We start from the raw sequence: 112,820 nt of genomic DNA on the forward strand, positions 1-112,820 counted from the left end.
GTTACCAGGCCGGAGCTGCCTTCTCTGCAGACTGTCCCTGCTCTAGAAGGTTCTTGGGAGGCCTGGCCAAGCATTAGTAGTATTATGTTAATGCTCATATCCAAAAACACAGCTCAAAAGGCTTTTCTCTTCTGTGGGTGTGGCTGGGGGGTCACTTTGGGGAAGCGGTTGGGTTTACAAAATAACCAGATGGGGAAGTTACGGAGCTTGAGAAATCCCCCCAAATTTCCGCCATCCTTGCCCCCCTTTCCACTCACCCTTGATAACCCCATGGCCCAGTGGTCCCAGGACAGCAGTGACAGGTGTCCTTTGCTGTGCCCAGCTGTGTTCCAGGTCTCTCAACACAGGGCGAGGAGTCCCGGCCAGAGAAGACTGTGAGCGGCAGGTATGGGGGTGGAGAAACCTAGAGACCAGGCTGCTGCAGGGGGCTCCGGTCCACACGTGGCCTGAGCCAGGCGCTCTGTGTCCCGGAGGCCCTGGGGTAGAGAAGGAACAGTAGTAGCTGACAGCCGACCGGGCTCATCCACAGTGGCCCTGCATCAGCTTATTCACAGACGCATCCCAGGAGCTAGGCACACCGCTGGGACACTTGATTCAATGCCGTGGTGGTGGGTAACGCGTCAATTCAGCACGCCTTGGGGGAACCCACCGTGCCTGGACATGGGGGCGCGGGGGCGCAGCTCCCCCTTGGCCCCCTTCCTCCCTCCTCTCTGGGTCCTCCAGTGAGGGGATGGGGGGAGGGAGGAAGAACAGTGTTGGCAAGTCACCCTCGAGGGGCCCTACTTGAGACGCCCGGCCCAGGGCCCCTCAGGTCCAGGTGGTGTGCAAGGACTCGCCGGGCTGCTTGGGGTGGGCGAGGCCCACGAGGGCCGGGGCCAGGCCGCTCCCTCCAGCTGTGCCGGCAGCCGAGGGGCGCAGTTCTGTCGCAGCTGCTCACACCGAGTTTTGGTTCCGAAAACACTTTCCTTCTAAGCAGGGCCACACCCTGGTAGTTACGGAGCCTGCGGCGGTCGGTGTCACCATTGGCGGCAGCCGCCGCCAGCCAACCTGACCCGCGGGGTAGAGGAGCGATGGCGGATGGGGGCGGGGCGGGGCCCGGGTCCAGCGAACGTGCTTGGGACACAGCGTGGTGAGTGGGGACCAGGGGTCCTCCTGGGGCCGGCGCTCCTCCCCACCCAGCGGCCCCCAGCACGGCCCCCGTCCTTGCCCCCCCCCCGCCCCACCCTCCAGGCCTCCACTCCGCCCCCAGTCCCGCCCCTAGTCCCTGCCCGGTGTCCTTGCGGGCCGCCCCACACGCGCGGGGCGGGGCGGGCGCGGAGCGCTTGCGTATGGCTCCGGAGGCGCATGCGCGCGGCAGGCGGGGGCGCGCGTGCGCACTGGCGGCGTGGCGGCATTGATGCTAGGCGGGCCGGCGCCGCGGGCCGGGTGGCCGTGGGGCAGGGGGTGGCCATGGGGCAGGGGGCGGCCGCGGCGCCGGGGACCGGCTAGCGACTGCGAGCGGCGGCGGGGCGGCGGGACCCGCGGGCTCGGCCCGGCGAGCGAACGGTGAGTGAGCGGCCCCTCGGCCCGGCCCGCCGCCCGCGGTCGTGGGGTCGTGGAGTCGTGGGGTCGTGGGGGCGGGGCGGGGGTCGCGGGGACGGGGGCTGCCCTGCCGACCGCGGGGTGTGGAGCCGGGAGGCGCTGGCCGGCCGCCCCCTGCCCCGGGCGCCCGCGCAGGCGTCCGGGCGGCCGGACCTCGCCCCCCGCGTCCGCGCTGTGGGGCGGCTTGGCGGGTCCGGCCCTCACGCGGAGCGGTCAGTTAGGGGTCCGCGTCGCGTTATTTATCCTCGGAAGGCGCGTTTGCGCTCCGAGCCCAGCGCCCACCCGACCACCCCGGAACCCCTGGTCACTGCCTCCCCGTCTGGCGCGCTCTGGTCCTCGTGGGGGCCGCCTCGCCACAGGGTGCCGGGCCTGAGTCGGGTGGTCGTCACTTCCTGCTGGACGACGCGCTCGGCTCCGGCCGTGACCTTTGCTCTGCCGCGGGGACCCGCGGACCCGGACAGGCAGGTGCGGTAGCGCGGACGCCGGCCCCGGGTTTCAGGTGCTCCCGGGCCTGCCGTGCAGGTGGGCGTGGGGTGGGCTCGGCGGCGGCGCCCCGGGAGATCGCTGGGCGCTGGAGAGGAGGCCCCGGTAACCCGCAGGACGAAGGGGCGGGCGGTTCTTTACCGGGGGTGCTGCCCTTGTTACCGAACCCAGGTCTGGCTGCTCGCCGCTCGAAAGCCAATTCTCGAGAGATAGATGTTGGTAGGTAAGGAAAGGTTGCTTTATTTCGGAGGCCAGCAAAAGGGGGGGCGGGGAGGGCGGATACCTGTCCAAGGGCCCTGCCCCGCCCAAAAAGGGGGCAAGAGCTTTTATAGACAGAGGGAGGGGGCTACGTGCAGAAACAATGCAGTCAGCTCTGACGGTCATCATGAAGCTGGTCATCGGTGGTCTGACCAGCGTCATCTCGATGTTTTAGGTAGAGTTACTCTTCAGTTCCAGGGTCGGTTTGTTTCCATTTCCTCGAGGCCAGCGCCTGGTCCTCATGTAGTTCACTTCTTCCACCTGGTGGGGTTTCAGTGTCTACAAGACGGCTCCCAGGGGAGGGCTCCGAATATTACCTATGGCCCTTAAGGGGGAACAGAGGTCCTTGACTTTGCCTAATGACTGCACTATTATTATTTGGTCTCCTTTGACTGTTTTCCTCTGTTTCTGTGTTCTCTCGCTTCTCTGATTAAAGCTATTCTTTGGCTCAAGGTTTTCCACAGACAGAAGGCGGGCCGAGGACACGGAGGGGCCGGGCGGGGGGTTGGGAAAGGACCATAGCGTCCTGCTCCGTTTCAATCCCCCTTTCCTTTGGTACTCCTCAGTCTTGGGGAGGGCCGGGTACGGAACAGGAAGGGGAATAAGGTTTTGGGTAGAGAGGTTATCAACTTGGCAGGGGAGCTCGGGTTTAGTTCCATTTCTGTTTCAGTTTTCCCCAAGTGTTTGAGGGAATGGGGCAATACCCCTCTTGGCTACTTCTTGCTGAAGTGGGGCATAGTCCTGCCTAATTTGGGGAATGGACACAGAATTGGAAATAACTTCAAGCTCTGTGCTTACCATCAATATTCTGTATTATGAGAACATTACCTCTCTCCTTGATGACTTTGTCATAGTACCTGGACAAGCATTTGAAAATTGGTAGACATTTTACAATGAAGATAATAATCAAAATGCATCTTCATATTAGTCTCTGAATGTATTGTTTCTTAATAGTTAAAGCAGATGTGCAGTGTATGTTTAATAGGCCATAAACAGGCTGTTTTGGTTAGCCTAAAGTTCAGATGAAATCCTGTGTAAGCCAGAATGACTTCCCCATACATACCTCAGTACGTGAAAATTTCCTCCATCATTTTCCCCTTTTAATTGTAACTCTTTCCATAGAAAGCATTGATAGTCAATATATTTTTCCAACGTAGCCAGAGTGGCTCAGATGCCTGCTCTGGGTCCATTCATGTCCCTCGGTGCTAGGCCTCTTTTTGTTTATATATTTGCCTAGTTGTCCACGTTGGGGGAAAACGAATCAGATATCATGAACAGGCACAGAGGTATGTTAATCGGGAAACACTTTATGGCCATACATCTTATCATTTGTATCCAGTTCTCACACAGACATTGTACATGTGCTTTCAGCAGTAAACTTAGAGCCAGCATACACATCATGAGTGGTTATACTCTGTGACAACTTCACTGGACAATTTTTTCCATCCTGAACATCGGGGTCAAAAGTATGGTTAGAAACAAAACAGCTTTCCATCAGAATTTTTTAATTTCTTACTCAGCTCAACAGTAAGGTCTGAAAGTTATCAAATGTTTTCCATATAATTTAACATACCAAATAATCCTAATTAGTTTAGAAAAAATATTTTTCTCTTAACAGAGAGAGAAAACAAAATTTAGTCTTGTATCAGTTTACTGTTAATAACAAAATTCCTTTACGTAATTAAATTTAGTCTAATCTTAATCCTAACAACATACAAAATTCTTTTCTCAAAGTTACTTTTTCACAAACATTTTATCACTTTTTGGATCCATACAAATTTGTCCTTTTTTTCCCATCCAACCAACGGTAAGACAAAATTATTGTCATCATTTTTCCTCAACGAAAATATCTCCGTTCTTTATACTTTTCTTCTCCGACAGCACATATCCTGCTTGCTTTGCACGCTGAAATGCTTCCCTTATCATGTTCACACGTTACAACGTTTAACCCTTGAAAACCTTAACAAAACCAAGAAACAAGTAATTGAACTATTTGTTATATCAGTATTTTCTGATGGGCAAACTTAAGAACATATTCCATAACCTCTAAAAACATACACTTTTTCATAGCACAATTTCTCTTTAATGTGTTACAAGATGTGTGTTTAAGAAACCCAGACATAGTGCTTCCCTGGTGGCGCAGTGGTTGAGAATCTGCCTGCCAATGCAGGGGACACGGGTTCGAGCCCTGGTCGGGAAGATCCCACATGCCACGGAGCAACTAGGCCCGTGAGCCACAACTACCGAGCCTGCGCGTCTGGAGCCTGTGCTCCGCAACGAGAGAGGCCGCAATAGTGAGAGGTCTGCGCACTGCGATGAAGAGTGGCCCCTGCTTACCGCAACTAGAGAAAGCCCTCGCACAGAAACGAAGACCCAACACAGCCAAAAATAAACAAATAAATAAAAAAGAAACCCAGACATCTTTCGTTTTACTTTTAGTCTTGGCAAGAAGACAGGAAGTAGGTAAATTGAGATTTGTTTGATTTGTAAGTGCTTACTTTTTCTTTTAAAGCCAATTAAATAGAGCTCTTTGCAAATTAACCAAAGCCAAAGACATATTGAGACATACATACATCCAGACAGAGGTCTCAATTGTTTCATCTTTTTACATTTCATGAATTAGGCATTGCAACTAAACTTATCAGCTTATGAATAACAGTCCGAATGGTCAGATTTACACTCAATTTTAAAAGGCTTTTTTTCCCCCTCCTTTTTTTTGTCTTGAGGTTTTACTAATTAACCCAAGGCTGAAGTCTCAGGCAAAGTGGGCTGTGTTTGTATTTCAAGAACACGATAAGAGTTAACTTGCAGTATTTTCCTAGGCATATTTTTGTTCTCTCAGGGTCAGAATTCTGAAAACAGTATTTTATCAAGCTAGCTTTCTCTAACTGCGTATGCAAAAGAATCAGTTTGGGAATTTCAAAAGTTTCATCTTAACCAATTTTCTCCGGAGTCTAAAGAATACTGTTGCCATACGTTGGTTAGAAAAAAATCATCTTTCTTTTTCTTTGTCATACTTTCATAGCTAAAAAATTGTTTTTAATGAATTGCGCCTGAATTTCCCATTTGACATAAGACAACGAAGATACCAACCACGTAGATGGGATACATGTTCACACACCAAAAGACAGATCTGTCGCAAATCTTCTTCAAAGGATGACCAGTATGGAATCCCAAACAAACACTTCCCCAACACAGACGGTCCTCAACGGTAGACAGACGTCAGAATCAACTGGCAAAATGCCCAGATAGCACTTTGTGCTCACAAATGGGAAGGGTGCCCGGGTGCACACTAGTGGAATTAACCCGGCCTTGGAGCTGGTCAGCTCGTCCCAAACGCACATTTCATTTCCACCAACCAAAAGCGAAAGTTGGCAGCCAGTGCCCAGCAGGGGAGAAACAGGGAGGATTCCCGAAACAAATGGTTTGCGGCAGCTGCTGGGAACGTCCCCTAAAATCCCCCTTGGGGCTGGCTAGCCACAAGCAGCTGGCTGGTCGCGGCTCATCCTGGCATGCCTGCCGTAGCCGGTGGCTCTACTCTGGGAGGCCCAGGGAGGCCAGACACTGCGAGGGCACAGCCCCACCGTCGGGCGCCAAAATCTCCTACCGAACCCAGGTCTGGCTGCTCGCCGCTTGAAAGCCAGTTCACTAGAGACAGGTGTTGGTAGGAAAGGAAAGGTTGCTTTATTTTGGAGGCCAGCAAAGCGGGGGGGCGGGGAGGGCAGATGCCTGTCCAAGGGCCCTCCTCCCCGCCCAAAAAGGGGGCAAGAGCTTTTATAGACAGAGGGAGGGGGCTACGTGCAGAAACAATGCAGTCAGCTCTGACGGTCATCATGAAGCTGGTCATCGGTGGTCTGACCAGCGTCATCTCGATGTTTTAGGTAGAGTTACTCTTCAGTTCCAGGGTCGGTTTGTTTCCATTTCCTCGAGGCCAGCGCCTGGTCCTCATGTAGTTCACTTCTTCCACCTGGTGGGGTTTCAGTGTCTACAAGACGGCTCCCAGGGGAGGGCTCCGAATATTACCTATGGCCCTTAAGGGGGAACAGAGGTCCTTGACTTTGCCTAATGACTGCACTATTATTATTTGGTCTCCTTTGACTGTTTTCCTCTGTTTCTGTGTTCTCTCGCTTCTCTGATTAAAGCTATTCTTTGGCTCAAGGTTTTCCACAGACAAAAGGCGGGCCGAGGACTCGGTGCGGGGAGGACCATAGGGCCCTAGGGGCTCCGCTTCACCCTCAGGTCGGGCTTCTCTTCGGCCGTGGCCCCGGCACAGGGCGGTCTGGGGTTGGTGCTGCCTGCCCGCCTCCTGACCCGTGACTGCACAGCGCCGAGTTCGTTGCGTAGGAACGGGCAGATGCGTGTGCAGACAGTTGGTGAAGAGGTGCTGGGGGGCTGTGTGTAGCAGAGCCAGGTGCCCAGAGCGGCACAGGCCTGTGTTCCTCGTCGGCCCCGCGAAGGGGGCCGCCGCCCTGGGGCCCCCTCGGGTCCCTGTGCGGCCGGGCTCTGCCAGTGTGTGCGCCCAGTTCTGTCATGTCCTTGCCGGCACGGGCTTCACTTACTGGCGGGAGGAGGGCAGTGTGCCTCTCCGTGATGAGTGCTGAGCTTTGCTTTGTCATTACTTCAACAGGCATGTGTTGAGGGCTCGCAGCGGACATCACATTATTGTGTTTATATTCGTGTGCACGACTTTTACTGGCTGGCACCCCCACCTCTTTGGGAACTACTTTTTTTTTTTTTTTTTTTTTTTTGGCGGTACGCGGGCCTCTCACTGTTGTGACCTCTCCCCCTTGCGGAGGACGCGCAGGCTCAGCGGCCATGGCTCACGGGCCCAGCCGCTCCGCGGCATGTGGGATCTTCCCGCACTGGGGCACGAACCCATGTCCCCTGCATTGGCAGGCGGACTCTCAACCACTGCGCCACCAGGGAAGCCCTTTGGGAACTACTTTATGTCTGCATACTTTGTTATTGTGCTCCAACACATTATTCCTATTAAAACTTCCCAATGCAGAAGTTTTTTAAAAATTAGATTTGTGCTGTCGGGAACTTCAGTGAGCTTGGATGGAGTTAAAATTTCATCCTTTTAAAACGTTAAAATAGGGCTTCCCTGGTGGCGAAGTGGTTGGGAGTCTGCCTGCCAATGCAGGGGACACGGGTTCGAGCCCTGGTCTGGGAGGATCCCACATGCCGCGGAGCGACTGGGCCCGTGAGCCACAGCTGCTGAACCTGTGCGTCTGGAGCCTGTGCTCCGCGGCAGGAGAGGCCGCGACAGTGAGAGGCCCGCGCACCGCGATGAAGAGTGGCCCCCACTCTCCGCAACTAGAGAAAGCCCTCGCACAGAAATTAAGACCCAACACAGCCAGCATAAATAAATAAATAAGTAAATAAATAAATTTTAAAAAAAAGAAAACGTTAAAATAGCAAATAAACTTGGATTAAGTGTGAGTCATGATTTGCCATTGTCACAGAATACACTGTGGAGATAAATCTCAAAAGCTGGTTTTCATATTTAATATGATTACTTTATTATTTTTTTTAAATTTTATTTATTTTTGGCTGTGTTGGGTCTTCGTTGCTGTGTGCAGGCTCTCTAGTTGCGGCAAGCGGGGGCTACTGTTTGTTGCGGTGCGCGGGCTTCTTATTGCGGTGGCTTCTCTTGTTGCGGAGCACGGACTTCAGTAGTTGTGGCTCGCAAGCTCTAGAGCGCAGGCTCAGTAGTTGTGGCGCAAGGGCTTAGTTGCTCCGCGGCATGTGGCATCTTCCTGGACCAGGGCTCGAACCCGTGTCCCCTGCACTGGTGGGTGGATTCTTAACCACTGTGCCACCAGGGAAGTCCCAATATGATTATTTTATAAGTTAGTTTATTACTTAGTCATCAAACTACTCTTTGTAAATAAATATTAACAGCTTCTAAATAATTTGTAATAGTTTTTGAATACATTTGCCTTTTGTGGTTTTGATTGGCTTATCCCTTTTTATTAACTGTTTGCTCTGAAATAACTATAGACTCACAGAAAGTTGTAAAAAACAGTGCAGAGAAACTTCTGCACCCTTTCCCCTGCTTCCCAGTGTTATCCCCTCATCGATAGCACGATAATGTAAACACTGTTAACTGCATTACACACCTTACTCAGCCTTCACCAGTGTGTGTGTTTGCATAACCACCACCGCCAGTGCAGGCTCAGAGCTGACCGTCATGCCAGGGAGCCCCACCAGGCCTCCTTGCACTCCCTGGCAACCAGTGACCTGTCCACGGCGCCATCATTTTGTCATTTCAAGGAAGTTGTGGAAGGGTCTTCCCTGGCAGTCCAGTTGTTAGGACTCCACGCTTCCACTGCAGGGGGACTAAGCTCCCGGTCTGGGAACTAAGACCCCGCATGCTGCGTGATGTGGCCAAAAACAAAAAAAAGAAAGAAAGTTGTGTAAATAGGAACGTTTATCATGTGGCCATATGGGATTGTCCTTCTTCGCCCCACAGAGGGCCCTGGGGTCACCCAGCCTGTTGCAGTGTCAGTGTCTGCTCCCTCTGGTCGCTGGGTCTGCTCACCAGCTGGCGGACACTTGGGCTGTCTGCAATGTTTGGCTGTCGCCAAAAAAGCTGCTGTGAACGTTCATGTGCAGGTTGTATGTGAACATCAGGTATTTCTCTGGGATAAATGCCCAGGTGCAGTTGCTGGGCTGCATATTTCGTTTTTATAAGAAACTGGCAGGCTTTTCCAGAGCGTCTGAGCCTTTCGTGTTCCCACGGCGATGTGTGAGTGGGTGTCTCTCTGCAGCCTCTCCAGCTTTGAGTTATTTAGCCTTTCTGACCAGTGTGCGGTGACATCTCATTGTGGTTTTGATTCCTAACGCTCGTGATGTGGAGTGTCTTTTCGCGTGCTCATTTACCCCGGGCGCACCCCCTGTGGTCCGTTCCTCTCTTTTGCCCATTTTCTAATCGGATTATCTGGTTTTTTACCAGACATTTTGAGATTTCTTTATATTTTATAGATACGAATCCTCTGTTGGATATCTAGTTTGAAAATATTTCCTCCCCATCTGTAGCTTGTTTGTTTTTTATACCCTTTTAACAGGGCCTTCCACAGAGCAAGTTTCTAATTTTAATGAAGCCCAGTTTATCAATTTTTTTTATTTTTTATGAACTGTACTTTTTATATCATGTACAAAAAAAATTCTCTTTCGCCCTAGGTCCCCAAGACTTCCTCCTGTGTTTTACTTCTTTATTTTTGGCCACACCGCACAGCTTGCGGGACCTTAGTTCCCCCCAACCAGGGAGCGAACCGCTGCCCTTGGCAGTGAAAGTGCGGACTCGTAACCACTGGACCACCAGGGAATTCCTTCTCCTGTGTTTTATTATAAAAGTTTTATAGTTTATGTTTGATATTTAACGTAATCCATTTTGATCCATTTTGAGTTAATTTTTGTTTCAGATGTGAAGGTTAGGCTGAGGTTTTTCTTGCCTGTGGATGTAGAATGACTCCAGCACCACCTGCTGAAAAGATTCTCTTTCCTTCACTGAATTGCTTGTGTGCGTTTGTCAGAAATCAGTTGAGTGTATTTGTTCTGTTGGCCTGTGTCTGCCTGCGCCAGCGACACAGTCTTGATTGGCACAGCTGTAGAGTCTTAAGTCAGAGAGTGGACTCGTCTTCCTTTACCCTTCTTTTTACTTTTTTATTTTATTAGTTTTGGCTGTGTTGGGTCTTCGTTGCTGCACGTGAGCTTTTCTCTAGTGTGGCGAGCGGGGGCTACTCTTCCTTGCGGTACGCGGGCTTCTCATTGCAGTGGCTTCTCTTGTTGCAGAGCACGGGCTCTAGGTGCGCAGGCTTCAGTAGTTGTGGCATGCGGGCTCTAGAGCGCAGGCTCAGTAGTTGTGGCACACAGGCTTAGTTGCTCTGCAGCATGTGGGATCATCCTGGACCAGGGCTCAAACCCGTGTCCCCTGCATTGGCAGGCAGATTCTTAACCACCAGGGAAGTCCCTATCCTTCTTTTTAAAACATGTCTTAGCTATTCTAGCACCTTTGCCTTTCCATATATGTTTTAGAATAAGCTTGTCCATATCTACAAAAAAATCTTGCTGAGATTTTTATAGAAATTGCATTAAACCTATAGATGAGTTTTGGGAGAACTGACATATTTACTATGTTGAGTCTTCTAATCCATAATCAAGGGTGTCTCTCAGTTTATTTAGTGTTCTTTGGTCTCTTTCATCAGGGTTTTTAAAATATGTTCAGCATACAAGTCCTCTACATGTTTTGTTAGATTGCATCTAAGTACTTTTTAGGTGACTGTGGATGATACTGTCTTTAATTTCAGTCTCTACCTTTTTTGCCTCGTTGCCCGGGCTCAGACTTGCAGTACAGTGCTGATGAAGAGTAGTTGGTTCCCAGTCTTATTTTTTCACCATCAGGTTAATGTTAGCGGTAGGTTTTTTCTAGATGCTCTTTATCGAGTTGAGGAAGTTACCCTTTATTCATAATTGCTGAGGATTTTTACCGTAAATGGGTGTTGAATTTTGTCCAGTGCTTTTCTGTGCGTCAGTTGATGGATCAGCCTGATGAAGTGACGGATCGCATTCACTGAGCGGGCTTTGCATTCCTGGGACAAGCCCCGCTTGGCGATGGATCCGTCCTTCCTAAACATTGCTGTGTCCCCATTAAGCATGTGTCAGGTAACACAAAGCACTACCCCAAGGCTCAGAGTAATATAACTCTTAAACTACAAGTAGAAGCTTGACATGGCATCACCTGAGTATGTAGCTGTAGAATAAATTAAATTTCAGCAGTTGTCCCAGGAGTGGTTGAGGGCTTGTTGGGAGTGGTTTGGGCCCTGGGTAATGTGCAGCTCAGAAGACCCCCGCACTGCCTTGTAGGTGGAGGTTGTGGGAATGGGGGAAGTCACTAACTTTTATCATTTGTAACATTGTTATTTACAAATAGAAATTCATCTCGACCATTTAAATGAGAATTACTTTGAATGATTTCTTCCTTTGGGTATGTTGCCCATAATATCAAACAAAATATGTAAAAATCCAGTGATTATAAAATGAATTTTAAGCTTTTTGAACATTTCAGCATCATAGGATTTAATTACCTTCTTATCCGTATCTTCTCAGGGTTATAGTGATCTTACTAGGTAGTTATTTCTGTACCTTCCTGGGATGATAGAGTTTTCCACAGCCTCCTAGGATTACAGCATCACCTGCCCAGCACAGGCTGCAGGCCCAGTTGGTTTTAGGGCAGGCCTTCCTTGCAAGCAGGTTTCAGCCTCTTGCAGCTGGTGCTGTGCCAGGATAGTGGTCTTCAAGTTTTGTTTGGCCAGAGGTTTGGCATTATTGCCTATAATGATTGTCTGTTGATCTTTCGTGTTACTGGAAACTGGGGTATGCCCTGATAGAAGCTTATTTTAATTTAGGAGGGGCTAAGTCAGAGGCATGGTTTCCAGAAGACGAGGAGTGGGGTCTGCAGGGTCCTCTCCCCTCCCGGGACCCTGGGCCAGCTCGTGCCCTGGGCCTCCCTTTTGGGTCCCGTCATCTGTGTCCACTGTGGTCAGGCATGAGGAGCTTAGGAGTGCTGGCCCAGATGCCAGCTGTGTCACCTTGGACTTCGGTCCCCTGGACCCTCCCTGCACGGCTCCTCGCGAGGGTAAGTCAGGCAGTTTGAGTCGAGTGCCGCGACAGGGCCTGGCCGGGTCGGTGCGGGTTCTGCCGCTCCCTGGTCGTCCTGGTCTGGGGTAAGTGTCCACATTCCTGCAGCTGTAACCCTGGCCTCCCTGGCCTGCTCTTCCTTCTTGCACAGATAGAGGGACGCACAGCCTTGTCTTCTTACTTATTTATTTATTTAGGCTGCGTTGGGTCTTCGTTGCTGCACGCGGGCTTTCTCTAGTTGCAGTGAGCGGGGACTACTCTTTGTTGGGGTGCGTGGATTTCTCCTTGAGGTGGCTTCTCTTGTTGCGGAGCGCAGGCTCAGTAGCTGGGGTGCACACACAGGCCCAGCCGCTCCGCGGCATGTGGGATCTTCCCGGACCAGGGCACGAACCCGTGTCCCCTGCACTGGCAGGCGGACTCCCAACCACTGCGCCACCAGGGAAGCCCTCTCAGGAGCTTTTTAAAACTACTGATGCCTTTGGTCAAAGTCAGGTGTGGCAGGTGGAGGTGGGAGATGCAGGGACCCCGTCACCTTTGACCTTATCGTAGAGGCCCCAGGCTTTTCTGGAGTCCTTAAACTTTCTTTCTGCCCTTCGTGCCGTCACCCCACGTTGTCCCTTCTGGTGCTGGCATCTGCATCGTGGTCCCTGCCGCGATGGCCCTGTTTCCCTTGCTTGTTCAAGAGGTGACGTGAGCCGTTGGCAGGCTACCCTGCTGGGTCTTTCTGAGCGAGGTGTCCCGCTCTCCCTCTGCTTCCCGAGGACAGGCAGGTCCTGAGGCCCCAGCAGCGCGTGGCACAGCCGAAGCTCTTCCCTTAGTCAGCAGTTCTCTTAGAAAATGACCTTTGGTCCAAGTTTTTCAGTGAGTGTAGTTCTTTTCATCCCTTGTCTAAACTGGCTTATTTATTGTTGCTTTTCTCCAAGCTCTGCTCTTCTTTTTCTACTTTTCAACCTACTGATTTCTGCCTGTATTTTTGTCACCTCTTCTGCCTTTCTGAGGCTTGTTTTATTCCTTTTCTAGCTTCATTGACTTAGGCCTCAGCTCATGACTCCTAATTCCCAAGGATTTCAGCACAGCTCAGTGGGGGGCATGGACTTTGGGTTCATGCTTACCTTTTCGATCCACCGTCACGGTTGTTTTGATACCTCTTTTGAGCCCTCAGTTGGTTAGGAGAAAATTCAAACATTCCCCAGTAGTTGGAGGACTGTTGTTTTGTTTCTGCTTCCATCTTTTTTTTTTTTTTTTTTTTGGTACGTAGGCCTCTCACTGTTGTGGCCTCTCCCGTTGCGGAGCACAGGCTCCGGACGCGCAGGCTCAGCGGCCATGGCTCACGGGCCCAGCCGCTCCGCGGCACGTGGGATCCTCCCGGACCAGGGCACGAACCCGTGTCCCCTGCATCGGCAGGCGGACTCCCAACCACTGAGCCACCAGGGAAGCCCTCTGCTTCCATCTTTTCCTGCTTTACTATGTTGTGGTTAGAAGATGAGGGTGCCTATCTCTACTAGTATTTGGAAGTTGAACTTTTCTTTGAGGACCAAGTACGTCGGTTTTGGCCAGTGTTTCATTGGCACTGGATTAAAGCGCAGGCTGTTTACAGGACATGGAGTTCAGTGGGTGCCTGCTGGTGGTCTTATCAAGCATATTTAGCCAGATTTTCTGGGCCGAGAGGCATTTAAGACTGCACGATGGTGACTGCTCTCCCATGAAAGCGTGCACCCCTTGGCACGTGGCCACACCGCAGCTTGGTAGACCCCTAGCTCTTCTGGATTCACTAAAAACCACAGGTAGATTCCCGAGTTCCTAAATATCTTTGGGATGGAAATAGACTATTGGCCAGGTCCTTTGGTAAGTTGGACATGAGTCATTTTTCCCGACAGGGCGGGTGTAGGTGTGTGTATACGTTGTTCTGTACACAGATATTTACTGTATTTTATTAAATCAAGGCCTCCGCGGTTTTCGGGCCGAAGTCCTCCTCGTCCATCGACTACAGAAATGGAACAAGAAACAGTCAGCGGGAGTGCGGAGCTGCGTGCAGAGGCGGCCTCCTACCGCTGCTCCGCGTGCCATGGTGACGAGGACTGGGGCCTGGGCCACCCCATCCGGGGCCGCGCCAAGTCCCGCAGCCTGTCGGCCGCGCCTGCCCTGGCCAGCACCCGCGAGTTCAGGTACCAGGCCTCCTCTGGGCCTGCGTGGGCGCTCAGACACGCGAGGGCTGGGCGCACTTGCTGCCACAGCTCCCAGAGGGCACCCCCACCCACCGTGCCCACACGCTGCGCAAGGTTGAGGCGCGTGGGTGGGGCCCGTGTGCCGTCAGCGGCACTGGGCAGGCCGGGCGGGCTGCGGCAGTGCCAGCCTCAGAGCCGTGAACGCCACCCGGGGTCTTGGGAGGAGTTGCCCGAGCCAGCACTGCCGCAGATGCAGGGGGCCCGGTGGACGGCACCCTCGCCTGCTGGGCAGCGGGCGGCCAGCTCCCAGCAGAAGCTTCCGTGCAGTCGTGTTGTCCTCCCGTTTTGGTGTCCCTGGCACTGCAGGGGGTGCGTCTCCGGGCGGGCGGCCTTGGCTGCTGGCTCTGTGGGATGTCATGCCCGAAAGGGCGTTGAACCTGGTGTGGTGGCAGCGGGTCAGAGGTGGCCTCCGTGGCCACAGTGCCCTGTGAGTCACTTTTCAGTTATTGGAAATGTTGGGTCACTCAAGTACTGCCTGTTTTTATTGAGAGCACAACTCAGAATGAGTATTTTTGTTAGAATATTAATCTGGATAACTTGGGGATCGTTTCTGAAGTCTAGATTCCCAAGTATAGGCCCAAAAGCTCGTCTTCAAATAGACTTGCCCAGTCAAGAATTCAGATTCCCAGGCCCTTCTCCTGGGTTGAATCCCCTTGTTCTGGGGTGGGGCCTGGGCACCTGCACTGGTTTGGGGTCCTTGTTCTAAGGAGTATTTCTAAGTGTGCCCCCTCTAATGGCTACACGGACAGCATGTAGCCTTCCAGCCAGAGCTCTGGGGATCAGGGCAGGGTCTTCCAGGACTGTCACTTCGGTGCTGGGCAGATGACGGAGTTTACATCATTTGGATTAAAAATATTTTGGAGAGTTTAACACAGTCTGTGCCTTGTCTACACGTGTGTGTCTTTCAGCCGACTGACGGCCCCTGCCCTGTGCCTCTCCCCACAGGAGGACCCGCTCGCTACACGGGCCGTGCCCAGTGACCACTTTTGGACCAAAGGCCTGCGTGCTGCAGAACCCCCAGACCATCATGTGAGTCTTCTGGGAGGCTCCACAGGGCTGTTGTCCAGGGGCCACTGGACTGTGGGAGGTTCTGGCTCGGGGGGCAGTGAGTGTGTCGGGCGGCTTCTGAGGCCCCAGGAGGCCACGCGGCGCCGTCTCCGACTCGCTCGGGGCGAGAGTGGGCGCAGTGGGTCGGAGGGGCCTCGACTCGTGTTTAGAGTTAATTTGCTTTTTACAGGAAAAACCTTAGGAGAGAAGAATAATGTATTTCATGCTAATGCATTTGGTGGGTCAAATATGTTTCTCTTAATTATTATTGAAATGCAGAGATGTCAGTTGGCATTTTTGAAAAGCTGAGTTTACTTGTTTGAGAGATACCCTAACTTGCGGGCACAATTTTTTTTTTTCCTTTTCTTTTTTTTATGTAAGCTCTGTATTTTAGCGACAGCCTGAGGGCAGTGCAGCTTGGGGGCCCCTGGCCGTGCGGTGCTGGCTGAGAAACTATTTAGAAGCGAAGCAGTTCGGGCTGTTTCACTGGACACTTGAACCCAGCTCCCGTCTCTACCCGTCCAGCACCTCCTCCAGGTGCTGGATGGTTCCAAAGAGGGGAAAGCTTTGCTCCTTTGCTCTGTGTCGTGTGTGTCCTAGGGGAGAAAACACTCAAATGGCTTCGTGGCCACAAGAGCTTCGTGTTGAAACAGCAGAATTCCAAGTCGGCCCTGCTACTGTGCCTGGCGGTGGGCTCACCACCGAGTGGGCCGTCTGTGCCCCCTTCTTCTGGGGAGCCATGGCGGGTTCACCTTCTGGGGGGGGGTCAGACCAAGCGCCCAGGTGGGCTTCTGCGACTCACCGTCGGGGGGCCTTGCTCCCTGCAGCTGTCTCCCCGTTCTCAGCACTGGCCCAGTGGGCAGACGGTGCCGGGCCCCCGGGGGCTGCTGTGCTTTGTGGACCCTGGTGACCCAAGGGCGGCCTGGGTACTGGGGTAACTGGTGTCAGTGCCTCTACCGTCCAGGTGCTGCCCTGGCTCTCTAGTCGCTGCTGCTGGACGCGGGCAGGTCCTGCCCACCTGCGGCGCCCACCCCCCAGTGCCCCACGTTTGCACTCCGCACAGCATCCACACTGGTATCCAGTCCCCCAGGTGCCCCACGCCCTGCTGTGTGCACTGCCCCAGACTGCCCTGCCTTGACCTTTTACCGCTGCCCGGGGGCCCCTCCCTGCCCTCCCTGGTCTTGGCAGTGCCGCTCCCTCCTCGTCACTCATGGCTCAGCATAAGTGCCGCCCTGGGTGGCCTCTGGCTATCCAGGCTTAATTGGCTGTCAGCTGCTCCCAGCCCATGTCACAGGTGTGTGTGTGTTTTGGCCTCGTGAACCTCGGGTGGGGTCTCGGGATGGCATCTGAGCTGCTCCCCAAGGTCAGGTGGGATCGTGGGGAGGGGTGCTCCGAGCAGAGCGGCAGGTGCTCCAGAAGCGTCTCCGAGGCCCTGCGTCCAGCACAGTCCTGCCCTGGGGGGACAGGACTCCACTTCTCCATCTTGTTCCTGGCGCTCCCAACACCGTGGCTGGTGGGGCAGGGATTATGTGCTGACCTGACTTCCCCTGATGCTGAAAAGGAACATACTGTAGAGGAGTTGACTGCAAGACATGCACTTCCTACTTCCTTCTCTCAGACCTCACCATGAATGTGTATTTTCTGTTATGTTGAAACGTGGAATTGCCAACATCTGACGCCTTTGGCTTTTGAGACAGGGCTCAGATGGGTCCCCCGCTGAGCTGTCAGGCATCCCTGCCTCCCGTCCAGCCCCCAGAGCCTCTGTGCCAGGGAGGGGCCAGCACCGCTCTTTGCAGTGATCCAACAGGAAGTGACCAGTTGGTACCCGAGACGAGCCGATGGCGCTGTGGTGGCTCTGGCTGGGCGCGGCTGAGTCTCGGGTCTTGAAGGGCCGTGAGTCCGGCCCACCTGGTCAGTGGAGGGGGGGCTTCATCATCCACCTGGGCAGCCAGGCAGACTTCCGCTGACCCGCCTGCCCTCCCTCCAGGCCCCAGGGCCAGGTGGAGTGGCAGGAGGCCCGCGAGTGCCCGCCCCTCCACCTGCGGGCCCCTCCCACGGGCCAAGCCGGTTCCGCAGCCCAGCGCTGTCGTCTGCGGCTGGACGGGGCCCATCCTGACCGCCCAGGGCGTCAGAACTTGGCGCCCAGCCTCTGAAGAGCAGGCGTCTGAGGTCTGGCCTCTTTGCTGTTAAAGGCGATTGGACAGGAGGATGGTGTGAACAGTGAGAAGATCCAACACAGTTCGTCTGGTTTGATTTTTCATTTTAGGAAGTTCTCTTGACGTGTTTTATACAACCTTCAACAAGTTACAGCACGTTTTGCTTTCAGTTTTGAGGGTACAGAAATCAGGGTTGTGGTGCAGTTGCACATTTGGGGAGTCTGGGGGAGGTGGTTTGCATGGCACTCCTGCTGTCAGTCAAGCGTGACCGAGATGCTGGGCACCAAGCGCCGCCCTCCGCTGAGCCGCGCGTGTGACCCGGGCTGGTGGAGACCCTGGCAGAGGAGGTCATGAGTGACCCCTGCCCTCGCAGAAACGCCTGGAAAGGGTGAGTGATGGTCAGTCAGTCCCAGCCTGGGGCCAGGGACCCACTGCTCTTTTCATGGTTCACGTCACGGTTTGGAGAGTTGCTGTTGGGGTCGTCAGGTTTTCAGGGAGGCCGCAGCCACAGGGTGTGACCTGGAGCAGTTGTCTTGATTGGGGAACTTGCGTCAGAAGGGAAGTCACTGCCTGCAGCCTTCAGGACTGTTTCCCAACAGGCGGAGGGGTGTGCTGCCAGGCCGGGCGGGCGCCTGCCGGGTGCCCACAGCGGTCGGAGTCCTGGCAGGGCTCGGCCTCGGGACCTCCGCCCCTCAGGGAGGATCTGCTGCCCGCGGACCGTGCCAGCCCCCCAGCGCTAGGGGCCAAGGCCGAGCGCCGCAGAACTTGCAGAGCTGCTGTTGGCAGGCAGGCCCAGCTGACTGTTTTTGGATTTTGCTTTTATTATTTGAGCAGGTTTAGGTTTAGGTTCGCAGCAGAAGTGAGGAGAAGGTACAGAGATTTCTCATGCCCCCCCCGCCCCCCCCAGCCAGCCCTTCATCGACATCCTCGCAGAGGGTGCACCTGTTACACACGACGAACCTGTACTGACACATCGTGTCACCCACATTCCCTAGTTGACACCAGGGTCCCTCCGTGCGGTGCGTCCTGTGCTTTGGACACACGTGACAACACGTGCCCACTGCTGAAATCTCTAGAGCAGTCTCCCTGCCTCACATCCTGCCATTGACTTTAAAACGGGTGGCTTTTAGCTGTGAAAGTTACGGTCACCTGAGTTGCTCACACAGTGGTGTGGACGTGGGGCTGTGCCCCTCTTGCGAGTCAGCAGGAGGCCTGGGTCCCCCGGGACAGAGTCCCCATCTGTTGGGTCCGGGTGCGTGTGGGGTTTCCTCCGCAGCAGGTCCCCGAGTGAGCCTTGTTCCAGAGGAGCCGCGGGCAGGGCTGCAGCCGGGCAGCCAGAGGGGGGGCACCGCGCTGAGTGCCCCGAGCGCCCGCTCCGGCTCGGGGATCGGCCGCGCTGGCGCAGGAGACACACTCCGGGGACGGCCCAGGGCCAGTGCGAACGCTCGTCTCCCCTCAAAGGCACATCCAGGACCCTGCCAGCCAGCGGCTGACGTGGAACAAGTCCCCAAAGAGCGTCCTCGTCATCAAGAAGATCCGGGACGCCAGCCTGCTCCAGCCCTTCAAGGAGCTCTGCGTGTACCTGATGGAGGTGAGCAGGGGTGGCCGCGGGGCTGGGGTCAGGCCGGCTCCCGCCTGGGGCTCCAGGGCTCTGATCCTGGGGCTGCTCAAGTCAGGAGGTTCTGTAACCCAGCGTCGCCGAGCCTCCAGCAGCTCAGCAGCGTGTGAAGTGAGAAAGCGGTCGCGCTTTGTCACCGAGACAGAGCTGCTGCCGCCCACCCCCCACCCAGCATCGTACAAGGCCAAGCAAGGCAGGAAGGAGGCTCCGTGAAGACCGGCCCGCCCTGGCCTGGCTCTTACCGGCAGGGCTGACTCGCCCATGTCCCTTCCAGGAAAACAACATGATCGTGTACGTGGAGAAGAAGGTTCTGGAGGACCCCGCCATCGTGAGTGATGACCGCTTTGGGCCAGTGAAGAGGAAGTTCTGCACCTTCAGAGAAGGCGAGTTGTCCCGTGGGGCCTCGCCCATGTGGCCACGCCTGGCAGCATCGGGGGTGTTTGACGGCTCTTCTGTGTCTGCCTTGTTTTTCTAGATTACGATGACATCTCCAACCAGATTGATCTCATCATTTGCCTGGGAGGAGACGGGACCCTGCTGTACGCCTCGTCGCTCTTCCAGGTGAGGCCCCCAGATGCCGCCTGAGGATGGCGAGGGGAGGCAGCGACACAGCAAGTTTGCAAACGATACCAAGTGCTGCATCTGCTGTCCGGTGCTAGACACTGTGACAGGCCAGGCGTTTCCATGCACCTCGAGGTGCCGGTGCACCAGAAGGGGGGGCCTGAGGGTGGGGCTGGGGGCGGGGCATGGCCTGGGGGCGGGGCATCCCCCGGAGGAGCCGGCATGTGGGGCCGAGTTGGTGGATGAGCGTCCGGGGCAGGTGAGGGCAGCGGCTGCAGGCCGAGTGTCCGGGGGGTCGGGGGAGCCCTGTGGAGGCCGCAGACCGCCAGAGTCTGCCCAGGAGCCCACCCTCACGCTCCTCAAGGCAGGGCTCCTGGAGTGACCAGGCCGAGGTGTGTTAGAAGGTCAGATGTGGCCTCCAGAGAGCGGCCTGGAAGTGGGCAGAACGGCCAGCAGGGCAGGAGGGTAGGGCCCGGCGGGGCCTGGGGCCTCACATCCGACGGTGTGAACCCGCTGAGGCTGGAAGGCCGCAGCGTTCGTGGCCGGCAGAGGACGAGGGCAAGGGTCCTGGGGCTGTCCCGCCTCCTCAGAGCTGCCCATTCTTCCTCACCTCCCACTGTGGGAGCCCCTCCTCACCCGCCTGCCCCTCCCTCCTCAGCGGAAGCAGCATGCGGGGGGCTGCAGTGCCGCCCCGTTAGGGTCCCCGAGCCCCATCCTAGGCCCTCTGCCCCTGGCTGCCCCCACTCCTCTCCAGCGGCTCTGTCGAGGTCTCCCCGCCGCTCCCTCCTGTCTGCCGTGGCCGGTGGGCTGGTCCGTCCCGCCGCCTCCGTTTCTCGTCAGCTGCCCACAACGCTCTTCCCCTGGCCTCCCTGACTCCTCGCGGGCCGAGTGCCGTCACCCCAAGGAGCCCTGCCCCACTGCAGCACGGCAGCCCCACCGACCACGCCGGGCGCCGACCCTGCACTCCCGTGCCCGCCCCTCCCAGGGGTAGTCGGGATGCGGGTCGCTCCGGGCTGGGGACGGCTCGGGTGGCTTTCGAGTGCACTGGCCAGCTGAATGGCTTGCCTCATTGGCTCACAGGGCAGCGTGCCTCCGGTCATGGCGTTCCACCTGGGCTCCCTGGGCTTCCTGACCCCCTTCAACTTCGAGAACTTTCAGTCCCAAGTTACTCAGGTGATACAGGGTGAGTCAGAGTGTTCCAGAACCCACGAGCAGTTCTGAACGTGGGATCATCTTATGGGATTTGGGGGCTTTTTTAACAATGCAAAGAGCAACACTTGAGTGTTTCGGGATTCAGAGAATTCTAAATTTTGAACGAGTCAGACGTTTTTTCTTAACAGTGAGAAGTTTGAGCTGATCACGGGTTTAGGCTACCATACGTGTCGAGTAGCAGTGAATTGATTTTCACAGAAGCACAGGGTGTTGCCCTCCATTTGGGAGAAGAAAGGGGGGTCCCTGGTCGATGGGAGGGTCTCTCTTCCTGCAGTACCACCGCCCCCATCCCTGCTGACCTCCCTGGGTGTGACCCCTGCTGGCCCCCAGGGAACGCAGCTGTTGTTCTCCGGAGCCGGCTGAAGGTCAGGGTTGTGAAGGAGCTCCGAGGGAAGAAGGTGGCCGTCCCCAACGGGATCAGCGAGAACGGGGTGCTGGCCGCAGCCCTGGATGCAGAGGTCGGGAAGCAGGTCATGCAGTACCAGGTCTGTGGGTCTGTCCCCCACAGGGCTCAGGGCCTCGCCCTCGGGCAGGGGGTACAGGGTGGCAGCTTTGGTCTGGACACCCCCCAGCCCTGTCCTCGGGACCTTCCAGGGAGCCCAGGAGCAGCTCGGTGCTGCCCGGCCCCCTCAGCTTGCGGTGACCTCACCCACAGGTCTTAAACGAGGTGGTGATAGACAGAGGCCCATCCTCATACCTGTCCAACGTGGACGTCTACCTGGATGGGCACCTCATCACCACGGTGCAGGGCGACGGTAGGTGGGCGTCAGGCCCGCCTGGGGGCTGCACGTGGGGTGGGGGCGGGCGCTTGACCGTGACCCTCAGCCTGTCCCGCAGGCGTGATCGTCTCCACCCCAACGGGCAGCACAGCGTACGCAGCCGCTGCCGGGGCCTCCATGATCCACCCCAACGTGCCAGCCATCATGATCACGCCCATCTGCCCCCACTCGCTGTCCTTCCGGCCCATCGTGGTTCCTGCAGGGGTCGAGCTGAAGGTCGGAGCCCACCCCCACCCCACCCCCGCTGCCCTTGTCGGCTGGAGCCGGTGCGGGGCCTGCAGTGCTGACCTCCTGCCTTGCTGGGTGCCGGAGGGGCTGTATCCACCCTGGCCTCCATCGTGTGGCCAGTGCCCCAGGGGTCCGGTTGGCGGGGGTGGTGCTGAGAGCCGGGCCAGCCCTTCAGGTGGGCTCTCAGCCTGAGTGGGTGGGGACAGGCCTTGCTGGAGGGGAGGGGGGCCCACAGGTGAGGAACGGCCGCTGCCCGGCGTGTCCCCCACGGCGTGTCCTGGCGTCTGACTGGCCCTGCTGCCCTTCCACGTCCACTCTTCTTCCCCTGCCCCTTGCCCCCCACTGCAGGCCACCCCCAGACCAGTGAGTCCCTGATGTGAGCCCTGGTGGGTGGGGCTGCGTTTGCTGGACGCAGAGAGATGCGGGGGGTGGGGGGTGGGGGGCGATGCTAGAGCCAGGCCCCTGGGGCTGGGGTCAGCACGACGCAAGTTAATGTTTTCACAGCCTGGAACTGACCTTGGCACGTGGTGGGCATTGGGGGCGCCCGTGAGGTTCCTCCCGGCCGGTGCTGTCCCCCCGGGGTAGGGTCCACGGCGCTCTGCTGCGCTCAGGTAGCCCACACCTGTCCTGCTTGACCCGTCAGATCATGCTGTCACCGGAAGCAAGGAACACTGTGTGGGTGTCCTTCGATGGACGAAAGAGACAGGAGGTCCGCCACGGAGACAGGTGTGTGGGCCACGGGGCTGCAGCGGGTGGGGCAGGTGGGCTGAGGGCCCATCCCTGGTTCTCGAGAGATCGTGTCGTGGACCTGTGCCTGGGGTGACGGCGCCCTGCCAGCCGTTCCCACTGCTTATCCTTCCGCCACCCTGCTCCTTGGGGTCCCTCTGGACCTGGGTACGTCGAGGGGGTCCGTGGTTCTGTCCTGGGGGGCACAAGAGCACCACTGAGCCCCCAGTTCCTGGCTGTTCTCAGGACCAGACCGGAAAGTGGCACTGTAGGACCTGGGGCCAGGCTTTGCAGCAGGTGGCGTGAGCAGAGCTGAGGTGGTCCCCAGCCAGACCAGGGAGGGGTCTTGCCATGGGGGGGCGGGCCATGCGCTCAGCGGTTCTAGGAGGGGCCACGGTGCGTCTCTCCTGCTTCAGCGTCAGCATCACTACCTCTCGCTACCCGCTCCCCTCCATCTGTGTCCGCGACCCCGTGAGCGACTGGTTTGAGAGCCTGGCACAGTGTCTGCACTGGAACGTGCGGAAGAAGCAAGCCCACTTCGCGGAGGACGAGGAGGACGCGCACGAGGAGGATGGGGCGGGGAACCAGGCCTGCGGTCCTGCCGTCTGCACTCGGGACGGGCGGACCTGAGCGCGTCGTGAGCACCACGGGCCCAGCGCCAGTGGCAGGTGCCGCACCACGTGTCTGGCCAGAGGAAGGGCCTGCAATCTGCCTTTTGTCGACCAGATCAGCTGTTTTTAACGTTTTAAATCTGACTTTTCTGCATTTCTAAACAAGTGAGCAGACCAGGAGCTCTGAGGTCAGCCCAGGCGCACTCACCCTGCGTGTGGACAGAGCCCGGCCCCAGGCAGGGACGGCCGAGCCTGGTGGGCTCCTTGTAGTTCCTTGTGAGGAAACTTCCATAAATCAGTCTACTGAGATTCAGAGGGGATCAGAATGAATGGGTCTATCCTATGGTGTTGAAAATAAATGTCTCACGGCCAAAAATCGTTCAGCTCCCACGACTTCCCCTGAAGCCACTCGGGGGGACGCTTCTGCCGAGAGCAGGTTGGCTGCCAGGACAGATGGGTCCCCAGGCCCCGGTCTCCTCCCCCGCTTCAGGGTGACCGGCACTGGCGGGGCGAGGGTTCAGGCCGCACACATTCCTCGGGAAGCAGGGACGCACCTCCCCCCCCTGGAGGGTGTGCTCGATTCTGTGTCTACTTTTTAGAGATTCTTTTATTCTGAAAGTGCTTACGTACAGATTTTGTCGTGTACACTTTGAGAATTCGGCGAGAAGGGAGTTTGTGCTGTGAAGTGGGACCATCCTGTGCAGCCCGCGCGACTGTCCGGAGAGCTGGGCGACTTGCTCAGAGCGCCTGGCGCTTGGCGGGCCAGGAGGTGTTGAAGCTGCTCTTGCTTCTCCCCGGGGGCCTGGCTTCGAGGGCGTGCCCGTCGCTCCAGCCCCCGCGCCTCCATCGCTGGCTGCCTGGGGCTGGGGCCGCCTGGAGTCTGGTGGGAGCAGTGGCTCGCGGGGGGCGTGTGGCCCTGGCCCCGCTTACTGTCGCCTAATGGGCTTCCTATTTTTGAGTAACTGTTTTCTCTCTGGGTTGCGTTTTCTCCTGTTAAATTGGCCAGAACAGAAGGGATGGGGGCCCGTCATTTCTTGGACTTCCTTCTGGAGGGACAGGGGCCGGGGGGCGCTGTGCTTTGCGTGCTTGGAGGGTCACGGGCTGATGGAAGGGCATCCAGGGTCTCCAGGGCGGGCCCTGCGGCCTGAGCACCGTGGCCACTGTCCGTGTGTGTATCAAGTGCTGTTGCCTCGCGTGCCTGTGTGGGCAGCTCAGCCGGTGCTGGGCACGGAGGTCGGTTCCCACCCTCTGCCCGCGAGTTCGGGCACAGTGGGCAGCCCGCTCGGCCTCCCATGGGCTGAGGGGGCGACACTCCCAGCTTTAGGCCCAGAAAAGCGTAGCATTCAGAACGCAGGTTACTCGTTCAGACAACAGAGCCAGTGTAGACCAAGTCCTGAAGCGTGACAGGGAATGAACTAGGAAACTTTGGGTTTTTGAAATCAATTCTTAATGTTTCATATTGTTAATATCTTGAAAATTTGTTAAATGTTGAAAGTCTTATTTCTATTTTCAGATTCTTTCAATAAACAGGCTTGTTTAAAAAGTGGGGTCGAGTGACAACTTAATTTAGTTCTTTGTAACCAACACCAAGATGCTGAGGAGGGTGGACCAGGCTTGGGGAGCCCAGATGCGCTGAGCCTGCCCTTGGCCCACCCATAGGTAGTGGGTTGCGCTCCAGCAGTCCCCCCCACACCCCAGTCACATCCTGTCCCGAGTGCTCTGGGGTCAGGCTTCAGGGCCGGTCCTGCAGGGAGGAGCCCAAGGCCTGGGCCGAGGGTGCCCTGCAGAGGCCGGTGGGGCACGTGCCCCGGCCTGGAGCTCCCGCCTCCCTCCTCCCCTGCCGCCCGCTCCGGCTCTGGGTCTCCCTCCCTCCCTCCCTCCCAGGCCTGGGCAGAGGTGGGACCAGGCTCTTCCAGGAGCCAGAGCAGGTGCTGTGGACACAGCCTTGTGGGCTGGAGCCTGGCAAGAGATGGGACGAGCGTCCCTGCAAGCACTGCTGCGAGGCCACCGCGGGCAGACACGGTGGACGCCCGGGCAGCGGAGTGGCCCCCGCCCTCCTGTCGGGATCTAGGCGGATGCGTGGGCGCGGCCTCTTCCTGCCCAGGCGTCTTGGCGGCTGGAAGGTATCTGCTGTCCCTCCGCTGTGGGGCTGGGTGGGCGGTGTGTCCACTGGGAGGTGCCCGTGACCACAGTCAGCTGCACGGGCGGCGGGGCAGGGCGGGGGCGCTGCCGGGGCCTGAGGCTCTCCAAACTCGAGGCGGCCATGCACGGACCCCAAGCTAGGCCCTGTTGCTCCAGGAACAGAGTGTCTGTCTACTTGAGGGCAGGAGTCAGCCCGGCCAGCTGGGGTCTCTGGGCCAGAGGGGCAGGCTCACCGTGGACAGAGACACTGCCCGCAGGATCGCGCTCCTTGGCAAAGGCTGTTGACCCCTGAACCTTGATCTTCTGGGCTTTGTGGAGCACATTGAAGGGGATGCGGAGCCCAGGTCCCAGAGGCCACAGGACAGGGGACCCAAGACGTCTCCTGACCTGGCCGGTGGGGCATTTCTGTGGGCCAGGCCTGAGGTCCCTCGAAGCTTCTGGTCTTCAGAGCGGTGGCCTTGGAAACCTCTTCTGGCCTTTCCTGGCCTGTGTCTGAGCAGCGCCGGGGCCAGACCTCACCCAAGGCCTCAGTGCTGGGCGCCCACCCAGCTGGCCTCCCCTCTCTCTCAGGTCAGGCTCCGCATCCAGCAGTTCCTGCCCCGTGGTGGCCGGGGCCTGTCCTGCTGAGGTTCCCACACCTGGGAGCCACTGAGTACCAGGACCTGGGAAGTCTGCCTGGGGGGCCAGCTGGGGGTGAGAGCAGTTGTGGAGATGGAGGCCAAGTGGCGCGGTGGGTGGAGGCCTGTTGGAGAAGCCCAGAGGATGGGGGGTGCGGGGTGGGGGGACCATGAACTCGAGTCACCACAGGGGGCGGGGTTGGCCACTGCCGGCACATTTCACCCCAGAAAGGTCCAGGCCACAGCTTGGGCCACCTCAGAATCTGGAAACGCTGAGGATTTGGTGGAAGAGGTGAGGTCAGTGTGGGCCAGGCCGAGGAGCGGGTGAAGCCCGCGGAGGACAGCGGGGACGGGGTTGGTCTGCGCCCCGCACCCTGCGGGGAGGGCCTCCTGCCCCCAGAAGCTCAGGACAGGCAGCCACGGGGACAGAGGCACAGCCTGACCTCAGCCGGCTTCCTGGGAGCTCGGTGAGGCCCGTGGGTGCCCTGGACTCTCCCAGACGCTGGCCTGAAGCAGCAAGGGGGCGGCTCCCCAGCCCTGTGGTTTTGCTTGCATGACCTTTGGCCCCAGCCCCAGGGGGAAGAGGTTTTAGGTGCCCTCCCTGCTCTGCCAGTGCCCCCGGCCCGTGGAGTCCAGAGGCTGAGCCCCAAGGTCAGGCTAAAGTGGGGGTGGGAGGCAGGGGTCACGCCACAGCGTGTGTGGAGGGGTACCCAAAGGGCAGCCAGGGAGGCTGCACATCTCTGGTTTGGGGACAGGCCTGGGCTCGGGCCCAGGTGTCGCGAACCTGAGCGACTTTGGCTGCAGACTCCCTGTTTCCTCATCTGCTGCTCAGTGGGCAAGTCCCAGAGGCCTTAGCGGCTGCTGCTGCCCCACCCCGAGTGGGTCTCACTGAGGGACCTTCGGGCACAGCCCTCGCACTGGACGGGGTTCTGGCCCCCCGGGGCAGCCTGCTGAGGTGATGGCCAGGATGACAAGTGAGTAGACATCACCCACGGGACCAGGGGCAGCGTCCAGAAAGGCTGCTTGGCCGTCCCAGGCTGTGGGCATCCCGGCTGGACCCAGAGCCTGGGAAGGACACTCGGGAAGGAACCAGAGGCCTCGACTCCACAGCCCAGTGACCTGGGGATGGCCAGGGGCCCTGCTGGGTGGGCCAGGGCTGAGTTTGGAGGGGCCAGGCCCAGGCAGACCCCACCGGCCTCACCTGCTGGTGAGGCTCCCCTCCTCTGGGCACTGCCCCCTGGACGGGTCTGAAGGCCACACGCTCAGGATCATAATTACATCTGCGAAATCCCTTCCCAGTGGACCGAATAACGGGTCCCCCCCGCCCCCGAGAAGCCTGGAGCAGACTCAGCCCCCGATGCCTTGGGTGCCCAGTGGCCCACATGGGCTGCCGGCCTGAAGCCCCCATCCCCCCTCCTGCCCTGGCAGCTCCAACGGCGCCCCCAGCACTGACCACTCCGCCCGCCTTCCTCCCAGAGCAAGCTAAGTACAGGGGGTAAGCAAGGGCGCCCAAGAGCACCCCGAGGTGGTGAGGCCTAACAAATGGTGATTGTTTAAAAGAAAGAGAACCCCTGGGGCTTAACGTGGAGCCCTCAGAACGTGGGCCCAGAGGCACCCCCGGCCCAGCGAGGGGCTGCCATCAGGAGGCCAGGCGCCTAGGAAGCAGCATCGTGCGGGTCAGTGCTTCCTGGCGATTTTGGCGGTGCGGCTGGAGGGACGAGGGGGGGCTCCCCCACAATTCCTCCCGGGACCCCGTGCTCTGGGCCTTGTGGGCTCCCAGGCCCAGGTCCACACCTCCTGCTGTCCTCACCGTCCCCTGGGAACTTGGGCTCCTCCAGGCCCGCAAGTCACCAACCCACCTGACTGCAGCCATCACGTCAGACCATGGCCCAGATGCAGACTGAGCCTGTGAGAAGGGGGCTGGGGCGGGGGGCTGGACTGGGAGAGGCCGGCAGATGCCACGAGGAGAGGCAGGCTGGCCGGCGTGGGGCTCCTTCATGAGAGCCGCTTCCTGACAAGTCTGTGTCTAATGTGCAAACCAGCAAAGAGGCTGAAATGGCCACATTTGAAGCTGACAAGGGTGTGAAGAAGCCTGGCCGGTCTAAAGTCTTTCAACCCCAAATTCTGCTTCTTGGAATCCAGTCAAAGGAAGAAGTGGAAACTCCAGCAAATGCAGGTAAAACCACTCAGACCCCTTCCCTGATACTGGAAGTCAGACACGGCCCAGCGGTGAAACGACTCGCTACCTGCAGCAGTGTCTCCTGCAGTGTTTAGAGAAGACTTATGTGAAAATTAACAAAGGGGAACCTCAACTAAAATGCAGTCGGGAGGCCAGAAGGGTAAGCGCTCAGGCAGGTGCCCCTGGGCCTCAACACAGATCCCAGCAGGCGGAGAGTCCCTTGCACCTGCGGCCAGAAGCAGATACTTCACTGCCACCAGCAGGAGGAAGGACGATGTCCCCCGCCTGGCGGCCTCTCAGCCAATGAAAAGCCACCACCCAGTTCCTCCAGTAGACTGTTTACAACAACTTGCCCTTCTCCTCTGCTTCACCAGACTTGCTTGTGGTTCACCGTAGCTGCCTGTCCTGAACTTCACTTCTTTGCTGCTGCCAAATCTACCCGTTTTGCTGGTAAAATAACTGTGGCTGTTTTATTGTTTTTGGTGAAAAACTGTTAGCAGGACAAAGAAAAAAGGGCAGGATACAAACTCTGGGAGTGTGACCGTGGAGCAAAGCCTTCCTCGGGCAGTGGCTGGAGGCCTGGGTCGAACTGTCCTCCATGCTGGGGTGCCTGGTCCAGGAGGGGAAGGTGCCTAGGTTCCCCTGACATCACTTCAGAATTTAAAAACGCACTGTCTCAGATAAAATGCAAGAAAGATTCTGCTATAAAGGTTTTTTTTAAATTTATTTATTTTATGTATTTATTTTTGGCTGCGTTGGGTCTTCGTTGCTGCGTGTGGGCTTTCTCTAGTTGCGGCGAGCGGGGGCTATTCTTCATTGGGGTGCGCGGGCTTCTCACTGCAGTGGCTTCTCTTGTCGCGAAGCATGGGTTCTAGGCGCGCGGGCTTCAGTAGTTGTAGCTCGCGGGCTTCCGTAGTTGCAGCTCGCGGGCTCTAGAGTGCAGGCTCGGTAGTTGTGGCGCACGGGCTTAGCTGCTCCTCGGCATGTGGGATCTTCCTGGACCAGGGCTCAAACCCGTGTCCCCTGCATTGGCAGGTGAATTCTTAACCACTGTGCCACCAGGGAAGCCCTGCTATAAAGTTTTGGATACTTTTTATACATTTCCTTTTGAAATTCTTGACTACAAGTAACTAACTCACTGATCACCACAAGTAACTCACTGAGGCCTGAACTGCAGCTCGCGGCCCCAGCCCCACCTGTGCACGCGCAGGGGTGGGCAGACACCACCATTAATTAACTGACCCTCTGGCCAAGACCTGAAGGAGAAATTTTATTAATTTTAAAATAATGTGAAGAGGGACTTCCCTGGTGGCACAGTGGTTAAGAATCCACCTGCCGATGCAGGGGACACAGGTTTGAGCCTTGGTTCGGGAAGATCCCACATGCCGCGGAGCAACTAAGCCCGCGAGCCACAACTACTGAGCCCGTGTGCCACAACTATTGAAGCCCGCGCACACGAGCAGCCATCGCAATGAGAAGCCCACGCACCACAACGAAGAGTAGCCCCTGCTCGCCGCAACTAGAGAAAGTCCGCAAGCAGCAATGAAGACCCAACGCAGCCAAAAATAATAAAAATAAAAAACAAAATTATTAAAATAATGTGAAGAAAAATATGTGAAAGTTTGACCAAAAAGTAGGCTTTAAGCAGAGCCCATTAGCTGTACCCTTGCTCCTGAAAATATCACCTCACACCGGTCAGAATGGGCATCATCAGAAAATCTACAAACAGCAAATGCTGGAGAGGGTGTGGAGAAAAGGGAACCCTCTTCCGCTGTTGGTGGGAATGTAAATTGATACAGCTACTATGGAGACCAGTATGGAGGTTCCTTAAAAAACTAAAAATAGAACTACTGCAATCCCACTACTGGGCATATACCTTGAGAAAACCATAATTCAAAAAGAGTCATGTACCGCAATGTTCATTGCATCTCTATTTACAATAGCCAGGACATGGAAGCAACCTAAGGGTCCATCGACAGATGAATGGATAAAGAAGATGTGGCACATATATACAATGGAATATTAGCCATAAAAAGAAACGAAATTGACTCATTTGTAGTGAGGTGGATGGACCTAGAGTCTATCATACAGAGTGAAGTAAGTCAGAAAGAGAAAAACAGATATCATATATTAATGCATATATGTGGAACCTAGAAAAATGGTACAGATGAACCGGTTTGCAGGGCAGAAATTGAGACAGAGATGTGGAGAACAAACGTATGGACACCAAGGGGGGAAAGGGGCGGTGGGGTGGGGGTGGGGGTTGATGAATTGGGCGATTGGGATTGACATGTATACACTGGTGTGTATAAAATTGATGACTAATAAGAATCTGCTGTATAAAAAATAAAATTAAATTAAAATTTTTTTTAAAAAACAGAAAATAAATAAAAAATAAAATAAGCTACAAGGATATATTGCACAACACAGGGAATATAGGCTATATTTTATAGGAACTATAAATGGAGCATAACCTTTAAAAATTGTGAATCATTATATTGCACACCTGTAACATATAACATTGCACACCAACTATACTTCAATTTAAAAAAGAAAACACTAACATTCTGAGATTTCCTCTCCCCCGATAATTAAATCACCACAAAAAGATAATATGTGAATCTGACGTTGAAAGAGAAGCAGGAGGAGATACATATACCAAAAAAAAAAAAAAGCCCATTAGCTGTACCCTTGCCCCTTAAAATCATGTTAAAAAGTAAGCGGGGGGGCTCCCCTGGTGGCGCAGTGGTTGAGAGTCCGCCTGCCGATGCAGGGGACACGGGTTCGTGCCCCGTTCCGGGAGGATCCCACATGCCGCGGAGCGGCTGGGCCTGTGAGCCATGGCCGCTGAGCCTGCGCGTCCAGAGCCTGTGCTCCGCAATGGGAGAGGCCACAGCAGTGAGAGGCCCGCGTACCGCAAAAAAAAAAAAAAAAAAAAAAAAAAAAAAGTAAGCGGGGAGGAGAACCGGTCTGGGCAGGTGCTCCGCAGCAGATGCGACCATCCCAGCGCAGCCCGCCGCTCACCTGGGCCGAGGTCACGCCCCCAGGCGGAGCTCCACACAGCTTGGCCAATCAGCGCCCTCTCCAGGGGCGTGGCCTCGGGGTCCAGGTGCCCCTAGAGCTCCTCTGATGCTAGGATGCTGGGAAGACAGACACTCCCTCTATCTTTCCTCTTCTAAAGGAGGCGTGTTGAGGCTAGAATTTCTGTCCCTTGAAACCAAAACTCGGAGGGCGGCCCCTTAGGGACTTATAGGTCCACGAACTGGTCGCCCCTCCTGGGCCGCGGTGGTACGGCCCGGAAGGTACCAAGGGGAGGACGGAGGGGGTCGCCGTCTGGGCTGAAGTGGTACGCCAGAGGATATCGCGAGGGGGCGCCATCGCTCCCCCCCCCCATCTGGGCGGAGGTGGTACAGCCCGGAAGGTGTCAAGGGGGAAAACCGCGAGGGGCGCCAGCCGAGGTGGTACGGCCCGGAAGGTACCAAGGCCGCGGGGATCGCCTTCGCCCCACCCCCGCCTGGGCTGAAGTGGTACAGCCCGAAGGGTGCCAAGGGGATGACGATGGGGGTCGCCGTCACCCATGATCACCACCCTCGCCTGGGCTGAAGTGCTACGGCCAAGAGGGTGCCAAGGGGACGACAGCGGGGGAGAATCAACCAGTAGCGTGGCCCCTCCACCGGCTCAGCAGCGGCGGCAGAGAAGCCCAGACGCTCAGGACAAAGCGGAACGAGCCCCGCGGGCCAGCGGGGAGCCGTGGCTGGTTTCCGGCGCGTCACTTCCAGCTCATGGCTTCCGGGGCCGGTAGCGGCACTTCCGCCCCGCTTCGCCCCGCCCCCGTGCCCGCCCCACCGCCCGCAGGGATCGGGGTGGGGGTGGGGTCTGTTTGGGGCCCGCCCACCGGGCCCGACCCGCAGGCTTTCGCGCGGGGAGCCGCAGTCGCCGAGACGTGGGCGGGTCGCCGTGTGGAGGCGGGGGCGACGGGGCCCCGGGTGACCGCGTCCTTCGCCCCGGCGCGCTGAAACTCCGCCCGGATGCGGCTGCGGGTACCGGTGCACGTCCCCGAGGCTGCGGGGCCCGCGCGGCGTCTAGCCCGGGGACTTCTCGGTGGGTGAAGCGCTGAATTAAGCTGGCGGGGTGGGTCGCCTGCGGGGGTCGCCCTTTGCGTCTGGGCCGAAGTTCTCCCCACTAGCCACCTCCCTTCCCCGGCCCAGGACCCTCTGCGGGCGCGGCCGCTGGGCCACCCCAGGACCTTGGCACGCGCGCGCCTGGGCGTCCGACGCCGCCGGGGGGCACAGTCCCTCGCGCCTTCACGACCGGTCCGCTCCTTCAGCGTCCACCGCATGGAGTTCCCGCCCCACCTCGCAGGTGTCCGCTCGGACCCCAGGCCTCCACGGCCGGCGCCGCGTTCCCGTCCCGGGTCCGCACGGCGCCTGAGGCGGGGCGGCTGGGCACAGGTGCGGCGGGGCTTTGGGGTCTCCGGAGCGGGTGGGGGGAGCCGCGCCCGGGTCGTGGGGGTGGGCTGTCAGAGGCGGGATGGGGGGGGCACAGGGTCGGGTGTCCTTGCGTTTTAGCCCCCCCTCCCGCCGATGCCCCCCCGAAGTGGGGCATGGCCTCCGAGCGGCAGGTGCAACCGCCTCCGAAAGAACCGGGTAAAGATGCTCCGTCCGATCCGGAACCAAAGGGCGCGATCGCCCGCAAATTCATTGCAGTTGGTGTCTTTCTATGCAGGATTTTAGAAAACTGGAAATTATATAATGACTAACATCCTGCCGGGCGCTGGTCCTAGCGGACTGTTACTTTGTAAATTGGAGTGGGAAACTCCCAGTCAGGCCCAGAGCTAAGACTTCATTGTAGTCCTCAGGTGACTTTCCTGTAGCGGGTTTTACGGGGCCTGTGGGGTCCAGGCAGTGCCCCCGCCCCACCGCCCCAAGCTCATCTTCTGAAGCCTTGAGGACCTTGCTCACCTACTGCTGCTGTATAAAAAAGAGAGAGAGAAAAAAAAAAGCTATTTAGAGGCAGACTCTTTGTTTAGTGGCTTAAAGTTCTTTGTTTTTTAGTAGAGTGCAATGTACTTTACCAAAAATCTTTAAACTTGTAAGTAACATTGTAAAGCAGAATAAAACAATATTAAACAGCATGAAAAGGAACATTAAGGGAGGGAATAGGAAAGTTTTTACATTACAGAAGTCCATTTTCTTTTTAAAGTTTTTTTTTAAATTGAAGTACAGTTGATTTACAATGTTGTGTTAGTTTCTGGTGTACAGCAGTGATTCAGTTATACACACACATTCTTTTTCAGATTCTTTTCCATTCCATTACAGGTTATTACAAGATATTGATTGTAGTTCCCTGTGCTATATACAGGTCCTTGTTGTTAAGAAATCCATGTTCAGTGCACATAAATTAGAAAATGAAGAGGAGCCCAAACGCAAACGAAATGTGAAGGACCTGAGATTCTGCTCCCAGAGCTGGCCACAGTTGGTAACTTCGCCTGTGTGCTTCTGAACCATTTGTACTTTTTAAACGGGAACATACTGTGCAGAGGGCTTGTAACTCTGCTCTCACTTAATCTATGACAAATCTATTTTTGTCAAAACTTGCAGGGCTACAGTGTCCCATTATGTGACAGGGTTTGTTACAAATTTCTTATCTGACACTTGGCTAGTGTCAGCTTCTTAGTCTTAAAAACAAAGCTTTTTAACATCCTTGTATGTACAATCTTGGGCCTTTGTTGGATTATTTCTTTAGGATAAATCCCTGGAGGTGGAATTTCTGAATTAGTGTATAAAATTTGTAGACTTTAAGTATATTTTGTCTAAACTGCCCTGCTGACAATTTGAACCAACCTAGATTTCCTCACCAGGCATTTGAGAACATCTTGAGTTGTTTGTTGGAGAACAGGGACTCTTGACCCCAGGCTGACAGGCCCTAGAATTTAAGGGTCTACGGAACTGGATGGGAAAGTTGACATCTTCATTTTCGCTAACCTCCACGCAAACTTCCCTTCGGTGGAGAATGTGCCGTGGTGGTCCTGCCCCCCACCCCGTTTCAGAACCAGGCACCCTCCCCGTGGGTCGTGAGCCCGCGCTGCAGGGCTGGCGGAGGCTGGGCCGTTCAGGCCGTGGGAGAGGGGGCTCAGCGCCTGCACGTGACGGAAGTGTCACAGGTGTGCTTCTCACTACGTGTCGCTGACCTGGTTTCCTTTCAGTCCCACGTGTGCACCCTCTTCTGAAGACAGCTCTAGGCAGGAGTAAAGTTAAGAGTCAACCCTGGCCTCGTGAGCCACCTACTCCGTGCTGGGTGGAAAAGGCTACGTTTCGGTTCTTGTTATTTGTGCTATAATCTGAGAGGGCAATAATTCAGACCTTTGTCACCAAGGGCCTGGGCGGGGAGCAGTGCCCCACGAGCCCTGCGTTCAGCCCTGTCCGCCCTGTTTCCAGGCCGACCTGGAAGGTGGGGTCAGTTTTTCGTTGTCAGATTGGGGCCGCTGACCTTCGGTCTTTCGCAGGATGAGAATTGCTTCTCGTGGAGGCACCTGGAGTCACGGGGGCTGAGAAAGAAGAACGGGCGGTGGAAACACGAGCCGGAGCTGGGGAGGGCAGCTGGGGTCTCCGCTGGGCTGGCTGAGCCACACCTGCTGGGCTCTGGGCCGCTGACACCTGGCCGCTGCCGGCCTCCATGCGCGATGCCCAGCACAGCCGCGCGGGGCTTCGCCGCAGCCAGGAGCGGGCCTTCTGCTCAGGATCGGCGCTGCGGCCGGTAACCAGTGGTAAGTGCTGCGGTCACGTGCCCGCCCACCATCCGGGCAGAGAGGGCCTGGCCGGCCGTCAGCCGTGGCTATTGCAGGACGTTTCTCGTCCTCACTCCTGGGCCAAGTCTACAGCACACGTTCATTCTCCGATGGGTGGCCGGTCGCACTTCCCAGCCGTCATGACGGGCACTCCCGCTCTGGACGCTCTCGCAGGACTTCCCTGGGGGAACCTCGAGAGTGGAAGTGCTGATGTGTAGGGTGCGCAGGCGCGTAGCTCTCAAGAGGCTGCCACGCCATTTCCGCAAGTGCTCGTACCAGGCGCCCCGTAGCCGTGTCTGGGGGCCTCTGGATCCACACCTTCCAGCAGCTCTGGGTGTTGTCAGACCTGATGGTTTTTGGCAGTGGGGGTGGGTGGTGTGTCCAGCTGCCTGACCGCTGGTGAGGTCGACCCCCGTGGTGGGACGTGACCTTGCCTCCCTCCCCGCATTCTCGCCTTCTGTAGCCCCTCCCCTCGAGGCCGGCCTTCTAATGAGCTCCGAACAGCAAACCAGCAAACGAGAAGGGGACGAGGTTACAAAAAGACTCGGGCCTCCTCGGGTGCTTTCTCTCAGCCGTTCCAATGCAGGCCAGGTGCCGGCTGTGGGCGGCCCCGCGGAGGGGTCTTCCCCCAACAGCTGGCCGGGGGTTGCGCGTGTGGGCTTGGGAGCAGGCGCCCCGGCCTTCGGGTGAGGCCTCGGCCCCTCCTGCCATCGTGACGGCCAACTGCCCAGCACAGCTGCTGCCAGAGTCCCGACCAGAGAAGCTTGCGGGGTCGTAGGTGTGTCATTGCTCTGTGCCGCCGGGTGTGCGGTGCCGCGTTACACGGCGCTGGAGGGCTGATAAGCATCCTCTCTCGTGCTTATCGGCCGTTTGGAAACGCTCTCCTGCGCTGGTGCTTTTGCCCACATTTCCTATTAAGTTGTAGGAATCCGTTCCCTCTCCTTTGTCACGTCCTAACTGCCTCCTCCAGGTTGTCGCTTTGTCATTTAGTGTGTTCGTGTTACAAGACGTTATAGTGCGTTTCGATGGCACAGAAGCTCTTAGTTTAGCCAACACAGTCTGTTTTATTTATATTTTCCTTTATGGGCATTGGTTTAAGATATTCGTTTTCAGGAGTTCGCTGCTGGTCCAGTGGTCAGGACTCAGCGCTTTCACTGCTGGGCCCGGGTTCAATCCCTGGTCGGGGAACTGAGATCCTGCAAGCTGTGTGGTGCGGGCAGAAAAAAAAAGACACTCTTTTCCTATACCAGAATCAGGAATATATTCTCTTACATTCTCCTCTAAACGTAAGGGTTTACACAGCTGCATTTCACAGACAGGCTGCGCAGGTTCAAGCCCTGAACTGTGGCCAGAGGCCGTTTCCCCACTTCATGTGTCTCACACGGGTGACAGCGTCCCTCCGCAAGGGTTGTTGTGAAGATTCATTGAGTTAATATGTGTGAGATGCTCGGTCAGACCCTACCTGCTTCCTAGGAAGTGCTCTGTGGGTGTTGCTAATTGTTATTTGTCTAGAATTGTGAGATCAGGGTCCAGTTTGTTTTCTCTGGTGTGGATAACGGCCATCCTAGCATCAGCGACAGTGGCCTCCCTTCTCCAACGAGCCACAGCCCCACTCTGTCTTGGACCAGAATTCTGCTTGTGCGGAGTCTCTGGGCCTCCGTTCCAATTTGTTTACTTGTTTCTGCGCCGATACAGCACGTGACCTGGAATCCTCCTATCTGGATAGGCGCCTCCCCCTTCTCCTCCTTCTTCAAGGAAGTTTCCTGTCTTCTCCCCTTTGGACCTCCATCGAGTGCCCTTTGTTACTAACACGTACCTTGTAGGGATACACTTTGAGACTAAATATTCTGTTATTTCTAAATTTTCACCCAGCCCGAGTCGATTGTTAGTGTGATCATGGGCATGGTCGCCAAACGGAGATTTTCTAATTGCATCAGTCATCTGACTTTGTAACAGAAGGAAGTGCTTTCTCCTTTCCCCGTTTAGTGATCGTGGTGGATGTGTGGCTTCTAACCCTTTGCTATTATTTACTTTCTCTCTCAAACTGCATCCCTCACGCTGGCCCCTGTGTCCTTCTCATAAGTCCCCACCCTCTCTCTCCTTCTGACCCAGTTCCTGCCCCAGCCCTGGCATCAGCCGTTCCTCCAAGGAGGCTGGTTCAGCCCAGCAGAGAATGGGGCTTAGGAGCCGGCTGTGCTGCTGGGGGCGTCCTTGCCTCCAGGCCTCCCGGGGGCGGGGGGGCAGCGGCCTGCACAGGCGTCCTGCGGCCACCCCTCCTTCCCCGCAGCGCACACCCTTGTCTGCCGCACCTCGCCTGCCTGGGGTGTCGTCTGGAGCCTGCGCGTGTTCTCCGCGCCGCTGGCGCAGTTACTGGCCGGCTTCCTGCCCTTCGCTCTTCAGTGGGATGACGTTGTTCACCCGAGTGGTGGTTTGGTTCGGGTAGTTCTGTCTGTATTGCACGTTAGAGATTTTTGGTTTTAGAGATGTCATTGATTTGATCATTTTTGGTTCCAGAGGGCGTGAATGTTGAAAAGGTGCGTGGCGTTGGCAGGATCTGCGCGTTGTGGATGCTGTAATGGTCTGCAGCCCCTGGCCTGGTGTCCTCTGCCGTCCATCCTCCTCTCCTCGGCTTTCGACGCCTGCGTTTTCTCACCGTCAGATCTGCACCTGTGGCAGGGAAACTGCAGCGGTGCCGGGTTCAGCGCCTCAGGTCAGGGAGACATGGTGTCTGTCTCGTTCCTGGTGGTTCCCACTTTGGTGGCTCCATGGAGGGGCATCCGCTCGTTTCTCCGGGGGGTAAAGTTGTGATTGACCCTGGTCACCAGTTAACACCTCGCAGGGAAATAGTCGGAGGACACCGTAGTTTCATTCAGCAGTGGGACGTTTCCTCTCTAGTCTTGCCATGTTTTCATCCCGCTGATTTATTCCTGACAGTTTCTTCGTCTGTTTGTCTGCACGACTGCATCCTGTCCATCTGTCCCTCCTGGAGCAGCCAGGAGGCGGTTTCTCCCCCACTGGCAGCCTGCGGGCCAGGTGGTCTCTGATCTTTGATCCTCACCTGTCCTCAGGCTGAGTCGTGGAAGCTTTTCCCCAGGCGCCTTGCCTCTCCTTCTGGTGGCTGGGCTGTGGATGGGGCCGCTTTGGCCCTTGTGGGCTGTGTCCAGAAGCAGGACCCCCGGTCACGTTGGTGGCTGCATCCTTGATGCCCGCCACCTCGAGCTCCCCGTGTGCTTCTGGGGGCCTTCGGAGCCTCCACGTCAAGTCCTGTCCTGAGTCGGATCTTCTTGGGAGCCCGGGGCCCCTGGTGAGATTTCCACTTCTGCCACCCTGGTCTTGATCCCCAGGGACCCTGTTCTGGTGACTTTCAAAGCAGCACGTCCTGCTTGCCGGTGGGCACTCGGCTCCCCCTGCCCCGTCTCCTGCCTTGGCTCAGCTCCCAGGCCACTGAAGGGTGACCAGAAGCTCGGGCTGCTCAGCTGCTTTCTCCGTCAAGGCCTCTCCTTGGGGCCCTGATTTCTGTCCTCAAGGTCTGTCCCGTGCCTGTTGAATTCCCCAGAGAAGGGTCTTCTGGCATCCGGCCTGGAGGGCCACCCGCCCTGGTCTCTGCTTTCCCTGCCACCTCGGCCTCCATCACAGCCCAGGGGCCTCGTTCACTGCCTGGTCTCCGCCGCTTCTCTGTAGTGGCCCCTCCTTATTCCAGCCCCCCGGCCCCACCCCCGGAGCCGCTGGAGGAGCCCTCCAGGCCTCAGACCCCCATCGCCTGACGAAGCAAAAGCAAGCAAACAACTAGGAACCCTGGTGTGACTTGGGGAGTCTTGTCGAGAAGGAGCAAGACAGGACCGTCCATTCCCAAGTTGATTTCATCTGTTTGTTTGTTTGGGGGCTGGGCCACGCGGCTTCCGGGATCTTAGTTCCCCGACCAGGGATTGCACCCCGGGCCACTGCGGTGAGAGCGCAGAGTCCCAACCAGTGGGCCGCCAGGGAAGTCCCGTGATTTCACTTTTTAAGACATTCAAAGCCCTTGTTCTGACTCCAGAGGCATTTGGACTCCTTCCGGAAACTACACACACGGAGGCTGCCGACCCCTCCTGCTGCACGCGAAAGCGGGGGGGGTCTGCCTGTCCCTTGGCTGTCGCGTCCTCGGTCACCAGGCTGGGTGGGCTGCTTGTGGGCTGTCGATGGTCAGGAAGAGGTCACGCGCTGGAGGGAGCCTGAGCATCCGTCCTGGGCTCCCTGGGCCCTGCTCTGGACGCAGTGGACAGCAGTGCTGGTCTGTGATGGAGCGCCTGCTGCCTTCCAGTCCGGAACCTGCAGCAGGACACAGAAAGCTCCTGGTGCCACCTGAGACCAGGTCACCAAGGGCAGACGGTCCGGGAGGCTCTGGTCTGAACAGGCATCTGTCTCCCCAGGTGCTGCCTGGCTCTTTTTCATGTATAAATCCTCAGCTTTCGGAACGGCCTAGAAAACAGCGCGACGCCCGCCATGCTTGCCCGCTTGCGTCCCCTGTCCTTGCGGCCCAACCCAGACCCACCCCACCCCCAGCTTGAGTTCCCAGTTCTTTGCTCTTAACAGCACTTTCTGTGCTTTTATTTCTAATGACATGTTGTGTCTGGACACACTTGAGTGCACTGGTGGCGCTGTGTCGTGTGTCTCCTTCCGCGACTCGGCCTCAGCATTGCCGACGGCTGTAAGGTTTGCCCATCACCCATCGCCCGTGTGCGGCTTCCCTCTGCCCGCTGTGGGCGTCCATCCCCACCCGCTGCCACATGCGTCCCTGTCGACAGGCGCCTAGGTTCTGTTTGGCTTTTGTTTTGCTGCTGGCAAAAAAGTGCCGTGTTGACCCCATCTGACGGATGCTCTGTCCCCGTGCCATCCCGGCCACGGGCTCTGCTGACTCTTTCTTACGTTCCCTGTCACTTGCGGTGACTCCTGAAAGGTCCCATCCCCACCGTTTCGGTCTGAATCTGTTTGCGTCTGTGCTGCCACCTGCTTTCAGCCTGGGACAGTCGGGAGGCACTGGAGCCTCGTGTGCTGGGTGGGCGGGTGTGTGTGTGTGATGGATTCTGCTTCTTCAGAGGCCGCCAACACCCTCCACCCTCGGGGCAGATGGAGCAGAACCTCCAGGGCGGGTAAGGGTACAGCCCAGCACGATGACCTCGGGGGTCGTGGGTGCCCCGTGGGCGCAGACCCAGCAGAAACACAAGGAACGACCTGCACAGGACGGACGTGGTGGACAGTCTGGGGCCCGGTGTGGTCAGCAGTGGGGATGAGTCCCTTGTGGCTTGTTCATCCAGTGAAATACCACACCGTCACCAGGTGAGCGGCAGCTGTGGAACTGCACGGACCCGTCTTTGTTTCAAAGCAGCTTCTTGTTGAGGAAGGAGAGCGGGCGAGCGGGCGCCCCAGGGCCTCGGGGCTCAGCAGCGGAGCTCTGGCGTCGGGCCAGAGCTCCTTGAGCTGCAGAGAAGGAGGCGGAGGCCCGGCTGGCGGTGCTGCCTGGGAAGCTGTGAGTTTCCCAGACGGAAACCGAGTGGAGAGCGTCGGGGGAAGCGCCTGCACCTTGCCTCCAGCCTCGTTTTGTGACGAGCGAGAGGAAGGGCGATGGGGCCCTCCCCGGGGGCTTCTGGAGCGTCACCTCGCCAACAGGTTTGCTTTTGGGGCCTCAGCGGTGGCGTCGGGGCTTGTGTGACAAACACCGGGTCTGGGGCCCTGAAGAGAGGGGCTTGGCGCCGTCGGTGGGCCTGACAGGGGCTCCCTTGAGAGGCAGAGCCCCCGCGGCCAGTGGGAGCTGTGCCCTGGGGGGGCCCGGCTGCAGGGCTGGGCATCCAGACGGGGTCAGCCAGGGGCCCGGGGGTGGGGCGCCATCTCTCTGCTCTCGGGGATCCCGAGCCATACACGGGCTTTGTTCCTGTGTTTTCCGTCCACCCGCAGCTGGGCCCCTGTTCCCAGCTGGGGGTCAGCACGGGCTCCCCATACCCCCGCTGGGCCACAGCCGGTCCAGCCCACGGAGGTGCAGCTCCCAGCAGGGTGTGGCCCAGAGAGGACGGCGGGACCGGGCTGGGAAGAGGAAGGAGGACGGGGCGTTAGCGGAGATCTGGCCCCGTCAGCGCCCAGAGGGCTCGAAGGGCTCGTGTGTCTCGCGGGGGCAGTGGGGGCCCACGGGAGGCCCTCGTGCATTCATCGTGGTCTGGGGTGCGTTTGGGGAGCTGCCCTGGTGTCCCGAGGGTCGGGGTGCATGTCAGGCCTGGGTGCCCACCGGGACCTGGTGCTGCTGAGCTTGTGGGGTGACCGAGAGCACTGGGTGGACACGGGGAGCTGGGGGGCTGCTCAGCCAGGAGCCTGGCTTCAGGTGGGGTCAGGGAGTCACAAGTCTGTCTGGGTCACGCATGCCTGGAAGTTAGGTTAAAGCACAACGGGCGCCCCCCGAATGTCAGCGTCGGAGGGACGAGGACATAGGCAGCCAGCTTGGCTGCCTAGAGGTGGGGGCAGGGGGCTGGGAACTGCGGTTTGGTGTCACTGAGGAGGAGTGGCCAGGGCTCCTGAGCTGGGCAGGTGGTCGTCACTGGGATGCTGCTTAAAGCCAGAACTGGGATTTCCCTGGCGGTCCAGTGGTTAGGACTCAGCGCTTTCACCACCAAGGGCACGCATTCAATCCCTGGTCGGGGAACTAAGATCCCACAAGCTGCGTGGCGTGGCCAAAAACATAAATTAAGAAAAAGAAGGGCCGGAACTTGAAGCGTTCACCCACCAGCAAGCGGGAGAGACCGGGTCGGACTTCGCCTGTGATCTGAGGGGGTCTCTCTTGAGAAGTCGTGGCCACAAGCCTGAGCGCCAAGCAGGTGTGGGTCTGTTGAGGGAGGATCACCCTCTCCTGGGCACCTGCAGAGGCAGTGCCCATGCCCGCTCCAAGGCCCGCCCGCCCTCAAGCCCAGGAGGAGGTCCCCTGGCCGAGGATCTGTGCACGCAAACAGCCCCCTCGAGCCAGCGGGCCGCTGACCCGCTGAGAGGCTGAGGGTCATACTGTCAGGGCTTGGGTGATGAACTGTTGGACCGTGAAAGAGAGGATGCAAAGAAGGGATCGAAAGTTGAGAGAAACAGGCCAGTTTGAAACGGTAACAAATAGAACTCGAAGAACGCAGGGGTTGGAACTCAAAACCCGATGGAGGGACAGAAACTCAGAGTCTCTGACGGGGCAGGTCAACCCTCCCACAAAGGACAACTCAGAACACTGGATGAAATATTAAGAAGTTGGGTGAGGGCGTGGGAGAGCCAGCCTGGTGGGAAGAGCTCCGGGCGAGGGGGCCCCTTCCTCAGCGGCTCTGGTTGGTCCCAGGGTGGGTGGGAAGGTGCAGAGCACTTGTGACAGCTTCCGGGGTGGGGGCGGAGAGCCCAGGCCTCAGCCGAGCTGTGGGAGGGCAGCCTGGAGGATGAGCTCGAGGCTGGGCCGGTGCTTGGGGGGTGCGGGGTGCCCTGGGGGTGGGGCGGGGCTGGAAGAGGCAGGGGTTGGCAGGTACTGTAGAAGGAGTTCCGGCGGGATCGGCTGGAGGGTCAGGTGTGTGGGGAGGGAACGGAGGCCGGTAAAGGCTTTGGTCTCAGAAACTTATTGGAAGACAAGTCCGAGCTGTCGGGGCGCCCGCTCCTTTGGGGCTGGAAACAAGGCCAGGACCCCGAGTTTGCGTCTTGAAATTACTCTAAGTGGGTGATTAAACTCGGCAGGACCTTAGCCGCTCACGCAACGCCGTCCTTTCCTTCCCACTCCAGCCCGCGCCCCGCCCAGTGCCACCTGCATGGCCGCTGCCTCCGTCCCCGCGTCCCTGCCCTGCGCTGCCCGCCACCCCTGAGATGTCGGCATCCGCTAAGCCCGCGGCCCTGGCAGAGCTGGCTCCGGGCCCCAGTGAGAAGCCGGGGGGACGGCCGCTCCTGGCCTGGGGCCCCGTGTTTGGCCACCGGAGTGAGAAGATCGCATTTGGCCAGAGCGAAGGTGGCCCCGACGAGCAGGTGCTCACGGTCACCGTCACCGAGACGACCGTCATCGAGGCGGACCTGGGCGTGTGGGGTGCCCGCGCCCTCATCTACCTCACACTCTGGTTCTTCTTCAGCTTCTGCACCCTGTTTCTCAACAAGTACATCCTGTCCCTGCTGGAAGGGGAGCCCAGCATGCTAGGTACCCCACCGGGCGCTGGCGGCGGGATGGAGCTCCTGGCGGGGCGGAGCCCCTCTGCTCAGCTGGCGCCCCCCGTCTCCTCCTGCAGGGGCCGTGCAGATGCTGTCAACCACACTCATCGGCTGTGTTAAAATATTTGTTCCCTGCTGTTTGTATCAGCACAAAACCCGGCTTTCTTACCCTCCCAACTTCATCATGACCATGTTGTTCGTGGGTCTCATGAGGTAAGCAGCTAACGTTCCTGGTTGAGGGACTGAGTTTTTTACACGTAAAACACTTCCCCCTGGCTGACTGCTACCATCAGGTGATCCTGGGAGGGAGGGGGCCGGGCGGGGGCGGGGCAGACGCGCACACCCTCTGGGCTCCTACCAGGTCTGCCCCGTGGCTGCAGAGGCACCAACTCATCCCTGTGGCGCTGTTGACTCTTAGGTTTGCAACAGTGGTTTTGGGTCTGGTCAGCCTGAAAAATGTGGCGGTGTCCTTTGCTGAGACGGTGAAGAGCTCGGCCCCCATCTTCACTGTGATCCTGTCCCGGACCGTCCTGGGGGAGCACACCGGTGAGCAGCCTCCAACGCCCGGGCGCGCCAGCTCCTCCGGGGGCCGCTCCCACCCACGTCACCCTGGAGCTCAGCTCCCTCCACTTCCCTCCTTGTCGTTTCTTAGCCTCAGAGGCCCGGCATGGTAGGAGCTGGGTGAAGGAGTGACAGGCAGGTAACCTCGGTGCCATTTCTGTCCCAGGAATCTGCCAGGCGCCCCGGCCCCTCCTCCGCACCCCCTCCTGCCCTCCACTGTGGCTCCCCAGAGCTCAGCAGACGGGACTTGTTACAAATTTCCAACCTGGGCTGCGGGCACGCGCTGCCAGCTGCACACGTCCCGGGCTTTCCCGCCAACCGTTTAGAGAGTGCGGTTCCGTGAAGACAAGCAGAGTGCAGACTCGTGGACGTGACACGTCGTGTTTGACCCCGGGGGTGGGGGGCGCTCACAGAGGGAGACACGTGCTTGCTTCAACTGGCAAAATGACAAAAAGGTAAAACAAGGCGGCACCTGCCTCAAGGAGAGAGGAGGATGGGGACGGACGGGGCGCAGCCAGGCTTCTCGCAGACGTGCCCTTGAAGCCGCACAAACGCTTAGGTGATGGTAAAACAGCATCAGATCAAAGTGTAAAAGCGATTCCTAAAATCGTACTCGGCAGGAAACAGCCTGACCGCACGTCAAGCTTCACCGTGCAGAAAGGATTTATCTCAAGGGCCTTAAAAGCATCACACTTTGGGCTCCAGCTGCGGTGGGTACGTGTGTAGAAAACCAGCTGTCTTGCTGAGAACAATTAGGAAATCTTGATAAAATTTAGCAAAAAAAAGTCTGTTGGGGAGGCGTTGGAGAATGATGAAGGTGCCAGGACTTGAGGGACCCCAAGGTTTGGGGTCCCCAGAGGAGTGACGCCCTGTGGGTCAGCCCCGGCAGAGCCCCGAGTCCACGAAGGCGCCTGCCCCCTGGACGGCCTCCCAGCCATGGCCCCTGCGTGAGGTCCGCCATCCAGCAGAGGCCTCCTTCTGTGGTGATGCTCTCAGCCTCAGGCCACGTGGGCCTGTGGGTTTGCTGTGTGGACAGCGCTGTCCTCGGCGGGGGTGGGGGCTACGGTCATCTGAGGGCTGCATCTCTGCTCCTTTTTGCTGAACACGAGAGGCTAGTCCCCTCATCTGCTTTGAATTTCAAGATAAATGAAATGCTGTCTGAAATCAAAGCAGCGGTACCACGTGAAGCTGGATGCCCTGTGTGCAGAGTGACGTGATTTTCTGTTGCACCGAATGGTCTTAGCCTTACCTTCACATCAAGGCTGTTGGTTAGATTTCAGAACGAAGGCAGGAGCGCTGGACACTCTGAGGGTCTGGGGCCTCCCTCCTCTCCCAGCCTTCCCTGGAGACCACCCTTCACCCGACTCGTTTTGCAGATGAGGGTTCGGGGTCGGGGGGTGGGGTGCAGGGAGCAGGGCTTGGAGCTGGTGGCTCTGGCTGCCGTGCCCCTGGCACCTGGCTCTGGAGCGGGTGACAGGAGGCATGTGCTATATTTTCCGTCCAGCGAGAAGAATCAAACAAAGTGAGCGTGCAGAGCACTCCTGGGGCGGGGTGGGGGGTAGCCCGGCCCGCTGGGGGGCGCTGCAGCCCGGCCCCTCTGTGCTGTCGCTCCGCAGGGCTGCTGGTCAACCTCTCGCTCATCCCTGTCATGGGCGGCCTGGCGCTGTGCACGGCCACCGAGATGAGCTTCAACTTCCTGGGGTTTTCGGCCGCCTTGTCCACCAACATCATGGACTGGTGAGTCCCGTGCCGCGTGGGGTTCCGTGTCCCGCAGGACGGGGGATAGATGTCACACCCCAGTGGCGGCTGAGCCGTCTTGCTGACACCTCTGCACAGCCTGCTCTCTCAGCGTCACCACTTCTGAGAAAAGAGAGGAAACAGCAGCAACACGGTATCCAAGGGTTTCTTCTTGCCATTACTTCCAAAGAGAAACAGGCCCATCTGGAGGGTTTGAATTTGAATAATACAGCTGAAAAATGAAAAATCACCTTTCATTTCATTTCTCACACTTTGCTGTGTTTCCTTCAGCCTTTCCCAGAAACACAGTCCAGCTCACGTCGTAGTTTGCATATCGCCTGTTAACTCCGAGCACAGGATGGTCTCCAGAAGCCTCCTCGCTCACCTGCAGACGCTGCAGACCTCGTGACTTAGATCTGCAGGAAACATCTTCACACGGGTTTCCCTCTAGGTTTCTGACGGGCCTGCAGCGTAAACCCCCAGGAGGGGGACAGGGCCTGTAAACCTGTGCAGCAGGCTCGTTGCTCTGGTTTAAGCCCCCTTGGCCAGAGCTGCTGTGCACCCAGCGTCCAGGGAGCAGCGTCGTTCTTCAGAATGCTGAGCCCTCTGGCTCCAGGGAAGCTGGACGCTGTCTGGTCTTCCCATTGGCCACGGCGGGCCTTCCCGGCCAGCAGTTTTGTCTCTGTTTTTTTCCCAGGGTCTTCCTGTGCTCACACTGTCTGTTCCGTGGCCGCTGCCGAGCAGAGCTGGGTAACCTCAGGCATGTCCTCAGCCTCTGAGGCCTCAGGTTACCCATCTGTGAAAGGGGCAGCTCAGCCCGGCTCACAGCAGACGCCAGGGCCATCCCCAAGGAGCTGCCGTGTGTCCCTGTTTCTGGAGGACAGGGCGCTTCGGCCGTGTGAGGTACCATCTGACCTCTCGTAACCTCTTCTTTTCTTTATTCTAGTTTGCAGAACGTTTTCTCCAAAAAGCTCCTCAGCGGGGACAAATATAGGTTCTCGTAAGTGTCACTGCTCCATGGAGACCAGACCACCCTGTGCCCTGACCCCTCCCATTTCATGGTGCCTTTAAAAGAACCTTGTTGAAACTTGGGAGAAAACCCCACCTGTTTCCAACTGCCCCTTGGCCGGCTCGTTTGAGGCTGCCTGTCACTGTCCCGTGGCCGGTGGGTCGCCTGTCAGGCCCGGCCGTCCGTTATCATCTGGGAGGAGATAGATTAACTGGGGCACCCTGGTTCCGCGGAGGGCGAGGGCGGGGTGAGGCGGGGAGAGGATCAGGCGCCTGTCCCCGCAGGGCCGCGGAGCTGCAGTTCTACACCAGTGCAGCAGCCGTGGCCATGCTCGTCCCGGCCTGGATCTTCTTCATGGTGAGTCCAGCCCTGGTGCCTTCCCAGGTCAGGGCGAGCCCCGGGCGCCGGGCGTGCTGAATACAGAGGCCGCCACGCGCCCAGGGGGGTGGGGGGGACCGAGCGAAGCAAACCCGTGTGGGTCCTGTATGGGTCCGGTGCCCACAGGGGCCAAACCTCAGCCAGCGGGTCCCGGAAACTTTGCTGTGAGCGTTTTTAGGTGCACTTTTTTGTTGTTGTTTTTTGGCTGCACCTCAGGGCTTGTGGGATGTTAGTTCCCCGACCAGGGATTGCCCCCGGGCCACGGCAGTGAAAGCACTGAGTTTTAACCACTGGACCGCCAGTGAATTCCTGCACTTGTTTTTTTTTAAATTTATTTGTTTATTTATTTTTGGCTGTGTTGGGTCTTCGTTGCTGCACGCGGGCTTTCTCTAGTTGTGGCGAGCAGGGGCCACTCTTCGTTGTGGTGCGTGGGCTTCTCATTGCAGTGGCTTCTCTTGTTGCGGAGGACAGGCTCTAGGCGCGTGGGCTTCAGTAGTTGCGGCACGTGGGCTCAGTAGTTGTGGCTTGCGGGCTCTAGAGCACAGGCTCAGTAGTTGTGGCACACGGACTTAGTTGCCCTGCGGCATGTGGGATCTTCCCGGACCAGGGCTCGAACCCGTGTCCCCTGCATTGGCAGGCGGATTCTTAACCACTGCGCCACCAGGGAAGTCCCCCTGCACTTGTTTTTTATTACTACTGTTATTTAAAAACATTGTGACCACTGTTGAACAAGTCCCAGGGCAGAAGCTTATGAAACAGAGAGCAGTATGTCCCCCAGCCCCTCCCAGGCCCGCTCCTGGTGGAGCTGCTTCCCAGACGTGTCTGCGTGGGCACAAACACGCTCCTGTGCTCACGCGTGTCGTGGGATCCCGTCAGTCCTACAGAAGCACAGGTGCGCGTCTATGCACACCTCTCTTTTTAACACACGTGGAACTGGGCTGTCCTGTCCTACGGCCGGGCTCCAGCGTTGCGCTGGCCCCTGGGCTGGGGTCTGGGTGTCAGCACCGCGGGCGTCCCTCTGGCTCTGGCGCAGGACTTGCCGGTGATCGGGAGGAACGCGAGGAGCTTCCGCTACAGCCAGGACGTGCTGCTTCTGCTGCTGGCGGACGGCGTCCTCTTCCACCTGCAGAGCGTCACAGCCTACGCCCTCATGGGGAGGATCTCTCCCGTGACCTTCAGGTAAGGACCGCACCTCCCAAGAGGTGAGGTGCCTCCAGGTCACGTGCAGAGGGGAACGCTTGCCATCTAGACGTTTTATAAGAGGTGTTCGTGGTTGTGGAATCACAAATGTAGCGATCGCTGTGGTCACAGGTCGTAATTACTAGGCCGTTCTGTATTGGTGCCGTTTGAAACGTGAACAGGAAAGTCTGTGAAACAGATCTTTAGGGGAATCCCCACTGGGATTTTGTGCAGAAGCAGAAATCCTTGGAGTGGTGTGAGTGTACTTCTGCCCGAAACAGCACTGTCCGTGGAATCTCCCGGGATGACGGATTGTCCCGCTTCTGGGCCGCCCAGGGTGGGAGCCGCAGGCCACGTGTGCTGCTGAGCGCCTGGGGCGTGCCAAGTGCCACGAGGAACCAACGTCTGACATTTCTCTAACTTTAATCAGTTCACACGAGCAGCCACACGTGGCCGTCGGCTCCCTGCTGGTAACTTAGCACTGAGCTCAGGTCTCACAGGCTTCTTCTCTGTAACTGGGCGGACTTAGCGAAAGCGAAAGCGTGATTTGACACCGGAGCATTTTCAGTAACAAATAGAAAGGAGTCGGCTGAGGTTGCCAGCAGGCCTGGAAATCCATGCAGTGATGTCAGCGGGTCTGCCCGTCAAGTTGTCGTAGAAGCCAACGGGCCTTTGTCCTTTAACTTCAGAACTGTCACTGGAGAGCGGAATTGTACCCAGGAGTGATGGCAGCAGGTGCGTCGCTGCCCTTGGGCCTCCCGGGGTGCACGCACCCTCTGCCCGAGTCCTGGAGGGGAGCTGCCTGCTGATTGCTGAGGTCTCCTGAAGCTCTCGCTGTCACAGTCTGTCATACGGTCCTGTTTCCATTTAGGGCCAGGAATTATATCCACATACCCCTGAAACTTTGTTTTTCAGTGATTGTTAGTTGACGGTTCAAAAAAGGCAGAAAACAGAAGACCAGTTCTTTTTTATTTTATTAAAAAAATTTTTTTTGGCTGCTGTACGGGATATGGGATCTAGTTCCCCGACCAGGGACCAAACCTGGGCCCCCTGCATTGGAAGTGCGGAGTCTTAACCACTGGACCACGAGGACAGTCCCCAAACCAGTTCTTTTTAAAGAAAATAGCTTTAGGTAGAAAAGTACAAAAATTAAGTTTAAATTGTCCTCAATGGCAGCCCAGGAGACAAGCCCTGTCGTGTTCACTTTATCTTCATGAGGTCCCAGCAGTGGCTGAGCAGGGCTGTGTCACTTCCCAGATACTCTCCCTAATGATCGGTTCTCTCAGGCGCTCTCAGAGGAACCTTCCTCGTTCTATGGAGAGCACGCTGCAGTAGTGAGGGATCAAATGTCATGATAGCTATAATGTACTTAGAAATATTTCCGTCAAAAAAAGGACGAAGCAAAATAAGGCAAAACGCTGAGTGTGAAGATGGGACTCGGCTTTTGGTTGGAAGTGTCGCTACTTCTCGGTGACCTTTTTCCTAGTAGGAAGGACCCCAGCATGAAAGAGTGGGGTTAGCGGAGACGCCTTCGGCCCCCGCCGACGTCCCCACTGTCCTCTCCCGCAGTGTCACCAGCACCGTCAAGCACGCCCTGTCCGTCTGGCTCAGCGTCATCGTTTTCGGCAACAGGGTCACCAGCCTGTCAGCCGTGGGCACCGTGCTGGTGACAGCCGGAGTCCTGCTCTACAACAAGGCCAAGCAGCAGCAGCGGGAGGCCATGCAGAGCCTGGCTGCGGCCACCAGCCAGTCCCCAGACAGCAGCCCTGAGCCGCTGCTCCCCCCGGACCCCCGGCCACACCACTGAGCCCCGGAGCCTCAGGGGCGCAGCGCACCATGCCGCTCCTTGCCAGTGGGGGACCCCCTTCGCCTCTCCTGCTCCCTGGATGGCAGGCGTGGGGCCTCTGGCTCCACGGGTCACAGTCCGGGTGTGGGAGGTGCGGGTGGCCAGCCTTTCCCGCTCTTTCCTGGGACGTTCGGTCAGAGCTGTGGGAGCTCGAATCGGGGTCCCAGATGTCAGCCCCTGGGGCACAGACCACAGCTGCCACTGAGCCGTTGCCGAGCCACGTGACAACCTCCTCCTGGCGGCCTCTGCGCACCCCCTGCAGCCAGGCCAGGCCCCGATTCCTCTGTGGGTGACGACCACTGGGGACAGCTGTGAAGCCGGGGCTGCAGCCAGGTGCCAGTGGCTGCCCTCCCCACTTGTAGCCGGCGGAGAGAACCCGCTTCCCCACGCCAGCCGTCGGCGGCCACCCGAGGTACGTCCGGCTCCTCGGCTGTCAGGGAGTCTGTCCGCTGCCCAGACACGGAGGCCACGGCATCGGGGCACTGAGCGGAGAGGGGACAGCTGGGGTGCAGAGACCGGCATTCCCTGCTCCTGAGGATGGAGTGTCCGGCCCCGGCGTCCCGCCCTCCTGCCCGAGGCCGAGCTGCCCGCATCAGCACCACTTAGGGAAGGTCACTCACGGAGCGAAGGCGGCCCCACCCCTTTCCGTGCCTGCTGCGCCGAGCTCCTCACCTGAAGGTCCAGCCCTCACCTGCGGCCGGGGCTCCCCAGAGGCCCAGACGTGGTTTCTAGCCCGAGGCTGCGGGCAGCCCCCCGCGGTGTTTGGCTCAGGGAGGGGGCTTCTGTCCCTTCTGCTCCCCTGGGTGAGAGGCAGGCTGTTCGGAGCGCCCCTGGGGAGCACCCGTCCCCACTCAACTGGTCAGGAGCCTTGCCTTGTCTCATCAACGAGGCTTTTAGGATTTTCCCTCGTGAATGATGAGCAGGACGAGTGTGGAATATTTACTGTTTTTGTTATGCTGCGTTTAAAATGACAGTGTAGGTTTTTAAAAGGAAACACAGGCATAGGTGGCTTATGGAACGCATCGTGTATGCCAGGTAAACCACAGTCGGACCCACGGCCTGGCCCGGCCCGCCGCCTGCAGAGCAGACAGACGGACAGCCAGCCAGGTGTTTGAGGCCTGTGGTGGGCTGAGGCGCCACCCCTCGCTTCACCTCTTGCCTCGCAGCCCGTTGGGATTTCTGATCGGACGCAGCCCCCTCCCTCCCACCAGGCTAGAGCTCTGGGGCTTGTCAGGTGCAGCCCTACTCGGGGCCGCGGGCTGGCCACCTGGCCATCTCCAGCCAGCCTGCGGACAGAGCCACCCGAAGGCACAAATCGTTCCCTGAGTCTCAGGCAGCATTCCCAGCTGTTCGGGGCCTGGGCTCCCTGATTGCTTCTCTGGTTTTCCAGTTGGCTTCTCAGCTGGAAAATATAAAAGAGCCCCTCCTGGAGAGCAGATCTCTTGGAAACAAAGAGCAATAACCATATCTCATTAAGTTCCGCTAACTTTAAAAATCTTGTAATGATGATGGATTAAAATGAGGCCTTTTAAGCTACAAACAACCTTTTTACGAAGCTGACCTCCTGCTCCAGAGGACGGCGGGTCACACGCACCTTCGCTGTGCAGGGGTTGCTCGTGTGACTTTCCCAGGTTTCATCCCTTTCCTCTTTTTCTGCTTCCCCCCAAAACCAAACTAAAGAGGATTCTTTGGCGGTAGCTGGGGTGGCGGCTGGTGCACTGATCTGTGAGGACCAGCGAGAAAGCACCGTTTCCCTGGGGCTGCTGCCTCTGCCCTCAGACTGTGGCCACTGTGCCCACGGCTGATGGGGAGACGTGAACAGAAGGGGTGCATCTGTGGTTGCCCACGGCAGACTGTCATCTGAGTGTTATCAGGTGCCAGCCGCCTGTGTCCGAGTGTTGTTAGGGACCTGGGTCCCTGCCTCCTGTGGACGTGCCCCTCCCTCCACTCTCATCCTGTTTTGATTTTCTAGATATTAGGACCAAGAAAGATTTTCCTAAATTATTAGTAAATGAGGCAGTTTCTAGCAAAGCTGCTTTTGAGACTTCTCCTCATCCCGGGTGGGAGACCACAAAACATGTGCTGCAGCTGCATTCTGTCTGCATCCCCACCCCTAAGTCGTCCACATGTTGGGCGTTTCCGCAGCCTGGCAATGGCATTTGTTTAATAACCGTACAGACATGTTTTTTAATTAACTTTGTTTAGTGGTTTTTTAGTATGTTCTTTTCACTGAACCATCGCAGGTGTGCTCGTACCAGTGTTGACACCGGGTGTTGTGTGTTACATTGGGTCCCTTCCTCCTATGTCTTTGGTCGTCATCCGTGCCTTTGTAAACAAACTCTTGAACCAGGCTTCTGAATCTGGTCATCTGCTTACTTACATTGATACGTAGAGATGTAGTATCCACACTTCTCTGGCTTTCAAGGAAATTTCCACTACTGAGTGGCATAAAAAAGGCTTTTTTAAAAAAGAATTCTGATAGTCATAATTTCCTGCATATCAGCATTAAAATCATATGCCTTGGAAAGCTGAGAATACTCTTGCACAGTCCAAAATGTGTCTTTAATTTGTGAATCAAACAGTAAAAAATTGCTGCACGAGGAATGTCATCCATATGGAGCCATGCTCGTCACCAGCCCTTGAAATACTTTCCCCAAACTGGTGGGCTTTCCCTCCTGTGCGGCGCTGACTGTCCCATGGACGGTCATTTATAGATGGGCCAGAGGGGATCAAAGAAATGCAACATGTCTTTTTACATCTGTCCAGGGGGTGTGCTTCCTGATGCCTGAAAGTATTTTCACTGTTCCCCTGGGTTGGAAAAATTAAACAAAGATGTTATTACAGGTAGAAACTCTCCTCTCTTTTTGCCTTTGACCAACATTGTGCTAAGGGCTCTGTTTTTCTCCAAAACACGTACATGCCCTGGTTGGGACCTCTTTGTTTTCTTAGTTTATAAATAAGAACGTCCCAGCTCCCCTGAAGAGTCTGCCTATTTCTCTATCCTGGCTGAGGGGCCGAGAGCAGAGTCATGAGGTTGTGCTGACCATCGCTTGGCGTACTCACCCTGCAGCTCAGGGTGTAAAACATTCCAGTTTGCTGTCTCTGTAGTATCTCCTCCTCTCCTCCTGAGGGCTGAGATTCTGAGTTTGATGGCCACTGGGTCCACGCCTAGATGTCCAAACTGAGTTGGAAACTGTTCTAATCGGCAGAGTCTTTGGTGTTTTGGGTTTTTTTTTCCAGTTTTCATCAGAGGAAAACTGGCGTTCAGCTGATGTGCTATTTCTAGACTGCAGATGTGTGAGTAGCGTCTGCACCCGCCCAGGGCGGTGTTGTGGGCACCACGTTGCAGAGGGCCACAGTGAGAGTGACTTTCCCACACTGAAAAACTTGAAAATTATATCAATAATTGTCTATATCAGAACCAAATTATATGTGCTTTATACCAAACAAAACTGCGGAGAACTAAAAGCACATCGTGCAAAACGTCTGTAGTGATTTGTATTTCACTTATTTCGGTATTTATGTGATTAGATGAATTCTTTCTAGAAAATGGTGGTTAAATAGCCGAGTCACTGTTAATTCCGCTACGGTAATGCATCGATGCTGTACAGTGAATCCTGCGGACGCCCCCTGGTTATTTTTGTCTAAGTTAAGCCGCCATGGTAGCAACTATCTAGGACTCTTGTTCTGCGAAAGTAAAATAAACGTTCAGCGTGTACTGTTCTCTTCCTCGTGTAACTCCCCAGTGTTCGCGCTACTGAAATGAACAAGGGTGGCTTCTTATTGCCTTCACCCCTTTTCAGCGTGAAGGGAGTAAAAAAAATTGGTTTTTTCCTGTCACCAAAAACTCAGGAAGCAAAACAAGCGCTTGGATACAGAAAGTAACCATTTCTTTCCGGGAAGAGAAAGAATTCCAATTCCACCGCCCTTTCTGTGCCCCCATTTCCTGTCACATTTTTCTACATTTTCCATTTCAGGTCCAGTGAATGTGGGTATTCGTTTACCGTTCTCTTTCCTGAGGTTCTCGAGGTTGAACTGCCAGTTTTCTGTGACCACCAAGGTCCGCAGAGTAACTGGAGCCAGGGAAGAGAACTTCATTCTGAGAGCCTCAACAGGCTAGAAGCCGCACCTCACGGTGAGGGAGTGCACGGACTTTGAGGGCCCCCCTCCCCCGCCTCAGCACAGCTTAAAACCCCGTGGCAACCGCTCTCCCCGCCCCGGTCCGGCGGGAGGTCTTCCGTAGGCAAGATTCGGAGGCCACCGCGCCACCGCCGGGGTCGGGGTCACGGGGACTGGGAGAAAGGGCGCAACACCGGGCACCGGACCAGGCCAGGCCCGGACTTCCGACGAACCCGAGCTGCCAGCAGGGACTTGCCCCGCCCCGGCACCCCGGCTGTCGTCAGCAGTCGGCGCCGAGGCCCGTAATAACGCGCTAGCGCGCGCCCGGCACTCTGCGCAGGTCTAGTGTCGGCGGCGGGGAGGGGGGGTTGGGGGGGTGGGGGTGAATGGGTGGGGTGGGCCCGCCCATGGGGCCCGCCCTCCGTCGTCATCAGCCCGCGCCGACGCAGGAAGTGACGACGCTCCTGGCGCGCGCCGGGCAGTTTCTTCTCAGGCTCCGGGTCCGGCGGCGGTGGCGTAGGGGTGAGTGGCGGCGGGCCGGGCGGGGCGGGGCGGAGCGGGGCGCGGCCGGCTCACCTAAACTCTCGGATCCCGGCGGGCCTCGAGCGCGTGGGCCGGGGCGGGCGACACTCTTCGGCCATCTCGCCCGGCGCGGAACTCGGGGTGGAGGAGGCGGCGGGCCCAGGAGCTCCCCGAGCCAACTTCTGCCGGGCCGAACCACGAGCTAGCGCGACTGAACCCCAAGAATCGGGAACCCGCGGCCTGGTCTCCGAGCGCGCCCTCGGAGCAACCACCCAGGCCTCCCCGTATCCCGTGCTGGGGCTGCAGCCGTCCGATGGGCCAGTGACCCACGCAGCCCAGGTCGTCTTCCTTTTTTTTTTTTTTTTAATTTATTTTATTTATTTATTAATTTATTTTTTGGCTGTATTGGGCCTTCGTTGTTGCGCGCGGGCTTTTCTCTGGTTGCGGCGAGCGGGGGCTACTCTGCGGTGCGCGGTCTTCTCACTGCGGTGGCTTCTCTTGTTGCGGAGCAGGGTCTCTAGGCGCGCGGGCTTCAGTAGTTGCAGCACACGGGCTCAGTAGTTGTAGCTCGCGGCCTCAGTAGTTGTGGTGCGCGGGCTTAGTTGCTCCGCGGCATGTGGGATCTTCCCGGACCAGGGCCCGAACCCGTGTCCCCTGCATTGGCAGGCGGATTCTTAACCACTGCGCCATCAGGGAAGCCCCCAGGTCGTCTTTCTAATAAATCCTCCTGACGGCAAAAACAGTGCTTGGTGAGTGCCAGGTACTGAGCTACGAGCTTTACCTGGGTGATCTCATTTAATCCCCAGTGATACTGTCATATAGGTGGTTTTCTTACCGTTTACGGAATGGTAAGCTGAGATGAAGTAACTAGCCCTGGACAGCACAGGAATGACAGCAAAGAAATTGGAATCCAAGTGGTCATTTTCCAGAGCCCATCACTTTTTTTTTTTAATCTTTCTTTCTAGTTTTTCAGTTTTTCTAAAATCAGCAAAGTGGTTCAGTCATACATGTATATACGTTCTTTTTTTATCTTCTTTTCTGTTACGGGTTTATCACAGGAAATTGTATATATAATGCCCTGTGCTCTACAGTAGGACCTTGTTGTTTATCCGTCCTGTGTATAATAGTTTGCTTCTGCTGACCCCAAACTCCCAGTCCTTCCCTCCCCCCCGCCACAGTCACAAGTCTGTTTTCTATGTCTGTGACTCTTTCTGTTTTCTAGATAAGTTCATTTGTGTCTCTTCTTTTTTTTTTTTTCGGCCACACGTGGCTTCTGGGATCTTAGTTCCCTGACCAGGGATTGAACCCAGGCCCCAGCAGTGAAAGCACCGAGTCTTAACCACTGGACCGCCAGGGAAGTCCCATTTGTGTCATATTTTAGATGCCACATATAAGTGATATCACACGGTATTTGTCTTTCTCTTTCTGACTTAGTTTACTTAGTATGACAATCTCTAGGTCCATCCAAGTTGCTGCAAATGGCATTATTTCATTCTTTTTTTTAAATTTTAATAATACATTTTATTTAACCCAATATTTCTAAAATATTACTATTTCAACCATGTAATAATCAGTGTAAAATTATTAATGAGGTATTTTACATTTTTTACACAAAGTCTTTGAAATCCAGTGTGTATTTTATACTTAAAGCGCAGCTTAATTCAGCCTGGCCACAGTTGAAGTGCTCAATAGCTACATGTGGCTGGTGGCTACCATTCTGGTCAGCAGTTAATTTAAGGTGTGAATTCTATACACAGTTATAATCTCAGACAAGTAGAGGTATTTCCAACTGTACCCATGGACAAATTGATAGTGAATTCATGTTTGGAATATTAATTGTATAGCATTTGGACATGGAAAATTTATTCTTGAATTATGAATAAGTGGTTTAAGTGAACCCGATTATTGCGTATTATTACATGCAGCTACTGAAATAGGCACTTCCACATATTACCACATTTAATCCTTTCAAAAAACACCTGGTAGGGCTTCCCTGGTGACGCAGTGGTTGAGAGTCCGCCTGCCGATGCAGGGGACGTGGGTTCATGCCCCGGTCCGGGAGGATCCCACATGCCGTGGAGCGGCTGGGCCCGTGAGCCATGGCCGCTGAGCCTGCACGTCCGGATCCTGTGCTCCGCCACGGGAGAGGCCACGGCAGTGAGAGGCCCGCGTACAGCAAAAAAAAAAAAACACCTGGTAAAGGATCGTTATCGAGATTGAAACAGTAGACCTGTGCCCAATATCCACTTCACCCTTCTTCTAGTTTGCCTTTCTGAAAGGCAGAGAGTGGAACGCTGAATACCATGGTTTCCAGACTCCCATGAAACTAGGGTTCTCAGTGTGATTTACATTCAGCCAGTCACATACACATACGTGAGATTTGAAGGCTGGAAGTGAGGCAGAGACTGCATTTGGCGGGGGGGGCGCATTTTTGCCATTTCTACAGGCACAGGAACCGATTTTTTGGCAGCAGAATTAAAGAGACATGCCATTGTCCAGTTTCTACCTGTGGATGTTGAGAAGCAGGGTCCTGGGCATCCGTGTTGCTGGGGCAGATCAGAGCAAATACAGCATGGCCCTGGAGTCAGTGGCAATAGTGGCAGTGTCTTTCTAATTAAGTGGACTTTTGAAAGTTGTGGTTTCCCAAAGATAGCCATAAATTCTGTGCATCCTAGAACATTCTGCATCCTAATGGGGTCCTCTGGTGGTCTTTGAGCAGTTGTCTTCCAGTTCCAGTCCCATCCTTCCAAACTCTGGGGTGCTGGAGCTGGGGCTGCTCACTGCATCTCCGCTTTGCCATCTGGCGCCCGCATAGGTTCCACCAATAGGAGGTAATAGAGGCTTGTCTTGGGTGTCCACAAGATGAGTAGATCTCCACACCTGCCCACCAGGATCTGGAAAGTTTATATAGAGGCCTTAACGGGTTTATTCGCATATGTAGTCCAAATGGTCTCAGTAACACATTGCTCTCTCCAGGCAGCATCCTTGAAAATGTATTTCATTCTTTTTTATGGCTGAGTAATAGTCCATTGTATATACGTACCACATCTTTATCCATTCATCTGTCAATGGATATTTAGGTTGCTTCCATATCTTGGCTAGTGTAAATAGTGCTGCTATGAACATGGGGGAGGAGGTGTGTGTATCCTTTTTAATTATAGTTTTGCCTGGATATATGCCCAGGAGTGGGATTGCTGGATCATACGGTAGTTCTATTTTTAGTTTTCTGAGGAACCTCCGTACTGTTCTGCGTAGTGGCTAAGCCAACTTACATTCTTACTAACAGTGTAGGACGTTTCCCTTTTTTCCATACCCTCTCTAGCATTTGTTATTGATGGCCATTCTGACGGGTGTGAGGTGGTACCTTGTTGTAGTTTTGATTTGCATTTCTCTAATAATTATCGATGTTGAGCATCTTTACATGTGCCTGTTGGCCATTTGTTTTCTTCTTTGGAGTAACGTCTATTTAGGTCTTCTGTCCTTTTTGTTTGTTTGTTTGTTTTTTGCGGTACGCGGGCCTCTCCCGTTGCGGAGCACAGGCTCCGGACGCGCAGGCTCAGCGGCCATGGCTCACGGGCCCAGCCACTCCGCGGCACGTGGGATCTTCCCGGACCGGGGCACGCACCCGTGTCCCCTGCATCGGCAGGCGGACTCTCAACCACTGCGCCACTAGGGAAGCTCTCTGTCCTTTTTTCAATTGGGTTGTTTGGTTTTTTGTTGTTGAGTTGTATGAGCTGTTTGTATATTTTGCAAATTAAGCCCTGTCAGTCACATCGTTTGCAAATGTTTTCAGCCAGTCCGTAGGTTGTCTTTTCGTTTTGTTTACGGTTTCCTTTGCTGTGTAAAAGCTTGTAAGTTTGATTAGGTTCTATTTGTTTATTTTTGCTTTATTTCTGTTGCCTTGGGAGACTGACCTAAGAAAACACTGGTGCCATTTATGTCAGAGAATGTTTTGCCTGTGATCTCTTCTAGGAGGTTTAGAGTGTCATGTCTTCTGTTTAAGGCTTTAAGCCATTTTGAGTTTATTTCTGTGTATGGTGTGAGGGTGTGTTCTAACTTCATTGATTTACATGCAGCTGCCCAGCTTTCCCAGCACTGCTTGCTGAAGAGACTGTCTTTTTCCTATTGTATATTCTTGCCTCTTTTGTCGAAGATTAATTGACCATAGGTGTGTGGGTTTATTTCTGGCAGAGCCCATCCCTCTTAACAAAGATTTGTACTGAAGCGCTCAAAAGTGGCAAGGCACAAGTGTGCAGAAACAGCATAGCATCAAACCACAGTTTGCTGAGTCCTGACACAGTTTGAATTCTTCGTCTTTTTTGCAGTGTTTTAACTCAAATGGGTGATGAAAAGGACTCTTGGAAAGTGAAAACTTTAGATGAAATTCTTCAGGAAAAGAAACGACGGAAGGAACAAGAGGAGAAAGCAGAGATAAAACGCTTAAAAAATGTAAGCCATGTTTTTTAAGTAAGTGTTTTTTTTAAAGGAGATTTAATTTCTTTGCCCTCATTTTTCCATTAGAACAACGCTTCTTCGGTGAAGTTCTTTTGTACTTCCAAATGTCGCAGGTGAGCCCAAAATCTATTCTAAAAATTAACAAAAACATTCAGATACTCAGTTTACATTGACAGCAGATCGATAACATACTAAAGCTGCATATAGATGACCACAGCCACGTGGAAAATAAAGTATTTTGAACCTAAAATCACTAGTGCGGTTGGGCTTATTTTTCTCATTTCATCATTGTGTTTATGACACCATTTCCAAGTACTTTTAGCCTAGTAGGAAGCTGCCTTGAAGTTAGTATTATTGTTTTACACCTTTCTTGGTTTGCCTAATAACATAGGAAAACTTTAGTAATTTGATAAGGGGCATTGAAAGACATTCCTCTTCTGATAAGTTTAGCAGCAGATCTTTCTTACGTATTTATGAGTACTTTTTGAGATACTGTAAAGTATTTGGTGTATAAAATATGCTTTAAGGCTCAGTTATGGCTAATATAAACAGCTAACAGACTTGTCACAGAGTCTAATGTCCCCTGTCGTATACGCTGGTGTTAAATTTCTCAGGTTCTGGGTTACAGAGAGTTGTACGAAAAATCAACGGGATTTGAATGAAAGTTTTTTATATTTTATAACATTGGTCCACTCAAAGTGTGTATGAAAGTTTGTTTTCGGATAGTGGCAAGGTTTGAGTATTATGAAAAATAGGCTTATCTGTAAGGAAAATTGCTTTCTCCTTGCTTCTTAGTCTGATGACCGGGATTCCAAGCGGGATTCCCTGGAGGAGGGGGAGCTGAGGGACCACCGCATGGAGATAACGATAAGGAACTCGCCGTATAGAAGAGAGGGCTCCATGGAGGACAGGTGAGAGGGCCGTGGCGGTGAAGGAGCCCAGCGGCTGCAGGTGCGCTCCCCTGAGGAGGCAGGCTGAGCCCATGACGGGGCTGTGGTCCTGGCTGGCCCTTCTCAGTGTTATTTTGAAAGTTTGAGGTCATGACCTGAGGTTTACCTCTAGACTGAAATGACTCTTGTGTGGTGTCAGTTACCAGCTCTCCCCTCTTCTTAGGAAAAGCCTGAGCGTGTGTTCCTTTCTTTGTGATCATTCTGCAGTGAAGTGAACACCATTCACGTGGTACATGTAAAGAATTCTGCTGTATGTTTGTGATGATTTGTATAATTACTGTCTAAAATTATCTACAAATAAACCAAAGTAGCTGCTGAAAGATACTTGGAGCAAGGCCTTGATACAGAAACGGTCCTACCGAGGTCTGTATGTTCTGACGTTTCTTCCCGTGCTGTGCTTTCTCCTCACTTGTTTTCTTCTCATGTCCATCATCAAGCAGTTAAAAACAACATAACCAGAAATTAAGGCAAAAAGGCATAGGGTGTGAATTCTTCCAAGATTTTGGTTATATAATCAGTTGAAAATATTGTTAAATGACCTTTTGAGATCATTAAGTTTGATTAAAATTGTGGGACCTTTTTTAACAACTTTATTATGGTGTGAATGACAAACTGCACAGATTTCAGGTGTGTGGTTTGATACGTTGTTATATACCTGTAAGCTCTCCCCACGACCAAGATCATGAATACCCTAAAAGTTCCTCAGAGAGGCCTTTCTGTTCCATGTTTCACATTGATTCCCCACTTAACACTTTCCATCTGAATCTGTATTTAATATACAGTTTCGGCTTAGGTTTCATAATGAACATCATCTTTTAGCTGATGGTTGAGGTTCACCTGTCTGTTCTGAACCCGTCATCTCTCTGGGTTGAAGACACTCCACGATACCCCGGTGCTCCTCACATTACTTTCTCAGGCGTGATGTAATGCTGTGGTGTCTTATTTCAGAGGAGAGGAAGATGATTCTTTGGCTATCAAACCACCCCAGCAAATGTCTCGGAAAGAAAAAGCTCATCACAGGAAAGATGAAAAGAGAAAAGAGAAACGTAGGCATCGTAGTCATTCCACAGAAGGGGGTACAGAGCATTTGTTTTCTTTTGTATTGTGTTCAGATGCGGTCTCGTTCCTATTTCATGATCTACTGCCTTCTCCAAAGCACAGTTGAAAGCGAAGAGAATAAAATTTTAGCTAACAACATAAATTTATTGTAGATCATTCCGAATAGATACATTGTTTTCCTTCTATGTTTTCTTCTGTGTGTTTCCCCCTGATTGCATTGTTCTGGGGTAGTTTGTCTACCTACAGAATTGTCTTAATTCAACAAGGGAAAACACAGTCTTCAATGCTAAATTGCTTTAACTAAGAAACAGATGCTTGATAAAACTGAAATAATGGGTTTTATTTCATACCAGTATTAAAGAGCTTCTTAGGGGTGTAGGGAAAACTGGGCCTGGGGCCTGATATAAATCTCATTGTTAAACTCAGTTGGCTAACGTGGTGTATAACGTAGTGTAGAAACTAAAAGGCGATAAGCTTCGTCCCGTATCCTTTACAAGTGGGGATTTCTTTTTAAATCGTGAAACTGATACAGTCTAATCACAGTTTATTTAATACAGAAAATTAGAAAGAAAGATGGAGATCACAGTTCTATTCAGTGATAATCACATTATTTTTGGTTTTTTCTTAACTGGAGGCTTACTGCATAGAGTGTTATATTTTCATCCTCTTTTTTTTTTCTTTTTTTTTTTTTTAACAGAAAGTCATGATTGTTTCTCCAAGTCAATGATTAGATATTTTTTGTTTTCTTCACTGGGTATTTTCAAGTTGAGTTTCTGGAGGTTAAGTTTCTTGGTATGACACATCCTGTTTGCCACTAGGGAAGCATGCCAGAGTGAAGGAGAAGGAGAGAGAGCACGAGCGCCGTAAACGGCACCGAGAAGAGCAGGATAAGGCCCGGCGGGAGTGGGAGCGACAGAAGCGGAGGGAGCTGGCGCGGGAGCACTCCCGGAGGGAGAGGTGAGGCTGGCGTCCCGGGTGGGCGGTGCCTCTGCGCCCGCCTGTGACACGGGCCTGCAGGGAGGGGTGCTGCTGGACGGAGCTGGGGGTCCAAGAGGAATCAAGAGGCGAGGAGCGAAGGTTTGGGCTGGACATACAGCCGTAGGGGAAGGAGAGAGAGGAGGGAGGGGTGGCAGGTGGCTGGAGGAGGGGAGCGGCTGTCCACACCCGAGCCCGACGCCCCCGGAGAGGAGGGCGAGGGCTGCTGTCCAGGCCCGGGTGGAGCCACTCTGGGGGTAGCCAGTCCCTGCACATGAGTCCTGAGGCAGAGTCAGTGCGGGGAGGCCTGGGGTGTGGGCGATTCCCCGTCTGCTCACTCGGCAGGTGTGTGCGGAGCGCCTGCTCTGCACCAGCTCTGTTCCAAGGGGCCTTGTCCAGGAAGACCAACAAGATGTGTTGCTTAGGGTTGTCTGGGGTCGCAGCAGAAATAGACTCTGGTTCTTCCAAACAAGAAACAAAAGGAGAAGTGACAAAGGCAATCCCAAAGGCCTTGAAATGGCCCAGGAGCTGGGATACCAGACTCCTGGGCGTTCGTCTCCAGGTGCCTCTGTGCGGGCTTAGAGTTCCAGGAGAGAGCATCTGTTCACCCCAGATCTGTTCTGCGTGGCCCAGGTGTGAGTCCTAGGGCCACCTCTGGGTCCTGCAGTCATTTCCAGAGAGAGCTTGAGAGCTGCGCTGCTTCACGGAAGGGAAGTAGCAGGCTGGAAGGTGCTGACATTCCCAGCAGCCAGGGCTGAACAGAGGGCAGGTACAGCAGGTGTGAGGAGAGCCTTCGTTCTCAGGACTCAGGGAGTGTGAGAGGTGCAGCTGGGAGGTTGGTGTCTAAGGCCACTGTGAGGCCAGCAGAGCCTTCAGTGTCCTGGCTGCTGGCACATGACACACTCACGTTTGCTAAGCCCTGTGCTCTGTCCAGTGTGGTCCAGTCACACAGCTGTGCAGACACGGTGGTGACCCCAAGGAAGCCAAGCTTGAAAATAAAGAGGAGCACATGGAAAAATGCAGCAGTGGCCACATTGTACAAGGGAGACAAGAGTTCACAGGGTCATTAGCCCAGCGGCTTACTAAACAGCAACAACTGGGAGGAAAAATTCGAGCGCAGGGTAGTTGCAAGATGTTACCTAGAATGTCCAGTTTTCAACAAGAAGTTTTGAGACATACAAAGGCGTAAGAAGGTTTGACCCCGTATTAAGGAAGAAAGACACAGTAGACAGCGTTTCCAGATTTGGCGAAGACTTGGAAGCAAGGAACCTGAAGACGGAGCAACAGACTTCACGCCTTCTGAAGACAGAGAGGAAAGGATCTTCAATCTCAAGATCTGTGGGACAGCATCCAGTGTACCAGCACACGTGCGGCGTGTGGGAGGGAAGGGGGGGCACAGAGGCAGCTTTTAAATAATGACTTGAGTGCTTCCCAGATTTGATGAAAACCGTTTTATCTACACATCCGAGAAACTCAGTGAGCGCCAGGTAGGATAAGTACAAAGTCACAGCCAGACTGGGGAAGTTAGTGAGAAATTCATGAAGGGCAACAGCGAGCGGGGTGCTTCTCATCAGAAACCGGGGGGCCACAGGCAGGAACCCGGCCAGCCCGGAATTCTGTATCCAGCACAGCCAGCCTCAGAAGTGAGGGGCAAATAAAGGCCTTCCCAGGTGAACAGAGGCTGGGGGACAGGTGGACACAGCACTGCAGCCACAGCCGCGGGACATGGATTGCCCCAAGAGCTCCTGGGATGAGTTTTCAACAGAGACCGTGTGCCAGGCCGTGGAACAAGTCTGAAATTTAAAAGAATTGAGGCCATACAAAGTATGCCCTCTTATCACAGAAGAATTCAATTAGAAGTCAGCAACAGGGCTTCCCTGGTGGCGCAGGGGTTAAGAATCCACCTGCCAATGCAGGGGACACGGGTTTGAGCCCTGGTCCAGGAATATCCCACATGCTGCGGAGCAACTAAGCCCGTGTGCCACAGCTACTGAGCCTGCGCTCTAGAGCCCGTGAGCCAGAACTGCTGAGCCCGTGAGCCACAACTGCGGAAGCCTACGTGCCTAGAGCCCGTGCTCCGCAACAAGAGAAGCCACCACAATGAGAAGCCCGCGCACCGCAACAAAGAGCAGCCCCCGCGCACTGCAACTAGAGAAAGCCTGCACGCAGCAACAAAGACCCAACACAGCCAAAAATAAATTTCTATTAAAAAAAAAAGCAACAGGGCTTCCCTGGTGGCGCAGTGGTTGAGAGTCCGCCTGCCGATGCAGGGGATGCGGGTTCGTGCCCCGGTCCGGGAAGATCCCACATGCCGCGGAGCGGCTGGGCCCGTGAGCCATGGGCACTGAGCCTGCGCGTCCGGAGCCTGTGCTCTGCAACGGGAGAGGCCACGACAGTGAGAGGCCCACGTACCGCAAAAAAAAAAAAACAACAGAACGAAACCTGGGGAAATCCTCAAATGTTGGGAATCTAACAACCCGTTTGTGAAAAACCCATGGCCCGAAGAAAAAATTGTAAGGAAAAACAAAATATTTTGAACTTTTTTTTTTTTGGTCGCGACTCGAAGCTTGTAGGGTCTTAGTACCCTGACTAGGGATCAAACCCAGGCCCCAGCAGTGGAAGCGCCAAGTCCTAACCACTGGACCACCAGGGAATTCCCTGAAAATATTTTGAACAAGATGAGAGCAAAGACAGTGTGTCAGAACCTAGGGATGCGGCTCCAGCTGTGCTTGGAGTGAAGTGTTTTCAGCTGTAAGCAGCTAAACCGGGAAGCAGAGAAGGAAGTTTTGGATCAATAACCTAACCTTCTACCCAAAGAAACCAGAAAAAAAGCAAACTCATCCCGAAGCAAGCCGAAGAAACGTTGGCAAATGCAGAGCAGGGAGAAGCAGGCTTGGGAGGCGGGGTGGGGGGGCCACAGGCGGTACGATCCGTGGGTGCTGGGAGTGTCCTGAAGCCAGCTTGTGATGGTTGCCCGATTCCAGGGATGTGTTCAGAGAAACTGAGCTCGCTGGTTGAATTCTATATGTAAGTTATACCTCCACTTTCTGTGTTTGTTTTGCCATACTGCGCGGCATGAAACCAAAACCGCACTCCCTGCACTGGAAGTGCGGCGCCCTAACCACTGGGCCGCCAGGGAAGTCTCCTTCCGCTTTTATTTGGGGGTAGTTTGGATTCACTGGCATTTATAAGACAGTGCGTGGAGCCCAGTAGCCGTGGTCCGGCCCCTCCAGTGGTGACGTCTGACTGTGTGGAAAGCACTGGCGGCCCTGGTTGCGCTCTCACCGTTTTTTGCTTGTGCTCATTTCTGTGTGTATAATGCTGCCTTTTTTGTTTAACGTGTTCGCTTTTAAAGTTGTATTTGGACTTAACCCTGTAGGGACCTGAGGGTTAACGGACTGATGAGTTTTAACTCTTTGGCGTCCGGTGCCGCCGACCCCCCCCCGTGTTTCGGTCACTGGTCACTGATATTTCCTGACCCCCGGATCCGCAGGGCGCCCGGCCCAGGTCTGTGGCTCCCCCGCCTTTCCTCAGATGGGCTCTCCCAGCCCTTGGGGGCCCAGAACGACTTGGCTTCTGGTAGAGGTGGATTTACATTGTGTGCACGGAGGGAAATCCTCTTGGCGATCTCGGTAGAGCTGGCGAGCAGAATGTTCTGGAGCCAGTGGGGTTTCTGCCCCAGGCAGTTGTTGTTACCTCCTTGTTACCGGGAGTGACGCTTTAGGATCGAGGTTCCCAGGACGCGCATGCGTGTGTGTTCTGCTTTTTAAACAGCTCTCTGAGGGTTGAACGGCCCAGAGAAGTGGTTTATAAACGCGAGCAAAAGCACTGGGGGCAAAAAGGAGAACTGCCTGTTTCGGGGTGAAAATGTGGCGTGTGCTGGTTCCAGGGACCGTCTCGAGCAGCTAGAAAGGAAGCGAGAACGGGAGCGCAAGATGCGGGAGCAGCAGAAGGAGCAGAGGGAGCAGAAGGAGCGGGAGCGGCGGGCCGAGGAGCGACGCAAGGAGCGGGAGGCCCGGCGGGAAGGTGGGGCGGGGGGGGGGCCGGGCGGGGGGGGGGGGCGGGGGGCGGGGCCGGACGACCCTGCGGCTCCTGGGGTGTGGGCTGTCTGCCCCAGACAGCTGTGTCTGGGGTCCACTCACGGGGGGTCAGGCCCAGGCTGGAGAGGTGGGTTCTGGCCCCTGCCTTTTGACCAATAGAGAGCAGTCTAGAAAGCCCACCTGGGTCCTCTGGTCGTTTCCTGTGCTCCATTCCGTTGCTGTGTGGGGGTGGGGGCGTGTGTGCCGTGGGAAAGGGGGCTGCCGGCACCACCTCCTTTCTGTTCTTGTGCCTAGTGTCTGCACATCACCGGACAGCGAGAGAGGACTATGGCGACAAGGTGAAACCCAGCCACTGGAGTCGGAGCCCACTCCGGCCGCCTCGAGAGAGGTTTGAGCTCGGGGACAGCCGGAAGCCAGGTGAGGCTGCACAGCGCTCGCAGGGCCAGCGTGTGGCGGTCTTTGCGAGGGGCGTCTGAGCACAGAAAGCTGCTGCTTTACATCACGATGCGCTAAACGCTTCCGTGGTGTGTGAGAGGGACTGTGTACGAAATAAGTTTATCAGCACAGACGTTTGTTACTGGTCTTTTGAAGAGTCGTCTTCCTCCCGGGTATCTGGGTGAGCTGTTTCCCATACAAACCGAAGTTAGTCTTCGTGTGAGAAGCGCCATCGAATCTTGTTAGTTTCAGACGTTTTCCCACATTCACCTTCGATGGTTTGTTCCATAAGTAAAAGAAGAGAAAGTGGAAGAGAGAGACCTGCTGTCCGACCTGCAGGACATCAGCGGCAGCGAGAGGAGGACCAGCTCAGCGGAGTCCTCGTCAGGTAGCGGCGTGCCCGGCCCCGCCCAGGTCCGTGGCCCCCCGGGGCCGAAGCTCACTGCTGGCTGTTTCCTTCCTGAAGCGGAGTCAGGGTCCGGTTCCGAGGAGGAGGAGGAAGAGGAAGAAGAGGAGGAGGAGGAGGAGGAGGAGGAGGGGAGCAGCAGCGAAGAGTCGGAGGGGGAGGAGGAGGAGGAGGAGGAGGAGACCGGAAGCAACTCCGAGGACGCATCCGGACAGTCAGCCGGTGAGCGCGCACGCACTCCCTGCCCCGCGCGCACACGCGCACGCCCCGCCCGCACGCGCGCACGCGGTTTAACTCCGTAAGAGCGTAGCAGCTGCAGGTGGGTGATGTGAAACGTCAGTAAAAATGTATCCAGATGGGAAACGCCTGGCTGTCTGGGACTTACATGAGGCTCCCGAGTCGACGACATAGGGCGCCCTTGCTTCCTTGTCGGCCAACGTGGACCGCGTTTCTGCTTGTGGAGGGTCTGAGGTGACACCTGTTTCCGTTACAGAGGAAGTGAGTGAAGAAGAAATGAGTGAAGAGGAGGAGCGAGAGAATGAAAACCACGTCTTGGTTGGTGAGAGGCCCCCCGAGTGGTGCTTCGCTGCCGCCTCGTCTGCCCCTGACCTGGGTGCTGACTCACGTTTGAGTCGTGAGCGGGGCAGCGACCTAAGAAATATCCTTTCCCAGAGGCACATCGTGCCCCGGGAGCTACAGGGAGCGCCTGGCTGGTGCGTCCCAGGACCCAGCTGGCTCGCGGGGAGCTGCTTCCCCCAGCACCCCGCACTTGGCCACTTGGGCCCGTGGGGGCCCGCGTCCCTTAGAAGGGACAGTGCTGAGTGAGCGCCATCCTGAGAGTAATGGGCTTGGACATCAGGGGAGGCTGGGAAACGCCAGTTCGACTCCGACCACAGGGCCGTTGCTGACCAGGGGCTGCATGGCCTCCGCAGGCAGCCAGGCCAAGCCCTCTGGCCAGTGGCCGCAAGTTTTGGGCGGGCCTTGTGGCTCGCGACCGGCCAGTGGTTCACAGTGGTCCCAGCCCGGCCAGTGGGTCCAAGACACAGTGCCCTCTGTCCAGGGCGGTGGGACGCGCAGCCTGTGCCCAGCCCCCGGGGCTCTCAATATGGCTTCTTTCTGCACTCGCTGTGCCCCCCCAGAACGGGTCGGGTAGCCACACTTGCTTGTTCTTGGTTCGTAATTGGGTTGAACTTTTGAAGTTCCAGAGTCACGATTTGACCGCGATTCTGGAGAGAGCGAAGAGGGGGAAGAGGAGGTGGGCGAGGGCACCCCCCAGAGCAGCGCCCTCACCGAGGGGGACTTCGTGCCCGACTCCCCAGCCCTGTCACCCATCGAGCTCAAACAGGAGCTGCCCAAGTACCTGCCAGCCCTGCAGGTCAGGTGCCCTCCCCGCCCCAGGCCTGGCTCTGCCTTGCTGCTTGTGGACGGGGCCGGTTGCTGAGAGCAGAAGCTGGGTCCCTGCTGTGGGTGTCTGTCAGTGGGCGGGCCCGGCAGCCTGGCAGGCGGTCAGCCCTGCGGTCACTTCTGCCTCGGCCTGGGCGGAGTGGGCACCTACTCCCCTCGCCCAGTCGCTGTGCAGGGGTCGGAGGGCAGTGCTATGAGTCAGCCCAGGTTTTCTGTTGGGAAAAGTCGGTAACAACGATGCTGGAGGGAGGGGGTTGGAGAGGGCAGGTCTCCAGAGGGTGAGCGGCCTCAGGTGCTCCGGGCGCCCCAAGGCCAGTGGCCCAGCGCCAAGTGCCGCCCCAGCTCCTGGGGGTTTCCTGCGCCAGCTGGGGGTGCAGTGCACAGGGCCACTCCTGTCCCAGCCTCATCTTAGAATGAGGAGGCTGGAGGTGGCGGGGTGGGGGGTTGCCCAGGGCTGGCTTTTGGATAAAGGGGCACGTGCTCACTGACGCGAGGAGAGCGTTCCCGGGCCTCTGCCCACGCGCCCTGCGGGCCCTCCTGACACGTCTGTCCGGCGGCGGGGCTTCCCTCTGGGGTGTGGCCCCGCTGCCGCGCCCTCATGCTGGCTTCCTCTCAGGGCTGTCGGAGTGTGGAGGAGTTCCAGTGCCTGAACAGGATTGAAGAAGGCACTTACGGGGTGGTGTACAGAGCGAAGGACAAGAAAACAGGTGGGGCGAGTCCCAGGATGCCCCCAAAGGGAAGGGGTGGTGTGGCGCATGGCCCGGGTGGCCCAGAGTGCCGGCCAGCACCGCGGAGCGCCGGCACCTTCAGTGTCAGGGTCGCTGGGTATAGGTTCCTACTATCCTGGTCGTCGCCCCCGCCCCGGTGCTGGGCCTCAGCCTTGCCTCATCTGACTGCTGCACCTGAGCAGCTGGCCCCTCGGCGCCTTCAGAGGCCAGAAGGCGGCCTGACCGTGAGGCTCTGTGTTGCTTGCTTGCAGCCTCAGGCAGGTGTGCACCCTTGGCGGGGCCTCAGAGAAGCAGTCGAGGCTCTGAGCACCTGGGGGAGGCCGGTTGGCCATGTCCCGTGATCGTGGGGGAACAGCGATGAAACAGGAAGAATGTGTGGGTGGAAGAACGTTTGCTCAACGTTGAGTCTTCCCGTTGCTTTCTTTTCAGATGAAATCGTGGCTCTGAAGCGGCTAAAGATGGAGAAAGAGAAGGAAGGCTTCCCGATCACATCGCTGAGGGAGATCAACACCATCCTCAAGGCGCAGCATCCCAACATCGTCACCGTCAGGGTGAGGCCGCCGGCCACGCGCCTCTGCCCCGCGGGGCCCCCGAGTGCTACACCCCGGTGGCCGTCGCTCTTAGGAGATCCCTGTTGTCACCCAGCGTCTGGGCCCCGGGATTTCAGGTCTCTTGGGAGAGCCGGCGGCGGCAGGGCCAGCCTGGGATCCCCGGGCCATGGGACCTGCTGTCGTTTCCTAGGAAATCGTCGTGGGCAGCAACATGGACAAGATCTACATCGTGATGAACTACGTGGAGCACGACCTCAAGAGCCTCATGGAGACCATGAAGCAGCCCTTCCTGCCGGGTAGGGCCCTACGCCCAGGTTCCCCTGAGGGACGTGCTGCGCTCAGGTCGCCCGGGGCGGGAGTGCTGACCTGGACTCTGACCCTGTCGCGCTGCGTGTGTGTGAGCGCCCGGGTGCCGGGAAGCTTGGTGGCTGCTGAGGCAGCCGAAGACCCGGGGCACCAGCGGCGTGCTGACCTGTCGCCATCCAGGAGAGGTGAAGACCCTAATGATCCAGCTGCTGCGTGGAGTGAAGCACCTGCACGACAACTGGATCCTGCACCGAGACCTCAAGACGTCCAACCTGCTGCTGAGCCATGCCGGCATCCTCAAGGTGAGCCCTGCGGGCGGCTCGGGGAGCGGCCCGCTCCCAGGCATGGAGCCGCCCACAGCCCGCCCTCTGTCCTCACAGGTGGGGGACTTCGGGCTGGCGCGGGAGTATGGGTCCCCTCTGAAGGCCTACACCCCGGTGGTCGTGACCTTGTGGTACCGTGCCCCCGAGCTGCTGCTCGGCGCCAAGGTGAGTGTGGGTGTGCAGGAGCGTGCCCTGGGCGCCCTGACCCGCCAGCCCCCTGAGTGCTTCCTGACCCCCAGGAGTACTCCACGGCCGTGGACATGTGGTCGGTGGGCTGCATCTTTGGGGAGCTGCTGACTCAGAAGCCGCTGTTCCCTGGGAAGTCGGAAATCGATCAGATCAACAAAGTGTTCAAGGTGGGTGCCCCTGGGGACGTGTGCAGGCGCCCGGGCCAGGTGACCCTTCCCTGCAGGGCCCGGCTATTTGAGACGCCGCCCTGTTTCAGGACCTGGGGACCCCCAGTGAGAAAATCTGGCCCGGCTACAATGACCTCCCCGCAGTCAAGAAGATGACCTTCACCGAGTACCCGTATAACAACCTCCGCAAGCGCTTCGGGGCTCTGCTCTCAGACCAGGGCTTCGACCTCATGAACAAGTGCGTCCCTCCCTGCACCCCACCCTCAGCCCGCCTCCTCCCCGCCCAGCCCCGCCCCTGCTAAGTGCCTTGTTCTCCCAGGTTTCTGACCTACTTCCCTGGACGGAGGGTCAGCGCAGAGGATGGCCTCAAGCACGAGTATTTCCGCGAGACCCCCCTCCCCATCGACCCCTCCATGTTCCCCACATGGCCCGCCAAGAGCGAACAGCAGAGGGTGAAGCGGGGCACCAGCCCCCGGCCCCCAGAGGGAGGCCTGGGCTACAGCCAGCTGGTGAGGGGCGGGCTGGTGGGAGGAGCGGGGTCGCCAAGGCGGGGTTGGCCCGGCTGGGGCCCCACGAAGCCGCTGTATCCACAGGGTGACGACGACCTGAAGGAGACGGGCTTCCACCTCACAACCACGAACCAGGGGGCCTCGGCCGCGGGCCCAGGCTTCAGCCTCAAGTTCTGAGGCTCAGAGCTGACCCCGGACCCACCTTGGGGAGCGCCAACCGCTGAGGCCCAGCTGGGACAGCGGCAGACACTGGAGGCGACGTCTGGGTCCAGACCCCCGTCCTGCCCTGATCAGGTGCCGCCACTGCCACGGGGCTGCCGTGGACGCGACCTCAAGCCTAGGACTGGCTGCTGGCCTCGTGGGGTTTTCCATGTTTTCACTTTATCTTGGTTTGTAAATTTGTAGAATTAAATCACGTTTTCCTTGCCGTGGGACAAAAGGCTGTGTTTTTTCAGATGTATCGGACTTGCCCTGCCAGGAGAGGGCGGGCATCCGTACACCCACACACACACACTCAGCCACGGTGACCACCGGCGGCCACCCCAGTCGGGTGCTGGCCACGACTGGGAACAGAGCTGCGGGGGGTTTGGTACTTCTTAATCTTCAGGCTGCTGCTCCAGCACCTTCCTGCCTTTCACCCAGGGCCCCAGAGCCAGGCGTGCGAGCTCGCCGCCACAGCGGGTTTTTGTACAAGGTGGTTACGTGTTTTAAGATGTAGTAAAATATTCTTGGAGAAAAGGTCTGGCATTTCCTTCTTTAAGGGGCTGGTCCTGTGCTGGGTCCTGGGCCTCCCCGGGGTGCGGGGGGAGCCCCAGCCCCTACACTCAGGGAGGGAGGGAGGAAAGGCAGTCTCCGTGGGCTCAGCTCTTTGCAGCCCGCGAGTCCTCCAGCTACTGGTCTGGCTGGACACAGTGTCGCTTGGGCAGAAGGGGACTTGTCACTGCCCGGGGCCCCCAGCTGCACCGAGCTAGTTCCTCCTGCGGGCACCGCCAGCCTCCCTGACACACACACGCTGCCCGCGCTCACCCTACTCCCTTCAGGGAGGCCTTGCAGCCACAGGGCCCACCCGCTTCCCAGCCCTGAGCCCACGCGAGACCCCCGGCCCCACTGGCTCAGCGCGCTGGCCCTGGTGATGCTGCTGGCGCCTGGGCCTCGCGTTACCCACTGTTCCAGGCCTGGCCTGGAGAAGCCCGTCTCGGCCTGTCTCTGTGGACGGCATCCTCCCTGCAAGGAACCGGCTGCAGGCTCCGCACCCCGTGGGCCAAGACTGGCCGCCCACCCTCCCAAGAAAGGGCCAGGAGACGTGAGCGAGAAACTGCTTTATCGGCATCCTCAGCCCTGCGGGCGGCCTTCAGCTCCGCAGGCGGACGCGCCAGGAGTAGGTGCTGAGCACGTGCTGCCGCCGGCGCACCACGCACGTGTAGGTGCCCTCGTTGATGGCGTTGGCGATGATGCTCAGGTGCGCGTCGCCCAGCGCCAGGTAGCCGGGGTAGGAGAACTCCAGGGGCTCCTGGTCCTTGTACCAGCTGCGGGGAGGGCGGAGGGCTGGGCAGGGTCCCGAGTCCCCCGCCCACCCTCGGGCGCCCAGGCAGGGTCACTCACTACACTTTGCCTTTCTTGTGGAGGATCTTCTGGCCGCAGCGGAAGGTCACATTCCTGCCCTCGGGCACCAGCCGGGTTTTGGTCCTGGGGGGCGGTGCGGTGGCAGCCACCGTGGGGAAGGGGAACTCTGCTCATACAGGGTGGGGGGGGGCGGAGGCCACATCAGTACCTGGCGCCCTGGCCAGAGGCAGGCCGGTGCCTGACACCCAAGCTCACCGTAGCAGAAGTCGCAGCTGCTGGGACACAGCCTCTTCATGAGCCTCTGGCGGGCGTCGCAGAAACCCCTCCGCGCCCAGGACGCGCACACGAACAGCCGGTCCAGGCAGCCTGCAGGGGGGCAGCCTGGACTCAGGGCCCGCCCGCCCCGGCCCCTGGCCCCGCCCGGCCCGGTCCCGCACTCACCGTAGAGCCGGTGCAACCCCCACAGCTCGTCCTGCGACAGCGCCTTCCAGCCACGCAGCGTGGCGTTGAGGTGCATGAGCGCCCGGCCGTGCTGCGAGTGCATCAGGCCCAGCGCGTGGCCGATCTCGTGGGCCGCCACGTGCACCAGGTCGGTGAGCCACACGCCTGCGGGCCCCGCCGGTCAGCGCCCGGGACCCGGCCCAGCCCTCCGCCGCCCCCCCCCCCCCCCCCCCCGCCCCGCCCGCCCGCCGGCCTTGGCCCCGAGGCCCGAACAGCTGCTGCAGTGCCGGGAGCCTCCCTCGGGCAGCCGTGGGAAGATAAGCGTGTTCCAGGCTGGCGAGGTGGTGAGCTGGCCCCCAGGAATGCAGCTCCAGCTCGGGCTCCAGCGGTGTGGGGGGAGGGGGCTTCAGGGCTCCCGGAACCCAGGCTTACGACCTCCTCCCAGCCTGCCCCTGCCCGCCTCCCTGATCCCAAATCCCAGCAATGACACCCCCAAAGCCCTCCCGCTGTGCCCGCCCGTGGTGCGAGGGCCCCACGGGAGGCCAGGCCGGCGTCACCTTTCTTCCAGCTGTAGCGTGTGGGGCCCAGGACCCAATACTCGCTGTCGTCAAAGTGGATGCCGCCGTGCGGGGGGAAGAAAGCGTGGGCCAGCTCGCCCGTGGGGCCGTCGAAGCAGTGGTGCGTCGGGGAGACCAGGCAGTCCGTGTGGTTGACCGGGTAGAAGCCTGCAGGAGCACGGGGCTGAAAGGGGGCCTTGGGGCGGGGCGGGGACTGGGGGCACGGCGCCCACCTATGCGGAGGTCGCTGGGCTGCTCAGGGGCCACCTCGCGGAAGCTGAAGGGGGACACGTCACTCCACATGCGGAAGGCGGCGGCCAGGCCCCGCCGGGTCTCTCTGGGGCTGAGCAGGTTCCTCGGGAAAGAGAGGATCCTGGGGTGGGAGTCATGGTCAGGGGTGGCAGCCAGGCAGCACCGCCCCCGCCCCCAGGGCCAGGGTCGCACCTGTATGTGAGGTTGAAGTGGTCCCAGTGCAGCCGGGTCGGGGTCAGCGTGTAGCGGCGTCTGCGGGGCGCTGGGGGGTGCGGCGGGCCAAGGCTTGGGGTGGTGAGCACACCCGCGGTCGGGGGCACAGCGTCTCCCTTCGAGGGAAGCAAGTGCCCCGTGGGGAGGCAGCAGGGACTGTCCCCAAGCCGCGAGGAAATGGACCTCGAAGGATGGGAGGGCGCGCGCTCCAGGGAGCGCTGGCGCTCTCTCCAGGGAGGGACTCCTTTGTCTTTCGGCATTTTCTGGTTTTCCACCCCGAGCCAGGGCTACTTAACAGCCAGAAAGAAAAACGTTGCTAAAAACAAGCCAGGTCGGAGTGGGCGGAGCTGCCGGCAGATGCTGCCCCCCCACCCCCCCTTCAACGGACGCGGACTCGCCGACTCAGGCCCGGACGGTCAGCCGGGGCCGACTCGCCCGCTCCCGCGCCCTCTCACCTGCGCTGCGCTCGCCACGGGCCGGTTCCCCAGGGCCCCCGGCCGGGCCAGCAGCACGAGCGTGGGGAGGAGGCACAGCGCGCCCAGCACGGCTCCGAGAAGGCGGGCCCGGTCGTGGGCCCCCGACGCCGCTGAGGGGACGCAGGCCCCGCGGCCCATGGCGCCTGCGGAATCGCTGTCGGGGCTCAGGCGGCGGGGCAGCGCGGCGGCGGCTCGGGTTACAGCCCTGAGGGGGAGGGCGCGCGGCTGCCCCGAAGGGAACCAGCTGGCCGCCTGCTGTCGGGAGCACCCCCGACACCTCCAGCCTGGGGTGCGGGGACCCGGGCCTGTGGGTCGGTGGCGGTGGCCTGGGCAGGGCCAACTGGGCGGGGTCACTTGGCGGGGGTGGGGGTGGTGTTGCGAGGAGGGCCCTGGACGCCAGGGAAGGGACGGACACCGGGGGCTTGGGCTTAGGCAGGAGTGGTCAGCCGGGTCCCCAGACTCGCTGAGAGTGGACTGACCTGGCAGCTTCTCTCCCAAACGGAGTGCCCCTGGGCACCGGATGAGACCCGGCAGTGGGACCTGCATCCCGGCCAGCTCGGGACAAGTCCCCTGCAGGCGCTGGCTGACAGGGACCCCACGAGAGGGGAGGGATGCGACGGGAGGGGACGTGGCAAGTGAGTACCGGGCTGAGGAAGAGGGAGAAGGAGGCGCCTGCGGAGCAAGGCTTGGGGTGCCAGGAGGGAGGAGGACCTGCAGGGGCCAGCGGAAGGACCCATGGAGGGCGACAGGGACAGCGCACGAGGGGCGGGGGAGCGCGGGGGGGGGGGGCGCCGCAGGAATCCCCACCAGGCGCTGCCTGCCGAGCGCGCGCAGGGCCGAAGTCTGAACGGTCCTGGGTTGGGGCTGGGGCACCGGGTGTCATGGGGGCGGGAGACTCGACGGGACGACTTTCAGGTCATGCCTGACTGAGGAGCTAAGCCAGGCGGGATGTAGGCGAGGGCGCCTCTGGGCTTGGGGAACCGGGATCCTGGGTGGGACGGGCCTCCCGCCGGGGCGGAGCGGCCGGGGGGAGGGGAGATGGGGTGGGGGCTGGGCCGAGCCAGAGGAGGCGCGGGGGCGGGGAGGGGAGGGGGTCTGGCCCTCCCTGTTCTCCACCCAGGCCTTGAGCCCAGAGTGACAGTGGCGCGCCGGGCCAGCGGGGTCAGCGCCAAGTGGCTGGCTGGCAGCCTTGAGGCTCCGGGGGAGCACTTCGGTGGTTCTTGGAAAGCGCCCGGCCGCAGGGCCCAGACCAGGGCAGTGCCCGCCTCCCCCATGGCTAAACGCTTGCGCCGACACACCGACCGTCTCTGTCCTGTGCTCTGCCCTACTCCCCAGGTCCGCGTTCCACCTCCCACACTCAGTGGTCCTGAAACCCTGCCGGGGCTTCTGGCTCGAATCGGAGGCCTCGCCCAACTCCCCGCTTAGCCAGGACTGCACAGCCCGCCACGAGGCCGGGTTCTGCTTTGGCCAAAGTCTGCCGTCTCCACAGCCCGCCCCAGGCGCAGGGAGGAGGCGCTGCTGGGGTTTCGGTCCAACCAGTGTTCTTGGACGACACCGCGAGCCCGGGCCCCATCCTTTCTGGCCCAGAGACCGGGATCCTGGCAGGACTCTGGACCCGTGAGTCCTGGGAAGAAGAGCAGGACACGCAGGTCGGGAGGGGCCAGGCGGGGCCTCTGGCCGAAGCGCAAAGCCCAGCGCCGGGCCAACGGCGGAAGAGGCCAGGTCGGGATGGTCCGGGGTGGGGGACCCACGGCCCTGCCCCAGGCAGGCAACCAGGCGCAAAGTCCATTAATCTTTTTATAAAATACAGAGTAGGGGCTTGCGAAGGCGGTCGCGGGGCGTGGCCCCGGACGAGGCAGGGGGCGCGGGCTACACGAAGATCTGGATGCGGTCGCGGATGGGCTGGCGGCAGATGGGGCAGGCGCTGAGCGCAGCGCCGCAGGGCGCGCAGGCGCCGTGACCGCACTGGAACACGAGGCGGATGTGGCTGTCGATGCAGATAGGGCAGGTGATGCGCTCCTCCATCTGCCGGTAGCGGCTCTGCAGCTCCTCCACCAGCTGCCGCGGTGGGCTGGGGGCGGGGGCGGCGCTGACCACCTCCGTGCCGTCTGCGGGAAGGGGTCCCGGTCAGAGGCAGGGGCTGTGGAGGCCCGGGGCTTGGGGGAGAACCGCGGGTAGGAGCGTGGGCCACGACAGGGGACGGAGCCGTGAACCGCGGGGCGACGTGCAGCGGCCCACACGGGGGGGGGGGGGGGGGGGGGGCGCCGAGCCCCACCTGGGCGCAGCTTCTTGACGATGACCGCCTGGCACCTGATGCACTTCTTCATCCTGCGGGCGCACTCTGCGGGGGAGCGCACGGCTGAGCGAGGCCCCCCAGCCCGGTCGCCGCCCCCCCCCCCCCCCCCCGCCCCCCGCACTCACCCTCACACACCGTGCGGTGCTGGCAAGGCGAGAACAGCAGCAGCAGCGCCAGCTCCGAACACACCAGGCACTCCGCGGCCTCGGGCCCGGGCGGCGCAGTGACGTGCAGGTTGGTAACAGTGTTGGGGGCACTGAGCGCCAGCCTTGGGCCCTGGGCCGCGCCCCCGCCGCCGCCAGCCTGCCGCTCCCTGCGTGGGCAGAAGGGGCTTGAAAGGGCCCAGGGCTGCGGGCGGCCCGCCCCCGGCCCCTGGCCCCGCCTGCTCACCGGAAGCGCTGGGCACAGCCCTGCAGGGCTTTGAGCAGGCGGCCCTCAGCCAGGTCCAGCGGGCTCCGGCCGCGGTGGTTGGCGTAGCTCAGGTAGGCGCCCTCCAGCGCCAAGAAGCAGGCGACCGCCGCGCCCGCCGTCAGCTCCGTGCTGCCCGGAAGGCCCGAGGCCTGTAGCTGGGTGGCAGGACAGACGACGTGAGGGTGGGCGCCTGGGAACACTGGCCTGGAGGGAGCCGGGCTGGCACCGGGCTTCAGAGGCCTGGGCCCCGCCCGAGACCCCCGGAGCCGCCGGAGGCAGGCGGGTAAAGGCCCCTGCCGGCAGAGGGGCCCGGGTCCTGACACACGACCCCCGCCCATACGGCACCCCACCCCCTTTCCCAGGCTGGTCTGAAGCACAGAATCTCAGGAACACTGGCCACACGGCGGTGACTGGGGTCGCAGGAGACACCGCCTGCAAACCACTGCGGCCCGGGCTGTCCCACCCTGAGAGGGCCTGGTCAGGGCTGTCCCCGAAGGTGGAGGTGGGCAGAGGACCCAGGGGCCTGCAGCCAGGTGCCACGGCCCACCTCTCAAGCACCCAGAGTCACGCTTCCTCACCCTTGACAGCAGCTGCAAGGCCCCTGGGTCCCCCCCGGCCCCATCAGTCGCCAGGGGCAGCAGCTGGTGACGCTGCAGTGCCACATGCAGAGCTGTGTCCCCCTCCTCGTCCTCGGCATTGACGCTGCAGCCAGCGTCCACCAGCAGCGGCACCAGCCCCATGTGGGCCTGCTGCACAGCCAGGTGCAGCGGGGACTGGAGCTTACGGTTGCGAACATTCACGTCACAATGGCCCTGGGGGGTGGGGGGGGTACAGGCTCAGTCCAGGGACCCTGGTGGGCCCTGACACCCCGGTCCCCGGGCCCGCCCAGGACCCTGCGTCCACACCTCTCGGATGAGAACCTGGGCCACCTCCCTGTGGTCGTTCAGGGCGGCCAGGTGCAGCGCTGTGAACCCATCCTCCTTCTTGGCGTCCACCAGCTGCCGGGCCCGCACCAGAATCCTTCTGACGGCTCTGCGGGAGCAGGGAGACGCGTCTGGGGTCAGGGGCGACCCCAGAGTGGCCCGGCAGCACCGCAGGACCTGGCTGCTGGCTATGCGTCCACCCCAAACTCACAGTGTGTGGCCTTTGAGGGACGCATGGTGCAGCAGGGTGAAGCCTTGGCTGTTCGTGGCAGTGACGTCGATGCCCGGCACCTCGGTGAGGACCTCCACGATGCCGCTGGCGCCAGTGCCCGCCGAGATGGCACAGTGCAGGGGCGTGTCAGCATGGGCGTCCTGCCGGTGGTGGGCCAGTGATCACTTGGCAAGAAGATCTTGGCCACTGCCTCCTTGACCCCAGGGATAGGGCCAGGGGACCCAGCACTCACGGGCAGGTTGACGTCACAGCCGCACTCACAGAGGACCCTCACCACCTCCAGGAAGCCCCTCTGCACGGCCACGTGCAGCGCCGAGCTCCGGGTGCCGTTAAGAGTGTTGGCCCCGCAACCCCAGCTCAGGAGCACCCGGGCGGCCTCGGGCTGGTTCCTGGCGGGAGAGGAAGCAGGAGGGGCGCTGTGCCCACTGGCTGGACCTGTAGGCCCGGCCCCCCGCGCCCCGGCCAGGCCTCACCCCAGCGCCGCGTAGTGCAGCGCCGTGCTGCCCTCGTCGTCCGGCAGGTCCACGCCCGCCCGAGCCTGCAGCAGCAGCCGCACCAGCTCCACCTGGCCTAGGTAGGCAGCCACCTGCAGGGCGGTCCTGCCATGGTTCTTGGTGTCCACCTGCCGGGAGGGCAGAGAGTTAGCCCCCGGCCCCGCCCCTCCCACTGGGGCTGGTGGGGCCGGGGCGGGGGTGGGGGCGGCGGGGGCTGGTCTCAGGAACTTGCCTGCTCCGGGTGCCGCCGCAGTAGGTCCAGAGCCCGGGCCACGTTGCCCAGGGCCACCTCCACCACCAGCCTCCCTGGGTGCTCCAGGTCACTCTTCTGGGCTCGAAGCTTGTCCAGGACAACACTCAGGGAGCCTGGGGAGGGCAGGGCTGAGGTTCGGTGGTGGCCAGGGGCGGCCCCGCCCCCCACCAGCCGCCCGCGCTGGATGCCCTCACTTTTGTTCTCCCGGGCGCGCTTGGCCACGTCCAGGTTGGCGTCCTCCTCAGGCCGGTAGGCCACCAGGCAGGAGGGGCTGAAGGTCCACAGCTTACCGCTGACCAGCACACCCAAGTTCCCATCTCCGAAAACCTTCAGTACTCTCCCGATGTGGCCCAGAGCCTGGGTGGGGAGAGGGCGGGGTCTCAGGTGGGCCTCCCAGGGGCGAGGGAGCTGGGGGTGGGGAGGCAGGGCTGAAGGACTCACGGGGGCCATGTCATCTGTCCACTCGCCATGCCCGGCCTGCAGCCGCTTCACCATGTCGAGGTCGTCAATGACCCGCACAACGTCACCCACCGAGCAGGAGTTGTGCTGAGTGACAGAGAAGCATGTGAGGGGCCCCCGGCAGATGTGGCTGCCTGGGGTCGAAGAGCAGGAGAGCACCCCCACCCAGCTCCACAGGACAGGCCTGGACAGGACCCCAGCCCCTGCCCGAAAGCACAGCCGGAGGGTCTGGCCCGATAAGGGCAACAGGTCACCAGGGCAGCCCTTGCTGGCCTAGCCTCAGAGCCATGCGGGTGACAGCCAGAGAGGCAGCGGACATCAGCATCTAGACGGGACAGAAGCCAGCGTGGGGGGCGGGGTGCAGGCCAGGGTGGGCCTGTCCCTGCACACTGACAGGGAGCAGGCAGCACAGCCAAGACCAGACTAGCCTGGCTCGGGGGAGGGGGGCCCACAGGATGACCGGGAGCCAGGCCGGAACAGCACAGAGGGGGTCAGGGCTGCATCTCCCCCACCCCCAAACCTTTCCTAGCAACTCACTCATCACCCGTGCCCTCGTGGGTACAGAGATCACTCTACAGACCACCTGTCCTATGACCCCACCATCCCCCATCCTTGAAGGCAGATGTGCCCCAGCAGTCCCAGAGCCGAGTGCTGGCGCTGCCCCCGCCCAGGTGCCATCACTGGACACGCCGCTGCCCCCCACCCCCTCCATCCCTCATCCAAGGGATACTGCTTCCCAGACAGCTCTCACCACGCCCACCCCGCCCTCCTAAGAAAGTACCCCAACCCGCCACCTCCTGCCTGTGAGGCTGCAGAGGCCCCTCTGGCCCTCAGAACAGATGTTCGCGCCTGACCTGCTGCCCCGGCTTCCAACAGCTCCCCGCGGCCCCCACCCCCGTGCCTCACACCAGGGTCCCCTCTCCTTGGACCTAGTCCCCTCTGGACCCCACCATGCCCTCCCCTCTTCCTTCAGGGCCCGAGGGAGGCACTCCCAGGGCCAAGCCAGCACGTTGAAGGGAGTACGGAAGTGAGCAGAGGGGCTCAGCCCGGCCCCCCATGCACCTTGGTGAGAGCCCCAGGGTGGAAGGTCCAGCGGGTCTTGTGGCTGAACTGCACACGCACGTCCCCACGGTCCGTGATGCGGTGTACGGTGCCCATCTGTCCGATACACTGCGGCGGGTCACGGAGGCTGTGGCCAGGTGGAGCACGAGGGCGGGGGTCCAGAGGATGTGGGGGGGGGCACGGGGATTTGGCAGGTGGGGCGGCTCACCTTGGCCACCCGGGGGTTCCATCCGCCGTGGCCCTCCTGCATGTCCCTCAGGACGTCTGCATCCAGCAGACACTTGCCCTTGTCCCCGTGCTGGAAGGGCTGGCCGTCAGCACTCACCCTGCGCCGCAGCTCTGCAGGCTTGCCTGGGAACGAGGCGGCTCACAGGGTCCCTCCGCCCCCACCCCTCCCCTCCCCTCGGGGACTTCACAGGCCACCCCTGGCCCAGGGCTGCCGCTGAGGCTCAGCCAGGACAGAGAGCAACTGGGTGGGTGTCAGTGGGGCCCGCCCATACCGAGCCTCGGGAGATGCTCTCTGTAGTAGAAGCCGCCAGCTGCCTCGCCCACACACTTGAGGTCCACCTTGCCCTTGTGGCCCACGCGGTACACGTTGGTGGTGCCGTCGGCCCATGTCACGCTGGCCACACTCCGGCCCGTCTCCACATCCCAGCCACGGATGTCCACCACTCGGCCTGGCTTCCCTTCCCCTCCTGGGAGACAGTGGCCCCACCAGCAGACTAAGCCTGCGCCACGGGGATGAGCCATGGCCAGTGGCAGCCCAGCCCCCACCTTCCCACCCTGGACCCCACTCACCATCCTGCGAACCCCACTCCCAGTCGGGACCCCGAACCACCTTCGCTCCCTGGAAGATGCCCCTTAACGGGATCCTTGGGAGGCCCTGGCGGGGACTCAGCGTGACCCTACGAGAGAGAGAGTGGGTCCCAGGCCATGGGAGCAACCGTGCAACAGAGCAGGCGACCGGCTCTGCCAGCCTTGCTCCTCCACTCCCAGCCCTGGAATCTAAAGGATGGGGCGCCGCCAGCTCCCAGGCCCAGCTCTCCCTCCCCCCGGAGCAACTGGTCCCACAGGTCAATGCCCTCCACACCCTGGGCCTAGAGTGGGGCTGCGGCCCAGGTCCCTCCAGGAGACCTTTCTTTTTTTTTTTTCAATTTGGCCACGCCGTGCAGCTTGTGGGATCTTAATTCCCCGACCAGGGATTGAATCCGCACCCTCGGCAGTGAGAATGCAGAGTCCTAACCACCGGACTGCCAGGGAAGTCCCTGGGGGACCTTTCACGATGTCAGGCGAGAAGGGCGCCCCAGGCCCACCCTCACCACACCCCCTCTACGTGCGCTCACGCCAGACCTGCTACCTCCCGTTAGAGCTGACCCCAGAGCTCAGCGCACGGCCTGGCCCAGAGAAGCTCAGCACATGGGAAGCAGAGGAGTGAGCAGGGCCAGCTTGGCCTGAGGCGCCCGGACAGCTGATCCTGGTTCCCACACTGGCCAGGGGCGGCTGGGACGTGGAGCACACCCCTCCCCTCCGTGTGTGGGGGGTGTCAAGGAGGCGAAGGCAACAGTGCAGGGAACAGGGGTGCACCTCTGGGCACCCACGCAGCCCAGTGGACTCCTCCCCGGCCTGGTCCCCCCACCCCGACCACAGCAAGGGAGCCTGCCAGCCAGGCCAACAGCACCTCCACAGGTGCGGACGCCGGCAGCACACTCCAGGCAGGCCACCCTCAGCGCCCCGGCCACGGCGGCACTGGGGGACCACTGGGGAGCCTGGCTCTAGGAAGGGCCCGGGACACCGGAGAAGGCCCCATTCACAGCACCCATCTGCGCAGACCTGCCCGGTGGACACGGTTGCCTTCCGCAGGGGGTAGGGACTGGTGTCAATGCCCAGGCCCCCCGGCATGACCACGACCCTGGCCACTCCTCCAGGAAATGGCTCAGGAAGGACTCGACCTGTACCCTGGGGAGTGGCCAGCGGGAGGCAGCTCCAGTCCTCGGGGACCAAGGCTGCTCGGATGTCAGAGTCCGCGCCCACACCGGGGTCGGCAGGGGAACTCACGGGCGCGAGTGGGCCGTCTCGTAGCGCTCGAAGGCGTGGGCCACGTCGTGCTTGTTGTGCATGTAGCACTGCGTGCAGAGATCGTAGTCGAAGCAGACGCGGCACTTCCAGCGCATGCCCCGCAGCCCGTGCTTCTTGCAGCAGTCGCAGATAATGTTGGGGTGGCGGACGCCTGCGGGCGGGCAGCGTCAGGGTGCGCCGCGAGGCCCCGCCCCTCTGCCCGGCCCCGCCCCCGGGGCCCGCGCACCGATCTGGGCGTTGTCGTAGAGCAGCAGGTCATGCGCGCCCTGGTAGCCCGCGCGGTAGTTGGTGCGCGTGCCGTGGTCCCACTGCACGACCACCGTGCGGTCGGGGGTCGAAGGGCTGCCGTGGCGGCCGAGCTCCACCACCGTGCCCACGCCGCCCTCGCCGCCGTCCTGCTGGCCCCACTTCCAGTCCACGCCGCGTACCACGCGCATGCCCACCTGCACGCCCGCCTGGGGGTCTGGCTCCATGGTGGGAGACCTGCGGGCAGAGGGCACCCTCAGGCCACATCGAGAAGGCCACACGGGCTTGCACCAGTTCTGAGAGGGCTTCCAGGGAGAGATGGATGGGAACGGCGGTGGGGTGGAACACGGGGAATGCCCTGGGGCTGGAGGGGGGCCTGTGCAGTAGAGACCAAAGGGGGCCCACGTGGCCACCCGCCAGCAGTACGGGAGACCAGCTGCAAAAGCAGAGGTGGGCCCGTCCTGGAGGGAGGGTGGGACACCTCTTTGAAAAGGGCCTGCCAGCCGCTGTGGGGAGCTGGAGCAGAAGTGTGGGGGACATCCTGGTGACAGGACTGCAGGTCCCCAGGGAACCAGGGGACAAGACCCGGCTGAGAGGAGGGTCTGCCCGCACTAGCAGATTCGGTTCTGGGTGGCTGGCGTACAGGGGGCCGCCAGGATTGCACACATCAACATGAAAGGTAAGACAATAAAACTTCCCGAAGAAAGCAGACTTTCTTTGTGTAGCCAACTGAGAAGCTGGACGGCACTTAAGCCTGGAGAGGCAGCAACACGTACGCCAGCCACAAAGGCCCTGTACCTGGAGTGTGGAAGGAGGGCCTGCAGATCTCATGCACAAAGCAGACAACCCAAGAGAAAACAGGAAAACGCTGGAACAGGTGCCCCCAGCAGCTAACACACACAGGGTCTGCTGCCACCCACAGCCCAGTGGGCAGTGCTGCGTGGTCCTTCTCCGAGAAGCGTCGGCCGGCCACCCCAGGCAGGCCCTGACGGAGGTGGCGTTGTTCACAGCAGCGCCCGCCCCGAGTGCTCAAGGGTGAACTGGGTCGTGACACGTGAGTTACCTCCAAGAAAGCACAAACCACTGCACTACACACAGCAAAGCTCACAGACGCGTATTCAAGGAAAGAAGCCACGAGCCTGATTCCACCAATAGAAAGTTCACAAATGGGACAGACAAATCCAGGGCACCAGAGTCAGGGAGACAGCAGCGGAGGCGGTCACGGGGGACTTGGGCCCAGGGGAACATGCTACTTCCTGATCTGGGTGCCAATTATACACGTGTTCACTTTGCTAACTTGGATCACTTATGACCTGGGCCTCCCTGCATATGTGATTCCTCAATAAATTTTTTTACGACATGAATAGATGTGGACAACGCCTGAGATGTTAAATCAGCAGGACCTGATGCGGGAGAGGGCTCAGGGCTCCAGGACTGGAGGGGGCGGTCGCCGCTCCATCTCTGGAGACTGAGCCTCTGCAGTGGAGCGGGCTCTCGGGTAGCATCGGGACCCCGAGGCTGGGGAGACGCTAGCCTGGGGCCCCCAGCAGTCCCACTGCAGAGCTCCTGGGATGCCAGAGGGAGACCTTGAGGCTGGCTGGGGTGCAGCTGTTTCCTGTTAGCGCCCAGTGGCCCAGTGAAGCCACAGGCCACCAGGCCAGCCCAGAGCTTAGCCAGCAACAAGAAAACCACACGTCACCCCTCCACCTGGACCCCGCCCCCCCAGCCCAAAACTCAGAATCCCAGGCCTGAGCCCACAGGTCATCTGACGGCCACCGTCTGTCCAGCCCCACCTTGAGGTCTGCGCCAGCACAGGGTGTGCAGGGGAGGGGCACTGCCCACAGGGCGAGGCTCCTGGTCAATGCCCAGCCTAGGGTCCAAGTGAAGGACCCTCAGATTCTCAGCAGCATGAACTGCTCAGCCAGCTCGGCTTCTGCAAGTCCCCCTGCCTCCCGGGCAGGCGTCTGTGACCGCTCCTGCCTCACCCCTCCCAAGACCGCCAGGGCTTCCAGACGCAGGTGGACGATCTAAAAGGACGTGCCTTCCCAACCTGGTGGCCAATCTCCTCAGGGAAACCACTCGCTGCTCATTCACCTGGCCGGCTGACCCCCCCCCCGGGGCCATGCCACCTCCGTCTCCTGCCGCCCTCCAGCCACCCTCCCCTCTGTGGTCTCTGGCCCCTGCAAAGATGGGGCACCAGGGCTTCGCCGTCCTTCCTGCCACAGCAAGAAGGCCACACGAGAATGCCCGTGGCTCTTCACTGCCAGCGAGCCCCAGACGAGGGCTGAGGGCCTGTGGGCCGCCACCTCACAGGGCGGGCCGTTCACGTGTGGCCTTGGCCTCCTGCTTGGTGTCTCTCCGTCAGCAGATGCCACACGTGTCTGACTCAGGCAGAGCAGCACAGCCTGAGCCAGTGGCCCAGTGGCTTAGTGGTGGCGCTGCCGCTTAGGGCACAGGCCCTGTCATGGTCAGGCTGCCAACCTCAGCCAGATGGCACAAGCCCTCCTCCCCGCCGGGAGCCTCCAGAATTGGTCGTGGCCCGTGGGCAGTGCTGAGCTGCCTCTCGCCCTTCCCAGGCGCGCCTGTTGAGCCAGTCAGACTCGACCTCGTTCCAGGCAACCACAGACCCAAACAAGTGTGGGGAGACAGGCCCAACGAGAGACCCCTGCTAGCAAGGGGCAAGCCATCTGCAGGGCCAGAAACTGGCCCTACGCTGCGATAAAGGGGCAGGAAAGGACGCCAGTCCCACGAGCCGGCACTGTGGCCCTTCTGCAGCCAGTGGCACGCCTTCTGCCTGTGAGCCCAGCCCCTCCGCCTGCCGGGCCAGCTGTCACCCCCACCCTCTTGGCAGCCTACAGACCCACCGGCCACAGGCTGCAGAACCATCTCCATCAAGACAGGGGACGGGGAGCGGACCCCCTGAGCAGGATATCAGGTGTGCCCAGTGCCTGGCTCTGCCCTCAGGGGAATGGTCAGAGAGCGAACAGAGGGTGGAGGATGCCCAGCAGGGCCTGTGGGAAAACAGAACCAAGTCCCAGCCAGCAGTGGCTCCCCCGGGGCACCAGGGAAGTCCAGCCTGTCGCGAGAAGCACCTCTGACCAGCACCTGCTGCCTTCACACCCTTATTTGAGCACAGCCAGACAGCTCTCCAGTGCTGGCCAGCAGCCTCCCTGCTCCCCAAGGATGCCCCTCCCGGGAGCCCACAGGCCCACAGGGGACAGAGCCAAAAGGACTCGCTGAGTCTCGGGCTTCCTCCCACGCAGACCAGTGGCCCTTGAGGAGGACGGTGAGAAGACAGGAGCAGCCCGCCCTGCGGCACCCACAGCCTGGGAGCCTCTCCACCTCCCCTCCACGCTCCAGCCCTGGGGGGCCCGGGGCTGGCCCTCAGCCGCAGCACCCGCGCCCAGCCTGGCGTCACCCGGCCTGGGGCCTGAGCAGGGCCCCCAGAGACGCCTCCCTGCTCGCCCTACTGGCTCCCGGGCCTCAGCGCTTGGGCACAGCATAGCAGGACCCTTGTCAAGCAGGCCAAGTGGCTTTCCAGGCCTCTCTGCCACTTTCCTCCCGCCACGTGCTTGGTCTTTGTCACTGTTGTCACCAGGGCCCAGCAGATGGCCGCTCATGCTCCGTGTGACCTCAGGTCCCCGGCCTGCCCAGTGTCAGGGGTCACTACCTCACCTCGGAAGGTGCCACCCGGGTGTGAGGAGAGGGGGTGGCCAGCGAGGAATGGATCGGGGTCAGGAGCAGGGGGGCAGCGAAGAAACCCTGAGGGGCTAGGGAGGAAGGGGACCCCCGTTTCAGTGCGAAATTCACCCAAAGAATTCTTCCTTCTTCTTCCTTTGCCAGAAACGCCGTACTTTAACGTCTTCCTCAGAGCTCACAGGCCACCCTGGCTGGCACCGGAACCCCCTGAGGCCGACACTATGAGGGTTTACGATGACCCTGAAGCGCTCCAGGTGCGAGCAGTCGGCACTTACCTTACAGCACACACCAGCCTCTCGTCAGCATCCCGGATGCTTAGCTGCTCTTTCGTGGGTCACGGGTTTGCTCAGACACCAAGATTTCCTGTTGGAAACTAGAAGCGACTGCCGACGCAGAACACAGCAAACCAAACAGGTAGCCAGCCAGCAAGTCTGGGGAAACATGGTTTTTAAAAGACAGTTTTACACTTTTAGTATTTACCATCGCAACCAAACAGGTGGACACCTGGATCTGCTCTGTTGGTTTACTAGTTTCTTTTCACAAGAAACTTGCGTCTCTTGGAATGCAGAACTATTTCTAAAGCACACATTGGGACAGTAGAGAAATAAGGTGTTTGCCCTATTCGGACAATTTCATCGGATAAACTTCAACAAGCCGCAAAGATGAAATCCACTTAGCTAGCGAGCTGGCAAACTGCCTTTATTGAGAAGAATAAAGTTGTGTGCTGACTGCTCACGACCAGAGGCTGCCACTCCTTCCCCGGCACCTCCAGCTGGGCTGGTGATGCTGTTTAAATCCACACCATGTGTGGCACAGTCAACTGGCAAGACTTGGTGACTCACAGTCTCCGGTCATGCGGCAGCTCTGGCTAAGGCAGAGGTGGCCATCCTGGGTGCCCAGGGAGTCTGGCCCCTCAGAGACCAGGTGAAGCCCTGAGACCCGACTTGGCCCAGTACAAACACACCAGCTGGGGGAAGGCCCGAAAGAAGTAGAGGGAGATCATCACCCAAATCTTGGCCACCCAGATGGAAGCCCTCAGGCACCCTGCAGACTGCGGTGTCACGACCCAGCCACTGCACAGGGCCAATCTTGGACGGGAGCACAACCTTCAGATACTTGTTGCACCTGCAGCAACAGGCCAAAGTGAGAAGGCAAGACGAGGGCACCTGCCAGGAAGGACCAGCTTTGCCAGGGCTCCCACTCTCACGCTGCCTCATCCCCAGCCCCGCTGGGCCCCCCAGGACCCTGTCTGGCACCTTTGCTTATTGCCTCTATTGGCTCTGAGCTCAGAGGGAGAGGCAGGATTATCTACCACCCCACCACCCCAGAGACACGCTCAAAAACAAGCAAAGACCCTCTGACATAGCATCAGACAGAATCCGAGCCCCTCAAGAGCTCACCTGTCCAGCTGTTCCGACGCCCCCCGCCCGCCCAGAGACTGGTGGGCTGCAGCCCTGATGTCTGGAGACTTGCGGACTGGCCTCGAGCCTTGCTGAGCTTCAGCGCAAGCCCTGTGCCATCCGACCCTGCGGCGGCGGGGACATGCCAAGACGCACAATCTACACGCCCGCTGTCCACAGGCTCATTCCCGGGCCCACGACCACGACCCCAGAGCTGCCCCAGGGGCCTGGCTCCTGCCCTGCAGAGCTCCCTGGGGTCTGGGGCCGCCGGGGATGGGGTCGGAGGGCTGGCGAACGGCAAGGCCCCGGGCTGAGCCTTGGACTCGAGCAGCTGGCCTGCGGGGGGGGCGGGGCTGGACAGGCTGGGCCGGGCGCCCGCCCCGAAACTGACTCCCCCCTCACTCCCTGGGGCCCGCCCCGCCCCTGTCATTCGTCACCTTCCTCAGGAAGCCGCCCCGGGCCCCCGCCGCTGCCAGTCCCCGGCCCTGGTGCCCTTGTCTACCCCTCCACTTGCCCCGAAGTTTGCGTCCCGCCTGCTTCGCGTGGGGGCTCCGGGGGCCTGAAGAGAGCCGAGACTGTCAGCCGGCCGACTGCGGCCTCAGTGTGTGCGGCGGCCGGCCAGCGAGCTAGGCTGCTCAGAGTCAGCCAACCAGCCAGGCCGCCCCGCTTCGCCGCGCAGCACCAGAGCCCACCGGCCAAGGCCGCCCGAAGCCCCCGGCGCTTGGGGCTCTGGGGCCGCCGCGAGGCCTGCCGGGACTTGTAGTCCGCAGCCCGCTAAGACCGTGGCCGCGGGGCGGGTCCGAACCACAACTCCCAGGAGGGAAGACAGCGCCGTGACGTAACGGGGGCGAGGGCGTGAGCTACGGCTCCAGTCCCGCCCTGATTGGGAGAGGGGGGCCTCCAGCTCTGCTTTCCCGGGAAGGGTTCGGGTCGGCTGTTCGTCGCCTGACTGGGGATGGGCTCGCGTCTGACAGCGTGTGCGCACGTCGTCAGAGGGATGCGGACTGCAGGCTGTGGCGACTCTAGGGCCTCTCACCACCCGGGGCCGCGGCCCGGAGGGCGCGGGTACACTGCCACCCAGAGCCTCCCGGGCTACCGAAGACTGCGCACGCGCGGGCGCGGGATGCGCGAACCAGGCGGCCTTGCCTTTGCGCGGAGGGGCGGGGCCTGAGGCGGAAGTGCGTCACCCTTGCCCTACCCTACGTGGCGCCGCTGAGTTCGGAGACGCGTTCGGTTGCCGTGGAGACCCGCTAGGCCGGGTCTCCAGGGCGTAGAAATGAGAAGTTGTTACAGCCAACTCCTTTTGACTTGACTTATTTTATAATCGAAGTCACGTAATTCAAAAAGACACATGCGGGCTTCCGTAGTGGCGCAGTGGTTGGGGGTCCGCCTGCCGATGCAGGGGGCGCGGGTTCGTGCCCCGGTCCGGGAGGATCCCGCGTGCCGCGGGGCGGCTGGGCCTGTGGGCCATGGCCGCTGGACCTGCGCGTCCGGAGCCTGTGCTCCGCGACGGGAGAGGCCGCAGCAGTGAGAGGCCCGCGTACCGCAAAAAAAAAAAAAAAAAAAAAAAAAAGACACATGCACGCCAATGTACATTGCAGCACTATTTACAATAGCCAGGTCATGGAAGTAACCTAAATGCCCATGGACAGACGAATGGATAAAGAAGATGTGGCACATATATACAATGGAATATTACTCAGCCATAAACAGGAGCGAGGTTGGGTCATTTGTAGGGACGTGGATGGATCTAGAGACTGTCATACAGAGTGAAGTAAGTCAGAAAGAGAAAAACAAATATTGTATATTAACGCATATATGTGGAACCTAGAAAAATGGTACAGGTGAACCTATTTACAGGGCAGGAATAGAGACACAGATGTAGAGAAAAAACATATGGACACCAAGGGGGGAAAGTGGCGGGGGTGGTGGTGGAATGAATTGGGAGATGGGGATTGACATGTATACACTGATATGTATAAAATACATAACTAGTAAGAACCTGCTGTATAAAAAAAAAATTTTTTTAAGTTTTTTAAATAAAATCAAAGTCACGCCAGTGCATGGTTTTTTATTCACGCAGAACTGAAGACGTAGTGAACAACAGCGGTCCCGTGCCAGTCTCTCCAGGGGCAAATACTTCCAACCCTTGTAGCTTTTCCTCTGGCAGAAACCTCCACGTTTCTCAACCAGAGACTGCTAGTTTTTGATGTATTAAATATAGACATTTCTATGGACTTCCCGAAGTAAGGGAGGAAGCAGGCTTTCCAAGCAACTCCCCGCCCGCCCCACCCCCACATTTTCACGACTATTTGCGGGTGACGGTGTAAAACCACGCCTCCATCTTGTACCGCATTTTTTTTCCTTCTTACTTACCTAGTATTTCTCTTGTGCCTAGATTTTTACGTGGCTAGTTTTCTTTGCCACTTGCCTATCAATAACATTTTGCAAAGGCTCAAACACCTTAGAGCTGTTTAATTCCTGGAGGCCCCTCTCCCAGAGCCCCCTGGCCCGTGTTCCCTCCAGACTGATGGCTTTCTCAACCCACCGCACAGCTCTGCTGTCTTGACCTTTCCTCTGCTGTCATCCCTGTGACTTGTTGCCTTTTTCCTGTGTTGATTCCCTGTTTCCTGGAACCCCTTTGTAGTTTACTCTCTTATTTTGCTGAAGTCAGTCCACTAGTAGCTTCCTGGGAAGGGTGTGTGTCTGAAATGTGTTTATTCTACTCTCGTCTCTAATGGTAGGATATATACAGAATTCTAGATTGGAGATACTTTTCCTTCAAAACTTTTCAATTCATAGTGTTTAGCTCCCAGCTTCCAGGGCTGCTGTTAAAAAGTCCAAAGCCATTCTGATTCCTGTCCATTTGTGTGTGATTTGTTTGTTCTCTCTGAAAGCTTTTAGGATCTTCTCTTTATCCTTGGTGTTCTCAACTGACACAACAATATACCTTGATGTGGGCCTTGCTCACTGGACTGTGCACACAGTGGTTCTCTCCATCCTACAGGCTCATGTCCTTAGTTTTGGAACTTTGTAAAGAACAAGGCTCTTCCATATTCTGTGTTATCTCTTGATGAAATTCCTGTTACTCACATTCTGATTGGACCTCTAATTTTCTTCTCTCACCTAGTGTTTACCTCTTTTTCTGGTAGATATTCTTAAATTTACCTTCCGTCCCTTCTTTTCGTTAGTTAAGCTCTTTGATATTGTGATTTATAACAAGAAATAAGCCTTTGGTCTTTGTCCCTAGCTTCTGGCACAGAGCTCCTAAAGGCCTTGAATTTGCTAAGTCAGAAGAGTCATAAAGGAGACGCAAGAAGGAGGAGATATGGGGATATATGTACACATATAGCTGATTCACTTTGTTATACAGCAAAAACGAACCCACCATTGTAAAGCAATTATACTCCAATAAAGATGTTAAAAAAAAAAGAGAGAGAGAGACATGGGACACAGTCGTAAGTAGATCACTTTCACTGAATTTCCTTGTCCAAGATTCACTTAGGAAGGCAAAGTGTGTTATTCTGAGGGGCATTTGAAGAAAATGGTAACTTTAACATTACCATGGAAGACTATGTGTGTAAATACTACAAATAATAATTCTGTCTATTAAAGTAAAAAGAAAAAGTCATAAAGGTGCATTTTGATATTCATATCAAGACTCTTTCAATCACACTTGAGTTTATGTTAACAAGGTGGTCTTTGGAAAGCTCCTAGGAGTGGGGGCTGGTTGCCAGGGGAACCAACCAAGTGATTAGAGGGTTGGGACCCACCCTCACCCTCTGACCTCGGGGAGCGGGGAGGGGCTGGATATTGACCTCAATCGCCACTGGCCAATAATTTAGTCAGTCATGCCCATAAAAACCCAAAAGGATGGGGCTGGGAGGCTTCTGGGTTGGTGAGCATGCAGGAAGAGCGTTGTGCTCCGCGAGAGCAGGGGGCTCCATGCCCTCTGCCACACACCTTGCCCTACACGCCTCTTCCATTTGGCCATCCCTGAGTTACAGCCTTTTATAATAAAGTGTTGAAAATGAGAAGCCTGCGCACCACAACGAAGAGTAGCCCCCGCTCGCTGCAACTAGGGAAAGCCCGTGTGCAGCAACGAAGACCCAACGCAGCCAAAAATAAATAAATAAATGAATAAATTTAAAGAAAAGAAAGAGAGAAACAGACAAGGAGTAGGTGAGGCAGTCCTGGGGCGGTGGTTCCCGCAGGACCAGCTGGGCACCCCCAGTTCTGCGCGCGGTTCTAATGCCGGCAGCCGCCACACTGTCATCTCCTAAGAGGAAAATGAGGCAGAATAGGAGAAGATCCTCAACCACTAAAGCTGGACACAGTAGGAGGAGAAGTTACTCTCACAGAATGAAAATCGAGAGTGATGCCGAAAGCTCAGCCTCTGTGCATCGGTGCCAAATGGAATCTCGGTGACAGAGCTTCGGGTGAAGTAGAAAAAGAATAGCTTTATTGCTCTGCCAGGCACAGGGGGACACTTGCCTTGAAAAACTATGTGTCCCCACCCGGGAGGATGTGATGAGGCAGTACTCATCAATACTCAGTACTTCAAGGAAGGGGTTGCTGACAAGATCAGGGTGTGTGCAGGGCTTGTACTCCCGTAATCTCATCTCAGCTGGTCGCTCTCCGAATCTTGAGGAGTTTCTCGGGTCCCTCGAATCTCGCCTCAGGTGGTTTCCTGGCTGCTTCCCCCCTGATTAGCAACTGTTCGAATCCGCCCTTTGGAACCCAGGGAAGGTCATGGACTGGAGTCTTGCCTACAAGAAACCGGGGACAAAAAAAGGCTTCTGTGCCCTGGAGCCTACAGGGACACCCCCCTCCCGGTTTCAAGAGCAAATTGCCTACTTTTTTACATTTTCAAAAATTGAAGTGTAGTTGATTTCCAATGTTTTGTTAATTTCTGCTGTACAGCAAAGTGATTCAGTTTTATATCTATATATGCATTCTTTTTTCAATATTCTTTTCCATTATGGTTTATCACAGGATAGTGAATATAGTTCCCTGTGCTCCACAGCAGGACCTTGTGGCTTATGCACCCTGTATATAATAGGTTTCATCTGCTAATCCCAACCTCCCACTCCACCCCTCCCCCAATCCCCTCCCCTTTGGCAACCACAGGTCTGTTCTCTGTGTCTGTGGGTCTGTTTCTGTTTCATAGATAAGTTCATTTGTGCCATATTTTAGAATCCACATATAAGTGATATCATATGGTATTTGTTTTTCCTCTGACTTACTTTGCTTAGTATGATAATCTCTAGGTCTATCCATGTTGCTGCAAACGGCATTATTTCATTCTTTTTTGTAGTTGAGTAATATTCCGTTGTACACATGTACCATGTCTTCTTTATCCGTTCATTTGTTGATGGACATTAAGCTGTTTTCACGTCTCGGCTATTGTGAATAGTGCTGCTATGAACATAGTGGTGCATGTATGTTTTTGGATTAGAGTTTCCTTTGGATAGATGTCCAGGAGTGGGATTGTTGGTAGTTCTATTTTTAGTTTTCTGAGGCACCTCCATACTGTTTTCCACAGTGGTCACACCAACTTTCATTCCCAGCAACAGCGTCAGAGGGTCCCTTTTCTCCACACCCTCTCCAACATTTATTATTTGTACAGTGAGAGCAAGCTGTCTAGAGCAAGGGTCAGAGGTTTGAGGAGGTCTAAGGCAAGCGGCCTTGAAAGAGAAAAAGCAGGAAATCACAGGTTTCCTTGAGGCACATGGAGCGGGACAGATGCTGGAGGGACAAATGGACCAATGGTCCAGCGCAGAAGGGGTCCGGATGGGGGCGAATTGACGAGCTGTGTGGAAACCTTGATGGGATCAGTCCCATGCACGATGATCAACCCTCCCCATGGAAAATGCTGAGAAATGACGTGGTGAGAATGCCACGATGTTTACAAAATCCCATGAGCTTTAAGGGCTTGTCTCATTTTAGAGGCACATTGTGACTATGTAGGTAAAACCACATTTTTTAAAAATCTGTAAATAGATGTACTTTTTCCAAATGCTGCTCCAAGTTACTTAATAGGATTTCTTTGTATTACTTTCTATTTTTTTTCCGAAAAAATAGTGCATGACAAGACGGTAAACATGCCATTCTCTTTCAGCTGTAATGCTCTTAAAATGATTCTCGAATATACTGTGATGTCAATAAAGCCTTTTAGTTCATTTGGTTTTAAAAAATTTAGTTAAATTGTAGGACACGGGTCAGTGTCCACACAGACGTGGAGAATGGCTGGGTTATTTACCTGAGTTCGTGTTGTTTTTTTTCTGATTCTCCTCATAGATAGTACTCTTTCCTAAGTGCAGCTTTTTTTTCTCATTTTAGTTCAATTACAGATTTCTAAAGGCCTGTCTTCTGCTTTCTGCACTGACCCCTTTCATCCAGGTCCCTCTCCTCTGTCTGCGTTGGTCTCCCCACTCCCTGCTGTCTCTGGAGCCTTCGTCAGGGGGCCGCCGTACCACCTGGGATCCAGCTCAACTGAGAGTGTCAGGACACCTCCAAATAAAAGTGGCTTGAAAAGGCAGAGGATGGGGGACTTCCCTGGTGGCGCAGTAGATAAGACTCCGTACTCCCAATGCAGGGGACCTGGGTTCGATCCCTGAAGAGGGAACTAGATCCCACGTGCATGCCGCAACAAAGAGTTCTCATGCCACAACTAAGGAGCCCGCCTTCCCAAACTAAGACCTGGTGCAACCAAATAAATAAATAAATAAATATTTTTTTAAAAAAGGGCAGAGGACGTTTCCCCCTTTAGTAGAGGTGGTCTAGGGCTGGATGCAGGGTCCCCAGGACTCAGGGACCCGCCTGACTCTCCTTGGCGGCTCCGACTTCCTCGACGGGGGCTCCTGCCCAGGCTCAGGTCCCACCTGTGAGCCCGGGAGGGAGAGGGAGGAGGGCCGCCGCACTGGCTGGTGTCCCCTTGGCCAGAACTTGTTGGTCCAGCTGCTGCAGAGGACCCAGGTCAGCCCGAGGTGGAATTACTCAGAGATCAGGGAGACCTAGCGTCTCCGCCCTCGGAAGCTGGTGGAAGCGCTGCGAACCTGGGCGGGCTCATCACCCTGGACCCCTCCAGAGGCCTCCCAAGGGAGCTGGAGAATCCTCCACCTTCCAGAGCGGACCGTCTTTTCTGTTTCTTCTGGGACTCTTCCATTTCTCCCCTTGAGTGAAGCCTGGGCCTCTTCCTTCCAGAAACAGAAGCGGGCGGTGGGCGAACCCTGCCTACCAGGGAGGGGCAGGCACCCTGGAGTGTGAGGCACCAGTTGTGACCTGCTCAGGCCATGGTCCCTAGATGAGGGCACTGCTCTCTGTCCCAAGCCTTGTGGGGCTCCCCGGCTAACCCTCCCATCTTCTCTCCTGATCCTCTCTCAGGGCCCCCTGCGTGTCCACCCTCGGGTCAGAGAGAAACACACCTGCCGAGATCTCTGCTCCCCCAGCGGCGGTGCCTTTGAGGCTTGCTCCCGACCAACCTTTAGCCATCCAGCCAGAGACACAGCACTGCCGACGTTTACTACTGTGCACAATACATAAAACAGCATGTGTGAGAAACACCCTATGTAATAAACAATTACACAACATAGTATAACACCCGTTGTTACTTTTTAAAAATATTTATTTATTTATTTATTTTGGCTGCACCAGGTCTTAGTTGCAGCATGCACGATCTTTTAGTTGCGGCATGTGGACTTCTTAGTTGTGGCATGAGAACTCTTAGTTGCGGCATGCATGCGGAATCTAGTTCCCCGACCAGGGATCGAACCTGGGCCCCCTGCATTGGGAGTCTTACCCACTGGACTACCAGGGAAGTCCCCTAACAACTGTTGTTACTTTAACATAAAAAATGAGAAACAGGGCTTTTTGAAACTATATGTTCTTCTGTGTTATTTACTTTTCTGTTACATAAATGCTATTTTTAAACAAAATAACAATGACTAACATGGCATTAGTAATAACAGTAGGACTAATTAAACAAACAATATGTGTGCTAAACATATAACATACTTTCATGATGTTTCTTTTTGTTTTGTGATACAGGGATTTATCTTGTCTCTTAACTCTTTATATCAAAAATAATAACATTTTGTACTCTTAATATACATAAATGTAAGACTTTTACAAAAGAGGACACAAATAAAATAGGGACAGAGAGAAACGTGTCATTGTAATTTTTATTAAACAGATGTTTATAGATTTAATAAAAATCACAATGACACGTTTCTCTCTGTCCCATGATAGAGTATTTTTGCTTTCTCTGTCACCTTTCCAATAATTTTCCAACTTTTCTGAACAGCCAGTGGCCTTTCAGATGTCCTTTCCTTGTTCTTTGTAGTAAAACTTAAAACATGAATACAGACAGGTAAACTATACTTTCACCACTTCTATTCTACATTGTACTGGAAATTCTAGCCAAAGCAGTTAGAAAAAGAAAGAAAGAAAGAAAGGGCATCTAAATGGGAAAGGCAGAAGTAAAACTACCCATATTCACAGGTGACTTGATCTTATATATAGAAAATCCTAAAGAATTCTCCCATAATGACCACAGCTAATAAGCATATTTAACAAATTGCAGGATACAAGATCAACACAGAAAAATTGGTTATAGGGGCTTCCCTGGTGGTGCAGTTGTTAAGAATCCGCCTGCCAACGCAGGGGAAACGGGTTCGAGCCCTGATCTGGGAAGATCCTACATGCCGCGGAGCAACTAAGCCTGTGCGCCACAACTACTGAGCCTGCGCTCTAGAGCCCACAAGCCACAACTACTGAAGCCCACGTGCCTAGAGCCCGTGCTTCGCAACAAAAGAAGCCACCACAATGAGAAGCCCACGCACCACAACGAAGAGTAGCCCCCACTCGCCGCAACTAGAGAAAGCCCACACGCAGCAATGAAGACCCAACACAGACAGAAATTAAATAAATAAATAAATACTATTTTAAAAATTGGTTCTATTTCTACACACTAGCAATGAACAATCTGAAAAGGAAATTAAGAACACAATTCCATTTACAATAGCATCCAAAAAAAATAAAATACCTAGGAACAAATTTTACCAAAGAGATGAAAGACCAGAAACTACATATTACTGCAGAAAGCAATTAAAGAAGACCTAAATAAATGGGAAGACATCCATCCATCCATCTTGAATTGAAAGGCTTAATATTGGTAAGGAGGCAGTACTACCCAAAGCTGTCTACGGACTCAAGGGAATCCCTATTAAGATTCCCACATCTTTTTTTGCAGAAATGGAAAAGCTGACCCTAAAATTCACATGTTATCTCAAGGGGCTCTGAATAACCAAAACAATATTGAAAAAAAAAAGTTGGAAGACATACTTCCTGATCTCAAAACTTACAAAGTTATCATGATCAAAACATTGTGGGACTTCCCTGGTGGCCCAGTGGTTAAGAATCCACCAGCCAATGCAGGGGACACGGGTTCAAGCCCTGGTCCAGGAAGATCTCACATGCTGCGGAGCAACTAAGCCCATGCACCACAACTACTGAGCCCACGAGCCACAACTATTGAGCCCGTGTGCCTAGAGCCCGTGCTCCGCAACAAGAGAAGCCACCGTAACAAGAAGTCCACACACAGCAATGAAGAGCAGCCCCCGCTCACTGAAACTAGAGAAAGCCCGCACGCAGCAACGGAGACCCAACACAGCCAAAAATAAAAAATAATTTAAAAATAAAAAGAGAGAGAGAAAAACAAACAACAAAAAAAGTGTGGTTACAGCATAGAACAGACATAGAGATCAATGGGGTAGGACCAACAGTCTGGAAAAAAATCCATATATCTATGGCAAATTGGTTTCCAACAAGGGTGCCAGGACCATTCAATGGGGAAAAAACTTCCTCTGCAGCAAACTGGGTAGCCACATGCAAAAGAATGAAGCTGGACCTCCACCGTCACACCACCTACAAAATTAAAATAGATCAACGGCCTAAATGTAAGACCGAACACTATAAAACTCTTTAGAAGAGAATACAGGGTAAGTCTTCACGATCTTGAATTTTTTTCTATCATTTTTTAAAACTTCCTGGTTTTTTTCAGAATAACTATTTTATTTATATTAAAAATACTAAATGCAGGGACTTTGCTGGTAGCGCAGTGGTTAAGAATCCCCCTGCCAATGCAGGGGACACGGGTTTGAGCCCTGGTCCAGGAAGATCCCACATGCTGCAAAGCAACTAAGCCTGTGCGCCACAACTACTGAGCCTGCGCTCTACAGCCTGAGAGCCACAACTAATGAAGCCCGTGTGCCACAATTACTGGAGCCCGTGCGCCTAGAGACAATGCTCTGCAACAAGAGAAGCCACCGCAATGAGAAGCCCACGCACCGCAACAAAGAGTAGGCCCTGCTCGCTGCAGCTAGAGAAAGCCCGCGCACAGCAATGAAGACCCAACGCAGCCAAAAATAAAATTAAAATTAAATTTTTTAAAAAACCTTAAAAGAACTCCTAAATGCAGACATGTAGATATTCTTAGTGTGTGACCTTTTTTTTAATTGGAGCATAATTGCTTTACAATGTTGTGTTAGTGTCTGCTGTAGAACACAGTGAATCAGCTGTGTGTATACATAGAGTCCCTTCCTCTTGAGCCTCCCTCCCGCCCCAAAAGTTTTTATTTTATCCTGGAGTATAGTTGATTAACAATGTTGCGTTAGTTTCAGATGTACAGCAAAGTGATTCAGTTATACATATACATGTATATTCTTTTTCAAATTCTTCTCCAATTTAGGTTGTTATATAATATTGAGAATTCCCTGTGCTATACAGTAGGTCCATGTTGGTTATCCATTTTAAATATAGCAGTGTGTAGATATGACCTTGAATTTGAAAATGGATTCTCAAATAGGATACCAAAAGAATGATCAATAAAAGAAAAAAATTGGTAAATTGGACTTCATCAAAATTAAAAGCTGTTGTGCATTTGGAAATTCCCTGGCGGTCCAGTGGTTAGGACTCCGAGCTTCCACTGCAGGGGTCTTGGGTCCGATCCCGGTCAGGGAACTAAAATCCCACATGCCGGGCAGAGACGCCAAAAAACCAAATTAATTAAATTAAATTTTTTTAAAAAAGCTTTTGTGCATTAAAGGATATTATCCAAAAAGTGAAGAGACGACCAACAGAATGGGAGGAAATATTTACAAATCATATATCTGATAAAGGTCTGCTAATCAGAATATATACAGAACTCTTACCTAACAGAAAGACAAACAACCCAACTAAAAAATGCACAGAGGACTAGACTGGGTGAATAGATACTTTTCCAAAGAGCACATACAGATGGCCAACAGCACATGAAACGATGCTCAACGTCATTAGTAATTACAGAAACGCAAATCAAAACCACAACGAGGCACCAGTTCACACCTACTAGGATAACTATACAGGACTTTAAAAAAACTAATAATAACGAGTACTGGTGAGGATTTGCAGAAATTGGTACCCTCACCCATTGCTGGTGGGAAGGTAACATGGTGCGCTTGATGCGGCAAACAGTTTGGCTCTTCCTCAAATAGTTAAACATAGAATGACCAGCAATCCCACTCTTAGGGAAATACTCAGTTGAAAACAGGCACTCAAACAAATACTTGAGCACACGTGTTCGCGGCAGCACTACTCACGAGAGCCAAAAGGTGGAAGCAACCCAAATGCCCATCAACAGATGAAGGATAATCGAAGTGTGGTCCGTCTATCCAGTGGAGTATTATTCAGCCACATAGGGATGCAGCCCTGACACAGGCCACACCAAGAAGGAAACTCTAACACATTAGTCTGAGTGAAAGAGCCAGACACAAAGTATTACGTATTGATGATTCCATGTATATGAAATGAAATATCTAGAACGGATAAATCCAGGGGCCTAGAGGGAGAGCAACTGGAAACTGCTAATGGGTGGGGGTCTCCTTTTGGGGAGATGACATTTGTGAGCTAGTTACTGGTGGTGTCGGACGTCATTGTGAATGTGCGAAACACCACTGAATCATACACATTAAAATGGTTAATTTTATGTCCTGTGAATTTCACCTAAATTAACAATAAATAATGGAGGGTTTTTTAAAATAAATTTATTTATTTTATTTTTGGCCACGCTGGGTCTTCGTTGCTGTGCGTGGGCTTTCTCTAGTTGTGGCGAGCGGAGGCTACTTTTCTTTGCGGTGCACGGGCTTCTCATTGCGGTGGCTTCTCTTGTTGTGGAGCACGGGCTCAGTAGTTGTGGCACACGGGCTCAGTAGTTGTGGTGCACGGGCTTAGTTGCTCCGTGGCACGTGGGATCTTCCCCGACCAGGGCTCGAACCCGTGTCCCCAACATTGGCAGGTGGATTCTTAACCACTACGCCACCAGGGAAGCCCCAGTGGAGGTATGTTAAAAGGACACAGGGGCTGATTGAAATAGTTCCCAAAGGCCAAGCTTGGACAATTTGAGCAACAAAATAAATAATGATAATACAGGACTATAACCCATAGAATAAGTTAAATATCTAAGATTCTATACTGATATAAATAATTGAATAAATAAGTAAATGGGAGAGAAGGCACAGCTCTTCCTTAACTGAAAAACTCTAACTAATAAATATGGAAGGAATGAGAGAAATTGAAAACACCATTAGACAAACACCACAGTGATCACTGTAGGCGAGACCCATGGGTAGATGCTGAAATTAGTGTTGAGGGCGTGTGATGAGAAAGAGGATGTTTTCAGAATCTCCCCGCTAGATATTTATTGATTACTAAGAGAAAAACAGTGACTTTACCATGGAGAAATGCACCTTACCCTGGCATCAAGGTTAACGTCACTGGCCATGAGACAGATGGATGCCGTGTTGTCCCCGATACAATGCCGGAGGACACATCGCCTCTTGCCAAAATGTATGACTTCATTCTAATCCAGAGAAAACATCAGACACGTCCAAATCAAGGGGCATTCAACAAAAGAGCTGACCGATGCCCTGCAAAAGTGTCAAGGTCACAGTAAACAGGCAAACACTGAAGACCCAGCACTGACGGGGGTGGACAAAGGAGCCATGGCAACCAAACACAACGTGGGTCCGGGGGCAAAGGCATAGTGGGAAAGTGGCCAACATCTGAATAAGTCCTATAGTTACTAGTGTTGTGTCAAAGGTAGCTGCCTGCTTTTCAGAATTGTTCTAAGGCTGTGTTAGTTGTGAACATTAGGAGGACCTGGATGGAGGGTATATGGGAACTCTCTGTACTAATTTTTCAACTTTTCTGAAATCTTAAAGTATTTCCAAATAAAAAGTTGCACACACACAATGGGATATCACTACCCACTCACGAGCTTTAAAGAGACTGAAAATACCTAGTGTTGGCCAGGATGTTGGCCAAGAGCAACTAGAGGTTTCACACCTTGCCGGCAGAAATATGAAATATATAAACTATAAAACAGCCACCGAGGAATATGATCTGGCAGACGTGGCAGGGTCAATCATATTCCTTACCCCATGCCCCGTAAATTCCACCACACCCAAGTCTTCACCTAAGATGAAGATACACAGCCACACAAACCTGAACGTGCACATTGGTAACAAGCGGCTCATCCAAGACTGGCCAGCCCTGCCGGGCATGCAGCCTGGGATGACTCACAGCTGTGCGGCGGGGTGCCGCCCGGTGATACAAGGCAGCGAACAGCTGAAGGGTCTGGACATCCTTACGCTGAGTGAACAAGCCCGACACAGAGGAGGATGGACAGTGCGATTCCATTCACGTGAAGTCCAAGAACAGGCAAGGCTCCAGCGAGTGGAGTGGGCAGGGAGGGCGTGCCAGGGCTCTGTGGGAGGTGGGTGGTGCAGCTGCCCATTCGTCGAGATTCATCCAACTGTACTCTAAAAATGGAGGCTCCTTACTTAGAAAACCATAAGACTCTGAGCTTCCTCTGCAGGGGGCGTGGGTTCGATCTCTGGACTGGGAACTAAGATCCCGCAGGCATGCCAAACGGTGTGGCCAAAAAGAAAGAAAGAAAAAATTAACACAACATTGTCAATAAACTGTACTTGAATAAAATAAATTTTAAAAACAAGCAAGAACACCCAGAAGACTTCTGGAAAGTGAAAGTCCTGAAGGGTTACTCGCCTTAGCGGCGGGTAGAGCGTATCCAGACCTGGATAATTAGAACGGGGTGGGGCAGTCTGAGAGCGGAACAGAGCAGGACATCCTGTGGAACTCTCATGCACAGAGCGGCTCATAAGTCCCCGGGGAAAGGGGACCATGTGAGGAATGCAGCTGAATCCGGAGCAAGTCCCAGTTTGACCAAAATTAGACACAGAATAAACAGAACCATGGAAGGACTGGGGGAACCAAAGGAGAATCCCTCCTTAACCTCAGGCCTGGGAAGATTTTTGTCAACATGACCCCAAAGCCAGAGCTGATAAATAAAGGGTGCTAGTTTTTCCACGTAAAAATCAAGAATTTTTGCCTCACAAGCAAGGCCAGAAGGCCCCAATCTGGGAGAGCTATGTGCAACTTACATTATAGACGAAAGGCTGAGCAACACACATTGGGAAGACGGAGAGAACACGGGTCCAGGACATAAAGGGACGGAAAAAGAAGAGGTTAAAAAGGTGACAGTCCGTGTACTTCTTTTTTTTTTTTTTTTTAACATCTTTATTGGGGTATAATTGCTTTACAATGGTGTGTTACTTTCTGCTTTATAACAAAGTGAATCAGTTATGCATGTACATATGTTCCCATATCTCTTCCCTCTTGCGTCTCCCTCCCTCCCATCCTCCCTATCCCACCCCTCCAGGCGGTCACAAAGCACGGAGCCGATATCCCTGTGCCATGCGGCTGCTTCCCACTAGCTCTCTACCTTAGGTTTGTTAGTGTGTATATGTCCATGCCTCTCTCTCGCCCTGTCACAGCTCGCCCTTCCCCCTCCCCATATCCTCAAGTCCGTTCTCCAGTAGGTCTGTGTCTTTATTCCTGTCTTACCCCTAGGTTCTTCATGACATTTTCTTTTTCTTAAATTCCCTATATATGTGTTAGCATACGGTATTTGTCCTTTTCTTTCTGACTTACTTCACTCGTGTACTTCTTTAGGCCAGGACCCCGACACCTCCCGGACGCTGGAAGCGCGGGGTCCGCGGGGCAGCAGTTCACCTCGCGGCCGGCAGGTGGCGGTGCCGCCAGGCCCGCCGGGCCGCAGCCGCGCGCCCCCTTCCGGACGCGCCTGGAGGCACTGGGCCGGGGCTCCTGCAGGTGCCGGAGGAAGGCGCCCCTCCCCGGCGATGCCGGCGGTTGCTGAAGACGCTAGACGCCGAACCCAAGGCTGGTTCTCCATCCACGGGCGCTGCCACACAACCTCCACGTGCACCCCTCAGGCCAGAGGGGGAGCATTTACTAGGCTGCAACTGTGAACGCGGGGGGCGGGTACAGCCCCATCCTCCGGGGCGCGAAGCTGCCTGTGCAGGGAACCAGAGCCGCGGACCACGGCGGGGCCTGGGGCTGGGGCAGGAGGAAGCCGGTTCACCCAACACACTGGTATAGCGAGTTATAGCCAGGTCGGCCCCTGACAAAAATAAATCAACGATTAGGAAGGAAGAGCCTCATTTTCAGCAACGAGGTGTTTTCGATCATTCGAAAGGCCTTCTCAATGAAACGAAGGAAAATCGTTTGGATTTTGGAATGGAAAACGATGTAAAATACAGAAAGCGTCATTTTGAATGCATGACCGAGCTGAGAGAAAGGTCAGGAGGGAAACAGCAACCCCAAATGCAGAAAAACCGGGAGCATAAGAGGGGGCCGAGCCCCAGGACGTGCCGCGTGGAGGGGAGGTGGGCAGGGAAGGGGGCCAGGCAGGGAGGGGTGGGCGGGAGGAGGGGGCGTGGTCAGCTGCCGGTGGGGGAGGGGTGCAGCTGAGGACACTGCTGGGCTTAGCGTGGCTGAGGGGGTGCGGGGGGCATTCTGTATTCTTTCCCATTTCTCCCAACCCAGCGGGCCCAACACTTTAAAATAACTACGTCACAAGTGACTGGATTCTGCCTGTGTAGCCGGCGTGGCTGCAGGTTTACAGAAGAAGGAGCTGGGGACACAGAGTGAACAGAACAGACAGCCCGAGCCAACACAGAAGTGTGTCCTGGGAGAGTAATGTTAACGATGATGATTTCAAGAAAAAACAGCACATTAGTGTGAAAGGAAATTGACTTTCGACTCCAAGTGAGGCAACCAACAAAATTATGAGATTTAGCATAACTTTTTGCACAAAGGAAGAAGAAGGAATTCCAGAGCTTTCTTCTGGCTTCACAAAGAAATTGCACAGGTGCCCTTCTGAAAAGAGAGATGTTGACTTATTAGTTTTGTTTTTTGATTTTTTAAAATCCCACAGCATTTGTTGTCATCTGACATACGGGTGATCAAAACAAGATGAATAAATGTTTCAAACCTAAGTATCCATTGCCAGAGGAATGGATAAAGAAGATGTGGTATATATACACAATGGAATATTACTCAGCCATAAAAACGACTGAAATTCTGCCATTTGCAACAACATGGATGGACCTAGAGATTATTATGCTTAGTGAAATAAGTCAGACAGGAAAAGATAAATACTGTATGTTACCACTTATATGTGGAATCTGTTTTTTGGCCACACCACGCGTCTTGCGGGATCTTAGTTCCCCCACCAGGGATCGAACCCAGGCCCTGGCAGTGAAAGTGGCAAGTCCTAACCATTGGACCACCAGGGACTTCCCTATATGTGGAATCTTAAAAATAAAACAAACTAGTGAATATAACAAAATAGAATCAGACTCGCATATACGAGAACAAACTAATGGTTACCAGTGGGGAGAGGAGAGGGAGAAGGACAAGATAGGGGTATGGGATTAACAGATGCAAACTCCTATGTATAAAATAGATAAGCAACAAGGATTTACTGTTTAGCACAGGGAAATATAGCCATTATTTGGTAATAACTTTAATTTTAAAAAATATATTTACTTATTTACTTATTTGGCTGTGCCAGGTCTTAGTTGCAGCATGTGGGATCTTTAGTTGCAGCATGAGAACTCTTAGTTGCGGCATGTGGGATCTAGTTCCCTGACCAGGGATGAAACCTGGGCCCCCTGCATTGGGAGTGTGGAATGTGGAGTCTTACCCACTGGACCACCAGGGAAGTCCTGGTAATAACTTTATGTGGAGTATAATCTATAAAAACGTTGAATCGCTATGTTGTAAACCTGAAACTAATATAATATTGCAAATCAACTATGCAGCAATAAAATGAACTATATGAATCAATGTTTCAGACACCTAAAAAAACTGTGTGGCCTTCCCAACAATTTCTCCCTTCGCTGCTAAGTTCTGGTTGGAGACACTTTGGAGCAGTGATATCATCAGCTTCTAGCATGATCCACCCTGTTGTTTCCTTGACTTTGTTTTCGAATGAATTTCTTCTGCATCACGTAATACGAGGTTCATACACTCATCAAAACCAACAGGTCAGGGGGCTTCCCTGGTGCTGCAGTGGTTAAGAGTCTGCCTGTCAATGCAGGGGTCACAGGTTCAAGCCCTGGTCCGGGAAGATCCCACATGCCGCAGAGGAACTAAGCCCGTGCGCCACAACTACTGAGCCTGCGCTCTAGAGCCCACGAGCCACAACTACTGAGCCCACGTGCCACAACTACTGAAGCCCACGTGCCTAGAGCCCGTCCTCCGCAACAAGAGAAGCCACCGCAATGAGAAGCCCATGCACCACAACAAAGAGTAGCCTCCGCTGGCCACAACTTGAGAAAGCCCATGTGCAGCAATGAAGATCCAATGCAGCCAAAAATAAATAAATAAATAAATAAACAGGTCAGGGACTTCCCTGGTGGTGCAGTGGTTAAGAATCTGCCTGCCAGTGCAAGGGACACGGGTTCGAGCCCTCGTCCGGGAAGCTCCCACATGCTGCGGAGCAACTAAGCCCATGTGCCACGACTACTGAGGCCCATGTGCCTAGAGCCCGTGCTCCGCAACAAGAGAAGCCACCGCAGTGAGAAGCCCGCGCACCGCAACGAAGAGTAGCCCCCGCTCGCCACTACTAGAGAAAGCCCGCGCACGGCAACGAAGACCCAATGCAGCCAAAAATAAATTAATTAATTAATTTTTTAATAAAAACAGGTCAGCCCTCTACCGGCATATTCACTTGCTCCTCAAGCCACACCTGAAGCCAAGGTCTATTTTGCAAGAGTGAAGATAAGGTTGAGGGCTGCACTGTCACCTTTTTGGCCCTGGCCACAGAGCAGCGTGGGGGATGCCCATGAAGACCACGCGGACTCATCACACTGAGAGATGTCAATTCAGTGTTATCAGGGCAAAGACCCAATCAGGAGGCTGGATGTGGGGGTAGACGGGTCTACTCTTGGAAGTCCAGGGGTCAGAGGAGGCCCCTTTGTGCCAATTGCAGGCCCGGGGGCAGCCTTATAGCATTGGAAGGAGAACAGGGGAAGTTTATCCCCATTCTCCACACTAATTGGAGAGGAGAGACGTGTACATTCCCAGAGCCCGAATTTCCGAGGACACAGCAGAGCAGGGGCTCCTGAGACGCCCTGTCACTGTCCCTCCGGATCCATCTCCCCCAGCAGCTGGGAACTAAGCAGGGCAGGAGGCTGGAACGCCCCGGTTCACCTTCCAGAAAGACAGGCCTGCAGAGATTAGGGAAGGGCAAAATTGACCCTTTCTAAACACAAATGGGGCGTGGTGAGCGATACATTTTTCTTCCACGTTAAGAATGAAAAAGAAGATGATTACATATGCAGTGGGAACGAGAGGACTGTGGACATTTTTATGCTGATACATGTGAAAACGTAAACAAGACGGGCAATTTCCTAGGGCGTCTGGGCAGCTTTCAGTCAGTAAAGTGGCCTGAGACGAGGTGGGCAGGGGCTGGGCTGATGAGGGCCAGCAGAGCTGCAGATGCCCTGAGCCCAGGCTGATCAGCAAGGCCCAGCACTCATCCAGACTTCTTGAGGCCCTTGGCCACCACTGGCAACATGAGGGCATCTGTACAAAAGCAGAAACGGGCCAGAGGGGATCTGAGTGACCTCACACATGGGCCTCCTCTCCGGCCCTTGGAAACAACACAGCAGATTCTACTCTCTGCTCACCACTTTTTTTTGCTCAATTCAATGCATTTTCAGCAAAAGCTATCATGTTGCCGAGGCCTGTGCTGATCTGTACTGTGAGGAGTGCGGGAAGGGAGGGAGGGACCTACCGACAGCCCTGTAGGTCCCTCCACAGGGAAGACCCCCGGCTGGGACCTGCCCCATGTCCCAGCCTCGTGGACCCCCGAGCCTCAGTTTCTGCCCCTGCCTGCTGCCCAGCTCATTGTCAGGCGTCCCTTTGGGCCCAACTGCTGTCCCCTGGTACTACTGGTTCCTGGCTCATCTATACTAGGGAGGGAAGGGAGCCAGGTCCCAGGCCAGGTCCTGTCCTGCGTGTCCTGGGAGCCTCGGGCACAGGGTCTGCCCCTTACGGCCCACAGCATGCTGTACTCTGACAGAGCTGCTGGGGGCCCGGAGAAGCCAGCCACCCTGAGCTCCGAGCTGCGCAGGCAGATCCCTGGCGGGGCCCTGGAGACAAGGACCTTCCTCTCCTGAGTCTGCAGGTGAGAAAACAGATGCCAGCCTCCTGCCCACTCTGCCCTGGGGACATGCCTGCAAACGCCCAGGGCATCTCTGTCCTCAGGGAGCAGAGAAGCAGGGATGTCTGGTCAGGAAAACAGTGGGGGCTGGGTGCCCACCTGTCCCCTCTGCCCCGGCCGCCTCACTGCAGATGCAAAGCAGGCAGTGAGTTGTATGAAGGCTCTCAGCGTGCACTGGGAGGGGGGCCTGGGGCACCCAGGCACCCAGGCACCCAGGCAGTCTCTCTCTGGTGTCCCCTCTGCTCTCCCTCCCCTCACAGGGCATGGGGTGCGCGTCGCCCCCCTCAGCTTCACCTACCGGGGATGGGGCACTGGAGCCCTGAGGCCACATAGCGGGCCGAGCAGTCCAGCCAGTGGCTGGAGGCAACTCCAGGTCCTGCAGGTGAGAAACGCAGCCCCACAGGGACCAACCTGAGCTTGACGACCCGCTTCTCAGAGCCCAGCTCCGCCAAGAGGGGAGCGCTGTGCCCCGAAAAGGCCCCCTTCCCCAATGTCCGGCCGCCCCCCCAAACCACCTGGTCCTCTGGGGTGTGAGCAAGGCTGGCCTGCGGGAAGAGAGGACCCTCGGCAGCCGGAGACGCAAAGGCAGCAGAGGGGGTGGTTCCTGGCCCCTGAGGACACCGTGAACGCCAAGGCCGCCGGGAGGGGCCGAGGACGAGTTGCCGCCCCGAAGCCTCTCCTTTTCAAACAACCCACACAGTGGTCACCCATGTGTCCCCGTGACCTCCGTGCTCAGGGTCCGAGCGGCCCAACACCAGCTTCTTTCTCCCAGCCCAGATGGGCTGGGGGGATCACCTTGTCTGGAGGCAGGGGGTTCCCCGGAAGTTGCTGTTGTCGCTTCAGGCTGGTCCAACCTCCCCTGCTGGGCGGAACCATTTCCCACAGGTCCTGGAGCCCGGACCCCCGCCAGTGAGGTTCCACCTGGGTGAAGTCACCTGTACGCCCCCTCCCCGAGTCGGGGGGGCTACAGGGATGCCGGGGGCGGCCAGCAGCCTGCTGGGCTCGGGCGGCAGGCGGGGTTTGGAGAGGGTGAAGGCCATGGAGGCTTCTGCGGACACACTTTGACAGTCTGAAGCCTCCAAGCAGGAAGCCCAGAAGCCAACACCGTCTGACATTGACTTTTCTTTTATTTGTGGTTGTGATATGATGTTTCCTGTAAAGGGATTTAAAGAAAACGTCCAGGAAATAACCACACAGCTGGTGACCTCCGGAAAGTGGCCCTTCAGACAGGGAAGTGTGTCCTAGCCGGGCCTGCAGGAGCTGGATGGAGGCCTCTCCCCTCCTTGCCCGCCCCATGCTCAGGGCCAGCCGCAGCTGGACCTCCCAACGTCGAGTGCCCGCTTGCTCACCCAACAGGAGACCCGGGGAACCACGTTTTCGTTGCACAGAAATGGTTTCTCCTTCCTTGTGGTCTCTGCCTCACCTTGCTGGCCCCTTGCAGGAAGCTGAGCCCTGGGGTTCAGTCTGTGTCCACAGTCCACAGCTGGGGAAGGGGGCGGGCCTCTGGACCCCAGCCAGGGTGGGGGGCGGGTGAGGCTGGGGGAAGATGCTCAGGTCTTCAGGGAGGGGATGTCAGGCAGAGGGAGTGACCCGGGAGTTCTAGGAAAGGGAAGGGGTCAGGGTGGAGGGGTGGGAGGTGGAGTTGGCAAGGTCAGCAGGGCCGGCAGGCCACGCGCTGGGTGGGCCTCTGAGTTGCAATGGTCAGACAGCTGGTGTCCCAGTGTCTGCACAGAGGGGCTTTCCTGGCCCCTGTGCCTTTGAAGTCCAGGGGCGGGCTTGCTTCAGGCAATGTTGGATCCAGACACTTGGTGCAAATACTCTGGCAGGTTTCTTTTTTTCCTTTTTTAAAAAAAAATTTTATATTTATTTATTTATTTGGCTGCATTGGGTCTTAGTTGCGGCATGCGGGATCTTCCGTTGCGGTGCGTCGGCTTCTCTCTAGTTGTGGCTCGCAGGCTTAGTAGTTGCGGTGTGCAGGCTTAGTTGCCCCGTGGCACGTGGGATCTTAGTTTCCCGACCAGGGATCGAATCCGCGTGCCCTGCATCGGAAGGCGGATTCTTAACCACAGCACCACCAGGGAAGTCCTTCTGGCAGGTTTCTTGCCTCCCTCAGGGGATGGCTTCATTCTCAGACCAGCTCTTCCCCTGAGATACCTTTCGATCAGCAGCTGGACGTCTACTTCTGCCAGTAGAGCAACCACACTTTCCCGTAAGCTTCGGCAAAGGCCTTGAGGCCAAGGGGACGGTCTGACTGGCCAGGCCTGGGTGCTCCAGCAGCCCCTGGGCGAGGTGGGTGAGCCCACCCAAAGCCCCACAGCCTGAGAGCAGAGAATAGAGGCCCCCAAAGGGAAATGGAGGCGCTAGCACTGGGAGTCAGGACAAGCGTGGGGCAGGGAGGTGCCACCCGCCCGCGACGTGGTGTGGGGAGTGGGGGCACTGGGTTTGCCTTCACCTCACGTGTTGGTCCCTCTCTGTCTGCTGCCCCTCCCCTGTCTTCACTCCAGCCTGGCTGTGCCCAGCACTGGCTTCCGTGTCTGCACAGCCGGGGCTCCATCCTCTGGTTTCCAGTGCAATTGCCTAGGAAGCTGGCTCCAGCCAGAAGGAGGGTCTCTGCGCAGTGAGGGAGCTACCCTGGTGGGTGGGCAGCAGCTTAAAGGTGGGCCATCTGGTCTTTGAGGTCTTGCCCACGTGCCCTTTCCGGTGGGAGGGAGGCCACTCGTGCCACACTCGGCTCCCTGGGGAAGGTGGGCACTGACCTTGACTTCCCCCTCACCTTCCCTAATGGGGCAGGAGCGACAGCAGCCCCAGATGCTCCTGCAAACCCCATTAGCTCCTACTTCTGGGCAGGGAGCTGTCGGGGGTTCTGGCTAGGGGATCTCAGGGCTGGTAGGTCCAGGATCTGAGATGCGCTGTCTCTATGGGGCCAGGGGAAGGGGCCCAGGATCCATCCACCTTCCTCAGAGGCTGTGGCTGGTGGCAGAGGGAGCTCCAGCCCCTCCACAGAGCTAAGCCCTGGTACTGGGCCTTCGGAGAACAACAGACGGTGACCCCGCTGGCCACTGGCAGGGGCAGCTGCAGAGGTGGGTATGGGGCCTGATGTGGGGTGAAGGGTGGGGGTCCCCCGTGATCTCTGGGGACAGTTTGCTTCACCAGCCCAGAACCCTCAGCTGGGAAGCAGAGCTTTCTCACATCTGCCCTCCCCAATCCTGCGGCAGCTCAGCAGATCCTGCACAGGGACACGTAGGGCACAGCCCTCCCCCTCCCCTCCCCTGCTCTTTGCCCAAAGATGCCCTGCACAGAGAAAATGCCCAGGTGGGGGAGCAGCAAAGCTGGCAACGCCATGCCTGGCCCTTCCTCCTAGCCAGGAGCTGCCAGACCAGGAAGAGCTCAGCCTGGTGAACCCCCAGCCCCAGAACAGGCTAAGGGCATGGGTATCAGGCTCCGCAGGGAGGCCTCAGGCTGGATCTAACTGGATTCTCTCCCCTACCCGCCACCAGCTGCAAAAGCTCTGAACAGTCCCGTTTCTGCCCAGCTCCTCTCTGGAGTGGGCAGGTGGAATGGTCACCTGGCTGCTCTCTGGCCCAGAAGACCTGGCAGTGGAGACCTGGGCCACCGTAGAGCATGGTACCCTCTGACCACTGTCCCATCCCTACCCCTCGGGCAGAGCGGCCGCAGCGACCTCAGCTTCCCCGGGAAACCGGTGTGAGAAAGCTGGTCGAGGCCCCAGGGAGCTCGGGGTGAGGACGCGGGGTCCCTGGATCACTGTCACTTTCTGCCCCCTGAGTCCCCCACAAAGCTGGGCAGGAGTATGAGCCCAGGGCCCTCCCTGCCGGGGGAGAGGGTAGAAGGCAGGGGCAGGGCCAGGGGTGCCTCTCTCCAAACCTTCGCCCCCAGGCCTCCCCCACTAGGTGCAGCGGCCTGGGGAGACCCTGCTCGGGGTCTCAGGGAGCTGCAGAGGCCTGGTGTTGGGGGCAGGGTCTTCTGGCCGGTGTGCTGCGTCTGGGTAGGGGGCCGCTGACCCTCGGCTTCAGGCTCTGGTAGAGGGCTTGCGATCTGGTGCTGACCTGGAATTTGGGGGGATGACCAGGAAATAGTGAGGTGGGGGTGGAGGTGGGGTGCTCCTTGGATGGGTGTATGGGGACCAAGGACTCAGTGAGTGTTGCAGCCCACCTAGTCCCTCCTCTCTCTCCCCCAGATGAGAACAGCACCTGGAAGTGGCTGCCGGGAAACTACAGTCCACAGGACAGTTGCCAGGGACCCCTCCTCGCCTCCCTGCCCAGGGCTCAGAGGTGTGCTCCCTGCACATGGTGTGCTACTTCACATCCAGTCATGTCAGGCAGGCCTGGCTGCGTGTCCCCCGGCCCCGGAGAGGCGTCTTGAGCACGGGACGGTTAGGCTGGAGAGGATGGAAGGCCTACGGTCTCAGACCTCCTGGACACCGGAGTGGGGGAAGGTATGTGTCCCTCCTTCCCCGGGTAGTGATGCCCACCCGCTGCACCAGGTGGGCTTGTGGCGGGGCTGTTCCCTTTGTCCAGCCTTGGCCCTCTTCCCGGGCGATCCGGAGGGCTGCCCCAGGGCCATATCTGCGGGGAGGCGGGGGAAGGATTAATTAGAGCCGAGAGTGGTCCACCCTGTAGCTGCCTCTTTGGTGCGGAGTAAATAGTTTTCAGCAGAGGAAGTCTCATCTCTCTGGCGCCCCTCCCAGGTCGGCGCTGTCCACTTCTAAATGAGCAGAAGCCCTGAGGGCGGAGGAGTTTCCGTCCTCACCCCCTCCAGGTCACGGCAGATGGTACCCTTTCTTTGCCGGTCCCCACCGCGGGTGTGGGATGGGGCGGCGTGGAGCCGCGCGCGCTCGCTCCAGGCCGCTGCTCCCCACCATCTGGAGGCACGGCATCCTTGCCAGGTGTGGCCAAGGAGAGTCGCGAAGCTGTCCCCGGGTGCCACGACTCGAGACCCCAGCCCGCCGCGGACCACTGGAAAGCCCGGAAAAAGCCTGGCAGGGGAGGGGAAAAGGCAGGGCTCCGAAGGGCGCTCACACGGCGAGAGGCCGAGGGGCACAGCCGCCCCGGCGGCGCCAGTCCCCTGCCGACCCGCGCGGCCACCCCCTCTCCTTCGAGATCCGCCCTCCGGGGGGGCCGCGGCCCGGCGAGGGTTAAGGGGGGCGGGGCGGGGGTGGCCCCGCCTCCGCCGCCGCGCCGGGTCCGAGCGCGCACGGGGCGCGGGGGCGGGTCGGAGCGG

General features: G+C 56.9%; 5 protein-coding genes across 42 annotated transcripts; 3 read left to right on the forward strand and 2 right to left on the reverse strand.

Moving 5' to 3' along the window:
• Positions 1-259: 259 nt before the first annotated feature.
• NADK (NAD kinase) lies at positions 260-24,672 on the forward strand. 6 transcript variants are annotated; one of them, XM_027110469.1, is made up of 13 exons: positions 260-385; positions 977-1,129; positions 13,908-14,129; positions 15,135-15,218; positions 18,854-18,983; positions 19,285-19,393; positions 19,486-19,571; positions 20,652-20,754; positions 21,114-21,268; positions 21,439-21,538; positions 21,609-21,778; positions 22,434-22,516; positions 22,933-24,672. In XM_027110469.1, the coding sequence occupies exons 2-13, from the start codon at positions 1,071-1,073 to the stop codon at positions 23,144-23,146; spliced, it is 1,515 nt and encodes a 504-aa protein (XP_026966270.1). In that variant the 5' UTR covers positions 260-385; positions 977-1,070; the 3' UTR covers positions 23,147-24,672. The 6 variants fall into 6 exon arrangements, with proteins under 6 accessions (XP_026966270.1, XP_026966271.1, XP_026966268.1 ...); XM_027110472.1 differs by lacking the exons at positions 260-385; positions 977-1,129 and adding exons at positions 1,803-2,046; positions 2,236-2,287; XM_027110470.1 differs by lacking the exon at positions 977-1,129 and having other exon boundaries at positions 280-385.
• A 6,553-nt stretch (positions 24,673-31,225) lies between these two features.
• SLC35E2B (solute carrier family 35 member E2B) lies at positions 31,226-53,460 on the forward strand. Of its 14 annotated transcripts, none has more exons than XM_027110504.1 (12): positions 31,234-32,166; positions 37,367-37,562; positions 42,614-42,746; positions 42,952-43,016; positions 43,176-43,240; positions 43,446-43,573; positions 45,205-45,325; positions 46,023-46,085; positions 46,272-46,325; positions 46,619-46,691; positions 47,746-47,891; positions 49,461-53,460. In XM_027110504.1, exons 5-12 carry the CDS (start codon positions 43,212-43,214, stop codon positions 49,696-49,698), a joined length of 852 nt encoding a protein of 283 aa, XP_026966305.1. In that variant the 5' UTR covers positions 31,234-32,166; positions 37,367-37,562; positions 42,614-42,746; positions 42,952-43,016; positions 43,176-43,211; the 3' UTR covers positions 49,699-53,460. The 14 variants fall into 14 exon arrangements, with proteins under 14 accessions (XP_026966296.1, XP_026966299.1, XP_026966297.1 ...); XM_027110502.1 differs by having other exon boundaries at positions 31,235-32,166; positions 43,105-43,240; XM_027110495.1 differs by lacking the exon at positions 49,461-53,460 and adding an exon at positions 48,126-48,574 and having other exon boundaries at positions 31,226-32,166; positions 42,614-43,016; positions 43,105-43,240.
• Positions 49,906-71,307, forward strand: CDK11B (cyclin dependent kinase 11B). Of its 11 annotated transcripts, none has more exons than XM_027110483.1 (20): positions 49,906-50,149; positions 58,704-58,827; positions 59,629-59,744; positions 60,732-60,859; positions 61,661-61,799; positions 65,707-65,843; positions 66,152-66,274; positions 66,585-66,680; positions 66,759-66,920; positions 67,192-67,257; positions 67,898-68,073; positions 68,719-68,809; positions 69,260-69,381; positions 69,572-69,677; positions 69,868-69,989; positions 70,068-70,175; positions 70,250-70,366; positions 70,456-70,604; positions 70,686-70,875; positions 70,960-71,302. In XM_027110483.1, the coding sequence occupies exons 2-20, from the start codon at positions 58,717-58,719 to the stop codon at positions 71,050-71,052; spliced, it is 2,352 nt and encodes a 783-aa protein (XP_026966284.1). In that variant the 5' UTR covers positions 49,906-50,149; positions 58,704-58,716; the 3' UTR covers positions 71,053-71,302. The 11 variants fall into 11 exon arrangements, with proteins under 11 accessions (XP_026966284.1, XP_026966285.1, XP_026966282.1 ...); XM_027110484.1 differs by lacking the exon at positions 49,906-50,149 and adding an exon at positions 54,284-54,378 and having other exon boundaries at positions 60,732-60,829; positions 70,960-71,307; XM_027110481.1 differs by lacking the exon at positions 49,906-50,149 and adding an exon at positions 54,285-54,378 and having other exon boundaries at positions 70,960-71,307.
• Positions 71,308-72,179: 872 nt separating this feature from the next.
• On the reverse strand, positions 72,180-75,391 carry MMP23B (matrix metallopeptidase 23B). Its single transcript, XM_027110491.1, has 8 exons — positions 74,357-75,391; positions 73,881-74,017; positions 73,670-73,809; positions 73,437-73,604; positions 72,880-73,044; positions 72,694-72,804; positions 72,478-72,604; positions 72,180-72,401 (listed from the first exon to the last, which is right to left on the reverse strand). Exons 1-8 carry the CDS (start codon positions 74,921-74,923, stop codon positions 72,227-72,229), a joined length of 1,590 nt encoding a protein of 529 aa, XP_026966292.1. The 5' UTR covers positions 74,924-75,391; the 3' UTR covers positions 72,180-72,226.
• A 769-nt stretch (positions 75,392-76,160) lies between these two features.
• Positions 76,161-89,143, reverse strand: MIB2 (MIB E3 ubiquitin protein ligase 2). Of its 10 annotated transcripts, none has more exons than XM_027110509.1 (20): positions 88,366-89,143; positions 86,804-86,959; positions 82,810-83,066; positions 82,563-82,734; positions 81,306-81,412; positions 81,008-81,235; positions 80,716-80,858; positions 80,508-80,615; positions 79,428-79,532; positions 79,181-79,343; positions 78,966-79,099; positions 78,713-78,861; positions 78,472-78,628; positions 78,219-78,379; positions 77,990-78,116; positions 77,663-77,896; positions 77,064-77,239; positions 76,799-76,986; positions 76,653-76,718; positions 76,161-76,485 (listed from the first exon to the last, which is right to left on the reverse strand). In XM_027110509.1, the coding sequence occupies exons 3-20, from the start codon at positions 83,054-83,056 to the stop codon at positions 76,247-76,249; spliced, it is 2,904 nt and encodes a 967-aa protein (XP_026966310.1). In that variant the 5' UTR covers positions 83,057-83,066; positions 86,804-86,959; positions 88,366-89,143; the 3' UTR covers positions 76,161-76,246. The 10 variants fall into 10 exon arrangements, with proteins under 10 accessions (XP_026966310.1, XP_026966312.1, XP_026966309.1 ...); XM_027110511.1 differs by lacking the exon at positions 88,366-89,143 and adding an exon at positions 87,929-88,329 and having other exon boundaries at positions 80,508-80,603; XM_027110508.1 differs by lacking the exon at positions 88,366-89,143 and adding an exon at positions 87,929-88,328.
• Positions 89,144-112,820: the final 23,677 nt, after the last annotated feature.

The sequence above is a fragment of the Aethalodelphis obliquidens genome, unplaced genomic scaffold, assembly GCF_003676395.1.
Source record: "Aethalodelphis obliquidens isolate GAN/ISIS:26980383/991018 unplaced genomic scaffold, ASM367639v1 scaffold9, whole genome shotgun sequence".
Classification (NCBI taxonomy): Eukaryota; Metazoa; Chordata; class Mammalia; order Artiodactyla; family Delphinidae; genus Aethalodelphis; species Aethalodelphis obliquidens.

Bases quoted from the DNA above. Each gene is read 5' to 3' on its own strand.
- NADK (XM_027110469.1), top strand. From the start codon at position 1,071: ATGGCGGATGGGGGCGGGGCGGGGCCCGGGTCCAGCGAACGTGCTTGG. The intron at 21,269-21,438 runs GTCTGTGGGTCT...CCTCACCCACAG, and splicing joins AGCAGGTCATGCAGTACCAG to GTCTTAAACGAGGTGGTGAT. The intron at 22,517-22,932 runs GTGTGTGGGCCA...CTCCTGCTTCAG, and splicing joins GAGGTCCGCCACGGAGACAG to CGTCAGCATCACTACCTCTC.
- SLC35E2B (XM_027110492.1), top strand. From the start codon at position 37,428: ATGGTCTGCAGCCCCTGGCCTGGTGTCCTCTGCCGTCCATCCTCCTCT. The intron at 37,563-42,613 runs GTCAGGGAGACA...TTCCCACTCCAG, and splicing joins TGCCGGGTTCAGCGCCTCAG to CCCGCGCCCCGCCCAGTGCC. The intron at 46,326-46,618 runs GTAAGTGTCACT...CTGTCCCCGCAG, and splicing joins GGGGACAAATATAGGTTCTC to GGCCGCGGAGCTGCAGTTCT.
- CDK11B (XM_027110483.1), top strand. From the start codon at position 58,717: ATGGGTGATGAAAAGGACTCTTGGAAAGTGAAAACTTTAGATGAAATT. The intron at 61,800-65,706 runs GTGAGGCTGGCG...TGCTGGTTCCAG, and splicing joins GAGCACTCCCGGAGGGAGAG to GGACCGTCTCGAGCAGCTAG. The intron at 67,258-67,897 runs GTGAGAGGCCCC...GAACTTTTGAAG, and splicing joins TGAAAACCACGTCTTGGTTG to TTCCAGAGTCACGATTTGAC.
- MMP23B (XM_027110491.1), bottom strand. From the start codon at position 74,923: ATGCAGGTCCCACTGCCGGGTCTCATCCGGTGCCCAGGGGCACTCCGT. The intron at 74,018-74,356 runs GTGAGAGGGCGC...CTTCCCTCGAAG, and splicing joins CCGTGGCGAGCGCAGCGCAG to GGAGACGCTGTGCCCCCGAC. The intron at 73,045-73,436 runs GTGACGCCGGCC...CGGGGCCCGCAG, and splicing joins ACGCTACAGCTGGAAGAAAG to GCGTGTGGCTCACCGACCTG.
- MIB2 (XM_027110509.1), bottom strand. From the start codon at position 83,056: ATGGAGCCAGACCCCCAGGCGGGCGTGCAGGTGGGCATGCGCGTGGTA. The intron at 80,616-80,715 runs GTGAGCCGCCCC...GACCCGCCGCAG, and splicing joins GGAACCCCCGGGTGGCCAAG to TGTATCGGACAGATGGGCAC. The intron at 76,987-77,063 runs GTGAGCAGGCGG...CTGCCCACGCAG, and splicing joins GGCTGTGCCCAGCGCTTCCG to GGAGCGGCAGGCTGGCGGCG.